At 39.8% G+C, this 123,704-nt stretch overlaps 4 protein-coding genes across 7 annotated transcripts; 3 read left to right on the top strand and 1 right to left on the bottom strand.

The window, feature by feature from the left end:
- The first annotated feature begins 7,912 nt into the window (after positions 1 to 7,912).
- EFCAB14 (EF-hand calcium binding domain 14) lies at positions 7,913 to 27,632 on the top strand. 4 transcript variants are annotated; one of them, XM_070745841.1, is made up of 11 exons: positions 7,913 to 8,456; positions 11,458 to 11,606; positions 13,915 to 14,060; positions 15,047 to 15,145; positions 16,827 to 16,937; positions 17,579 to 17,614; positions 19,915 to 20,106; positions 20,211 to 20,291; positions 20,732 to 20,837; positions 22,334 to 22,462; positions 23,650 to 27,632. In XM_070745841.1, the coding sequence occupies exons 1-11, from the start codon at positions 8,221 to 8,223 to the stop codon at positions 23,823 to 23,825; spliced, it is 1,461 nt and encodes a 486-aa protein (XP_070601942.1). In that variant the 5' UTR covers positions 7,913 to 8,220; the 3' UTR covers positions 23,826 to 27,632. The 4 variants fall into 4 exon arrangements, with proteins under 4 accessions (XP_070601942.1, XP_070601940.1, XP_070601941.1 ...); XM_070745839.1 differs by having other exon boundaries at positions 17,513 to 17,614; XM_070745840.1 differs by having other exon boundaries at positions 7,942 to 8,456; positions 22,331 to 22,462.
- Positions 27,633 to 27,901: 269 nt separating this feature from the next.
- On the bottom strand, positions 27,902 to 31,424 carry TEX38 (testis expressed 38). Its single transcript, XM_070745837.1, has 2 exons — positions 31,328 to 31,424; positions 27,902 to 28,441 (listed from the first exon to the last, which is right to left on the bottom strand). The coding sequence occupies exons 1-2, from the start codon at positions 31,344 to 31,346 to the stop codon at positions 27,945 to 27,947; spliced, it is 516 nt and encodes a 171-aa protein (XP_070601938.1). The 5' UTR covers positions 31,347 to 31,424; the 3' UTR covers positions 27,902 to 27,944.
- A 2,368-nt stretch (positions 31,425 to 33,792) lies between these two features.
- Positions 33,793 to 45,183, top strand: ATPAF1 (ATP synthase mitochondrial F1 complex assembly factor 1). The gene is made up of 9 exons (XM_070745836.1): positions 33,793 to 34,123; positions 35,524 to 35,632; positions 36,505 to 36,549; positions 37,746 to 37,808; positions 38,311 to 38,361; positions 38,623 to 38,670; positions 39,733 to 39,828; positions 40,892 to 40,999; positions 43,776 to 45,183. Exons 1-9 carry the CDS (start codon positions 33,903 to 33,905, stop codon positions 43,974 to 43,976), a joined length of 942 nt encoding a protein of 313 aa, XP_070601937.1. The 5' UTR covers positions 33,793 to 33,902; the 3' UTR covers positions 43,977 to 45,183.
- A 14,747-nt stretch (positions 45,184 to 59,930) lies between these two features.
- Positions 59,931 to 110,112, top strand: MOB3C (MOB kinase activator 3C). The gene is made up of 4 exons (XM_070748950.1): positions 59,931 to 60,297; positions 81,488 to 82,213; positions 94,602 to 94,804; positions 109,589 to 110,112. Exons 2-4 carry the CDS (start codon positions 81,796 to 81,798, stop codon positions 109,616 to 109,618), a joined length of 651 nt encoding a protein of 216 aa, XP_070605051.1. The 5' UTR covers positions 59,931 to 60,297; positions 81,488 to 81,795; the 3' UTR covers positions 109,619 to 110,112.
- Positions 110,113 to 123,704: the final 13,592 nt, after the last annotated feature.

Genomic DNA, 123,704 nt, shown 5'->3' with positions numbered 1-123,704 from the left:
ATTCCAAGTCATTTAATTCTTCAAGTCTCAGCATAATAAATTTTCCAAATACACCCAAACCGATGTCATATATTAAATAGTAAACAATCAAATATATCTTTTTTATTTGATCTATTTCCACTCTCTCTCATTTTTAGGTGTCCACCTTTAAAACTGGTAATTAATTGTATTAAATAAAAAAATAACTTAGCACCATTATCAATTCATCCATCTAATATGTAATATCAACATGTATAAACAGAACAGAAAACTCTTCACTCTTAGTAAAATAATTAAATTTATATACATATATCAAATTCTGAACAGTTAACATTCTTATCACAATTAATTCTAGGATAGTGATTATAATAACAGGAAGAACAAAAAGAAGAAAGAAAACCTTCCAACACCTCTCACCAATTTCGTTTTAATTCCTCAACCACTTCCTTTATATATCCTGCTCAAAAAAATAAAGGGAACACTCCAAGAACATATCCTATTTCTGAATGAATGAAATATTCTCACTGAACACTTTGTTCTGTACAAAGTTGAATGTGCTGAAAACAGCATGTGACAAGCATGTGAAAACACAATCAGTGTTGCTTCCTAAGTGGACAGTCTGATTTCACAGACGTTTTGTTTACTTGGAGTTATATTCTGTTGTTTAAGTGTTCCCTTTATTTTTTTGAGTGGTGTATATAGTCTCCATCCCCATTTCCATAGCTTCTTCTCATTCTTTCTTTTACTTTTATACCAAAAACTTCTTTCTCCAACCTCTTTTTCTCCTTCTTAAGTCTGTTGTCTATATATATCTAATTTTTTCCATAACTTTTGTAACCTTATACATCTCAAAATCATCATCATCAATGTGGACATGATCATTTTAGTATCAAGAGGGCATAGGTTACCTGTTCTTTGGGAGGTTATTTCTAATATGTCTGCTAAGGTTAGAAGATGAAGATATATTTTATTGTATCTAATAATCAAAATAAGTACTGTATGATTATTTTTTTTACACCAAATAAAATGGCAAAAATAAAGAATGTGTGCTATAGACTCAATTTCCTCAAAAAGTTATAGACGTGAATGATATATCTAAGTCTGCCATTTAATTTCTCTTCCAAAACTCTGGCTATTGTAAATGCACATGTACAGTATTGGACATAGGGGTTCTCCAGGTAGTGACAGTCATAAAGATTTAAGATTATGGTTATGGACACACAAGTAAAGCCTTGTTCTCATTGGATGTGCCTCATCACATACTTAAAAAGGGGCAAGGTTTCAAGTATATAGTTTTGTTCACTGTCTCAACATGTTTTTACATTCCCCCCATTCTGCTGGATGGTGAACATACTTAAAGCAAAGGCTTTTTAAAAAATATGACTAGGGCTAGGATTAGGATTTATTGTATTTCTGAAAGAGTTTCCTCCTAGCCAATCAGGAACTGATGCTGCAGGGAAAATCTGCAGAATGCTAAATATGAGTATATTTCATATACTGTATTCATTAGGAAATAAATTTATTTTACAAAATTAAAAAAAAACTTAACGACTTTCAAAATATTTTTAAGCAGTGCTGGATATGGCTCTTTAATGAAGCCAAGCTTTTTTCTGGTCTTAATAACAACATAACCACATGCTTCTTAGCAACAAGGTAAAACAATTTGCCAGTCTGTTCTTGGATGGTTTTTCAAGTTTTTTGTCTAACCTGAATAGAAAAACAAGGCAAGCTGTTCCTCTGGTTAATTGTCCTCACTGTTAGGAAGTTTCTCCTTAGTTCTAGGTTGCTTCACTTTTGATTAGTTTCCAAATATTGTTTCTTGTCTCTGGTGCTTTGTAGGATAATTTCCTTATAGTCTCCTGTTTACTAATTCAGTTGTAGATTTTTGAGATTAATCATAGAAGCCACAGCTTTAAGGCAATACACATTTTTCAGATACAAAACCTCATCTAATAAGCTTAAGGGGCATGCATAAGCGAGCCACTGTTTGTTTGTTTGTTTGTTTGTTTGTTTGTTTATCACAACATGTAGAAGATAATAGGTCCCTGTCTTACTGTCCTATGGTCCAAATTTACCTGTACCTACTTTGCTTTTGTTTAGAAAATTCTTTATTGGCCAAGTGTGATTGGACACAGAAGGAATTTGTCCTTAGTGCATATGGTCTCAGTATACATTATTATTTATTAGATTTGTATGCCGCCCCTCTCCGGAGACTGGGAGCATACATAAAAGAAAAGATACATTTGTCAAGAATCATGAGGTACAATACTTGAATGTTGTAGTGAAGGTCAAATGTGAGGTCAGATAAGCAATCAGGAAACAATCAATATTAATAAAAATCTTAAGGATACAAGTAACAAATTATAGTCATAAATGGGAGAAGATGGGTGATAGGAATGATGAGAAAAAAACAGTAGTAATAGTAATGCAGCTTTAGTTAATAGTTTTACAGTGGTGAGGGAATTATTTGTTTAGCAGAGTGATGGTGTTCGGGGAAAAAACCTGTTCTTGTGTCTAGTTGTCTTGGTGTGCGGTGCTCAGTCTAGAGCATCATTTTGGGGGTAGGAGTTGAAACAGTTTATGTCTAGGATGCGAGAAGTCAGTAAATATTTTCACGACCCTCTTTTTGACTTGTGCAATATACAGGTCCTCAATAGAAGGCAGATTGGCATACCAATACCTGCTATGTTTTATTTATTTATTTTGTCAAGTACATATTGGTAGTATACAAAGATATAACAATGTTTATATAGATCAGCGGCCCCCAAACTACGGCCCGCGGGCCGGATGCGGCCCGCTGAGGCTATTTACCCGGCCCGCAGCAGCGTACAAGATTTTACCATATATAATATACTAAGTTCCCGAATCTCCCCTCCACTCTGCTGCTGAGCGTCTGGCGGCGGCAAGGAAGAGGAAAGCCAGGGGGCGGGGAGGAAAGCACCCTATGGCAGAGCAGCAACAGTTCCTCTGAGAAAGAAATTAGCCAATTGCTTTCCTCCCCGCCCCCTGGCTTTCCGCCTCCTCCTCCTCCAGACGCTCAGCTGCAGACCGTCTTTGTCCCTCCAGTGCCGCTTTTTTGCTTTTTTTTTTTTTTGTTTGCACCGGTGAGGTTTGCGCGCGTTTGGGCACTTTTGGTGTTGGGGGGGGGGGGGTCTGCCGCGAAGAGGGAGAGAGAGAGAGAGAAAGAGGGAGACATAGAAAGGGAGTGAGAGAGAGGGAAATAAAGCAAGAAAGAGAGGGAGAGAGAGAACGGGAGAGTGCTGCTTTTTTGCTTCTTTGCTGCCCCGCAGGGAGCCTGGAAGCCCTGCAAGAGCGTCTGGAGGGGGCAGTAAACAAACCATCAGGACCCCCGTGCACTAAATTGTTAACGACCACAATGTCCCGGCCAGGCGACGGGGAGGCCCTCCCGATGCTTGCCCGCCGCCCAGGCCCCGCGCTTGGAGCCGGGGGCGACGGGCCTAGCCTCAGCTTACTTGGCCCCAGCACAGCCGAAGCGCAGGGCGGAGTAGGCGGCGGCGGCTGCTTCAGGCCCGCCCCCGAGCTGAGCTTCCTTTGGCTTCCTTCGGGCAAAGCTGCAAAGTTCACCTGCCGCCTCGAAGGAAGCCAAAGGAAGCTCAGCTCAACGAGGACCGGCTCTTGGTCCCTTGAAGCTGCCACCACCACCGCCGCCCACTGCGGAGATCCCTTCGCCCGAACGGAGGCGGCGGCGGGTTCAAGGGACCAAGAGCCAGTCCTTTTCGGAGCTGCGTTGCTTGAGGAGATCCCTTCGCCCGGAAGCTGAGGCTGCAACAATTCAGCGCCGAGAAAGACCGGCTCTTGGTCCTTTGAGCCCGCCGCCTCCGTTCGGGCGAAGGGATCTCCGCAGTGGGCGGCGGCGGCGGTGGCAGCTTCAAGGGACCAACAGCCGGTCCTCGTTGAGCTGAGCTTCTTTTGGCTTCCTTCGAGGCGGCAGGTGAACTTTGCAGCTTTTGCCTCGAAGGAAGCCAAAGGAAGCTCAGCTCGGGGACGGGCCTGAAGCAGCCGTCGCCACCTACTCCGCCCCGCGCTTCGGCCGCACCGGGAGCTCTGGTGGGCGCGGGGCAGCAGGGCAAGCCACGAAGGTGGCGCAGTGTGGGTCAAGCGGGAGGGCACAGCAGTAGTCGTAAGGCGGCGGTGGGGCGGTTGGCTGCAAGGCACTGGCGACGGCGGCTTGATGTGTTGCAGGACGCCGTACATTGCTGGCGCTGCGCTGGGCATGGGGCTGGCACCTCCGTCCTGGACCAGCCAGCGGGCCAGTGCCAGCCCCGTGCCCATGCCCAGCGCAGCGCCAGCAATGTACTACGACCCGACGTCGGTGCCACCGTCTTGGGAGCTTCTGCTTGCAGCCGACTGCCCCGCGGCGTGTTGCAGGGCAGAAAAAAAAAAGAAGAGAGGAAGGAAGAGAGAAGAAAAGGAGAGATAGAGAGAGAAAGAAAGCAAGAGAGAGAGGGAGAGAAAACAAGTGAGGGGGAGGGAATGTGAGAGAGAAAAAGAGAAAAATGAGAAAATGATGGAGGGAAAGAACGAGGGAGAGGGAAACAAAACAAATGAGAAAGAAGGAAAAAAAGGCAGAGGGAAGAGAGAAGTGGGAAGGAGGGAGGGAGGGAAAGAAGGAGAAATGGCAGGAAAAGGAAGGAAGGAAAGGAGGAAGGAAGGAAGAAGAAATGGAGGGAACAAGGAAGGAAGGAAGAATGAAATGAATGGAAGGGCGGAGGAAGGAAAGACTTTTGGGGGGGGGGGGTGTACATTTTAAAAAAAATTTCTCTCAACATACATTCAAACAATATAATGTACCATCTAATTTTCCCTGAATAAAATGCGGTATTTTGTCAGTAACTAATATCAATCATCAAAAAAGTTGCAAAAGTTTTTTTTTCTAATGTTGTCATCCAGGTACATACTTTTCTTTTAATTAAATTCCCTCCTTAATGTTCCTTCAAAAAGTTCAACACCAATTATATTTCTAACTTATTAATCATTATGCCAAAGTGCTTCCTTCTTTATATATTTTTCTATAAATATTTTTATACATTTTTCTATAAACCAATAAAACCTTGTATAGCCAATCAGATGTTAACAAAAGAAAATTAAAAACAAAACATAAACATGTATGAATTTCAGACTTCTTCCCTCCCTCTAAATAGTACATTCCCATTTTTTTAATGTTAAAATAAGGTATGTGCAGTGTGCAGAGGGATTTGTTCATAGTTTTTTTTTATAGTCCAGCCCTCCAACAGTCTGAGGGACAGTGAACTGGCCCCCTGTGTAAAAAGTTTGGGGACCCCTGATATAGATGATACAAATAGGAGAGAAACATTAGGACAGGGGATGGTAGGCACACTAGTGCACTTATGCACACCCCTTACTGACCTCTTAGAAATCGGATGAGGTCAACACTCAGAGGTCTAAACTTATTGTACAAACAAACAAATTGAAGTTCAACACAAAAAAGTAGGATCCTACACCTAGGTAAGAAAAAACCGAAACACACATACAAACTGGGTGAAAACATGCTCAACAGCAGTGAATGTGAGAGAGATCTTGGAGTCTTAGTAGACAACAAACTAAACATGAGCCAACAATATGCAGTAGCAGCTAAAAAAGCCAACACAATCTTGAGCTGCATAAATAGAGGAATGCACTCCAAGACAAGGGAGGTGCTAATATCACTCTACAATACCCTAGTTAGACCACATCTAGAGTACTGCATTCAGTTTTGGTCACCACACTACAAAAGAGACATTGATAGTAAAAAGTGCAGAAGAGTGATAATAATAAGTGATACTAAAAAGTGTACCAGAATGATAAAGGAACTAGAAACTAAAACATACGAGGAAAGGTTGCAGGAATTGGGCATGGATAGTCTAGCAAAGAGGAGGTCCATGGGGGACATGATAGCAGTCTTCAAATGCTTGAGGGGCTGCCCCAGGGAGGAGGGGATCACATTATTTTCCAAAGCACCAGAGAGCCAGAAAAGGAGCAATGGTTGGAAGCTGTCCAAGGAGAGATTCAACCTGGAAATAAGGAGGAACTTTCTGATGGTAAGAGCGATCAACCAGTGGAACGGCTTGCCCGCAGAGGTGGTGAACGCTCCAACACTAATGACTTTCAAGAAAAGACTGGACTGCTATTGGACTAGTGCAGGGGTAAGCAAAAATGGCTCTTCTATGACTTATGGACTTCAACTCCCAGAATTTTTGAGCCAATCATGCTAGCTCAGGAATTCTGGGAGTTTGAAGTCCATGTCATAGAAGAGCCAACTTTGCCTACCCCTGGACTAGTGTGATGTAGGGTCTCGTGCACCAGCAGAGGGTTGGACTAGGTAACCTGCAAGATCCCTTCCAACTCTAATAATAAAATAAAAAATAAAATAAAAAAATTAGAGCAATTAGGTCTCAGGCCCCTGGCCAACGAAATGAGATACTGTATATGGATTATATAGATTGAACTGGTATGATTATTTTGTATTGGATTTTTTAGACTGTAATTTTAAATTTAATTAGATTTTCCTTTGTATTGTATTGCCATATTATATGCTGTGAATGGCCCGGAGTCCTCGGAGGAGGGCGGCATACAAATCTAATTAATAAAATAAATAAATAGGAAGCTCCATATCCACACCCGTCCCTGTTAAAAGCGGTGTCCCCCAAGGTAGCGTACTGGGACCTACACTCTTGATTCTCTACATTAACGACCTTTGCAATCTCATCACAAGCAACTGTGTTCTTTTTGCAGACGATGTAAAACTCTTCAACATCACTTATAACACAACTACTCTACAAAAAGCCATAGACTAGGTTTCTGACTGGTCCAACACATGGCAACTCCAAATCTCAACCAGCAAGTGCTCTGTCCTACACATTGGCAAAAAGAATCAGAACTTCAAATACAAACTTAATAAACAAATTATCACAGATAATCCCCACTCGGTCAAGGACCTCGGGATACTAATAATTAAAGATCTAAGTGCCAAAGCCCACTGCAACAACATCGCTAAGAAGGCCTCAAGAGTTGTTAATCTAATCCTACATAGCTTCTGCTCTGGCAATCTCACACTATTTACCAGAGCTTACAAAACTTTCGCCAGACCCATCCTCGAATACAGCTCATCTGTTTGGAACCCATATTGCATCTCAGACATTAACACCCTTGAAAATGTTCAAAGATACTTCACAAGAAGAGCCCTTCATTCCTCCACTCGAAACAGAATACCCTACGAAACTAGACTCACAATCCTGGGTCTTGAAAGCTTAGAACTACCATGCCTTAAACATGATCTAAGTATTGCCCACAAGATCATATGCTGCAATGTCCTGCCTGTCAAAGACTACTTCAGCTTCAACCACAACAACACTAGAGCACAGAACTGATTCAAGCTTAATATTAACCGCTCCAAACATGACTGTAAAAAATATGACTTTAGTAATCGGGTTGTCGAAGCGTGGAACTCCTTACTGGACTCTATAGTATCAACCCCTAACCCCCAACATTTTACCCTTCGATTATCCACGGCTGACCTCTCCAGATTCCTAAGAGGTCAGTAAGGGGCGTACATAAGCGCACTAGAGTGCCTTCCGTCCCCTGTCCTATAGTCTCTCCTATATCTCGTATTTCTTCTCTACTATATCCTCTATAACCTTCATTGTGTATTATTGTATATTGGACAAAATAAATAAATAAATAAAAATAAATAAAATATATAAATAAATCCTAACCCCTTTAATTGCTTAATTTATTTACAGTCCTCGCTGTGGACGGGCATGAACCGGTTCCCCGGATGTACATGTCACTAGCCAATTGAAAAAAAAAAAAAGCCTAACAGCCCTATAGGGAAGAAGGCAGAGCTAAGAAAAACAATCCTTTCATCCAATAGGAGGAGGGGATACTGGCCTACGAGCAAAACCCTCCAATCGGTGCCTCCGGTGCTGGCGACTAATGGCTCCCACTCTCGGGTCGGCGAGGAGCAGGAGGAAACGATGTTCTTCCCACGGCCATGGCCGGGGATCCTGCGGCGGCAGCTGAAGCCGGTGGGAGGAAGATTCTTCGGCCACGACGACATCGCCGAAGCCTAAGAGACCCGGCCCGGCCTTCTTGAGACGCCCGTCTGGTGAGCGGTGAACGTCGGAAACGCTGAAGCTGGCAAGCCGGGGCCCCGAGTTAGGAGCCTCTCCTGCGCTGCGGAGCTCGGCTCCCCCGAGCCTCGCCCCGGCTCAGCAGAAGAGGATGAAAAAACGCAAGGAGCTCAACGCGCTCATAGGCCTCGGCGGGGGGAACGGCGACCGGGGAAGCGGCAGCGGCGGCGGCAGCGGCCGGCTCAAAAAGAAGCACCCCCGGAAAGGCTCCGCCTCGGGTCACCGGCTGCTCCGCACCGAGTCCGCCGAGAGCTTCACCAGCAGCTCCTCAGATCCGGATTACGGCGACAGATTCGGACTGCAGGTCTCCCGCGCCCGCTTTTCTAAGTGAGATCCAGGGAGAAGGGGAGGGAGGTGGCTGGGGAAGCCGGGATGGATAGGCAGGGGACGGGAACCGAGGCTGGTCTGGGACTGGGAGTGAGGAGGGGAGGTTGGGGGTCAAGATGTTTAAGAATGGAAAAGGATGGGGCGCTTTATGGAGGGGGAAGAGACAGACACTGAACGGTTGCAACTTATACAGGTAGTCCTCGACTTACAACAGTCCATTTATTATTATTTTATTAATTGGATTTCTATGTTGCCCCTCTCCAAGGACTCGGGGTGGCTCACAACATATAATAAACAATATACAATATCTAGGATCCAATTAATTAATTAAAAATACAAAAACCCCAAAAGCAAAAAAACCCAATCCTTCCATTCACTTAACATTCTCAACACATTCATTGGTCAGGGGGCAAGAATCTAATGGCTCCAAGCATGGTGGCATAAATGAGTCTTCAGACTCTTACAGAAGGTGAGGAGAGTGGTGGCAGTATGAATCTCTGGGGGGAGCTGATACCCCCACAGAGAAGGCTCTCCCTTAGGTCCCGCCAAGCGACATTTTCTAGTTGATGGAATCTGGAGAAGGCTGACTGTGGGATCTGACGGGTCGCTGGGATTCATACAGCAGAAGGTGGTCTCGGAGGTGACTTAGTGACCGAAGTTTATTTATTTATTTATTTCTCCGTGGACTTGAGGTGGCTCACAACATTTCAATAATTAAATAGTGTACAATAATACAATTGGATCCAATTAATACAGATAGTTGATCTAAAACATTATAAAAAGCTAAACATCAACAATCATTCATTCAAGTACAAACCATGCATACTAGACATTCAGTGGCCAGAGGCTGGGATCTAATGACCCCAAGCCTAACGGCATAAATAAGTTTTCAAATTCTTATGAAAGGAAATTCTTATTTACTGGTCGTACTTATATGCTGTCCAACTCCCAATGGACTCTGGGTGGCTTCCAACAAGTAAAACCATGTTTAAAAGCAGCATAAAAACATTAATTGAAAACCCCACTAAAACATACATACTCTCATTGTCACTTTTAGCTGGATCCTAGGTGGTATCTCATTTGATCAATGGCCTGCCGGAAGAGCCAGGTCTTTACAGCTTTGTGGAAGGCTGTCAAGGTGAGGAGGATATGAATCTCTGGAGGCAGTTGGTTCCATAGAGCGGGAGACGCCATAGAGAAGGCCCTTCCCCATGTACCTGCCAGCCGACATTGTTTGGCTGACAGGACCCAGAGAAGGCCGACTCTGTGGGCTCTTATTGGTCACTGGGAGGTATGCGGCAGAAGGCAGTCCCAAAGATACCTTACAACAGCACTGAAAAATGTGACTGATGGCCCCTTTTCACCCTTACGATCTTTGCAGCATCCCAATAACGATCGCTGACTCACATTTATGATGGTTGCAGTGTCCTGGTATCAAAAGTGATCAACTTTTGCAACCTCCTGAGAAGCAAAGTCGTTGGGAGGAAAAGCCAGATTCACTTAACAACCGGGTTACTAATTTTAACCACGGCAGCGATTCAACCAAACCAATGTGGCAAGAGAAGTCGTAAATTGAGGCAAAACCCACATAACAAAATTCTCACTTAACGACATAGATTTGGGGCTCAGTTGTTTGTGGTTGTAGGTTGAGGACTACCTAATCGACTCAGAATTTTGTAGAAGCTGAGGTAACAGGTATTGAGAAATACGGTTGGGTTTGGAATGAATAAAAATCAGAAAATAGCAATTGGAATAACAATATAATTAGCGTGGCCTTCAATCTGTTGCTCTCAATATGTGTTGGATTGTAATTCCATCACTTCAGCTGTTGGCTGCTTATGATTGATGGTAGTTGTAATCATAATTCATTTGGAGAACATCAAATTGCCTGAGCACAACTGGAACTGAAAATGATTGCTCCTGGGGTATTACTACAGTGACAACAACACAGTGTGGAGGATTAGTCTTCCCTGGTTTAAGTACCTTGGGTGTGTTACTTGTACACAACTTGTCCTGGTGTTGTTTTTGTGCTCTGCTTAATGGTGTAGGTATGGGAAAGAATGATGTTGTCATTCTTTCTACTTGAGTATTGTCAATTTGCAGAAATTACACTGTTAATTTGATTCCATAATATAATTTTGGTTGGAGTAGTACATAAACATATATCAAAGCATAATATGGTTTTATTGGCATTTGTTGTACATTTGTTTTCCTTTCTAATGTTTCTATATATACTGCTCAAAAAAATAAAGGGAACACTCAAATAACACAGCCTACATCTGAATGAATGAAACATTCTCATTGAATACTTTGTTCTGTACAAAGTTGAATGTGCACAACAGCATGTGAAATTGATTATCGATCAGTGTTGCTTTCTGAGTGGACAGTTTGATTTCACAGAAGTTTGATTTACTTGGAATTATATTGTGTTGTTTAAGTGTTCCCTTTATTTTTTTTTTTGAGCAGTGTATATTCCTGTGAGATAAGGTACTTTTTTCTTGGACTTTGGTTTAACATGTTCAACTTCGCATTTCAATCTCAGGCTTGATCTACAATATCACTATTTATTCTTCTGACTTCTATGCATAATTTTATATGCTTCAGTCATATCACCATTTTAAAGCTATCCTAAATATTGTAGCCTTTTCTTTTATAGATGTTACATATGCTTGATCATTTTGGTTGCATCATCATCATCATCATTATTATTATTATTATTATTATTATTATTATTTGCTGTGTTATATTTTTCAAGTACTGTTACCAGAACTAAACTTACTATTTCAGATGTAGAAATGCCATATATTTAAGGACAATACAATATTGGCAGTTCTGTTTTTATTCCTAATTTTTCATAGTAGAATTTCATATTTGGTATAGTACAAATATACAGAGTTTAAAAAACACAATTGCTTCCTACATTGAATTTATTAAGGTATAGGTTTAATGTAATATTTAGCTCTGTTACTCTAAATGCTAATTTAAAATGTTTTTAATGTAGGGGTGACTACCTGCGATGCTGCAAACTCTGCTGCCCGTTATGTACTTTTGTCATCCTGGCTGCTTGTGTGGTGGCCTGTGTTGGATTGGTATGGATGCAAGTTGCTCTCAAAGAAGATCTGGATGGATTAAAGGAAAGATTTAGAACCAGTAAGTTCAAATCTCAAATATTTGCCATCTCTATGGAGAAAGATGTTTACGGGGAAGAAATTAGTATGTAGTTTTCCTTTAGCTAGCATGCACTATGGGGCAAAAATCACATGTTCCCATTTTCTTAAGAATATTTTACCAAAATCAAAAATAAATATCCTCAGTTTTGTTTTAAATTGATAGGTGGTATGTTTAGGCAAACTTTCTTTTTTATAGAACATAGTGCTGTATAAAGCAAGTAAAGAATGAATGGATGTTCATTTCAGAGAGCAGGAATATTTTATAGTTTCAAAATTCGAAACAACTACTTCAGAAATAGCTGCATCTGCCTCAGTTATAATAGATAACCTCTGCACCAGGGAGACCCTAAATGCTGTCCTATCTTACATTCTGCAGATTTTATATTTCAGTTCAGGTAGTTATCGACATACAACCACAATTGAGGCCAATGTTTTTGCTTTTAACTGAGAAATTTTTAAAGTTCATTTAACCCTTTTTAATCACCTTTCTTGCCTCCATTATTAAGTGAATCACTGCAGTTGATGTCAGTCACCTGGTTGTTAAATAAATCTGGCTTCTCCATTGACTTTGCTTGTCGGTTGCAAAAGGAGATGACATGACCTTTTCTTGGGACACAGCAATAGTCATAAATAGGAATCAGTTGCCAAGCATCTGAATTTTGATGACACGATGATAGGATTGCAATAAAGGTCTTAGAGTCCATTGGAGTTGGACGGCACATAAATCTTGCTATATATAAATCTTCCTTGCTTAACTGTGATAAATGATCACAAGTCACTTTTTCAGTGCTGTTGTAACTTTGGACAGTCACTAAATGAATATAAGTCAAGGATTATCTGTATTGTCAGTTTTTTCTTGTTCTTCTCCCTCCACTTTTGTGTGTTAAAATATTTCCTGATGAAAATATTGAAAGCTTCTGCTTTTTTTTTTGACCTTTGGGTTGATGTAATTAACATCTTTTATGATTAGATTTTGAAATTAAGAAGCAAAGAATGTAAAGGACCTTGGAGTAGTCCACCTTCCTGCCCAGTAAAGGAATGTATTATTACAGCATCTGTGATTGATGGCCATCTCTTCTCTGTTTAAGTAATTCCAGCCAATGAGAATCACCTAAAGCAGTTTATTCAGTTGTTGAACTGCTATTGGAATCTTAGTAATGTCATTCATACTTACGAAAACAATGTTCTCCTTCTGTAGAGAGTTGGTGGTCATATCATACTTAATCACAAGAACTCAATAGCATAATAATTGTTTTTATTTGCTAATGCTAGTATTTGTGATTAATGGGATGATTAACAGACCTTCCATTTGTGGGTTCGTTTATTATTAATACGTCTAAACAATGGTGGCTTTTTTTTTTTTTTGCAAAACTGCAGAAAATAGAGTCTTAAACATACAGAAAAACAGCACATGCTTACTCAATGTAATCAAATATTTTGGGATCAATTTTAAGGCATATTTATGACAATTAGATTGCAATCTGTAATAATGAAAGTTAAAAAGTTTTAAGCCTAAAAGCTTATTGATTTGCTAGTTTACAACAGCTTGCTTCTATTATCGGTGTACAAGATTTAAAACTCATTCTTACTAGCAAAGAAAGAGAAAAACTTTCTTCTGGCTTCCCTGCTAACCTCTTCCTGCAAGTTTCCCACAAGCAAAATAAATGGAGAAGCCGGTAGGAAGGGAGGAAGGAAAGAAGGTTATCTGATGCTACATACCAACTTCCCACATGGAAACTCGATGAGTTGCTCCCACTCCACAATTGTTTTGCCCATCTATGGTCTTTGTTGCTTTCTTTAAATAAGGAAATATCTTTGAAAGGATGACCCAATAGATCACAGTGTCTTGTGTTGTACTGTTTTTTTTAAAAAATGAGTACAATAAATGCACTGGGAAATGTACTTGAGACCTGGAAGAAAAGGTTTGTTGTTTATTTGAATTATACTCTGTTTTTCAACTTTGGCAAGTTTCTAAGACAAAGCAGAATCTCTCCAGAATCTAAAGAATTTTAAGTATCAAATTAATATAATAATAAACTAGAGATGCTTCTAAATACAAGACAATGGAGAACAAATGCAATTCCCATAATTTGGGAACAGTGCAGGAGAACAGGTTCTTCGGCATATAATGATAATGATAATGGGCCTCTAGGAACTGGAATATCTCCAAAAGAATTTATGCATATTCATAATGAGAGTCATAGTCTCTTAGATATTCAGGATTAGAACTTGAAAGAAATTATGTTCATGTTTTCAGATTCATTGAAGTGTTTAATGTTCTATTTTAGTGGAATCTAATCATAAAAACTCATTTCAAGAAATTCCCAGAATGACTGAAGACCTCCTTAACAAAGAAAAAGAATTGGAAAAAATTAAGAATGGAGATTTGGGGATAAACAAAATATGGATAAACATCACTGAAATAAACAGACAGGTAAAGTGAAGAAGCATTTGTTCAAGTAAAGTTGTATCAAAAATAGTGTTCAATAGCACTTTTAATCACTCAATTTAATCAGTTCATATTTACATTCTACTGAACATTTTTTAGAATTCTTTATTGGCCAAGTGTGATTAGACACAAGGAATTTGTCCCTGGTGCTTAAGCTCTCAGTGTACATACAACAATAATGATAGATCATTATCATAGTCATTGTAAAAATACATTAGTCATAAAACATTAGCTACAACACTTAGTGATAGTCATAGATACTAAATAAGCAATCAACATAAATCATTCTAAAATACTGAGTAAACAATATTAAATCTTAAGATACAAGCAACAAAGTTATAGTCATAAGATAAGGCAAATGGAAAGATGAGAATAATGATGGTACTACTGCCTTTCTAGATAATTTGACAGAGTGGGAATTTGTTGTTTAGCAGAGGGATGGCATGGGTGGAAAACTCCTTATGACTACCATAGTTGTTCTGATGTGCAGTGCTCTATAGCGTCATTTTGAGGGTAGAAGTTGAAACAGTTTATGTCCAGGATGTGGGCCACTGTGTGACACAGAATGCTGGACTCGATGGGCTTTGGCCTGATTCAGCATTTCTCTTATGTTCCCTATGTGAGGGGTCTATAGATATTTTCACAACCGTCTTTCTGGCCCATTCAATATGCCTCAAAGGAAAGCAGATTGGTAGCAATGTTTTTTTTTGCAGTTCTAATTATCAGTTGAAGTCTATGTCTTGATTGGTTGCAGTACCCAACCAGACAGTTACAGAGGTGCAGATGACAATATAATTCCTCTGTAGAACTGTATCAGTTAGCATCTGTAATTCAGGTTTGTTCCTTTGAGTCGATCTTAAGTCCTGGTAATTCAACAGTAACACATTCATAACATGGTCTTAGGGTGAACCTTTACAAGAGAAAAGATAAAAAGCTGTCCCGTAAAGTCATTCTTTCATTTGTGATTACAGGTATCTTCATTGATGACGACAATAAATCATCTCAAAACAAATATTAAATCTGCTTCTGATTTAATTAATCTTCCTGTTACAGTGGAAGAGCTTCAGAAAGTATGTATTATATTTAATACTAATCTATCTTTAGAATTTTTTGTGCTATAGATATGTTGACAAGTACAGAGCTTTTCATTGTGACCTTCCTTCCTAATAGGAACTATATTTTATTGCTTTCTTAATCCCTCTTTATTTGAAAATGTATGAAGAAACATAAAAACATATTTGTAAAACTATTCCAGTTCATGTGACCAGGCCAGTGCTTCTCAATTATTTTCTGTTACGTTCCGCCACCCCAGGAAGAAGTAAACAATCCGCACCCTCCCCCCAACTCTCCGATCTGAGCCCAATGGAATTTTAATGTTAATATTTATTATTTTACATATTATAAACTGCAAGCAAACTATTGGCTGGGGAAGGCTGCTCTACCCAATTACATGGGATTAAATCAAACTGAACTCAATAGAGCCTGTTTTCGGTTAGGCAAGCATTGACTACTGTGGTTAGGGCTCTCTTTTGACACGAGGCCTGGGCAGCTTAAGTTCATGGCTACCGCAGCACCCACCAAAAACAACAAGAACCGATGCAGCTGCCCTGCCCAACCTGGCCACTTTCTCTTCCGAGCTCGGAGCAGCATGCAACTGGGAAAACACTCCTCATCTGGGGGAATCAATCGAGCGGGACCATGCATGTTCCCTGGGGTCACACAACCACCACCCCCCCCGGGAGGGCATGCCCCATTTTTTGAGAAGGACTGGACTAGACCATGAAAATGATATATTTCACCAATGATACAAATCATATGTAAGAAGAATATAGGTGACAATTAGTAATGGTGATTTCAGTGTCTTTTCTGTGCCTTTATTGAGGCCCACTTGTAAAATTTGGCATAATAAGTACCGTATTCAGAATTGTTGTCCTTATATGCTTACAGCCAATATTATGTTGTCTTACCTGGAAGTAAGTTTCTTTTTCTATATGTAAGCTAAGTGCAATACTATTTCCAGCACATTTTTTATTTTTCCTATGATCCAGAAAGTAGCTTTCATCATACTTTGTGATCAGATATTAGAACTGATAATACTAGACGTTTGTGGTTTTTAAACACTTTTACAAATATCTGTTTGCATGTTTTCCTCCAAATATGAAAACAGTTTATCGTAGGATATATTTTTTCTTGAATATACAAGCACGTAGAATGCTAATGCAGGTGAAACCTTCATGTGTATATGACAATTGATTGATTGATTGATTGATTGATTGCATTTATATGCTGCTCACTCAAAACGGATTCTGAGTGGCTAATAACAAGTATAAATACAATATAAGTAAAAACCCAATTTTAAAAAATCACTAAAATCACATGTATTATAAAACCATAGTTGCAACAATCAGTCTTAATTAATATAAATGATGATGTCTGGTTGTGTAGTATACACTATAACATATACTTTAGCTTTGATATGTAAATGGTTTCAATGGAGCAATACAAAGTGACTTATTTTATCCACAATCTGATTTCATGTTCTTCAAATGTGATCTGAGTTCCCAGTTAAATATATCCAGGAAAATAAAATTGTTATTTATACTGCAATAAATGAGATTTGTTAATGTATATTCTTTGTGTTTAATTTAACCAATTAAAATAATTTCTCTTTGGAGTAAACACATTTGAATTTCAATTAGTTGAGCAATGAATGTCTGATGCTAAATGATTTGCTGTTGGTTTTTTTCCTAGAGTGTCGCCACTATAGGTAGCACAGTAACTAGTGTTCATCATGATGTTGAGGCCATGCAAGCAGCAATTGAAGAACAAAAGAAGACTCTAGAAACTCTCCAAAAAGAAATAGTAAGGATATATAGAAATTTTACAAGAATACATTCTGTAGCACATCTGATAAGAATTTCAGATTTGGTATGCAATTTAAAAATATAAGTGGCTGAAGCTTTTCTCCCATCCCCCCTATTTTCTTATTTAAAATCCCCTATGGACTTATTAAGAGAAAACAATGTTTATAGTTTACCATTTTAAGTGGAATATATTTTATGTTCTTATAAGTTTGTTAAACCTTTATTAGGACTTAGAACCAATTTAAATTGGTAAAGTTTATATTAACCAGATTTGCAGATATTGATTCTTTATGCAAATGGAAACATTTTAATGTTAACATCACATTTTAGGCAGTTAATTATTCAGACACTTCACTTTTCTAGCTATAACTCTGCTTCATATTCTTCCTACATAGAAACCTTACATTCAAATTTAATGTCAATATTTTATGGCTGCTCTAAAAAGGTTTACTTAGTCTTCTTTTTGCTTTCTTTTCCTTCAGTTATTTGTGGAATGTAAGTAAGTGTTATGATTTATGGGTTATGCATATTCAAATAATAATTGGTTTGAACACATATCTTAATATATTTCAGATTGAACACACAGAAGATATTAGACAAAAGCATTTACCTTCCTTTTCCTCCTCTTCTGTCCCCCAGATAAATGAAAAGAATATGACGAACATTTGTAAACAGGTGCTGCTTTTTTTTGCTTTTAAAAGCTTTGAAAATCACGGTTTCAAAACATGTTATGTAAAAATAAAGCCAGGGTAACTTTGCATTGTTACATTCCTTAGTATTATTTTGGAGCACAAATGTTGATATTTATAGTGCCTCTGTTGCTGTTGTTTCAAATGCATCTATCATATAATCGTTGAGAGTAGTTGCAATATGATAATGACTTAGGCTTTGCTTCCACAATAGAAAAAAGATGCAGTTCCTATAAAAGCAATTATTCAATGTTTAAACACTTCCCAGTACAGTATATGATAGTTACTTAATTGGTTCCCCTATCTTCCTGTTAGCCCCCTGACATAGAGTGGGTAGTTTAGAATTCTTTTTTGGCCAAGTGTGATTAAAAACACAATGAATTTGTCCCCATTGCATAAGCTCTCAGTGTACAACAATAGAGATACTGTAGATCATTACCATAGTCATTGTAATAATATCTTCGGAGAGGAGCGGCATAGAAATCTAATAAATAATAATAATAATAATAATAATAATAATAATAATAATATATTCATAATAGAATATTAGATACAACACTTAGTGATAGTCATGAATATTAAATAAGCAATAAACATAAATCATACTAGGATACTAAGTAAACAATATAAATTGTAAGATACACAACAAAGTTATAGTCATAAGGAGATAGGTAATAGGGAAGATGAGAATAATGATGGTAATATGACCTTTCTAGCTAGTTTGACAGTGTTGTGGGAGTTAGTTGTTTAGCAGAGGGATGGCTGGGTTGGGGAGGGACTGTCCTTGTGTCTAGTTGTTAGGATGTGCAATGCCCTATAGCGTCATTTTGAGGGTAGAAGTTAAAATTGTTTATTGCAAGCATGTGTTGGGGGTCTGTAGATATGCTCACAGCCCTTTTTCTGGTTTGTGCAGTATACAGGTCCCCAATGCAAGGCAGATTGGTAGCAATGTTTTTTTTTCTGCAGTTCTAATTTAAGTTTAATAATTTAAATACCAAGAAAAAAATTGTTCATAAAACCTCAATGACATTCTAATACTTGTCATTGAACACATTTCCATTGCTAAGCATGAGTTAAATGAGTTTTGTCCCATTTTACGACTTTCTTGCCAAGTTAATCACTATAGTTGTTAAATTAGTAAGATGGTTGTTAGGTGAATCTGGCTTCCCCATTGACTTTGCTTCTCAGAAGATTGCAAAAGGCACTGCAACCATCATAAATATACATTGGTACCTCTCTCTCTCTCTCTCTCCCCTCTCTCTCTCTCTCTCTCTCTCTCCCTCTCTCTCTCTCTATATATATATATATCTATCATCTATCCACCTATTGCCGCCCCGAGTATTCGGAGAGGGGCGGCATACAAATCTAATAAATTATTATTATTATTATTATTATTATCATCATCATCATCATCATATTATCATCTATTATAATCTATCATTTATTTCTGTCTGTCTGTCTCTACCTACGCCTCTACCTACGAACTTTTCTACATAAGAATCAAGTGTTCAAGATTTTTTTGCCTCTTCTGAAGAACCATTTTCCACTTACAAACCCGAGCTTCCGAAACTGTACCCAGCTAAGGGAGGGAGAAGCCTCCATGGGGCCTATCTAGGAATCTCCTGGGAGGAAACGGGGCCAGAAAAGGTGGGGATAAGCCTCCATGGGGCATCTCTAGGAATCTTCTGGGAGGAAACAGCGGGAAAAGGCAGGGAGAAGCCTCCTTGGGGCCTCTAGGAATCTCCTGGGAGGAAACAGAGCCGGAAAAGGTGGGGAGAAGCCTCCATGGGGCCTCTCTAGGAATCTCCTGGGAGAAAACAGGGCCTCCACCCTCCCTGTGGTTTCCCCAATCACACGCATTATTTGCTTTTACATTGATTCCTATGGGAAAAATTGCTTGTTCTTACAAAGTTTTCTACTTAAGAACCTGGTCACGGAACAAATTCATTTTGTAAGTAGAGGTATTACTATATGCCAGTTGCCAAGGGTCTGGATTTTGATCATGTGACCATGGGGATGCCACAAGGTCATAAGTGTGAAGGACAGTCATCAATCATTTTTCCTCTGGTACCATTATAACTTTGAACAGTCACTAAATGGTTATAGTAACTCGAGGGCTAATTGCATATTCCTTCTGTACCCAGTTTGTTCTGTTGAAACTTGAGAAGGCTACAGAGAATAGTTCACAGTGTACTAGATTCATTAAGATTATATTCTACTTATTTTCAACAATTTTGTTGCACTGCTTTTATATTCAAGTAATCAAATTGTTTTTCTGTTAAACAGGACAACCAATATCTACATATCTCTCTAGAAGAAATGAACTCTACCCTAATGCTACATCAGAAATTAAATGATTTAAAATTTTTCAATCTGGATTCCACAGTCACCAATCTAAGCTGGAAAATTACTTCCTTAGAAAATCATATGTTCGTTGTGAATAAACCAGAAAACAGAAATAACCTTACCTTTACTATGGTAAGCGTCTAACAATTTTGGGAATTTAACACTTGCAATATGTTACCATGTTATCAGGCTAGTAAGCCACAAGCAAAGCACATGCATTATATTGTCTCTTGCAGGTGAGTAACCTAACTACCTCGCTAAATATGGAAAATGAATCAAGAAATGAAACTACTGCTGAAAAAGTAGAAAATATGAAGGTATGTTTTGGGGAACCATAGTGAAGATTTTTTTTTTTTTAGAGCCCCTTAAATTGTCTTCTTGACTTTGAGGGTAACAAGGGCAAGGTAACCAACTCAAGCAAAATGACAGAACAATTGAGGTTCATAGCCAAAATACATACTATTAGTTTATTCAGCTTATAGGTAGAACAATTACTTGGTATGACAATACCTGAAATTAATTATTCTTCATAAGAATTAAGATAAAATTCCTGCTGGGTTTTGACTTTGCCAATTCCCTTTTCAACTTAGATAGTTCTGAAACCATCAAAATTAAGAGTATTTGCAGTTGCTATATTCTCATAGGAAAAATATACTTGCTGGAAACATATACTACATAATATACTTTGTATTACATGCAATCAAAGTAGAACAAACAGGGCTTCATTAAAGTTTTTTTTTAAATTGGTAATCTACAGAAAATAGAAAATGGAGAATCTCAGGTATCCAAACTAAGAGAAAAGCTGCAGTTGATGAATGCTCTGTCAAGCAAATCAGATAGTGAACGATCTGAAGCACTTAAAGGTAAACATCTCATGTCATTTTGCATATTGTATTAGAATATCAAGCTAAATTCATTTTATCATGCTTTAATTACTAACTTACTTTAATTGTTATCTGTTTCCCAATGCATATTGGAAAGCATGGAGGTCTATTTACTGATTTCAAGCTTCTAAACTAAATCTTTTAGTGAGCATCTTTTATAGAATTGAGCATCATTTTCAGCAGTTATATGTTTATCAGTTTCCACTTGGGGCCACCCTTGAAGAACCTAGTGGTAGTAGAATGCAACTGACTGGTGCTGCTAGTATAAATCACATTACCCATTTCCGCATGATCTGTACTGATTATTATCACCTTTAACATCCTTCCTATATATGGTTTGGAGTATCTATCCCAGATGGAGTCTAAGTCACCTAAGGTAGACCTACTGAGAGTTCCCATTTATCATGAGCTACAGCAGGATGGAAATTACAATGGATATAGAAAGTTTACACACTCCTGTTAAAATTCCAGGGTTTTGAGATGTAAAAAAAATCAGATCAAGATGAATCACTTCAGGTTTTTTTCCAACTTTAACATATAGTTCGATTACTGCAACGCTCTCTACATGGGCTGCCTTTGAAAAGTGTTCGGAGACTTCAGATCGTGCAGAATGCGGCCACGAGAGCCATCGTGGGGCTTCCTAGATTCGCCCATGTTTCTACAACTCTCTGTGGCCTGCACTGGTTGCCGATCAGTTTCCGATCACAATCCGAAGTGTTGGTTATGATCTTTAAAGCCCTACATGGCATTGGACCAGAATACCTCTGGAACTGCCTACTACCGCACGAATCCCAGCGACCGATAAGGTCCCACAGAGTTGGCCTTCTCCGGGTCCTGTCGACTAAACAATGTTGTTTGGTGGGTCCCAGGGGAAGAGCCTTCTCTGTGGCAGTCACGGCCCTCTGGCATCAACTCCCCCCCCCCTGGAGATCAGAACTGCCCCCACCCTCCTTGTCTTTCACAAATTTCTCAAGATCCACCTATATCGCCAGGCATGGGGGAACTGAGACACCCAGGCCTTTTATATTTTATGTTTGGTATGTATGTGCTATTTGGTTTTAAATGATAGGATTTTATATGTCTTTTTCTCTTTTAATATTAGATTTGTTCCACTGTAACATTGTTTTTATTATTGTTGTGAGCCGCCCCGAATCTTTGGAGAGGGGTGGCATACAAATCTAATAAATTATTATTATTATTATTAACTGTACAATTCAATTGAAAAAGAAACTGAAATTTATGATCTGATTAAAAAAATACATAATAGATCTGGCCTTTAAATCTCCAGAAGGCAGTCACTCTACATGTTTATTATTTACTGTAGTATGAGTGAAAGTAGAATTTTTTTTAAATCTGCTAAGACTGCTTGTGTTTATACCATCTAAACAAAATACCCCTCCCCTATCTTGATGCATAATATTTGCTATTATCAAATAAGGAAAAGAAATGACTGCTTTAAAATTATTTGACAGTAGAAAATTCACAGAGCTTCACATCAGAGCCTACAAAACTTCCAAGAATTTCTTCAAGATCACTTGGCAATAATGTTGAGAGAAGTCGACACCCAAGAAGCTTATCCTTACCTGGAATATCCAACATAGAAGGTAAAGTTGATGTTTTTAGACATGGAAACAGAACCCATGTTTTGTGTGCAAAGGATTCTGCAAATTAATAAATTTGGATCTATAGATGTCATAGAGTTGTCTTTACAAATTTAAGTTGGGAATCCACATTTAGAAATGGCAAAATAAATGAATATATATGTGTTTATTTATGATGGTAAATATTTGATTGTATATATCTTTTTGAGATGAGATAAATAGCTGCTAGTTTCAGTGGGATGAGCAGGGTTGAGATTACAGAGAAATACTTAATCCTATCATCAGATCGTGCAGAATGCGGCCACGAGAGCCATCGTGGGGCTTCCTAGATTCGCCCACGTTTCTACAACTCTCTGTGGCCTGCACTGGTTGCCGATCAGTTTCCGATCACAATCCGAAGTGCTGTATTGTTAGTCACAATAGCTTCAAAAATGTCTGTTTAGATCATGTTAACAAAAAGGGTGAGTCCAATCTTTTGCAGTATCCCCATTTCCTAATTATCCCTTGATTTTCTTAAATATCTTGTATTGGGTTCTTACCATAGGTTATCCAATTAAAAATATTAAAGTAATGACAGAAATATTCTGAACGTGGCTAAAATGTACAAAAATAATATAAAATGGGTTCTTATACTACAGTCCACTCTGAATATTTGAAGCAGATAATCAATTATATTGAGACAGTTAACATATACTGTATTAATAGTTAGCCATTATCTCTTTCCAAATGCTTAGTGTTGCTTTTGCTAGTTTAATGCATACATGTGGCATATCATTATTGATTTGGAGTCGACTCGGACATAATGATTTTCCATAATTTAATAAACGAAAATGAGGTTGCTTTCTGATTTCATACCATTTCTTTTTCCATTATAAAGCAATGCTGACTTTTTTTGTGATTTTAATCAACCACGATAGTTTTATATCTCCTAGACATAATGAAAGTAGTGTTTGTCTAGTAAGTGTATATTTAACTACATTTTCTGAATTGCAGATGAATGAACAACCCTAATTAAATAAGCCATGGTAGAAATATCAGCGCAAGAAAGTAACAAAACTGAGTTTGAGGGACATGCCACTATTATTGGCACAATAGTTATTTCTTAAGCACAGTTGCAGATCACAGAATGTTTGGGGTGACTGAATTCTGAAAAGATCTTGAACATTTTTAATATTTTTTTTCCCTTGCAGAGCTTCAAAATTTATTCAGGACTTCTAGCCAAGGCACTCATGGCACGTTATCATATGAGGACCTGGAAAACCTGGTTGGATCCACAATGGATGATCCACTGAGTTTTCAGGAATTTGATGAAAATGGAGATGGAAGATATTCTATATCAGAACTGAAAGTAGCATTGGGTCTATAGTATCTTTGCTTATAAACACAGTATTGAAGGACTAGAGTAGCTATTATTATTATTATTATTTTTAAACCAACTGAATAAGTAAAAGCTACTTATAGCACTTTCCCCAGTGATCTACTAGTCTTTGAAGTTAATTTAGTATATCAATTGACACCTTTTAAATTTTCTGTTCTTTGGAAAATAGTGAAAAAGCTTTTATATTTTTATCTGTTGTAACATAAGATATGTTAATCCCCTGAAAGTTTTTCCAACTTTTGAGGCCCTGAACCAGGGGTAAATAGCCATGCCTAAGTCTGTTTATGCAAACAGGGCCTGTTAATAGCAAATACGTTATTGCATTGGTTTGGATTCCCGCACAACTAGGGACATTTTATTTGTCCTGGATCACAGTCCCAGGATTGCATTGCATTGAATTGAATAGTTGTAATGAAAATGATAATTGCACCTTATGAAGAATTTTATCTCAGAGTTCTTATTTCCCTTATGAGGGAAGCTCATCTTCAAGTTAAAGTGTGTGTATATATTGACAAACTTGATTTTATATTTCAAATTTGCCTTAAATTAGCTGCACTTTAGAATAAAATATAAAAATCTGATTTGCAGGATGGGATTCTTCCATTTGTAAATATTTAAACTAAAATAACTTATACATATTTGGGTCTACTTTTCATCAAAAGTAATCAATGTTCCAGTTTGTATTAAGTAAAATGCGACAATAGAAAACATTTCTTCTTTCTAGGAATTACTGACACTCCTTTCCTATATTTGTTTGTAAATCACTGGAAAGTTTTGTGCTCTTCAAGAACTAACTTTTATGCCACACCCTAAAGGATACTTCAGTTCTTGAAATTAAGATAAAAAGCATTCTGAGAAACAGATTGTAACAATAATTTCTTCTGATTTTAAACAGATCACAGATTCATTGTTATTTTCAGTTATAATAATTTTATGAAAAAGGATACCTGCTGGAAACACTGCAATATTTATTTCAGTTTTTCTCATTGTATTGATGATACTTTATTCAATTAATTTTCCCCAATTTAACACAAGATTAAAAGGTTAGCATAAAAAAGTTTTAATGGTTGTTAGCATAGTTAATATTATCAGTAATTAGAATGAGGTGATAAAGGACCAAATTTATATTTTGTACTAACTACATCTTTGCGTTTTTGCTCCAGTTGTCTGATTTAACATTAATTCCAATGTGAGATTCAACTGGATTGTGGCATGGATGTGCGATTTTTTTCCACATTATAATTACATCATCTGCTTCTTAAATTGCAGTTTGAGAAAGATTTCCACTAGGAGTACAGAATCTTCCAATGTACTATGGCCTATCAAGATTAGTAAGCTTTTGCCTTATTAAAAAACAACAACATATGTGTTTGTGAATGTGAAGTCACTTTTGATGATGTGGCATGAGCTATAAACTTTGAAATTCAAAGCATTTTAAGCTGCTGTAATTTTTGTTGTTATTGAAAACATCAGGTGTTATCAGGCAAACAAATGGTAGGATTTCATTTAGTAAGTAACCTCGGATAAATATTATTCTCTGTATAAACCAAACACAGGAAGATTTTCTAATGTGCCACTATTACTGTAAAGCTATTTTAAAAGGATATGTTTAGAATGCTGTCATAGTTGGCTTTTTTTAGAGCTTTTAGTTTAGCAAATTTTAAGTTCTCAGGAATTTTCATTGCCCATCACAAAATCCAGGCTTCTTGGGAGAATAATGGCAGTGGTTTCTATCAAAGTACGGTACTGAGCACTGGTGTACTGGAATATGATGTAAACAGATGCCTTCCAAAAAAATTAATGAACAGTTTTTTGAAAACCAGATTTCCTTATCTAGATAATTATCCAGAATGCAAATTGTTTCCTTAAGTTTATATGTTAGCTATACCCATTAAAACTCAAAATTCATATTGCAAAGTAACTGAACACCAGTATTCTTTCGGATAAAATTAGTTTTATATGCTTTGTGTATAAAACCTATTGACCAAATAAAGCAATAACAATTAAATATAGCAGTATTTGTATGTGTGTATGTCATACGATTGTATAGCAAAATATTGAAGGTATTTTTTAAAGGTGACTTGTTATGATCCGTATGAAAAAATGACTTTTAATCTCAGTATTATCATGAGCACTTTTAGGGATTGTTTTCAGATTCATTTTTTGTTGTAAGAGAAATCTCAGTCCAAAATTTCCGATCCAATTTAGAAGCTGCAGTCATAATCTTCATTAACTCAATACTGGGCCGTAAGAGAAATATGTATTTGAAATCTATCCTACATTAAAGGAATGCTTTGATTAGAAAAATATTATTTAAGGTTAATTCATACTTTATGTTACAGAGCAGGAAAGAAGGTATATGTTATCACTTGAATGACTGCTGAGGATCCTTAGCATACCAGCATTTTCTCATTCCTCATGTGTGTATGTCACCACTAAGAAAAAAAGCATTCATATTAGGCAAATTTAGGGACATGAAGTGATGAAATGTCTAAACTCTGAAGTGCAAAAGCTTGCAAATTTTCCTTTCGTAAGCCTTTTAGAAAGCTAACTCTTCAAATTCGCAATATTTGTGCATTTAGAAGTAAATTTATGCATATTATCAGGAAAGCAAAATAAATACACTGTATGGCAATCCAAGTACTATAAATTGGTTTAAATAGCACATTCTTTGAAATTATTTCAGGTTAATTTAACAATGTGCACAATAGCTGTACATCAGAATTGATTTGAAATGGAATATGCAGCATTCTTCCCATAGCTGAGCCTGCTTTTTAGGGAAGGTTATGTAAGATAGAGTAATGGGAATTAGCTAAACCACTGGTCAGAATCCTAGCATTTTCCCCATTTTAGCTTCATCATCCTCAAGGCATAATATCTTCTGAACTAATGCCACAAGTCATATGTCTATCCATCAGCCATGCTGAGTAGGACAGCTTGTGTTAGAAAAACACAAGTTGGAAATGTTCGTGTGGATATTAATCTACAGGTTTTTTTCAGTGTTCATCTTCATAGATGCCCATGAAATCAACTCATCTCTTTAGATTGGTAATAACAGGCAGCTTCAAATGACTGTTGTACATTGAAATGCTTCCAGTGAACATATTATTTTAAAAATTAGGTTATTCAGGTATTTCACAAATTAGGGACATTCAGAATAGAAAGAACAGGGACAGGGTAACGTAACAGTGGAATGTATTGTATCTTTTGTGATTGCACAAAAAATTCTAGTGCCACTTACAAAGTTAAAATTACTTGATTGCAGATTGTTTTTTTGTTCAGATAATCATATGAAAAGAATTAGTAAAATTAAGAAAAGGATAGTTTATTTGTATGGACAACCATAACATTGTAAAGAAAAAAATTCTTAAGGGTTTTGAAAGATCAAAATCTGTTCCCCTTGTACAGGAAGGTTAGCTCTACAAAACTGCTTTTTATGCTATTAAAAATAAGTCTTGAATTTATATCTCCAGAGTGAAAATTATGTCCTTTTGAATATGAATAACTAATCTGATCTTTAAAACAATTTTCTTATGAATCATAATGTTCGTCTATGGAATTTGTTCTTTAGGATTTGTATTGGAATCCACTGCACTGAAAGTACACTGGTTTTACATTGTATGAAAGTAATTGATTTGCATTGTCCTACTTAAACTAATTGAATTGGTTTATAAAATTGGGCCTCACAAATGTGCAAAAGCTGTAATGGAGTGGATGAAAGCTGGAATTAGCTGTTGCATTTTGCACCTATTATGCATTGTGAATGTCAAATCTAAATAAAATAGTTTGTTTTGAGTCTGACAGTTATTTTATTTCATCTTGAAAAATATGCCATTTAATATTGAGCTCTTTGGGCAATTGGGATGAAATACAGATTCGGAAATCTTGGAAGAAGCAGATACTTCAGTTTCATGATATATGAAAGGACTCTGAACAAAATTTAATTTTCAAGGAAATTAATTTCTTTCTACATTAGCTGTTGAAGGCAAATTGTCTTCCTGGTATAAAAACAGTGCTTGAATGAAAACAGAAATAGTTTGAAACTGATCTTTAATTGAGTTGTAACTGAGACCACATAAGTATATTCCCCATTTGTGACATTGACTGCTAAGCAGAAATCCTGCTACCGATACTGTATGGATCAGTTTTGAAGATGGCTGGGTTTAGAGGTGAGCTGAATGGTGAACTTTCTGTTGGAATGGCAGAGCAAGGGTAAGAAGCTGAATGCGCAAGCAGTGGTGGCAAGTGAGAGAGCGCACAAACACACACAACCTCTTGAAATACCGGTTTGTATGGAGCTGAATCTGGAAGTGGAGAGGTAGAATTGTCATTGATCTCCACCATATTCTCACTGGGCAAGTGCATGCTTTGTGGCTCTGGGATGTCATCAGGATTGCAGATGGCTGCATTTGTTCTAGGCTGGGCTTCCTTATCAGCTCTGTGAGCCAGTGCATGTTGAAAATAAGACTCTGCTTTCAGCTGTTTCATCCAGACTTTTGCACGACGTTTTTGAAGGATTTGTTTTCGCCACTGAAGGAGCAGCATGCATGTGAACACCAAGATGTAGCAGAAAGCTAAGCTTCCAAAATACACTGGCAGCAAACCTGTAGATAGATCATAAAGTAAAATTCAGAAGAGAATTTGGTTACATATGTAATCTGAGTGTTACTATTCTTGCAGGAAGTTGTGAAACCATTTCAAACTGTCAAAAAAACAGAAAACCCAACACCATCCCCAAAACATCAATAGAATACTGTTTTCGTTATTTTCATGAAGGGAAGAATTTGATAGAGAGGAATTAATAAAATTATTGCTTGGAATTAAGGGATTCAAGCTGTGATTTAAAAGAATAGTTTAAAATGGTCTTGTATAGATATTTTTCAGATATTTTTTTTTAGCATATAGCTCTATATCCCAAATCTAGTTCAGATAGAATGGTAATGTTATATTTAATTTTTAAAAAGTTGTCTTCTAATCTAAATAATTTAAAAACTATAATTCATTATTTTAAAATTAAATTATTTTAAAAATAAATATTCTAACAATTTGAGAACTGAAGATTTAAAATAGCAGAATTCTATAGAAGTCTATAGCCAGCAAAGGTTTAATACCCTAATTCTGTGATGGCGAACCTATGGCACAGGTGGCACAGCTAATGTATTGGAGGGCATGCGAGATTTTGCCATGTTTCAACTCCACATGCGTGTGCTGGCCAGCTGATTTTTGGCCTTGGGAAAGGCCATTTTGTCCTCCGCTTCAGGGAAGCTTCCCTGAAGGCTGCAGGCAAAAAAAAATCCCCCAACAGACAAACCAGATGTTCGGGAAAAAACACTTCCAATTTGCCATTGTGCTGGGTTTTTTTGCACTTTGGAGGGTTCAGAGAAAGTTCCTAAAGCCCCAGAGTGTAAAAAACAACACAATAGGCAAACTGAAAATGCGTTTTCCGAACTCCCGGTTTGCCCGTTGTGCTGTTTTATGCACTCCGGAGCTTCAGGAAGCTTCTCTCAACCTTCCAGATCGCAAAAAATAGCACACTGGAAAACTGGAAGTATGTTTTCCTGAATGTCCAGTTTGCCTGTTTGGGCATTTTTTTTTCACCTACCAGGCTTCAGAAAGGCCTGTGCGCATACGCAGGGGGTAGCATGCAGTGTTGTGCGCATGTATGTGGCGGGAGGGAAGGCGTGTGGGGCATGCAGACATGCTAGCGCACCCACCCACCCCCTTTTTTTGGCCCACAAACCAAAAAAGGTTCACCATCACTGCTCTAAGCATAAAAGAAAAAGAAACTAAAAAGGGATATTTGGAGCTAGATTATTGCCATGGAAAAGGTCTTGTCCTGCATTTCCTTTTCAAACTATCAGCAAGGCTATCTGTAAAGATACTTGTATAGATACACCCTATACATTAAGTGCTGAAGGTTTTCAGGTAAAAATTGCTTGAATGTCCCAGAAATAAACCAACGTTAGAGGAATTATACAAGTGAGTGCTCACGGTACACCCTTGGAAACAATCTGGTTGCCCTATTTTATATTAATTACCGGTATATCCAAACATAGATCAAGGCAGCTTTATGTGATGTGCATTGCCGTTATCTGAACAAAAGGTAACCATGGTGTTCTGTCGGGCTCTCTGATAGGAGCCTCCCGAAAATTCAAGGATACAAATTTCAGACACACACACACACGTTTGAAAATTCAACACAATGTTCTTTATCACAAAAGTCAAAATAAACTAAGCACTCTTTTTGTATTGCAAAGAGCACTCTTCCCAAAACAACCAGGTAGTCTGTACAATTTCCCTTAAGCAGTCATTAAGTACCTAGCCTGCAGCTGGGGAGAAACTTCACACCCCTTCTTCTTCCAACGAAGGGAGACACACACACACACTGCTCTGCTTTGGTTTCAAAGGCGTGAAAAAGCAACAAAGTCCAGCACACAAGATTCCTGACGAAACTGTAACAAATATTCTTCCACAATGGCCAAACCCACATGCTGCTATTTATAGCAGCAACCCTAATTACTGGACTCCCACCCAAACACAGGTGGCCTCCCGTATTTCCTGTAATATGTTCTTACTTGGTCTCTTCTACACATAATTCTGCACTTGCATGGATCCAAAATGTCATCATCCGAAGCTATAGAAGATAAGGAAGATTGACTGCCTTGGCTGTGTGCCAAGCCCTCCTCTGCCGAGTCACTCCCACCTTCTTCTTCATCCGAGGAAACTAAACTCTGATCTGATTCTGTCGGCAATAACACAGGCCTGTGACATGTTGAATTTCCCCCTGCATCCACCTCCCCATTCCCTGGGGCAGGAGCTGGGCCAGAGCCAACCACAACACATGGATTATTGGCTGAGCTGCCTTTATATCAAAAAGTGATATGTTCTTACTACAGCAGAATCAGATCTAGGTCAAAACAGCCAACTCCAAAGGGAGCAGCTCCCCAGTCATATAAAGAAAAATGTCCTTTCCCAACAGCCAGTCCAAAATCAACTAATTAGTCAATTAATCGTTAGTCATTTTGACTAATGACTCTGCATTCATGTATTTTAGGTTTTTTTTTAAATATGCTATATGTGCAGGGGTAGGCTGCTGCCCAGACTGGGGGTGGGGGAATGCAGTGGGGTAGCGAAAATGGAGCTCCACCCCAGATCACCCAATTTACACTGAAATATATTGAAAGAAAATGCAGGGCGTCCTGCATAAGCCACGCCCACAGTGTGGCGGTAAAAATTTTGGTAGCCCTTCACTGTACATGTGGTTTATTTGATTTTGTTCTGCAGACACAATCGACATAATTATAGTTGTAGTTTGTAAATTGTGTTTTAATCTGAGCGTTAGTTAAAAGACCATAATTAAAAGAGATCAGGCACGGCACTGTATGTACACTGTGTCAATTGCTTGCAGCTGGGTCATTCACCTAGCTTTCCAGTAATAAAAAAATAAACCTGCAAATGTTTAGTTCAGAGAAAGACACTGGGCTACTTACCACTAGGGATAATCATCATTTACTGTAAGTTTGGATTTAATCATGCCTTTATGCGAAGACAATGAAGCCGCTCTCTTTTCAGGAGGGAGAAAACCAAAGTAGTTGAATCTAATTCTAATGGAAAGGAACAGAAGAGAACATCGCATTCCAAAGCTTATGGTGAGACAATGGTCACCTGGAGACCATATTGAGGGCCCAAGAATGTACATTCTACTGTCACACCCAGTTGAAATCTCTACTTTCCTGGAACGTAGGTGAAAGGGCTTTTAAGTCAACAAAGCAATACTATATAGGAATGGAGAGACTTTCTAGAAACCTTTGCCTTCTTTTTCAAGATAAGGAAATGCTTGATAGCCCATACTTCTCTTATGCAATCCAACAAGCTACAGGCTGACTTTTCTCTGTGTTTTATTTTTTCTTTCTTTCAAAAAGTGTTGTTTGTGGTGCCTTTCTCCACATTGTTCTGTAGGAATATTAACCCCTTTAACTGGAAATTCTGGTAGGTGACTATAAGACATCCCAAACAGGCCAGTTGGTTATTTTACGCCAGGGATCCATAACCCTTAGGTGCTAAGGACATATCTGGAATTTAGAGAACAGGTTTGAGGGCACATCTGGAATTTAGAGAACCTCTGCACACACGAAAACTGCTGGGGAGATTTATCATTCAGGAACAGCTAACTATCAGGACATAAATGTCTATGGAGATTGTCAGTCACCCAGGTCATAGTTAGACTAGATGACCTGCAAGGTCTTCCCACCCAATTCTGTTAATCTGTTGAATCTCAACTATGCTTTCCTCTCCTCCCCCCCCCCCCAAAACCAACAGGACTGTTTTTTGAGGAGGAAGATGAAGATATTTGCTTTTCATCCAAGAATTTCATCAGTTGTGACTGGATGATGGGGGTGACACATATATCTATCCTATCCCCCTCACCAGCCAGTGAAACGTCTTCCTCAAAACCCCCCCAATCCCATTGCCTTTTGTGGGCGGGTATGTTTTTCCTATCGCAGTAAATGAGGTTGAATGTGTATAATTTTAGAAGAGCTGAGCATGCATGTGCGTACATACACTTTATATAGTAGATAACATATATTTTTGTGTTCCTGTGTATATGTATGTACACATATGGCATATATATTTTGGATGTTCAGTACAGTGTTCCCTCGATTTTCGCAGGTTCAAATTTCACGAAAAGTCTATACCACGGTTTTTCAAAAATATTAATTAAAAAATACTTCGCAGGTTTTTTCCCTATACCACGGTTTTTCTCGACCAATGACGTCATACGTCATCGCCAAACTTTCATCTGCCTTTAATAAATATTTTTTAAAATAAACTTTAATAAATAAACATGGTAAGTAATAATCTAAATGGTTGCTAAGGGAATGGGAAATTGCAATTCAGGAGTTTAAAGTGCTAAGGGAAGGCTTGGGATACTGTTCATAGCCAAAAATAGTGTATTTAGTTCCGCATCTCTACTTCGCGGAAATTCAACTTTTGCGGGCGATCTCGGAACGCATCCCCTGCAAAAATCGAGGGAATACTGTAATAGTAAAGGATATTGTATCTCTTTGAAGTGAGGAGAGGCCAGGCATCCTAACCCTAACCCAAACCCTTGACGTGAGTGACGTCAAGTTGTCCACCTTTAAGCCAGTCACATGACCTTTAAGCCACCCCAGCACATGATCAAGCCAATCCCCCTTGATCACATGGCCAGCAAACCACACCCACGAAATAAGTTGTGTCCACAGTGTGGTAGTAAAATTTTTTTGCAGCCCTTCACTGGGTATAATGGTTAAGAGATACAGGCTAGAAACCGAGAGACCATGAGTTTTAATCCTGTCTTTTTAAGATACAAAGCCATCTGGGTGACCTTGGTCAGCCAATTCTCTCTCAGTCCTAAGAAGGAAGCAATAGCAAACAACTTGCAAAAAAACCTTTCCAAGTAGAGAAACAGGCATGAATCAAAAAGTGACTTGAAGGCATAATAAATTTAACAAAGATCAACCAAACCTATTGCTTGTACCCTTATGAATTATATTAATATTGTTTCCTGATTGCTTATTTGACCCCATGACAATCATTAAGTGTTGCATCTCATGATTCTTCACAAATATATATTTTCTTTTATGTACAGAGAGCATATGATAGGCACCAAAGACAAATTCCTTTGGGTCCAATTACACTTGGCCAATAAAGAATTCTATTCTATTCTGATTTCCCCCCCTGCTTGGAGTGCTTATGGGATATGGTCAAAAAAGCCAATACAATGGTAATGACAGTGCCTGTATTTTTTTAACGTGTTACAAGCTTCAGTTGCACTGCCATGGCCGCCATCTTGACCTTTTGACCAAAATTTGCAAACACCTCTGTTTCTATGTTTCTTTTATAGTCCTAAGTCACACATACCGCCTGAGCGAGACGATATAGACCTAGCGTAACGTCCATTGCTCTGCCCCTCCCCCTTTCTTTGCCTGGGCGGAACCTTCGCGTTGAGTGACGTAACCGGGCGGAGGGCGTTCCGCGTTGCTCGCGGCCACGGCAGAAGGGGGGCGGGGTCAGAGGGGCGGCATGGCGGCGGGGCATCTGCAGCAATTCTGGGGGGCGGCGGGGCTCAGCCTCTCCCGCGGAGTGCTGATGAGTCGCTTCGCCGCTCTTCGGCCCCTTGGCCTTTTGGTCCCCGCGCGGCCTAGGCCGCTAATGATGGGGACCCGCGGGCTGGCAGACCAGACGGGTCTGGAGGAGAACACTTTCTTCGAGAAATACCGAACTAAGATCCAAGAGCTTCGCAGGTATACGGCAGCGCCGAGGAGCCGGGCGCCTTCCCTTTACGCGTAGTCCTGTTTGGGGGGGTTGAGAAGAAGTGGGGGACCTGCGAGTAACCTTGAAAGTGGAAGCCCTTAGAAACGTCCTTAGCTGGGCTTACTTTCCCTGCACGCCTCCCAAAGGCTTCCGAGGCATTTGCACGCATTTCAGTAAACAAGTCCAAGCTATAGATCCCCCGCACTCGGGTTTACAGTAAGGGTGACATTCTTACTGGTGTGCATGCAAGCTCCATTGGTTTGAGTGCTGCTATAAATACACGGTAGATTTGCTTTCCACAAGTCGTCTCCTGTTGAAGCTGGTCGCCTCAGAAGATTTAGAAATAGAAATTGAAACAGAAGAGAGCTGGAAGGGACCTTGGACTCGGAGGTCGTCTAGTCCAGCCCCCTGCTCAATAGAATAGAATAGAATTCTTGATTAGCCAAGTGTGATTGGACACAAGGAATTTGTCTTGGTGCCTATGCTCTCAATATACAAAAAAGAAAAGATACATTGGTCAAGAATCATGTGGTACAACACTTAATGATTGTCATAGGGGTCAAATAAGCAATGAAGAAACAATATTAATAAAAATCTTAGGATACAAGCAACAGGTTACAGTCATACAGTCCTACGTGGGAAGAAATGGGTGATAGGAATGATGAGAAAAAACTAGTAGAAATGGAAGTGCAGACTCAGTAAAAAGTTTGACAGTGTTGAGGGAATTATTTGTTTAGTAGAATGATGGCGTTCGGGGAAAAAACTGTTCTTGTGTCTTGTTGTCTTGGTGTGCAGTGCTCTGTAGCGACATTTTGAGGGTTGAAACAGTTTATGTTCAGGATGCGAGGGGTCAGCCCTCTTTTTGACTCGTGAAGTATACAGGTCCTCAATGGAAGGAAGATTGGGGGCAATTGTTTGGCAGCAAGAGAACCCGTACTATTTTAAATAAGTGATTATCTACTCTTATTTATACTGCTAAATTCTATTGAATGTATATTTTCTTTTTTGTACACTGAGAGCATATGCACCAAAGGCAAATTCCTTGTGCGTCCAATCACACTTGGCCAATAAAGAATTCTATTCTATTCCATTCCATCCCATCCCTACAACCTTAATAAAAACATTTGCTTAATTTTGACTGTGGGCAATAATCTCCGCCCGATAACCAGCGGGAGGAAATATCTTCAGACTTTGTGCAAAAACCACTGATTATTTAGAGTAAATATACCCAGTTTGCTGTCATCCTGCCATTCAATTTTAATAAGTTAACCAAGACCATATGATAAGGAGATCACACACTATTTGGAATATGAGGAGAAGGTCATGCACTTTTTGGGGCTAAAGTATGAATTGTGTGTAGTAGTTGTAAACTGTTCTAACTTTGATTCAGATCCAATCCAGATCTTTTTGAATCTCGCATGAAGGAAAAGAGTGATTTGAAAAAGCAGCCAGTGGGATTCTCAAAACAGGCAGAGTTTGTCAGATGCATGGAGGAACAGGCAAGGCTGATACCAAATATTTCATGTTTAGTGTCTAATCCAATAAATATTTTATTAACTATAGAATTCAGGATTGGAAAACATTTTTTGCTATATGGAAAAAAAATCCTGACTGTTGTTTCCACTTATATGTGCCTGCGTATTTATGGTTATACAGTATATGTATTTCAACTTTACAGAGATAAATCAAACTTTTCCTGTTTGTACTAAATATTCCTTTATATTGAATAGAGGCTTTTATAGCCATAGCTGAATCCTTTATCCTTCCTCCACTTTTTTTTTCTTAAAATGAGGCTTCAAAAAGGAGGCCTTCTTTTGCAAAGAGAACCTGAAATTTGTTTGGACATTTAAAAAATAACAAATATATTAAGATCTATCTTCGTTAACTTTTTGGATGCACATTTGATATGTGCAAATAAACGTAGCTACATACACACAACTTTTAAGTTTTCAGATTTACTGCAGTATATACAGGAAGGATGCATTGAGTTTAATCTCAGCAGTATAACCTCTCTCTCATGCTTTCTGATTGAATGAAATACAGGTTATTTCAAGATTTGGAACAGCCTCATATTAAAGTGTAAAAGTATCTTCCAGAAATAACTATGTCAACCAATAGGCTTAATCTCAAAATTAACTCATGTCTTCTACTGATACAAAACTAACATATTTATGTATCTACTGATACAAAACTAACTAATTTAAAAACAATTGCATTTTATCCAGTCCTTTGGATTTACATTTCAATCAGTTAGGTGTTATATGTGCCTCCTTGAACTGTTCTGAGGTCTAAGACAATTTACTTAACACTAGGAAGATTATAACAACTTTCATGGTGCTGATTCTAAATTAGTCTTAATATTTAATTTTAGAATGCAAAAGCAGGACGAACAACAGCAGGATTCACAAAAAACAAGGTAAAATTATATTTTCATTAAATCTGTTTTCTACTCTTATTAACAGTACCTATTTTGCTAATGGTGTATTGCAGTGTTTCCCAACCTTGGCAACTTGAAGATATCTGGACTTCAACTCCCAGAATTCCCCAGCCAGCATTTGGCCAGTGAGGACTCATCCTGCATTCGCTGGCTGGGGAATTCTGGGAGTTGAAGTCCAAATACCTTCAAGTTGCCAAGGTTGGGAAACACTGGTGTATTGGATGAGGGAGCTACATCTATCTGAGGGATTTTTCATAATGTGTTATAGAAAATTCTTTCATTGGCAACTGGCAGTTAGAACAGTTATTTTCAACTGGGGAGGGTGAGTAGAATGTTTAAATTCCCAGCCCTCATGCAGGATGAGTCCTCACTGGCCAAGCCCACACCCGGTTTTGCGAAGGGGTAGCATCAGAGCGTGTTAATATAAGTCAACTGGCAGTTGGAACAAAGTTCGTTTCAGGTGGGGAGGGAAAGTAGAACGTCTAACTCCTTAGCATTGGAGCGTGTTAATATAATGCCGTATAAGAAATACTAATGATCTGATGATCATTTCGAAAAATCCTTTCATAGCGAGCACCTAGAAGCCAAGGAGAACATACATGCCAAGTTTCAAGTTTGTAGGCTTTACAGTTCTGGAGATTTCATGATGAGTGAGTGGTATTTAGCTTTTATATATATAGAAGATATTTATTAGTAACCACAGAGCCTTTGGTAACTATAAAATATAGAGTTTTTTCCCTCTTCTTAAAGTATTTTGGAGCTGTCTTATTTCTATTTTTTCTTTTTCTTTGTTTTTCAATTTATTTTTAAAGTTAAATATAAAGATTGTTTTACTAATTATTTATAAGAATGTAAAATATTTTTTTACAAATAAGTTGGCTATGGCCTAATGTTAGATTCCATCCCATTCATCGATTCAGTGGTTGATTTTGAGCTAGATGTTTTCTTTCAACTTGCCTTGTTGCTGTGGAATAAATTTATGAGGCACCCAAATTCATACCACACTGAAATAACAGATGAAAAGTAGGATATAAATCCTATAAATTAGATAACCAGCACTAGAAATAGACAAACCTCTTCCCAATTACATTGTACGCCTACAAGGAGTCATTGTTTTATTTCTTCTTACATTGATGACTTAGTGTGCAAACTTTATGGTTTATAATTTGTTTCAGACACTTGATTCCATACTTAATGTTGAGATGATGAAACAGAAGAAGCCTGAAGAAATAAAGCAGGTGACAAAATTGGGAATCCTTAAAAGTACATTTTGTGAAACACTTAACATTTTAAAGTTAATAGATATGACCAGCAAGAGACAATTCCTTAGATAATCTGGTGCTAAGCTATGAAGGGCTTTAAAGATGACAATTAGCACATTGAATTCCTGAATAGAGAACAATTTAACAATACCATAATTGTCTTGTGTGTAAATTGTCCTTTTATATTAAAAGTCCATAGATTAGTCTTATCTAATTGTAAAGACAGAGAGAGTGAGAGTGAGTGAGAGTCTGTCTTACATGACATAGTGAAGTCCTTTGGTTGTGGCAGAATAAAAACATGAATGAATTAAGTTTTGCTGTTAGACTGGAAACAGCACCACTAGAAAACCAGCACCAAAAATTTCAATTGAGTGATCATTTTAGTAATATTCTGTGGCTTCAGTTATTGCACTGTATTGAGATTATTTGATTTTCATTCACTGTCTTTGAAATAATTGGCACAATCTCTTTTACCCAGATATGGAAGCAATACTTTTCTGGAGAAGACACAGTTTATGCTGTTATTCCTGTAAGTACAACAGTAATTTTTCTCACCCCAACATCTCTCCTATTTAACTTAGTGGAGCCTTCAGAAGTTAAATTAAACATTTATTGCTGAATGTGGCGAAACAGTTTGTAGTTAATATTCAGGAGTTTGATCACTTGCTATTATTAGAAACCACTTCAAGTGGTGGGATGATGGGATGTAAGAAAATAAATCATGTTCTTTGTTGTTTCTTTTTCAATGAAGGGAACTATCTAAACATGTTTTTCCATTTTTTTTCCAAAGGGAAAAACTTTTGATGCCATGTGGAAACGAATTCAAAATTGTCCATCTGTAAGTATAATGTGTGAGTTTGGAAAGGTTCATTGTAGCCAGAGTCTATTCTTTCACTATTCTCAATATAAAAGTTTGTTACTGACACTTTGATGTCCCAGTTGTGATGGAATTTAGATAATGTGCTCTTAATAGATTATAGCCTTGATATTATTATTATTATTATTATTATTATTATTATTATTATTATTATTATTATTATTATGACTTGTATGCCGCCCTTCTCCGAAGACTCTACAGCTGCTATATTCTTATCATTGTTAGAAATTTCTAAGGAGAAATTTCATGATAGTGAGAACAATCAGTAGAATGGCTTGCCTCCAGAAGCTGTGGGTGCTCCATTACTGTTAGTTTTTAAGAAGAGATTGGAGACCCATTTGTCTGGAATAGTATAGGGCAGTAATGGCAAACCTATGGCATGCATGCCATGGATGGCACACAGAACAATATTTGGGGGAATGTGAGGCGTTGTCCTATGTCAGCTCCAGCATGCATCTGTCCACTGGTTTGTTGATCTTCAGCCTTTTCGGCCACTTTCGCACTCCCCAGGCTTCAGTAAAGTTTGTTTCCGAACTTCTGGTTGCCCCATTAGGCTGCTTTTTTGCCGTCCCCAGGCTTCAGGAAGTATTAATGAACTCTGGGGAGAGCAAAAAATAGTTTAACGGGCCTACCAGAAGTTTGGAGGCTTCAGTGAGATCTGCGGGGTAGTATGGGGCGGTTGTGCGAGCCAAAAAAAGATTCGCCATCACTGGTGCTTGAGGAGTGGACTGGACTAGAAGCCCTCCATTGTTCCTTCCAACTCTATTCTGTTTATAAAAGTACTTTAGTCCAAAAAGTGTGCAACATACTAAATTGTTACAGAGTACATTCTGCGAGAACATCAGAGGCAGATAAAAAGTTTCCGAGACTCAGCAGGGAATGAGGAAATGAACATTTAAGAAGCGTCACTTTCCAGAATTAGTCTAAAAGGAATGCTCATTTGTCTTCCTGGGTGTTGTGTTTTACTCAATTTGACTTGGATTTCAATAGACTAATTTTAATTCTCATCCATCTTCAATCCAGTTTCTTTATGCACTGCCAAGGAAGGAAGGGTATGAATTTTTTGTTGGACATTGGTCAGGAACAGAACTTCACTTCACTTCTCTGATAAACATTCAGGTAGGTGGAAGGTGTTTTTTCTATAGTTATTTCCAGGGGCAATCTGGGGAATTCAGAAAGGAGGAAAAATCCCCCACCCTCCAAAGTGGTTTAAAACTACTCCTTAAAGCAAGCATTATTTCATGTGGGCACTGAGAGATGTGTGGATTTTTAAGGGAAATTGAGTTGTTCAATTCTCTGCTGCATATCTCTTGTGCAGGATTATTAAATTGCAGAAGATGAATTTTATTCAAGACTTGGGTCTTTATTTGGCCTTACTGTGAGATCCATAAAACAGACAATTCTCCAGTGCTTGATTTAAAAAGGCATGGCGCTCCCAATCAATTAAGCCTTGACAGTTCTTTTTATAGTAAAATCATTTAGTGGAAGCTGATGTGTTAATCACCCAGACATTGAACCTTTGCAAATCACAGTTGGCAGATTAGGTGGTGACTATGTCTGGACAATTAATAATTTGGGATACAAGCAGACTTTTTAGAGGACACATCATATAGTAGTAGCAAATAAATGCAATCTTCACTTTACTATAGTACTTGGAATTTATGATTTCAGGATACTATACTATGGTTTGAAGCTGGTTAATAATTTTTGCTTATTTGGAGAGGTAACTATAGAAACTACATTGCCTAGAAACCTGATTGCTCTTGCTTCAAATCAAATTCAAAAATTGAATTATCAGCAGTTCCTTCATAACTCAGCTTGTTAAGGGAAGTAAGAGAGTTGTAATTGAACGTTGTGCTTGGAATGACATCTTAATCTAGCCAGAATTCAAAATGTAGATAGTTTTCCTGGAAACATTTCTCTTTTCTGGTGACTTCCTGGTATTAAGTGTACTGGAGGTTTTTAGACACATGTACTTATATAAACATTTCTCTGCATATACTGTACACGAAAAATCAAAGAAGAGAAAGATTCTGAACATAAAGTGCTCAACGTGCAATATTTTCTTCTTACATCTTGTAGATGCCTGTGAATCTCTTTCCTGATTGATGCTTTTAAATATTTGGTAATTAAAGTGCTTGTGCCTATCTTTATATAATAGTGAACATTGTGTTTGTTGCAGACTCAAGGGGATGCTATTCTCGGGCAGTTGATTTTGTATCATTATCCTGAGCTTGAGAAGGAAAAAGGAATTGTACTGATGACTGCAGAAATGGATTCTAAATTCTTGGTAAGCAAAATTTAGCAATGATCAGGTTTTCGTGACAGTTTATTAAAACAAGTAGCACCACCACAAATAGCATAAAAGTGGAATTCTTGTGTCATTTTGCCAGTCTTGCTTACTAAAAGCATAGAATGGATGAGCATCTCTATGTATGCTAGGCAAATATTTTAATACTTATTCCACGCTTCTATTGTTGATACCATACTAATACTGTAGTTTACAAAACAAATATGTAAACTTGCGAATGTTTAGTAATAGCTTGCCCACTTTAGTAATGTGGACTACAATAGGACTGGCTCTTCTTCTTCTTCTTCTTCTTCTTCTTCTTCTTCTTCTTCTTCTTCTTCTTCTTCTTCTTCTTCTCCTCCTCCTCCTCCTCCTCCTCCTTCTCCTCCTCCTCCTCCTCCTCCTCTCCTCCTCTTCTTCATCTCCTCCTCCTCTTCTTCTTCTTCTCTTCTTCTTCCTCTTCTTCTTCTACTTCTTCTTCTTCTTCTTCTCATTATTATTATTATTATTATTATTATTATTATTATTATTATTATTATTTTGCATTCTAGTTGTTTGTCTCTTCCCCCCTCCCCCCAATAAATTTTATTTGTTTTTGGTCTTTCCATATCTTATGTCATGAGCATTTGCCTTCTGAGTTTTATACAGCCATACAATATTCTTAACAGTATTTGTTTTAAAATAATTACCCTCCATTATCATTTCATTTTCAATACATCTCTCAAATTACTTTTCTTCTTAATTGTTAATAATTCAAACTCTCAATGTAAAAGTTAAAAAAGGAAGTTTTTAATTAAGAGCAAATCCACAAAATACACGTTACCTTTCTGGTTCTACACCAAAGTAACTATGCAAAGAAAAGGGTTCCTTTCCTAGCAATAAAAACATTCTGAACAAATGGGCACACAATACACCATCATATGTGTGCCCTAAGAAAGAAAAGAGAGGGGAAAAACAACAAAGTGAAGACAGCAAACTGAACTTAAATATAGTAATCACAGGTGAGAGGGATTTTAGCTGGGACAAAAGGGGAACAAAAAAAGATAACCATTTAAACAAACCGAACACCTTTTCCTTTTCCCTCGGTATTTCAGTCATCCCTTGGTTGCATTTTCTTTCTTTTTGCTTCTTTCTTGGTTCCTCTATTTCTTTCACTCTTCAAAAGTCCTCTGTCTTTTCCTCGTTTGTCTGAACTGCATTTGTTATTTTTTGCATTATATTTTCCAGTTTCAATTCTATACGATCCATAACTTGAAATACTTCTTTCGTTCCCACACACTACTTGTTTACAATAGTCTTAGTATCCTGGGGTATGCTTTCCACATCTTTATTTGCACCTGGTATAATTTTTGCAGCAAAGTTTAATCCATGTTATTTGTCCAACAAAAAGAAAAGTTCCAAGAGTTAGTCTCTCTCTTTTGTTCTCAAAATGGCACTCCTGCTTCAAATTAGAAGTTCCTCTTCATTATTCTGTGCTCTCAGTCCATTATTTTATAGCTTATAAATCCAGTTTATATAATAGTCAGTTTATATTAAGTCAAAGACAGCTTCCAGGTCAAGTATCAGTGTCCTGGCATTATAGCACAATAATAAAATAAAATTAAAATTTTGGTACAACGTTTAAGGCTTAATGCTCTTTGTTTTTGTTTTTTTAAATTATTATTATTATTATTATTATTATTATTATTATTATTATTATTATTATTATTATTTGGATTTGTATGCCGCCCCTCTCCGCAGCTAACAACAATGATAAAAACAACAACATGTAACAATCCAATTTAATAAAACAACTAAAAACCCTTATTATAAAAAACCAAACATACACACAAGCATACCATACATAACTTGTAATGGCCTAGGGGAAGGAATATCCTAACTGCCCCATGCCTAGCGACAAAGATGGGTCTTGAGTAATTTGCGAAAGACAAGGAGGGTGGGGGCCGTTGTAATCTCTGGGGGGAGTTGATTCCAGAGGGTTGGGGCCGCCACAGAGAAGGCTCTTCCCCTGGGGGCCACCAAACGACATTGTTTGGTCGATGGGACCCGGAAAAGGCCAACTCTGTGGGACCTTATCGGCCGCTGGGATTCGTGCGGTAGAAGGCCGGTGGGATTTGTGCGGTAGAAGGTGGTTCTGGATGTATTCTGGCCCAATGCCATGTAGGGCTTTAAAGGTCATTACCAACACTTTGAATTGTGACCGGAAAACGATCGGCAGCCAGTGCAGGCCGCGGAGTGTTGCAGAAACGTGGGCGAATTTAGGAAGCCCCACGATGGCTCTCGTGGCCGCATTCTGCACGATCTGAAGTTTCCGAACACTTTTCAAAGGTAGCCCCATGTAGAGAGCGTTGCAGTAATCGAACCTCCAGGTGATGAGGGCATGAGTGACTGTCAGCAATGACTCCCTGTCCAAATAGGGCCGCAACTGGTGCACCAGGCGAACCTGGGAAAACGCCCTCCTTGCCACAGCCGAAAGATGATGTTCTAATGTCAGCTATGGATTGAGGAGGACGCCCAAGTTGCGGACCCTCTCTGAGGGGGTCAATAGTTCTCCCCCCAGGGCAATGGACGGACAGATGGAATTGTCCTTCTTGGGAGGCAAGGCCCACAGCCACTCCATCTTGTCTGGGTTGAGTTTGTTGACACCCATCCAGGCCCCAACAGCCTCCAGGCACCAGCACATCACTTCCACTGCTTCGTTGACTGGACATGGGGTGGAGATGTATTGATAAAGCCCCATAATCCTTCTAACAGCATACATTGTTTATTTTCACAGAATGTACAGGAAGCCCAGTGCCTAGCCAGCCAGGTTCAACTTTTCTATGCCACAGACCGTCAAGAGACCTATTCATTGGTGGAAACATTCAACCATCGGCCAAATGAATTTAATTATATGTCTGTAATAAGTGAGCTTGAACAGAACCGGATTGGGCAAGAACTGAGGCCTCAGGAAGATGAGCCCTCACCAATGGCTTGAGAGGTATAGCGGCTTTAACCAAAGACCACCGGCGTGGCAAGACATACCACTATGGGACAGAATTGCTGTTTTCCCCCCCAGAAAGTGTCATTAAAAATGATGCTGTTGGGACTCAGTTGAGAAAAGAATCAGTTATAAAGGGGACAACTCAATACAGTGCCAACGTAGAGGCCCTTGTCCATTTTATATCTGAATGCTAGAAGAATGGATAAGGATTTATGATCACTGTATGAACTATTTGAAACTCCCTCTTCCCAGTTGCACATGGTTGTTGGGTTTTAGCATTTTTGGAGTTTCCATATGTTTCTCTGTTCAGCCCAAAAATGAAACTGAAAAAAATAAAAGAAAAACCGAGAGGAGCTTTTCTCAGTGGGTATGAAAATTTCCTGGACCCAGTTAAAAAAGTATTTTACTGTGAGTGACATGCTATCATTTTTAGCTTGAATGAGAACAATTGAAGCAGAAATTCAAAACAAGATTAAAGCCCAAGCATGTCCAAAAATATATCAATTAAAAATTTGGTAAGAGTATTTTTTTTAAAAATAATGGAGTTAAGATCCATTTGAAATGAAAGACTTGAGTATTTACAGAAATGTTAATCTCTGTAATTCTAAGCAGTTGGATAATATTGGGATAATGAAGTTCTGGGATAAAAAAAATATTGAGACCTTTAATTGCAAAAATGGGAACTCTCCACTTTTTTTTCATCTTAGAAATAACCCAGCATATGCCTAAACTGGGTCTAATGTCACCTTTGCTCTTCATACATGAAAATAGAGTATACATTCTATTGCCTTACTTTCTCTGACTTTTCCTGCTTTTATAATGAATCACTTCACTGATAATAAGAAAAATAAGAGCCAGATGGACTCCTTTTCTTGGTGTTGCTTCAAAAAAAATATCAGTAAAGGAACACTGCCAAATATTTTAGTTAAATAAGATAAGGAAAAGCATTGAGAATATTTCCTAAAGATTTCCCTCTGTCTTTTAATCATGCACCCCAGCTTATGTTCGCTTGTTGAACAGAACATGCTGTCAAGAAAAATCACAAATTAATTTCTCTGGCAAATTGTTCAGAACATATGTGATTCTCATTCTCTGTGAACCAAAGCATTATAAAGACATAAATGAAAATTAATATGTGTACTGATTAATTTATGAAATCTATATTTCTGCTTTGGAATTAAAACAGTATTCTGGAGAAAAATGATACTGTTTTTTTCCCTTTGTGTTCAGTTGATGAACCTTCATGTCACAACAGGCACAATGTAGAGACATCTAAGTGGTGGTGAGAAAATGCTTTTTCTCAATGGCAGATCAAAACAAATATTTAGGTATTACCTATTAATTTAAACTGGGGAACCTTTCATACATTGAAAAAAAAATTAAACTAAATGATACAGTTCTAGGGGCAAGTGTTTGATTCAGAAAGGTCTTAGATTTAATGCTTGAATACATGGTACTTCATTTTATTGTGCCTGCTGTGGAACAGAAATATAATTTTTTCCTCTTATGCAGCCTCATGGACTAACCCACATCCATGCTCGATTCCAGAGAGAATACTTGGATTTGGGAGCGCCAGAAGTGTCATGGAAAAGGGGAATTAACAAAAATATCCCTGTTCTTCAATAGAAACCTTACAGTAGGAAGAATGTTTTGTCCTAAGGGAAGGTCCTAAGGCAGGGGTCCCCAATCTTTTGGACCTCAGGGACCACTAACTTCATAATTTTAAATACTGCGGACAACTAATATGATCTTCCTAATTACTGGCTTGGTGGGTGTGACTGGGTGGACGTGACCAACTTGATGTCACTCACCTCGAGGGGTGCCTCGCCGGCTTCTTGCCCCCCCCCCCAGCCACTCCTTACCTGCCCGCCTGGACTCCTTAGGGCCCCAATAGGAAGCCATTGTTGAACCTAGGCAACCACAAGTGTGCAAAATGAGTGGCTCAGTTCAAATTGGATCTGACAGAGAAGGAGGCTCAGCAGAAGCACCTCACTGAGGACTATAAGCATTGGCATTCCAAGCAGAGGGAAGACCTGCAGGAGGGCAAGGCCAGGTACCAGCTCCTGGAGGCTCAGTGGGCTGAGAGAGCCAGTTCCAGGCCATGATGCAGTCCCACTGGAATGAGGCCCTCTGTCTCCTCACCACCAGCAGCAGTTCCCTCCAGCCTGTGCCCAAAGCTCGCCAGGAGGCTGAAGAAAACCCCAAGTCAGAATTTCTGTCCCCTTCCGACCCACACAAAAAGACCCAAAGGAGGACACTGCAGCAACATAAACATTCATGGCACGTATCTGCCCCAGGGCCTGCAGTCTGAGTTTATATTGCACTTAATCAGGGGTTTCTATCCTCTGATTCAGTGCAATATAAAAAAATGCAAATAATTTTTCTGCGAACTGCCACAATTTTTTCATGGACCACCAGTGGTCTATGGAGCACCAGGCGTTTACAGTGGGGGTGTCCCTCTGACCTTCCTGCCAATCAGCTTAAAGCTCTGTTGGGAGAATTGGTGCTACACTTATGGTTGGGGGCCACCACAACATGAGGAACTGTATTAAGGTCCCCGGCATTAGAAAGGTTGAGAGCCACTAAAGCAGTGATGTTGAACCTATGCTAGCACGCAAGCCGTTATCCTAAGTCATCTCCAATGTCCTTGCCGGCCAGCTGATTTTCAGCTCACCCGGAGGCTCTGGGAGGGCATTTTTGGCTTCCGGAGAGTCTTCGGGGGGATGGTGGAAGGCATTTTTGCCTCTGGAACCTGAGGAGGGCAAAAATGGGACTACCAGGCCCACCAGAGTTTTAAGCCCCCAGAGGGCCTCCGGGGGAGGGAGGGAGGCCATTTTCACCATCCCCAGGCGTTGAATTATGGGTGTGGGTGTGCACAATAGCACATGCACACGTGCTTTCGGTACCTGAGGAAAAAAAGGTTTGCCATCACTGCACTAAGGCATCTTGTTTTTAAATCTCCCATCAGTACAGTATGCACTTTCAGTATTTAGATTACAAGACTTGAAATATCTTATATGCAGACAGTCAAATCTCATGGTCCTATGGATTTTGTATAATGTTCACATAAGACAACTGGTGTTTCTCATTTAGAATTCTAGATCCAAGAAGGTTTCAAGAGTTGTAAACCCAATCCTACATAGCTTCTGCTCTGGCAATCTCTCATTACTCACCAGAGCTTACAAAACTTTCGCCAGACCCATCCTCGAATACAGCTCATCTGTTTGGAACCCATATCGCATCTCAGATATTAACACCCTTGAAAATGTTCAAAAATACTTCACAAGAAGAGCCCTTCACTCCTCCACTCGAAACAGAATACTCTACGAGACTAGACTTTCAACCCTGGGTCTAGAAAGCTTAGAACTAAGACGCCTTAAACATGATCTAAGTATTGCCCACAAAATTATATGCTGCAACGTCCTGCCTGTCGCCGACTACTTCAGTTTCAACCACAACAACACAAGAGCCCACAACGGATTTAAACTAAATATTAACTGCTCCAAACTTGACTGTAAAAAATACAACTTCAGTAACCGAGTTATCGAAGCGTGGAACTCATTGCCGGACTCTGTAGTGTCATCCCCAAAGCCCCAACACTTTACCCTTAGATATCCACGGTTGACCTCTCCAGATTCCTAAGAGGTCAGTAAGGGGTGAATGCCTTCCATCCCCTGTCCTATTACTCTCCTATATCTCATATACCATTCTTCTTTCCTATATTTATTCTATTCTTTCACTGATATATTTTATTCCTATTTCTTCTATTCTTTTTTAGATATATTTTACTATGAGTATATCCTCTATAACCTTCATTATATATTTACTATATGTATACCCAATATAACTCTCATTGTGCAATGGACAAAATCAATCAATAAATAAATATATGGAACAGAATGTGTTTCCATTTCTTTTGTTGTTTTAATTTTATAGAAGGAAAGAGCAGATGAGGGACTTGCGAGTACTGTAAAGGCATATCATAGAAACAGCCACTAGAGGACAGTCTTGCCCATATCTCATATTTTATTCTATTGTTGCTTTTACTCTGAAAATGTACTAGTGACAACATTGTGATGAAGAGACAGATGCAATGAAAGATGCAGCATGTAGAGTTTTCCCCCACGGCCCCACCACTAGAACCTCAAAAGATAGAACCACAATAAACACTTTGGAGAAGTTAATGCTTTCTTCAACGTGATATTTTTGCTACTTTCAGAGTTGTGCTTATTTTATTTTATTTATTTGTCAAACAAGTATAGAATTATAGTAGAAAGTAGTGATAGAAAGGATAAAAAGACAGTAGGACAGGGATGGTAGACACAATGGTGCGCTTATGCATGCCTCTTAGAAAAGGAGAGAGGTCAACTTTAGACAATCTAAGATTGAAGATTTTGGGGTTGGGGGAAGAAACGTTGGTATTACTCTCATGTAGCGAGAAGCCAGTGGAAGAAAATGAGCAGTGGGTGTCCAGGATTTGTGCATGATGGGTGTCCCATTATTTTTCTTGGTGATTACTGACTTTTGAACTTTTTGGGTGAAGGGCATGGCATCACTGCATTGATTGATATTTGCTTTCTGGAGTACGGTGATAAGCCCTGGTTTCATCTTCTGTCACTAAAACAGTTGAGAAAAGCCTCACCTTCAATCTCAAAATCTCTCTCTCTCTCTCTCTCTCTCTCTCTCTCTCTCTCTCGGGATGACACTATGGAGTACGGTAATGAGTTCCACGCTTCGACAACTCGGTTACTGAAGTCATATTTTTACAGTCAAGTTTGGAGCGGTTAATATTAAGTTTCAATCTGTTGTGTGCTCTTGTGTTGTTGTGGTTGAAACTGAAGTAGTCGCCGACAGGCAGGACGTTGCAGCATATCATCAGTTAGTGTATTACAGCACGCACTTTGCACTGGGGGGAGGGGAAACAGAATGAGGATGCTCATCTCCAACCTTCATCGCAATGTCAGTTGATGATCTACTGACCACTGGCCCTGCTTGTTCTCTTCCGCTGGCTTCCTGCTACACGATAGTAATACCAACTTCCCTGGCGAACATGCCCCATGAGAGCTACGTGCCTTGTAGCCTTACTTTCCGGATAACCAGTGATGGGCTCCTACGGGGGTACGGTCAGGTACGCAGTACCCGTAGCAAAAATTTGGAGCTCCACCCAACAGCACCCAATTTACACTGAAAGATGTTGAAACAAAATGCATAAGCCATGCCCACAGTGTGGTAGTAAAAATTTTGATAGCCCATCACTGCGGATAACCCTCGTATTTTATTTATTTGTTGTGGAGCTATTCCAGGCAGCCTACAATAGTTAAAAAGGAAGAAAAAAACGAAAGTTGTGTAAATGGAACAGAAGTGAAGTAATAAAACAATAAACAATGACATAAGAATTTGTCATTGCTTTAGCCTATTTTAGCCCTTGAAAAGCTGAACTACTTTTCTTAATTTTTGCCACTTCTCTATGCCCTGTTGATTGTATTCATGTTGCTACCTGCTCAAATGTTACATTTTGGGGTGCAGACATAAGGATCTATAGTAATTAGTAGAGTTTATAATAATTAGTTAATTAACTAATTAATAATAATTTCTAAGGATACTGTTCAACAATGATTGAACTCACAGTCTCCCAGGTTCTAGCCCGATGTCTTTAGCTCTATACCAAATGGGCTCTTAATGTTTTTTAAGGTGATGCAAAACTGCTTTGATTCACTAGTTCGTTCATTCATTCATTTCCTCCCCCCACTTTGCTGTGACCAAATGCAACGTGCTGCTTCAAACTTACAATCTTATTATTTTGTTTAATAGTAAAGTTTGTTACGGAAGCAGCAGATCTATTCTACAGCACTATTGAAAGATTTTATTGTCATCCGTATATAATAATTTATAATGCCTAAAAGTGACTTACAAGCTTCAGGTTACTTGGAATATTGTCGTTTTGAAAGGTAAATAAAAAGAGCTGGGATAGAGATGAGCTAATTGCCTTGCTCAGGTTTCTAAAGCTTTTAACAAATATTGAGAGAGGTTAGGGGTGACATACTTACCCCATCCTTGGAACACTTACCCCAGCCTTCGTTGTAACACATGGTTGAAAACACTTTCAATTGCTTGATTTTATAAGAATTGCATCAGGATTAAAAAAGAGAGAGGATGCCAATTATGCAATGACCCCAAAATAATAGCTAGAGAGAAGTTTATAATTTTGTGGTTTTGAGGAGGGAGAAGAAGAGGAAAAGCTGTCTTCTAAACTTGATATTTCAAGGAAATCATCCAAACAGTGCCTTTGGTCCTCTTATTGATGTGGTGAAGTCTGAGGTCCCAGGCCTCTTGTGGCCATAGTTTTTGTAAATTGACAAGGAAATCTCTGGTTATTCTTTATAGTGCAAGTCTTGCATCTCTAGCGTCTGCTTAAAATTGGATTTTTTGAAGAAAAAATTGTGTCTTATTTTCTGCCTTTTGTTTAGATCAGAAGTTTTCAAAATTGGCAACTTTAAAACTTGTGGACTTTCAACTCCCAGAATTCTCTAGCCACCTATGCTAAAGTCCCAGAAGTCTTAAAGTTGCCAAATTTGGGGACCTCTCGACTTTAGATGATGGTCGTTTTCAAATTCCAAGCCCAAGCAGGCAGTAGAGATTCAATAAATAATCACTTCAATGTACCGGAGGGCAATTCGCAAACAAAGCCAATGCCTTTCACAACAGGATGCGGCTACCGTGTTTCCCCGAAAATAAGAAACTGTCTTATATTAATTTTTGCTCCAAAAGTTGTGCTATGTCTTATTTTCGGGGGGTTCCTTATATTTCTCAAATAAGACAAATTCACAGGCAGAAAAGCTGACACCCCCAAAGAAAGTGTACCGTACGGTACACTGATTACGGTACGGTACCTGTCAGTATGGCACCCACACACACAAACGACGGCACTTATATGGTACAACAGTATACTCCCGCTATTGCAGCTTCCGTTCACCAGAGGAACTACAGTCTACGCACTGTAGTGGAGACTGTAATGGCGGTGAGACAGCAGCAGACTGTGTCTGCTGTACTGGACGGTACAAAGCGATGGAAGGGGCCAGCAGGGGACGCCACATTATTACGGTACCCGCTATGAACAGCTTTGAATGGTACCGTATGTTTTTCCACCGTACCGTATGTAAACTTGACTACGCCTTATTTTCAGGGGGTGCCTTATATTAGCAAATTCTGCAAAACCTCTGACATGCCTTACTTTCAGGGTACGTCTTATTTTCGGGGAAATGGGGTATCTCCATATTCAGTAGCTACTGCAAGCTGACTGCCCTGACCTCTTACCTTGCTCACACCTTGATTTTTGCAAAGTTGCACTGTCTCTTGGCACCGTGCAAAATTGAGTAGACAAGTTGTATTATCTCTAAGAGAACCTTTTTGTTCCCAGATAAATCACATTCTTTAGGTAGATGGAACATTCAATACAGTCTTGGCACATTTTAGAGCACTGGAGTAGCACAGTGGTTTTATAACTCCCATTTCTTTTTTCTAAGCATCTGTAGGAAGAAATAACTAGTAGTGTTGAAGTGGCCAGGGAAAGGAACGTGTAATTCTTAATTCAAGTGCTATTTTTCATTAAAAAGCTTTTCATTGGCTATGTTCACTTAACAGGCCCAGGATCGATTTAACTGGTTTCACAAGACATGGTGAACTTTAAACTAGGCCCCTGGAATAAACTGGGGTTAGTTACTTTGCTACTCTCTTGTAAAATTCCACAGTGGTGTGTAAGGTGCACTTGAGTCTAGAGCAGTGTTTCCCAACCTTGGCAACTTGAAGATGTCTGGACTTCAACTCCCAGAATTCCCTAGCCAGCGAATGCTGGCTGGGGAATTCTGGGAGTTGAAGTCCAGACATCTTCAAGTTGCCAAGGTTGGGAATCACTGCTCTAGAGGCTTCAAAAGTATAGAGATGCCTGTGGAAGAATTATTTTAAAGGACTCTTTTAGAAGCTTGGAGGCCTAATGGATAATGAACATGTGGCAGGGAAACAGCTGTTGTAATGACATTATGTATAAACTGTATTGGAGTACAGTAACACCAAATAATGGAATCTATTAAAAGAGATTTTGCCAAAGCTGCTCTTTCAAAAGGCAACTGGACTTTCTTTGTTTTTCCCTTGAAGATGTTTCGCTTTTCACCTAAGAAGCTTCTTCAGTTCTGACTAAAGGGCTTAAGAGGAATTTGTCCCCCCCCCCCCTACCGGCCCATATTAAACAATTACTTCTATCTCATTGTTTTTCCCTTCTTACTTTTTATGTTCATGCTTCCAAAAAAGAGACTCCTAATCAAGAGATTCTTCAGACAAACCAACCAACCAACCAACCAACCAACCAACCAACCAACCAACCCACCCACCCACCCACCCACCCACCAACCAACCCACCCACCCACCCACCCCACCCACCCACCCACCCACCCACCCACCAACCAACCAACCAACCCACCCACCCACCCACCCACCAATCAATAAAGAATTCTATTCTATTCTATTTCTATTCATAATTAAAAAGAAACTGCATAATGTATTTCATGTAGTTTGTATGATAATGTATTGTACAATTTCTTTTCAATTGTGGTATCCATAACTTTGTAATTTTATGCCTGGGTGTCCTAAAGAATAGAAACTACTAAACTAGGGCTGCTTTACAGTCAAGTATTAAATCTAGATAAACATGGACTTTGCTGAATAGCTTGTTTGCATTTTGTCAATTCCCCTTGTGCTATGGGTCTACAATTGCTATCTTGTTAGCAGACTTGTTTTATCCTTGTTAAATATGGGATTAAAATAAGTAACTAGTTTCAGTGAGTCCCTAATCTTGGTCCTTGAAACTGGCATAATAAAACGCTGTATGCAGAAATCTTATTGGTAAAGTTAAGACACAGTTCTGTTTCACTGACCTTCTACCTCTGTCCAAGTTGAAGTTATAAGTCTTGTAGTGCAAATGAACTCTAATAGGACTCAAAATAAAGACAGTATTTGATAATTAAAAATGTAAGTATTCTTTATGAACTGCACTAATATAAATCAGTAAAGGATATCTCGCTCAAAAAGAGACCTTTTGGATTGAAGGAGCAAGTCACCGGAGAAACACTAGAAAAGCAAGAAGCCTGTCATTATCTAAAGTCCCTATAAAGAGATTTTAGTTTTCCTTTCTCTTAAATTGTTTGGCCTGCAGATCAGCAGTTGGAGGACTTCAGTCTTTACCTCTTGCAACACAAGGGGAATTTTATCTCTGGATTATTTTCTGCTTTGGTTGTTTTGCTTTTAATGGTGTGCTTGGTTTTCTTTTTAATCTTGTTTTGCGGTTGTGTAGATAAGATAAATTTGCAGTTGGTGAGTTGCCTTCTTTTTCAAAAAGGGGAAGGGGCCCTTTTTCAGTCCAGTGCAGTTTTGTTATTTACAAGGAGGGGGAAAGGATCACATTTTCTCTTTTAGGTTGCCTCTGGGATCCCTTGGCCAAAATCAATGTGCTTTTATGACTAATGATGAAGTAAAGTCCCCTTTCCAGTTGCCCCAATGTTTATTTTCCTGCAGAAAAGGCACGGCTTCATCCTCAGGTTGTTTTCTTATTTCTGTTTCCTGGCAAAGGGGGATTTTTGACTGGGTTTTTGAGAGAGTCTAGATGCTGTTTTTCTGCCTATTCAATTTTTCTCCATCATTCTGCTCCCTCCTTTGTCATCCTCCTTCCTGAGCTGATTTCCCTTGAAATTTATTTGAAACAGAGGAAACCTGTGCTACAACTCACTGAAGAAACTTTTTTATAATGAGGGACTACACTGTTACTTCCTTCAACTTTAAAACTCAGGAAAGTACAGTGGTACCTCATCTTACGAACGCCTCTTCTAACAAACTTTTCAAGATACGAACCCGGTGTTTTAAGATTTTTTTGCCTCTTCTTCCGAACTATTTTCACCTTGCGAACCCAAGCCGCTGCTGCTGGGATGAAGGGGTTTCTTTTCCCCCCCTTTTTTGAAGAAAGAAAAGGGAGGGGCAGCTTGGAGGAGTAAAGATTTTGCATGCTTGCAAAGGCACTGAAACGGTGTCTTTTGAAGAAAGAAAAGGGAGGGGCACCCCCCTTGCCTTTCTTCCTTGCCACTCACCCTTTAGCCTAGCCTTGCTTCTTCCACCCACCCCCTTTAGCTGCTCCTCCCTGCCTCTGTTCGCCTCCCTTCTAAAGTTTGGGATTTTCCTGAAGGATTTGCACGCATTATTTGCTTTTACATTGATTCCTATGGGAAACATTGTTTCATCTTACGAACTTTTCACCTTATGAACCTCCTCCTGAAACCAATTAAGTTCGTATGATGAGGTACGACTGTAATATCAGGTAATATCAGACTCAGGAATGTAGAATCACGTAATATCAGACTACACTGTTATTTCCTTCAACTTTAAAACCGAAGAAAGTAATATCGGGATGGGGGGGAAATTAATCTCTATCTTTCTTTCTCCCTCCCTGTCTGTCTCCCCTCCTTAAACATATCAGAATGCCAAGTCCAGAATTCAGATAGAACAGAATAGCAATAGTATTTAGACTTATATACCGCTTCATAGTGCTTTTACAGCCCTTTCTAAGTGATCTACAGCAGTGTTTTTCAACCAGTGTGCCGCGAGACATGGTCAGGTGTGCCGCGAAGCTCAGAGAGAAAGAAAGCAAGAGAGAGAGAAAGAAAGCAAGAGAGAGAGAAAGAAAGAGAGAGAAAGAACGAGAGAAAGAGAGAGAAAGAGAACAAGAGAGAGAAAAAGAAAGCAAGAGAGAGAAAACAAGAGAAAGAAAGAAAGCAAGAGAGAGATAGAAAGAGGGAGGGAAGGAGAGAGAGAGAAAGACATAGAGGGAGGTAGGGAGGGAGAGAGAAAAAGAGCAAAAAAGAGAGGAAGGAAGGAAGAGAAAGAAAGAGGGATGGAGAGAGAGAGAAAGAAAGAGGAAGGAAGGGAGAGAAAGAGGGAGGGAGAAAGAAATAGAGTGAAGGGGAGGAAGAGAGAGAGAGAGATAATTTTTTTGTCCAAATTTTTTTAGCCCCCCCCCCCCCCCCTCGATGTGCCCCAGGGTTTCGTAAATGTAAAAAAATGTGTCGCGGCTCAAAAAAGGTTGAAAATCACTGGTCTACAGAATCAGCATATTTCCCCCAACAATCAGGGCCCTCATTTTTTCCCACCTTGGAAGGATGGAAGGCTGAGTAAACCTTGAGCCGGTGGTGAGATCTGAACTGCTAAACTAGAGTTAGCAGTTAGTTGAAGTAGCCTGCAGTGCTGCACTCTAAGCACTGCACCATCCCAGCTCTAGAATAGAGTAGAATAGAATAGAATAGAATAGAGTTCTTTATTGGCCAAGGGTGATTGGACACGCAAGGAATTTGCCATTGGTCCATATGCGCTCAGTGTACATAAAAGAAAAGATACATTTGTCAAGAATCATGAGGAACAACACTTAATGATTGCCATTATCATTATCAGATGCAGATTTTTTCAAAAAATGCAATAGTGAAGATCCCTAAATAATAAATATTTTGCCTGCTTACACTTGGAATGAGATTGCATTATTGGGGTTATCGATGGGCAAGAAATAAATATACAATTTCCTTTTCATACTTGAAGTTTAAGCTCTGTGCTACAGAGATTGTGATACTGGAACTTCCCATTGCGCCTTGCACACATTAAGTGAAGGATGGGAACTCAACCCTGCCCCATGACAGCACATGGGTCTTGAACGTGGCTTTCTGTCTTACCCGGCATCCTAACCAACCTGTTGCATTACATTAAACAACTGCTCTCAAACTATAGGTTAAGATCATAGGGTCAATAAGGGTCCCTTTTTTTTGGAAAACCTTGAGGACCTTGCACAGGGAGAGTGGGAGCACTATCAACTATTGTTCTGGACTTGCTCCTCACATAAAAGGAGTCCCCAACTGGGCGATCCCCAGGCAACAATTATGTCACCGGATAATCCTTTCAACACAGAAGCACCTTGGTGCTTCTGACACGAGTGTTATGCTATGTAGCGGTAGCAATTGCATTTAAATTTATATATTGAGCCGGGGTGGCGCAGCAGGTAGAGTGCTGTACTGCAGGCCACTGAAGCTGACTGTAGATCTGAAGGTCAGTGGTTCAGATCTCATCACCGGCTCAAGGTTGACTCAGCCTTCCATCCTTCCGAGGTGGGTAAAATGAGGACCTGGATTGTGGGGGCAATAGCCTAACTCTGTTAAAAAAGTGCTATTGCTAACATGTTGTAAGCCATCCTGAGTCTAAGGAGAAGGGCGGCATAAAAATCGAATAGATAGATAGATAGATAGATAGATAGATAGATAGATAGATAGATAGATAGATAGATAGATAAATAAATATTGCTTCAGTGCTTTACAGCACACTCTAAGAAATACCATATTACCACCGCCCAACAATCTGGGTCCTCATTTTACGACCTTGGAAGGAGGGAAGGCTGAGTGAATATTGAGTCAGCCAGGATTGAAGGAATTGAACTCTTGGCAATGTGAGCAGAGTTAGCCTGCAATACTGCATTCTAACCACTGCACCACCATGGCTCTTGTACCAAGTAGTTCTTTCCCTTGGTGGTGATGTTTTTTTTAAAAAAAGTTTTTCTAATCTGTGTGATTCGATCTTGTGAACCACTTGCATCATCTTGAAATATTTTTTAATGTACACTGCTCCAAAAAATAAAGGGAACACTTAAACAACACAATATAACTCCGAGTAAATTAAACTTCTGTGAAATCAAACTGTCCACTTAGGAAGCAACACTGATTGACAATCAATTTCATATGCTGTTGTGCACATTCAACTTTGTACAGAAAAAAGTATTCAATGAGAATATTTCATTCATTCAGATCTAGAATGTGTTCTTCGAGTGTTCCCTTTATTTTTTTAAGCAGTATTTATTGGTAGATTTATGGGGAATTTCCTAACATGATAAAGATGCTGAATTATAGCCCAAGCTCTAAAATCTGAAGGTCTTTGAGGAACTATAGTTTTACTAGGAATAGTAAAAGGCAGTGGATATCTGCTAAATGTGCCTCAAGTGTATTGATGTCTTGATGTCCCTTATGTCTCTGATGACTGACAAAGACGGGGTGTCGCGCTGGAGATTGCCAGCCTCCAAAGACATTGAGAAACATCCAGTAGTTAGATAGTTATCTCTGTCTAGTAATGTAGCTCCTCCTTTGTGATGTAACCTGTTTGCTCACATCCCCTCTTCTTGATGAAGAAGGCGGTCTCTAACCTTAGAGATCTCCATTACGGTTCATCTTCTCTGGCTATAAGATGTGCCATCTTGTGTCTCTTTAGACATTTCTTATTTTTATACTTTTCTAATAAAAAGTAATTTGTTCATTCGAACATGCTCTGTCTGTACTTCAATAACCATCACCTCCGGAAGGTCCTGGTTCACTCCTCCCGGGCTGAGCGCCTTGGTAAGGTAAAGGTTCTTCTAATCCCGAGAAAAGTATAAAAACAAGAAATGTCTAAAGAGACACAAGATGGCACATCTTATAGCTAGAGAAGATGAACCGCAATGGAGATCTCTAAGGTTAGAGACCGCCTTCTTCATCAAGAAGAGGGGATGTGAGCAAACAGGTTACATCACAAAGGAGGAGCTACATTACTAGACAGAGTTAACTATCTAACTACCGGATGGTTCTCAATGTCTTTGGAGGCTGGCAATCTCCAGCGCGACACCCCTTCTTTGTCAGTCATCAGAGACATAAGGGACATCAAGACATCAATTCACTTGAGGCACAAAGAAGGAACTGTAAAAGTGACATTATTCCAGATATTAAATATAGGTTTTCAAAAATATGTAACTTTTCTGTTTTGCAACAAGCATATTTTCCATTAATCAGAAGATGAAGCAATATGCTTTCCTTTGGTAAATATTTCATGGTATAGGTGAAAGGAGAGAAGATAAAAGCCCTATGGCCCTAAGGAAAATATTAGTATTAAATAAACTCCCTCTTTTTATATTTTAGAAAAAAATATGATGCCATTTATTCTATTGGTGTTCTCCTTCCAGCATTTTGGTGGGCGAAGGATGAAAAATTCATTGCATCTAATGTCTTAGACTTCATGATGTTCACCTGATATCATGAAACAGATATTATAAGAAGATATAAAGTATGATAGACAAGGGCCAATATCATATTTCTTTACACATGCAAATTTATATATAACATTGTAGTAATCATGTTAAACCTTTTTGAACCAGGATATGATTTTTAGAGTATTCTTTTTTGTTTCCCACACTGGGAAGGCTGAAACTTAGTGACAGAACAGGTTTTACATGAATATTCACCATACAGTATTTCCTGGTCACTATTCTGTCTTAAGATCTGGATAAATGGCTACCAAATTATTTAGATTCTACACCCATCCTAGTATCCTTCAGATTTAGTAGGGAACATTTGTCTATATATAGGGTTTCCTGCCTAATCAGGGGATTGGACTAGAAGACCTCCAAGATCCCTTCCAACTCTGTTATTCTATTCTGTTCTGCTCTGCTCTGCTCTATTCTATTCTATTCTATTCTATTCTACTCTACTCTATGAAGATGTTGGGTTGGGTAACCCTGACTTACATAACATTGACACATACCCCAAATCTGACTTCTCTTTGGGATCATTTCTGTTGTTTCTTAGTAGCAACATATGTATGTATCTAGAACCAGAAAAAAACATTAAGATAATTTTAGGAAGCAGACTTAACAGCGAGTCTTCAGAAAGGGGTGGCATACAAATCTAATTAATAATAATAATAATAATAATAATAATAATAATAATAATAATAAAAAAACAACAACTCTGGCAACGACTCTGGTATAAGTCAGTGAAAGTGGTCCCAGTGGTACTTCGCACACTGGGTGCAGTACCAAAGGATCTCAGCGGACATTTGAAAACCATCGGAATTGACAAAATCTCCATCTGTCAATTGCAAAAGGCCGCTATACTGGGATAGGCAAACATAATTTGCCGCTACATCACGCAGTCCTAGGTGCTTGGGAAGCGCCCGACTGGTGATGAAATACAAAATCCAGCATAGTGATCTCATTTGCTGTGTTGTACTGATAATAATAATAAATAATTCCCACTGGACCCATATTTAACCCCTTGATACTTTATTTTTTAGAAGATAGCTCTATAACTGCCGAGTCTTTGGAGAGGGGCGGCATACAAATCCAATAAATAAATAAATAATAAATAAATAAATAAATAAATCTAATAATAATAATAATAATAATAATAATAATAATTATTATTATTATTATTATTATTATTATTAAAATAACTTAAATTCACCCAGAACTTCCTGTTTTTAAAATTTCTCAGGAATGGTGTCAACGTTGACATCCCTGGATATTTTCCAAAGCCATCACTCCAGCAAGGTGGGGGGGGGGGACCTCCATTTAACAAACTATGATCCACTAATGTCTTTGTCAGCTGATCTGCCCTGCTCCGTATGTACTGTATGTAGTCTATGTGTTTGAGATCAGCCAAGTGAGCAGGGAGCACGCAAAGATAAGTTAGCCCTCAAAATAAAGACTTGGAAATTATTGTTATTTTATGTGTCTTCTCTTACATGCATTTTCTACCTGTTCTTGCGCTCTTTAGCCAAATCTGTTCTCTCCCAACATTGTAAAGAAAAGCAAAGATGGAAGCAATGAGCTCTATTACTATCCAGTTTTTTTGTTTGCTAAGTAGAGAAAACTTTTCCCTGGCTCTTTGCAGCCGAAAAGCTTCTCTCTTTATCTAGGAGTTATGAAGAGTGGGGAAGTGCAGCAGAACTTCAGTTTCCTTACTGATCTTCATAATAATGTGGCCTTAAACTTCCTTTTAATCTGGAGCCAAGAAAAACGAAACAAAACAAAAGCTGAGTGTTTGGGTGTTGAGAATGGTATGGGGGTGTATGTGTGTGTAAGAGGAAGGGGAGGAGGGGAAGAGCACTTTCCAAGGATCTTTCTCGTATTGGGGATTTCTGCACAAGAGTGCAAGAGGCGTCGCTGGGGGAGGGTGAAAGAACTGATGTGTGTTGCCGCAAGGACAGCTGAAGTCCTCTAGACACAATCAGGATATGACATCACCCAAGGGGGGGAGGCAAAAAAGAAAGCAGAGTGTATTTAATGAAAAGCCCAACAAGGATTTCGTAAATGAAAATACTCAATGTCTGAGCTCTGAATACCCCAGTAATTTTACAAGGATTTCAGGAATCTCTTTTTGGATACTTCTGGAATAACGCACAGGAGGAGAAAATTTTCTTTGGATCATCTCTAGAGTCGTGGGTGAGTGTTTTCTGTAAACAGTTGGTTTTGCAAAGAACTTTGATCAAAGCACGACAAGCCAACTCCCTACAGTGGCTCTCTCTCTTGAATTGATGTAGTTTTATAGCTTAGCCCTGGCACATTTGCAGCCAACTTAAAATACACACCAGGGTAGATTTCTTAGCTTTACAACTGTTAGTACTGTGTAAGCTAACTGCTATGAATCTGGACAAGTTCTGCCTTGGGTTAGAGGAAGACTATAGAAAAGTGACTGGATTATTCTAAAGTCTTTTCTAATCTTTACAGTGCCCAGGTTCCAATGATCTCTTATGGCGAGGTTAGCAATTTTGAGTGGAGCTGTTCTGGAGCACAAAATAATGACTGTTTTTCATATCCTTTAAGTGCCCCTTGGCAAAAAAGGCAAAAGAGCTAAAAGTACCATATCTAACAAACTTTCTAATTAGACTGAACTATTACACAACTGAGCAAACTGAAAATGAGCATCTGCATATTTAATAGAGAGAATAGTTTTAACTAGAATAATGCTATGTGTGTTTCTGGGTGTGTTTAGAGAACATGCCGTGTACAATTCCCTGGGGAGAAATTTGGGTAAACCTTTCAATTTGCTGATATTGGTATAGAATCTGTCAGCCTAAAGATTTAGAGTGTTTCAAGTCAGGCTTTTATTGTGCAATTATCCTTGGTCCCAGGCAGTCAGTACATTCTTTCGTTTTGATCATCTCATCTTTCTCTTTCCTTTCCCTTTGACTGCTAGTATTAAAAACTAGTGGTATCAATACCACTACATTCAAATTCTGATTATTTGGGAATAAAAGTCTATTGTTACAAGGGGATTTTCTTCTTGAACAAGTATGCAAAGATTATATTGCCAAAGAATTTATATTTTCTACACTTTACCCTTAGATTATCCACGGTTGACCTATCCAGATTCCTAAGAGGTCAGTAAGGGGCGAGTACAAGTGCACTAGAGTGCCTTCCGTCCCCTGTCCTATTGCTCTTCTATATCTCCTACACCTTTCTTCTATTCCTATATCTCTTCTATTCTTTAATTGATATGTTCTATTACTATATCTTCTTTTCTATTATCTCTTAAATATATTTTACCATGAGTATATCCTCTATAACCTTCATCAAGTATTTTACTATGTGTATATAGATATATACCCACTAAAACCCTCATTATGTATTGGGCAAAAATAACTAAATAACTAAATAACTAAATAACTAAATAACTAAATAACTAAATAACTAAATAACTAAATAACTAAATAACTAAATAACTAAATAACTAAATAACTAAATAACTAAATAACTAACTAAATAAACAAACAAACAAACAAATAAGGGAGGGCATTCTATGCCTCTGCTCTCTCCACATTTTCCACCAAAACTGGGTAATTGTTGCAGGTAGAAAAATCGGTCCAACTTATATTCATGCTATTAGTTGTTATATGGATGCTTCTGGAGAAGCCACCATTCCTCTCATTCCAAAGCTCACCCATTTCCAAAGACGTACAACAGACAATATAATTCACAAATATGCCAGTCATCACTGGCAGAATGAGATACACAATGTCCATGGTAGCTCAACCACAATTACATACATACATACATACATACATACATACATACATACATACATACATAGACAATTAAGGGAGAAAAGTCATTAATAGTAACAACATTCATGTTTTATGGAACAAAGTCAGTGATGGGCTCCCAAAACTTTTACCACCGCACTGTGGCCGTGGCTTATGCATTTTGTTTCAACATCTTTCCGTGCAAATTGGGTGCTCTGGGATGGAGCTCCAAATTTTGCTACTGGAACTGCGTTCCTGACTGTTCTTGTAGGAGCTCATCACTGAACAAAGTGATACAAAACTTTGACACAGGTTTTGAGTGAATCCAATAGCACAAATATATTCCCAATATACAAATTTTGGGCTAAGCAGTGTTATGCTAAGTGTAGAAAACTTGTAAGAAATAGCAAGTCAATGATTATTAAAGTCATGAAATAATAAGATAAAGAAATACCTTATTTCTAGTTTATATCAAGATTAGTCCTTATGCTATTCCACAGTTTTTTCCTCTTTGACAGCAAAAAGATGGGGTGGCTCAGTGGTTAGAATGCAGCATTGCAGACTGCCGTTGCTCACTTCCAGCAGTTCAACCCTGACTGGCTCAAGATTGAATCAGCCTTTCACCCTCCCAAGGTCGGTAAAATGAAGAGCCAGATTGTTGGAGGCAATGTGCTGAGTCTATTAACCACTTAGTGAGGGCTGTGAAGCACTATAAAATGGTATAGAAGTCTAAGTGATATTGCTACTGCTAATAATCCTGGCTTCCAAATGTCTATATAGTACTCTATAAACTGCCTTTTGATCTTTAAATGTATCTGTCCTTTTAAAGAACCTCATTAGCTCCATCCAGCTACAACTTTTTGGTATTGTACTTTAGGCTCAGCTAAAACTGAAACATCAGCTAGGATGTAAAATAATAATATCCATAATAATATAAAACTTTGGCACATGATTTTGAATGGAACTCAGGATTACTGAGTTCCTCTATTGAGAAAATGATTAGAATTAAGACTGAGTATATTTAAGAAGACAGTGATTTCATGTGATAATTTTCTAAAGGGCAGACTCTTTAATATGTAATAATGGAGATGCTTAGCTCAAGAAGAATGATTGAGAAAATTATATTAGGTATAAAATTCCAATCAGTTCCAAATCAGTGTACACTTGATTATGTTTAACCTAACTGTTCATGTTCGTAAAACTGACTGTATAATCTGACTTTCTGAAACAACTTGCTTTATAATTTTAAGTTTAAAATTTTAAGCGAAGATTTTAAGTTTAAAATAGTTTAAAATTTTAAGTGAAGATTGAACTGCCACTTGACTGGTGTACTATAGGGTTCCTGCTTGGTCCCTTTCAACTCTAACAATAAATAAATGAATGAATGAATGAATGAATGAATGAATGAATGAATGAATGAATGAATAAATAAATAAATAAATAAATAAATAATTATATATTATATTATGAATGATGGATTAATAGACATTGCACACAAATATGGAATCTTTTTCTCCTAGAGATCAATTTATCCCCTCTATGTCTGCTTTTCTGCTACCTTGTTTAAAATTAACCCCTACCCAAAGCCCTTTAAAATGAATATTGAACCCCAGCTTTTGACAAATACATTTGTGCTACAGAATCATGGGGCTATAATTATGGGTAGGAACAGTGTTTCCAAAGAACTATTTCTTCAGAGTCATTTCATAGTAACATCTATGAAACATCACATGATGAACCTATTAGATATTGTTAGTCATTTCTACAGTATTTGCTCAGCACAGAAAGTTTGTTACTACTCAAGTCCTCCTCTGCAATTATTATTTTGAAGTATACAGTATGTCAGACTGTACATTTTTTATTATCTATTATAGGTGTCCACCAGCTTGTTACTATGAAAGTTATAATAATTTATTAGAGTTGTATGTCGCCCCTCTCCAAAGACTTGGGGTGGCTATGAAATACACTATTTATGCTAGGAAATACGTAGCACAATCTTCTGCATGCCTTTTGTATATTTAATCATAAATTATATTAAATATACTTTAATATATAAATTTTTACTCCTAATAAGAATTTGGTTTAAAACTTTCTTCTCCCGATGCATCTTCATGATAACTTTTCTGGAGAATGATCAGTTCATATCTAGCGCCTTCATACATTTTTCACATGAAAAAAGTCTCCTGGATAGAAGCAGTAGGACTATGCAAGACTCCGTACTCAACTGAAAGATCAGAGACTTCTAAACAGATATATTCACGCTGAGTGTGAGGATCTTAAGGGACAGGGCTAACAGCAATAGTATTGCCAATAGCGGACTTGTATTCCGCTTTACATTACAGCCCTCTGAGTCATAATATTGATCCCAACAATGTAGGTCCCTCTTTTACTGACATTGGGAGGGTGAAAGGCTGAGTCAACTTGAGCATGTGAGAATCGAACTGTCAAACTGCAGGCAATCAGCAGAATTAGCCTGCAATACTGCATTCTAACCACCGTACTACCATCGCTCTAATGCCACAATCCACCTTTTTTCCCCCCACCTGCAGAAAGCATAAGAGATTCACACTGTCTTTTGTCACATTTACAAGCAGTCTGTTCAGTCTGCTAGGGTCACAAATGTTTGGGCCAGATATTACAAGTGGAACATATGCACAACACTCTGTGGCCTGCACTGGCTGCCGATCAGTTTCCGGTCACAATTCAAAGTGTTGGTTATGACCTTTAAAGCCCTACATGGCATTGGACCAGAGTACCTCCGGAACCGCCTGCTACCGCACGAATCCCAGTGACTGATAAGGTCCCACAGAGTTGGCCTTCTCCGGGTCCCGTCGACTAAACAATGTCGTTTGGCGGGCCCCAGGGGAAGAGCCTTCTCTGTGGCAGCCCCGGTCCTCTGGAATCAATTTCCCCTGGAGATTAGAACTACCCCCACCCTCCTTGTCTTTCGTAAATTACTCAAGACCCACCTATATCGCTAGGCATGGAGGAACTGAGACACCTTCCCCAGGCTTTTATATTTTATGTTTGGTATGTATGTGTTGTTTGGTTTTAAATGATAGGGTTTTATATATCTTTTTCTCTTTTAATATTAGATTTGTTCCACTGTAACATTGTTTTTATTATTGTTGTGAGCCGCCCTGAGTCTTTGGAGAGGGGCGGCATACAAATCTAATAAATAATAATAATAATAATAATAATAATTATTATTATTATTATTATTATAGTGCTATAGTCTTTAGCACTTATCAGCTGGTCTTATTGTGCAATGTCGATAGGCTAACTGAACTAGCCCTCATTGATTGCTTATGCGAACCTAACTACCAATAGTGCCTCAACATGATGGAAATTCAAGACCAGCCATAATTCCTTCACCACCAGACATATTCAGGGAGATATTACTGCACACCAACTTTAATGATTGGTATGATATGCTAAGATATGATATGATTATAACTTGTATAATAACCATATGATAATGGTATCATATAACTTGTCTCCACTCAATATTTATTTTATTTGGTAGCCAGTGCAGCACATGGAACATTGGTGCTATATGGGTGTACCTAGGTACACCCATGACAGCTCACACAGATGCATTCTGGACTATCTGCAGTCTCTGAACACTCTTCAACGGTAGCCCCATGTAGAGCGCATTGCAATAATCAAGATGGGAGGTGATTAGGGCCTGATTGACTGTGTACAAAGCCTCCTCGTCCAAATAGGGCTGCAATTGGTATACCAGGCGAACCTGGGTGAAGGTCCCCCTGGCCACAGACGAGAGATGGTAATCAAGGCTCAGCTGTGGATCCAGGAGGATGCCCAAGTTGAGGACCTTGTTTGAGGGGGTCAGAGTCTCCCCCCTGGACAATGGATGGACAGATGGAGTGGTCCTTCGGAGGAAATGCCCAGAGCCACTTGGTTTTGTCTGGGTTGAGCTTGAGCCTGTTGGCTCCCATCCAGACCCTTACTCGACTACTGTAATGCTCTCCACATGGGGCTACCTTTGAAGAATGTTCAGAAAATTCAGATCGTGCAGAATGCAGCTGCGAGAACAATCATGGGCTTTCCCAAATATGCCCATGTTACTCCAACACTCTGCAGTCTGCATTGGTTGCCGATCAGTTTCCGGTCACAATTCAAACTTATGACCTATAAAGCCCTTCATGGCATCGGGCCAGAATATCTCCGAGACCGCCTTCTGCCGCACGAATCCCAGCGACTGATTAGGTCCCACAGAGTTGGCCTTCTCCGGGTTCCGTCAACTAAACAATGTCGTCTGGCGGGACCCAGGGGAAGAGCCTTCTCTGTGGTGGCTCCGACCCTCTGGAACCAGCTCCCCCCAGAGATTAGGATTGCCCCCACCCTCCTTGCCTTTCAGAAACTCCTTAAAACCCACCTCTGCCGTCAGGCATGGGGGAATTGAAACATCTCCCCCTTGCCCATGTAGCTTTTGTGTATGATTTGATTGTGTGCTTGTTTTTTATATATTGGGGTTCTTTTGGATTTTTTAACTTAAAACTGTAATTCAGATTGCTAAGTATTAGATTTGTTACTATGTATTGTGTACCACTGTTATGAGCTGCCCCGAGTCTACGGAGAGGGGCGGCATATAAATCCAATAAATCTAATCTAATCTAATCTAATCTAATCTTACAGTTTCCAGGCACCGGCACATCACATCAACCACTTCACTGAATTGGCATGGGGTGGAGATGTATAACTGGGTATCATCAACATACTGATGATACCTCACCTGCTGTTGGATGATCTCACCCAGTGACTTCATGCAAATGTTAAATAGTAGTGGGGAGAGGACAGATTCCTGCAGCACCCACAAAGTAGGGGCTGAGGGGTAGACTGAAAGCTGTAATTCAGTGATTTCAAGATTACTGGATTAGGTACTTTCAATATTCTGTACAAAGCATTTCAACAATGTATAAGCATAGAATGCAATGTACTGCTGAAAAAATAAAGGGAACACTCAAATAACACATCCCAGATCTGAATGAATGAAATATTCTCATTGAATATTTCATTTGCACAACTATTCCATTTGCACTGCAACATGTGAAATTGATTGTTAATCAGGGTTGCTTCCTAAGTGGACAGTTTGATTTCACAGAAGTTTCATTTACTTGAAGTTATATTCTGTTTTTTAATTTTATTTGAGCAGTATAGTTACGGAGAGGGGCGACATGCATATCAAATCAAATCAAATCAAATCAAATCAAATCAAATCAAATCAAATCAAATAATCAAATAAAATAAAATAATCAAATCAAATCAAAGTAAGATTTTTTAAAAAAAATACCTAGAGCTATTAATTCAGTTTAAAACTGTCAAACTTCTTAATAGGGTAGAGATTCTATTCCATCAATAGCAATGCATTTATTCCAGTGATGCTCCAGTGAGAGAAGCTAAGAAAAACCTTCCAAAAAATGTAGATTTAGATGCCAGATGTATTTAAAACTAATCTATTGAAATCACGAGTTCTTCTCCAAGTATGACTAAGCTTGGAGAGTCAGACAGTACAGAATTAACCTTGCATTTCAATATTGCTTTAGGCTTGTATTGGCTGGTGTAATACTCCTGGGTTCAGGACTGGCTAGACTTTCAAAATAGTTTGTATTAGCAAAAATAACTTTCTGGATTTCTTTTTTCTTTTGCCTTCAGTGCTTCATTCTCTCTTGGCTTTTATTTATTAGAATTCATTTCCTGCTAGGCAAATATAATTGGTTTTCTTTCTTCTCCAATTTTTCTCCCTCTTTCTCTTTCACTCTCTCCTTTTCTCCTACACACAGAGAAGCCAATGACCTCTTCTCTACAGCCATTTTCTTAGAACAAGCTGTGGAATTTTCCACTGTATTCAGAGCTGAATAAGGGATCTCTGGAAAGCAAATGCACCTAAGCAAATTCTGCATTCAAATTGCAGCATGGTCAAAAGGGTAGCAGCTTAGCCAGCACTTTCAGGAAAACAAAACTGTAAATGGATACAATCAACAGACAAAATATTTGTTTCAGCATTATGATACATTTCCAGGTGTAGGCTGCACAATTCCTGATAGCAACTAGTTTTAGAGCAAAAAGGTAGAGGTCAACAGGATTTTTATAGCGCATATCTCTTAAATCTATGCTTTTGTGTTTTGAGCCTTTGAGTCAGTATTGATTCATGGTGACTGTCTAGACTAGTCCCCATAGTTTTCTTGGCAAGGTATTTTTGGAAGTGGTTTGCCATTGCCTGTTCCTTAGGGCTGAGAAACATTGACTGGCCCAAAGCCATTTAACTTCATGCTTGTTGTGATTCCGTCTGAGGCCCCTCAGGGAACGGCTGACCCTCTGCCGGCTCTCTGCTCAGAGGGGGAGGATGAGGAACAGGGAACGGCTGACCCTCTGCCGGCTCTCTGCTCAGGGGGGGAGGATGAGGAACAGGAGGGAGACGAGGAGGAGGAATCTCAGCCCAAGGGGGAGCTCTCCCCAGCAAGCAGCCTGGATTCTTTAGATGACCAGGCACAAGGAATAATAGATTTCCGGCAGAGAAGGGCAACCCAACGAAGGGGACAATTAGCCAGGTACTTCAAGCACTGAATGGGCAACAGCTGGGTTTGGGTGTGGTGCTCTCCGGAAAGGCTAAAAAGGCAGACCCACCCTTCCTGGTTTGTGGAGAATTATCTTTGGGAGTCGTGAGACCTGGCTGTGATCTTTGGCGTCTTGGAATTCTGGCTTGTGACTTTGAATACTGAAACCTTGAGGGGAAAAGGTGGGTGTGCCAGCAAGAGGTCTGCTGTGAAGGCTCATAGCCTGCCTGTGGGGAAGAACAGGTTTTCCTCTGTGTTTATTTTCAAATTATAAAGTGCTTTTGTTTCTACCAGCGTGTCTGGCTGTTTTTTCCAGTTGGTGCTGAAGTCTGGGGGCACCCAGACAGAACAATGCTTAAGGCAGTATCCTGGCCTCAAACTAGCATGATGCTTTGACCACTGCTTGAAATTGGCTCTATGGCAGTGATGGCAAACTTATAGCACATGTGCCGGAAGTGGCACCCAGAGCCATTTCTCCGGGCATGCCAGCCATTGGTCATTGCTCTTCCTGATTCTGGCACACACATGTACAATGGCCAGATGGTCTTTGTGCGTGCATGCATGCCAGAAACCAGAAGACCAGTTTCCTGTCATGCGCATGCGCACTGGGGAACTGCTCTTCCAGTTTCTAGTGCTTCCCTGTGTTTGTGTGCGCTCCTGTTTTGGCACTCAGTGCTGAAAAGGATCACCTATTCTATTCTATTCTATCCTATCCTATTCTACTATTCTGTTCTGTTCTGTTCTATTCTATTCAAAAGCTGGGGTGTTTTACAGCATCAGCTTCTGAACTTTGGAAGTAGATTTGTGTTCATGAAGCTTGATGGTCTTTGGGAACAGTAATCATGAAACTCCACACCAGAACTCTAGAGGTGGTGAATATATGCCTTGTTCCTCACTAGAGTCTATTTTTTTCAGTATAGATGTGGCAATGAATTCTATATTCAGCAAGGCGGATTAGTGGCAACTGAGCTCTGATCCCTTGGTGATCAGAGCGAAATAAAGCGAAATATATATTTGTAGAACTCCCCCCAAACTTTTAAAAAGAAAGACATGAACATAAGCGAAATTTCTCCCACCCATTTGTTTGAATCTTTTTGCCTGGGTTGGTCACTCTAATTTAGGGGGCTGTCAAACTCGATTTCAACGAGAGGCACAATAGGGTTGTGTTTGACCTTTGGGAGCGGGCAGGGGGCGTGGCCTGCTCAATGTCACTCGTGTCAGGGGCACCTGTGGCAGCCCAAGGGCTCTGACAGTGAAAATGGGCTCTTGAGCTTCTATTTCAGCTGCAACAGCTTCCTGTAACCCTCTGCCAGTGAAAATGAAGCTCAGGGGGCTGCATGCAGGATAGCACACTGGCAGGGGCACTGCAGGCTGGTCCTTCACTGTTTTGAGGGTGGCCCCACGGACCAGATCTAATTACCCTGTGGTCCATATCCAGCATCCGGCCCTTGAGATTGATATTACTGCTCTAATTTGTAACAAATTTGGGGTTTGGCAAATTCTATAAATTTATAGAGATGCATAACAATATCCTCTACATCCTGCCTTGGTCCATGGATGTCCATAGCTTTTGAACATTTATGGTATTAGATAGGTTCAGAACAAGAGCACAGGTGGAGCTGAAACAATCTGAATAAATGAAATATCTATTAATACATTAGATCTACTGTATTATTAGTTAATAATTAATATTAATGTATTAATAAATTAAATATGAATAAATAATAAATATTAATGATCTTCCACATTCAAATTACATTTTGATGGCAAATTCTGAATGATGTCTGAAGGCGTGAGTGACCCTGGGGAGAGATTTGGTGTGAGTGGATGGGAGGAGGCTCCTGGGGGAGATTTGGTGGGAGAGAATGAGATTCATTTGTTTAATTTTTATAACTAAGGCCATGTAGGCTTCAGGGCAGCTTTGGTATCTCCTAAACTGGGACTGCAACAGGAAGGGTCATTCATATTGCACAGCAAAAGAACACAATTAAACTAGACAAAAGTCCAGCTGCTACTTCCTGCCTTACAACTATTGCCATCAGGCTGTTACCAGGTTGGCCTTCATGTCCGGAGGATAGAAAGGCTCAGTGAAACCAGAAAGAAGATTTGTGGAACTGGCAGCCTTCATTTTCCTCAAAGATTTCATTCCACACTATACAAACTTTTGCTTAACATACATTTTGTGCCTATGTTAGGGAGGCTAATTGACAGACTACTAACACATATTCATAAGCCTTCTGTGTTTGCCTAGTAATTCTACACACAGTTGTAAAACGTTGCTAGAAAAAGAGGTCAGCTATAAGATTTTTTTTTACTAGTAATGCTAGAAGCTTTCTCTCTCCAGCAGACCCCCAAAAGTGACTTTCTCATGGCCTTTGGAAGGCAGGGACATTTTCCAGCCAAAAAGCAGCTAATATGTCTCTGTAGGCTTTCAAATACGGTTGGCTCCTGATCAACATACCAACTCAATCAAGGAAAACAGTCTGAATTTGGACCTAGATTGTTGTGGTTGTGTGTCTCTAAAGTAATGTCAGATTTGGTGTAAATGCAGTATACAGTAATACCTCTACCTAAGAAGGCCTTTACTTACAAACCTTTCTAGATAAGAACTGGGTGTTTAAGTTCTTTTTGCCTCTTCTCAAGAACCATTTTATTATTATTATTATTATTATTATTATTATTATTATTATTATTATTATTATTATTAATTAGATTTGTATGCCACCCCTCTCCAAGGACTCGGAGCGGCTCACAGCAACAATAGATACAATAAAATACAAATCCAATATAAACTATATTAAAAACCCATTATTATAAAAAACTAACAACTCTAAAACAATCATTCCAATCTCATACATTGAGTCAGGAAAGGTAAGGGGAGAAATCAATCCCCCCATGCTTGGCAGCATAGATGGGTCTTCAACATCTTATGGAAGGCAAGGAGGGTGGGGGCAATTCGAATCTCAGGGGGGAGTTGATTCCAGAGGGCTGGGGCCGCCACAGAAAAGGCTCTTCCCCTAGATCCTGCCAGACGATGTTGTTTAGTCGACGGGACCCGGAGAAGGCCGACTCTGTTGGATCTAATCGGCCACTGGGATTCATGCGGCAGAAGGCGGTCTCGAAGGTATTTTCCAATTACAAACCCGAGCCTCCAAAACTGTAACCGGAAAAGGCAGGGAGAAGCCTCCATGGAGCCTCTCTAGGAATCTCGTGGGAGGAAACGGCCTCAATCCTCATTGTGGTTCCCCAATCGCACACATTATTTGCTTTTACATTGATTTCTATGGGAAAAATTGCTTCTTCTTACAAACTTTTCTACTTAAGAACCTGGTCACGGAATGAATTAAGTTCCTAAGTAGAGGGGCCACTGTATATTGGTTAGTGCAAAACTAGCCAGAGGAAGGAGGAAAGCAGGCGGATTCCAGAGACTGTCTCTTCTATCTTTTTTGTTCTAGGAAGCCAATTATCTACACGGGGTCTGTTAGAAGAGGAAAAGTGTTATTGCCATTGTACATATGGACATTTGCCAATTTCTGAGTTGAGCTTTTTTTTTTTACCCATCTGGGACTGAGACTAGCAGCACAATGGCATGAAATTTATCACCCATCCCAGGCCTGCTCTTTTGTTTGTTTTTAAGCCACCCGACTTCCTTCCAAGAAATAAATGAGAAAGCCTAACAAATTTTACAGACTTTGAAGCTACAGAGGGTAAGGGACAGAATAAAATACTACTAATTTCCTTACTGGCAGCGTCCAGCATTGCCTAGAGTCATCCAAACATGTTGTAATGCCAAAATAACATGGATGAGGAGGTGATTTCTATTTCTATTACTTCAGTGAAGGATGGCGGGACTGTGAACATCTGTAAATCAATAGCAAATACAGTAAATGGTCTAGCACAGGGGTAGGCAAAGTTGGCTCTTCTATGACATGTGGACTTCAACTCCCAGAATTCCTGAGCCAATCATGCTAGCTCAGGAATTCTGGGAGTTGCAGTCCACATGTCATGGAAGAGCCAACTTTGCCTATCCCTGGTCTAGCATATTTATGCTTATTATAGCTGAGGCAACAGATTAAGCCAGGAGTCTTCAACTTCGGCAACTTTAAGACGTGTGGACTTCAAGTCCCAGAATTCCTCAGCTAGCTGACCGAGAACTCTGGGAATTGAATTACACATGTCTTAAAGTTACCAAGATAACTTAAGTAGCTTAAGCTACTGATTTAAGCCTCTATTACTCTTAGGATGGCAATGAAATGAAGGGAATATAATTGGAACATAGCCAAAAAAATATTGTCAAAGCACATTTACATATAGGTTAGGTGCGAAAACAAGGAAAGAACCTATAGTTGTAACTGTACTTATGAACGTAATCTTGAAAATCATCAGTATTTTTTTTAGCAATTACTCACAGGATTATGCTTCATCCCAAATTACTACATTTGGGGAGTTTTGGGTCACTCAGAATCAGCCATGTAAATCAAATAAAATATAAGAAACGGCACACTTTTTTACTTATTATAAATTCTGGAATTGAATTTATGTAATCAACTGAAAATATGAATTAATAGCACAGCCAAGGAAGCAGATATTTGTCATATCAAGAAACTACCGTAGGGATAAATATTATGCAAAGGAAATGAATCAGAGCCTTTGTGTTCTCAATCTATTGTGCAGACGGGGAGATGGCTCTCATTTTAGCTAGGGAGCTTGAGCGCAGACAACCTCTAGGTCAGGGGTCTCTAACCTTGGCAACTTTAAGACTTGCGGACTTCAACTCCCAGAATTCCTCAGCCAGCTTTGCTCTAGCTCAGGGGTAGGCAAAGTTGGCTCTTCTATGACTTGTGGACTTCAGCTCCCAGAATTCCTCAGCCAATCATGCTAGCTCAGGAATTCTGGGAGTTGAAGTCCATATGTCATAGAAGAGCCAACTTTGCCTACCACTGCTCTAGGTCATTGCCACACCACAACCCTGGGCAGTGCAATCCCATGCTGATCCCACGTACATTTGCACATTCCAGGGGGCAATGGGTTTCACTTACCTTTGCTACTGGTTTGGAAACAGGAACACGCATGTGTGCATTTTATTTATTTATTTTATTTATTAGATTTGTATGCCGCCCCTCTCTGCAAACTCGGGGCGGCTCACAACAATAATAATAACAATATGCAATGTAACAAATCTAATATTAAAAGAAAGAATCTAAAAACCCCATCATTTAAAAAAGCATACAACACAAGCATACCATACATAAACTCTGTAAGCCTGGGGGAGGTGTCTCAATTCCCCCATGCCTGGCGATATATGTGGGTCTTAGGCAATTTACGAAAGGCAAGGAGGATGGGGGTAGTTCTGATCTCTGGGGGCAATTGATTCCAGAGGACCGGGGCCACCACAGAGAAGGCTCTTCCCCTGGGGCCCACCAGACAACATTATTTAGTTGACAGGACCCGGAGAAGGCCAACTCTGTGGGACCTTATCGGCCACTGGGATTCGTGCTTTGCATGTGCCTGCTTTGCCTGCACGCAACGCTTCTGCGCATATGCACAGTGTTTTTGATGATGTCTGGGCAGGTGGGCGGAGCATCCAACTGCTGCTGGTACCGGTTTGCCCAACCCAACCAGTAGCAAACCAATCCCTGCTCCAGGGAAGGAATAGGCTTCTTCATTGTTCTCACAGCTTTGAGGAATTTTGAATTTTTTCAAGTGTGTTACTTGCAACTGTTCTGTGGTCCTTTAAAAAAACTCACCTTTGCTCAAATCAAAATGCAATTGGGGAGCAACGTTTGGAGGGCTACAGAGTTTTTTTTTTAAAGGACAAAATTAAAAGCAATTAAAATAATATTATGAACTGCAATCTCAGTACACACTAATCCAGACTAACCCCCCTCCCCTTCTAGAATTTTCACAATTATATAAATGTGTACAGGTTGTCCTTGACCTACAACCATTCATTTAACAACCACAGAAAGTTACAACGGGACTGGAAAAAAGTGACTTATAGCCAGTCCTTACACTTGTCATAGTATCCACACTTGTCACACAATCAGAATTTGGGCACTTGGCAATCAATATATATTTAGGATGGTAAATGGGATGTTGGTTGGTCTACTTGTTTGTGAATAGTTTATTTTTAAAATATACAAACTGCTGACACCATTGAAGAAAGTGGAGTAGACCTCAGGTTGAGCTGTAGCTTTGCCACCTACCCTCTCCCTCCCTGTTCTGTTGTAGTTCAAATTTAGCTTTCCGTACTGACTTGCACAATTGGTGTGTGTGTGTGTATTGTCTTGAATTTGCTCCATGCCTCATGGAGTTCTCATGAACTCAGCCATTGAGTTCACTCACTGGCTGTCACGGATAAGCAACTTGCCACCAAATAGAATTGTCAATGGTGATGTTTCCAGGGACACCATGGACTGTGCCCACGATTTGATATCATTCTGATAATTTCTGCAAGCAGGTGTTTTCCTCTTTTATCTTTGATTCCTTTTAATTACTTTAATACAGGGTTTTCATTTAAATGCTGATTTAATGGGTGTTTATAAAACTCCCTTTATTTGCATCTGTGTTGAAGATCCTTTCAGAGACTGATCATTGGGATATTCTAAAAATTAGTTGCCAGATACAGTCCTAACCACAGTGGAAGTGTTTCCTACTCTCGACTGCCGGAAATACGACTTTAGTAACCGAGTAGTTGATGCATGGAACTCAGTACCAGATTCTGTAGTATCATCACCCAACCCCCAAAACTTTACCCTTAGACTATCCACTGTTGACCACTCCCGATTCCTAAGAGATCAGTAAGGGGGGTGCATAAGTGCACCAGCGTGCCTTCCGTCCCCTGTCCTAATGTTTCTTTATATATTTTTTTTACCAGTATCATGTATATGGAGGTTTTTTCTTGTTTTTCTTTTTATTAGTGTCATGTATATAAATATTATTATATCTTTACATACCTCCAACATGTATTTGACAAAACAAACAAACAAGCACTTGGGGAAAAGGAATCCTCAATCTGAGTACTGTATTGCATTGGCAGTTCTCTGTTAGCAAAAACTTCAGAAGAGAAGGATTTAGGGGTAATGATTTCTGACAGTCTCAAAATGGGTGAGCAGTGTTGTCGGGCAGTAGGAAAAGCAAGTAGGATGCTTGGCTGCATAGCTAGAGGTGTAACAAGCAGGAAGACGGAGATTGTGATCCCCTTATATAGAGCGCTGGTGAGACCACATTTGGAATACTGTGTTCATTTCTGGAGACTTCACCTACAAAAAGATATTGACAAAATTGAACGGGTCCAAAGACGGGCTACAAGAATGGTGGAAGGTCTTAAGCATAAAACCTATCAGGAAAGACTTAATGAACTCAATCTGTATAGTCTGGAGGACAGAAGGAAAAGGGGGGACATGATTGAAACATTTTAATATGTTAAAGGATTAAATAAGGTTCAGGAGGGAAGTGTTTTTAATAGGAAAGTGAACACAAGAACAAGGGGACACAATCTGAAGTTAGTTGGGGGAAAGATCAAAAGCAACGTGAGAAAATATTATTTCACTGAAAGAGTAGTAGATCCTTGGAACAAACTTCCAGCAGATGTGATTGGTAAATCCACAGTAACTGAATTTAAACATGCCTGGGATAAACATATATCCATCCTAAGATAAAATACAGGAAATAGTATAAGGGCAGACTAGATGGACCATGAGGTCTTTTTCTGCCATCAGTCTTCTATGTTTCTATGTTTCTAAGCAAAAATAAATAAATAGTTTTATGCAAAAATAAATAAATAGTTTTATGCAATAAATAATTTTTAGTCTAAATGTTCAGAAACAATCCCCCCCCACCCGGGAAATCTATTTAAATAAAGGATATAATAATGGCACAACCTCTCTAACAGGAAATAACCAAATAATAAAACTTTGCCCTAACATGCAGAATTGTCAGATTCAGCAGAAAAGTACCACTTCCTTGTGAGGCCCCTTGCTTCCTCTTGTTGATAGAGAGAAGCTGCAATGCAATGCAATGTAATTGCTGTAGGATGTGAGAAACTGAACTGCAATATTGAGGCAGGAGTTGGCTAATTTCTTTGTGTTTGTCTGTTTGCTTAATCAGCCAATTCCCGAAACTATACACATAGTCCTCAATTTATGACTATTTGTCTTGTGACCCAGCATCACTAAAAAAGACCTTCTCCACTTACAATTGTTGCACCTTCTCCATGGTATTCCATGATCAAAATTCAGGCACTTAGCGACTGACTCATATTTATGAAAGTTGCAGAGTCCCGAGATCATGTGACCACTTTTGATCACATGAACCCATGAGAAGCAAAATCAATGAGAAAACCAAATTCAATTCATAACAGGTTTACTAACTTAAGAACTGCAGGGATTTGATTAACAAGGGTGGCAAGAAAGGTTGTGAAGCAGGGCAAAACTCACCAATTGTCTTGCTTAATAGCAGAAAGGTTGGTCTCAGTTGTGGTCATAGGTTGAGTTCTACCTGTATTGGAACTCAGTTTAATAAAATTAATAACTTATTAAAGTTGTATGCCCTCCAATTCTCAATGATTTAGAACAATCAAAGAAATTAAGATGACATTAAGAAAACCACTTGTTAGATAATATGTTCTGCCGGGCTCTCTGATAGGAGCCTCCTGAAAATTCAAGGGTACAAATTTCAGACACACACATGTTTGAAAATTCAAAACAATGTTCTTTATCACAAAAGTCAAAATAAACGAAGCACTCCTTTTGTATTGCAAAGAGCACTCTTCCCAAAAGAACCGGGTAGTACAATTTCCCTTAAGCAGTCATTAAGTACTTAGCTAGCAGCTGTGAAGAAACTTCACACCCCTTCTTCTTCCAATGAAGTGAGACACACACACACATGTTGCTATGCTTTGGTTTCAAAGGCGTGAAAAAACAACAAAGTCCAGCACACAAGATTCCTGACGAACTGCCAAACCCACATGCTGCTATTTATAGCAGCAGCCCTAATTACTGGAGCCCCATCCAAACACAGGTGGCCTCCCTTATTTCCTGTAATATGTTCTTACTTGGTCTCTTCTACGCATAATTCTGCGCTTGAGTGGGTCCAAAATGTCATCATCTGAAGCAATAGAAGATAAGGAAGATTGACTGCCTTGGCTGTGTGCCAAGTCTTCCTCTGCCGAGTCACTCCCACCTTCTTCTTCGTCCAAGGAAACTAAACTCTGAACTGATTCTGTCGGCAATAACACAGGCCTGTGACATGTTGAAGTTTTCCCTGCATCCACCTCCCCATTCCCTGGGGCAGGAGCTGGGCCTGAGCCAACCACAACATAATATATAAAAATAAAACATGTATCAAAGTTTTAATTTTAGTATGATAAAATGGTATAATGACCACATTGTTCCAAGCAGGAGTGGGTTCCTCTTACTTTCACCACCGGTTTACAGCGTGATGTTTCGCGTGTCCCCTTGCACAATTTCACTTCTACACATGCTCAGAAGGTGGATTCATCCCGAAACACAGCTGAGGGGCTGATCAGCTGTGCTTCGGGCAAAGAAATATCGGTCAGTATTAACAGGGGGTGGGTGAGAGGGCTTTTCTCAAAGCACAGAATAAGGAGGAGCCATCCAAACACTGTAAAAGCAGCTGAAAATTCAGAAAAAAAGATGGCGGTGAGCACGGAGCAGCACAGACAGAACCGGATCCAAAATTATGTCACCTGTCAGCTCCAGTAAGCCTGCTTGAGCTGTCATTTGTGCTGGGCGAGAGACCGGTTATCCAACTGTAACCCAATATGTGCTTCTTGTTGTGCTTGGCTATCATCGTGGCTGCATACCAATGACGTCAGACAGCACTGTATCTAGCTGGAATAACATCTGCTTCTACTTACGAGCCTGCCTGCTGATTACAAGTCTGCTTGCAAGATTGGATGACAATTAACCACTGGGGTGTGGCATGCATATGATAAAAGGTGGTGGGGAGTACACAATGTTTAGCTCTGACAAAGTTTATACTTTACCATTGAGTGTGTGTATCAGTTCATGCCGGAGAAGAACTAAAAAACCTCTTGCAAACCAAGATTGCTTGAGTGCTTTATTTCTCTACCGGAACCTGATATCATCAGCAGGTTGCTAACGGTTTGAGTGATCTGGTCCAAACTGGGAGGAACCCACCCCTGCCTGTATTGGAACTCGGTTTAATAACTTATTAAAGTTCTATGCCCTCTGAATCTCAATGACTCTGGGCAACTTACAACAATCAGAAATTAAAATAACATTAATAAAACCACTCGCAAGATAATACTATATAAAAAATTATTTATTTAATTTATTTAATTGGATTTGTATGCCGCCCCTCTCCGAGGACTCGGGGCGGCTCACAGCATATATAAAAACAGAACAATAATGTAAATCCAATTAATACTACAATTTAAAAACAATTAAAATAAAAACTTATCAACCAAACATTCAGCAATCATGCTTAAGGCATTCAGTGGTCAGGGGGAAGATCTAAAAGTCCCAAGCCTGGTGGCAAAGATGAGTTTTTAAGCTCTTTCGGAAAGCAAGGTGGGTGGGGGCAGTGCGAATCTCTGGGGGGAGTTGATTCCAGAGGGCCAGGGCTCCCACAGAGAAGGCTCTTCCCCTAGGTCCTGCCAGCCGATATTTTTTGGTTGACGGGACCCTAAGGAGGCTAACTCTGTGGAACGTCACCGGTCGCTGGGATTCATGCGGCAGAAGGCGGTCTCGGAGATAATCTGGTCCTGTGCCATGTAGGGCTTTATAGGTCATAACCAACACTTTGAATTGTGACCGGAACTGATCGGCAACCAATGCAGACTGTGGAGTGTTGGTGTAACATGGGCATATTTAGGGAAGCCCATGATTGCTCTCACAGCTGCATTCTGCACGATCTGAAGTTTCAGAACACTTTTCAAAGGTAGCCCCGTGTAGAGAGCGTTACAGTAGTCAAGCACATCCCTTTTGGCATGTGAACCAAAAAAGGTTCACCATCACTGGCATAGGATGTAGATGTCCAACACATCCTGGACACAAATTGTTTCAACTCCCACCTTCAAAACGTCGCTACAGAGCACTGCACACTAAGACAAGGAGACACAAGAACAGTTTTTTCCTGAAAGCCATCACTCTATTAAAGAAATAATTCCCTCAACACTCTCAACTTTTTACTAAGTCTGCACTTCTATTTCTACTAGTTTTTTCTCATCAATCCTATCATCCTTTTCCTCCCACTTAGGACTGTATGACTGTAACTTGTATACTGCTTGTATCCTAAGATTTTTATTAATATTGATTGTTTCTTCATTGCTTATTTGACCCCTATGAAAATCATTAAGTGCTGTACCACATGATTAATGACAAATGTATCTTTTTCTTTTATGTACACTGAGAGAATATGCACCAAGACAAATTCCTTGTGTGTCCAATCACACTTGGCCAATAAAGAATTCTATTCTATTCTGTTTTTAAAATGCATCACATCTTCCTCTTTCAAGTCCCTGTTCATTTAAAAAAATGGCATCTGAGCAAGAGCAGGGCTTGGCACTTCTGCCTTAAGACTGATAGTTAAATATGTACTGCTTTTCTCCATAGGGACATTGCTGAATTACAGCTGGAAGCCCAAGAGGCTTGTAAATGTGATTCGAGTCACAAAAGTATGTGAACTGCCAAACATCTGCATTCCCAGGAGATGTCCGGGGAATGGCCAAACCAGTGACAAAGCAACAAAAATGTTTTCTTCTTGGGTTAAAGGCACTACAGCTGTTGAGGAAACCTCTCCGCTTCCCACCAGAAATGTAGACTTATTTTTAGAAATGCCTTGAGTTCTACTTTGATCTGACCTTCTGTTTTAAAACAGCTTCTGGGTAATGCTGAACTAGATACAAGAGTTTTCTGTTTTCATTTTGCCCTCATCTTTAGAGTAATGATGAAATGCAAAGAACAAATTGTTTTGCTATTGGGAGTGGGAAGGCGGGAGAGGGCTCTGGTTTCCATGAGCAATTCTGGAGACTGTGGAAGATAAAAGGAGCAGGAGAAGTGTTTTAAATTGGGGCTTCATCAAAGTGCTTCTTGGTGCCATACCTGCACTGAGCTCACGTTTCCACTGAAATAAAGCAATGGGAGTCAGCCAAATGTCCCATTGGAGCACTTTGCTCTCTATCTTCATCAACTTCAGCCTACCGTATCAGAAGTGGTTTTATGGAGATGTTTTTTAAAAAGTGGGAGAAATGGTTCAGATGGTTACCTAACTTTAAAGACAATAAAACAAAAACTAATTAAAATCTCTTAATATAAATCAAAATAAAGACATACACAATAGAAATTCGGACCAAAATCAATACAGTCCCTGTCTGAGTTCAATCCACTTGATAATTATTAGGAACTTACTAATATCACAACCTACAACTACTTCTCACTAACAAAAATAACAAACATAATCAAACTAAGCCGTCACAATCCAAATGCCTGCTAGTTTGCAGGTACCACCCCTCTCTTTTCTTTTTTCTTCTCTCTTTCTTCTTCTTTTCTTTCCTTCCTCTTTCCTTTTCTATCCCACCTCCAATTACCTTTTCTCCCCACGTTATTCTTGGACTATTAAATACTACAGCTATAAGATTATCCAAATAAGAATATTGAATACAAAATATTTACATATAGACAAATATTTAGAATGTATATACAATATATATAAGCCGCTGTATAAAAATACTGTTTACCCCAACCCCCTTCCACTTCTCTTTTTTGTATTCCCATCCCCCTTTTCCCTGTTTTCTTTTTTTTAATAATCTAATAAAGTATATTTTTAAAAAAGAAAGAAAAAAAAGTAGGTTTCACTGAAACAAACGTAAGCCTTTATATTCTTCACACAACACATTTTATCTATGAAGTTCCAGTAACAGAAGCTTGTAGGCTTAGTTTTCTGTGGTCTTTTTAAAAACCTTCTTAGGTACATGTCCATTGCTTTTCACAAGTTATCTTACTGAATCCTTCTTTCTTAGTTATGTTCTTTTGGCTTTCATTTCAGGTTAGACCACTACCGCCTACTATTTCCTCCACATTGATGAAAACCAGGAAAGACGTAAGGAAAAAAGTCCAGATCCCTGTTAAATATATGCATGGATACTACATTTGATTTTAAATGTTGCTGATGATTTCCCCCCCCCTCTGCTGGACAGTCAAGTTAATAAAGAAGAACTCTTTAAAAGATCAAAGAAGAATTGCCTGTTAAAACTCTATAGATTTATTTTTCAAAAAGTTACTTCTTCTTTTTTCTACTTGAAAGTTTTTCCCTTTGAAAAATATAATTGCCACCCTGGCTAATCCTAAACCAGAATGGCTCTATGCCTTAAGCAAGTTTTTAACAAAGACAAAACATTTCGCCCTCGTAAGAAATTTGAGCCTGGCACACAGCGGTTTGAGCTGTACAAGAAAGCTCAGGCTTCCCTCAAATCAGGGCTAGACTTAAAGACAGTGGTCCAGTTGCCCCCAGGGGAGAACATCAATGACTGGATTGCAGTGCACCTGGTGGACTTCTTCAACAGGATAAACCTCATTTATGGAACCATTTCTGAGTTTTGCACTGAGAAGAGCTGCCCCATTATGTCTGGGGGGCTGAAGTATGAATACCGATGGCAGGATGATTATCGATTCAAGAAACCTACCAAGCTTTCAGCCCCTCATTACATGTGCATGCTGATGGACTGGATTGAGACACTAATTAATAATGAAAACATCTTTCCTACTAGAATGGGTAAGTAAACTTTGATTGCACCCTGGAAAGTTGATTCTTCTAGATCCGTGATGGCGAATCTATGGCACAGGTGCCACACGGAGGCATGCATGTGTGTGCCGACCAGCTGATTTTTGGCACAACCAGAGGCTCTGGGAGGGCATTTTTGGCTTCCAGATAGTCCCCCGGGGGATGGGGGGAGGACATTTTTGTGTATCCTTGTGAGCTGCCCTGAAATTATCCTTGTGAGCTGCCTTGACTCTGCGAGGAGAAGGATGGCCTATAAGTAAGTAAGTAAGTAAGTAAGTAAGTAAGTAAGTAAGTAAGTAAGTATGTATGTATGAATGAATGAATGAATGAATGAATGAATGAATGAATGAATAAATAAATAAATAAATAAATGGGTCCAAAGACGGGCTACAAGAATGGTGGGAGGTCTTAAGCATAAAACGTATCAGGAAAGACTTAATGAATTCAATCTGTATAGTCTGGAGGACAGAAGGGAAAGGGGGGACATGATCGAAACATTTAAATATGTCAAAGGGTTAAAAAAAGGTCCAGGAGGGAAGTGTTTTTAATAGGAAAGTGAACACAAGAACAAGGGGACACAATCTGACGTTAGTTGGGGGAAAGATCAAAAGCAACATGAGAAAATATTATTTTACTGAAAAGTAGTAGATGCTTGGAACAAACTTCCAGCAGACGTGGTTGGTAAATCCACAGTAACTGAATTTAAACATGCCTGGGATAAACATATATCCATCCTAAGATAAAAATACAGGAAATAGTATAAGGGCAGACTAGATCAGCGTTTCCCAACCGGTGTGCCGCGGCCACAGCCCGGTGTGCCGCGAAGCTCCTAGGGAAGCTCCAGCTGGGCGGGGCGCTGCCAGTGCTGGGGCGGGCTTTCCTGAAACGGATGGAGAATGCCCTCTCTCGCAGCCCCCTGGCTGGGAGCACTTTCGCTGCGAGAGAGGGCTTTCTCCGTCCGTTTGGGGAATGCCCGCCCCGTCCCTCTCTCGCGCGCGCCACTCCCCTTTTCTCTCAGCCCTCCCTGGCTTCGCTTCTCAATCCCTCCCTCCTTCTGTCTTTCCTTCCCCTCAGCCGTTCTGTCTGGGGGTCTCCCGCTCTTCCCTTCCCCGCCTCCCAGGCTTTGCCTTCACCACCCCACCCCTTTTTTGGTTGGCAAAGAGTCCTTTGCTGCATCCCGCAGTTTGCACTCGGCTCGAGGCCGCTTTCCCTGGCTGGGCTCTTTTTCTCTCTCTCTCTCCCGTGAGGCGGGGGAAGGGGAAAAAAACAAACAAAAACTTCTTGCAGAAGGCCCGCGCGCACGCTCGTGCCCGCGCTCGTCCCTTCAGCAGCGAGGGAGGGAAGTCAGAGGGTGAGGGAGCGAGCAAGCGCTCTTGTCCTCAGTGCCCTCTGCAGCCTGCCTTCCTTCTTCTTTGCCGCTGCTTAGGGACGGAGAGAAGGATAGAAAGGAAAGAGGGAGGGAGAGATAGAAAGGAAAGAGGGAGGGAGAAAAGAGGGAGAGATAGAAAGAAAATAGATAGAAAGGGAAGAGGGAGGGAGGAAAGAGGGAGGGAGAGATAGAAAAGAAAGAGGGAGGGAGAGATAGAAAGGAAAGAGGGAGGGAGGAAAGAGGGAGGGAGAGATAGAAAGGAAAGAGGGAGGGAGAGATAGAAAGGAAAGAGGGAGGGAGGAAAGAGGGAGGGAGAGATAGAAAGGAAAGAGGGAGGGAGGGAGAGATAGAAAGAAAAGAAATAGAAAGGAAAGAGGGAGGGAGGGAGGAAAGAGGGAGGGAGAGATAGAAAGGAAAGAGGGAGGGAGGAAAGAGGGAGGGAGAAATAGAGTGAAATGGAGGAAGAGATTTTTTTTTGTCCAAACTTTTCTTTAGGCCCCCCGCGCCCCCCTCCCCCCGTTCAGTGTTCCCCAGGATTTTGAAAATATGAATAATGTGCCGCGGCTCAAAAAAGGTTGGGAAACACTGGACTAGATGGACCATGAGGTCTTTTTCTGCTGTCAGTCTTCTATGTTTCTATAAACAAACAAATAAAATAAATGCAGCAGCTCTCTGCTGATTATTAAAGCAGCTGCATCTTTTTTAAATAGGCCTTCAGACAATGACCCTCTTTTAATGAGTTGAATCATTGCAGCAGTGTCCCTCTCATATTACTCTTAATACAGTAGCGGCTTTTCTCATGTTGGCATTAAAACTGCAGCCAGCCAGTTCTGCTTTTTTTTTTAAAAAAAAAAATGCAAACAACACTTTCACAAATCCAAAAGGAGGGAGTGAGGAATAAGTATTGAATTTTTCTTCTATTGTGAAGGAGTACCATTTTGACACAGCATGTTCCTTCTTGTTTTCACAGCTGGTCAGCTTCATAAATGCTTACTTGTGTCATTTCTATCTTTTCCCTTCCCATCTCTTTTCAAAATTAATACTGCGTAAAACTTTGCAGCTGTTTTTGTGCCTTTCTCACCATACGTTGGTTTAAGGGCCCAGATTGAGGCTCATTTATGGGAAGAGGCAAATAAGACTTTATGTCTAGTGGGATTTTAAAATCCATGACGAAATACTATTGTTCTGAACAAATCATTCTTCCCAGGCTTAACAATGTAATAGATGAAATTTAAAAAAACTCCAACTGACAGGTTTCTCATGACAGCATCAGAGAAATGTTATCTTGGAGAGACAAAGCACTTAAAATTCTTTTATGTAATACACCTGTGCTTATTATTTCTCATGTATAATGCATTAATATAATATCAATCAATGCCATATTGGAATAAACAGCACTTTGAACTTATCCACTCTTTACCATGATAACATCAAACTGACAAAATATGCATTGTGATTCCTAATGCAAGCGTTCCCCTTTTCTTACTTGTGACACACAGTGTTGCATATAAATGTGTAAGGGGCAGAGTTTGCACTATGATTTCATAATGGGAATTTAGTTCCTTCCCCCATTCCTCCATCAATGTTCTTGGATACTGGGCAAGGTGGTGATGAGAATTAGAAATTTTACAAGATTCTGCCATATATACTAATAGGATTGTAGTCAGACAACAGTTTTTCTTCGATGATGATAAAATTGAGTCCCATTTATATGTCTACTCATCCAATTATAATATTTGTTCACAGATATTCTTTGCAGATACTGTATTTCTAACCTTAAAAAACAAAAATCATTTGTAAATGATTCTGCCGCATGAATCCCAGCGACTGGTGAGGTCCCACAGAGTTGGTCTCCTTAGGGTCCCGTCGACCAAACAATGTCGGCTGGCGGGACCTAGGGGAAGAGCCTTCTCTGTGGGGGCCCCGGCCCTCTGGAATCAGCTCCCCCCAGAGATTTGTACTGCCCCCACCCTCCTTGCCTTCAGAAAAAGTTTAAAAACTCATCTTTGCCGCCAGGCCTGGGGTTCCTTAGACCTTCCTCCCTGACTGATGAATGCTTAGTTTGACTGTTGAATGAATGATATTGATAGTTCTTAATTAGAATTTTAAGATAGTTTTTTTTAAAGGTATAATTGGATTGTTATTATTGTTTCCTGTTTTTTCTGTACATGCTATGAGCTGCCCCGAGTCCTCGGAGAGGAACGGCATATAAATCAAATCAAATTAATTAATTAATTGAATGAATGAATGAATGAATGAGACAAAAAATGTCATATGACATCCAATTCACTTCAAAATCATGGATCCTGGTTCCAGATTGCAAGAATTGAACGTTGATGCACTTGAGCTTCTTGGTCATAAAACTAGACTCAAAAATTACCTTTTTTTAGTATTGTTTCAGATAGCGCTTAATACAATAATGCAGCATGACTTTCTTTGACATGTATTATTCTCTGTGAATATTCTGCCACTTAGTGAAACTGGAGAGAGATTGTGGCAATCCATTTTCACAGTCCAAAAATTGTAAAGAGCTTAAAAGCTTATGACTCTTACTGAAGAACAAAACAAAGCAAAATCTCAATTTAAAATATCCTGCTTGTAGTCTCGGAGGTCAAGAATACTGTATGTGAACTGGAATTCACTTTTAATATTGCAAGTAAAATTAGCTGTGGGAAAAGAACTTCAGGAGAAAATTGTGAGTGATAAACCCGAGGAGGATTTGGCAGACTTCTGGTCATTATGCTTTTGTTCTTCAGATCAAACTGCTTCTCTTGGTTTTTAAAGATGACTGGGGAAGAAACACATTTTTTAAAAGCACCAGGAGAGAATTGCCATTATTAGGCTTAATTTGTCATTCAAGAACTTTCAGAAACCGGGAAATAATGACCATTTTTTCCATCAATGACAAAAGTATCTTCATAATATCAGCCAGACATTATTGAAGTAATATAATGGCACTCCTCATTATTGTTATTTTGAAACAACAATGGTGGGGTGACTCTGAAAGTCACTAGTAGGGAAATTAGTAATGACAGTGACATGGTATTGAGTTTCTGTAAAACTTTATTTGGATGCCAGTGAATATACTGTATACTGCTCAAAAAAATGAAGGGAACATTCAAATAATACATCCTAGATCTGAATGAATGAAATACAGTATTTTCATTGAATACTTTGTTCTGTACAAAGTTGAATGTGCACAACAGCATGTAAAATTGATTGTCAATCAGTGTTGCTTCCTAAGAGGACAATTTGATTTCACAGACGTTTGATTTACTTGGAGTTATATTGTGTTGTTTAAGTGTTCCCTTTACTTTTTTGAGCAGTGTGTAATGCAATTTCCTAGGATCTCAAAATAATACCACCATCAATTATGTTTTGTTTGTCACTGCCTTCTCAGCAGGGTGTTATTAAATTGCTACACACTTGAGCAACTGCTGGCTAGTTATCTAGAAACACTTCTGTTTAGACTGCATTGCAATGGGGCTACCTTTAAAGAATGTTCGGAGGCTTCAATTAGTCCAGAATGCAGCCACGTGAGCTGTTATGGGTTTACATCCATATATACTGGTACCTCTATCTAAGAACGCCTCTACTTACAAACCTTTCTAGATAAGAATCAGGTGCTCAAGATTTTTTGCCTCTTCTCAAGAACCATTTTCCACTTACAAACCAGAGCCTCCCAAACTATAACTGGAAAAGGCAGGGAGAAGCCTCCGTGGGGCCTCTCTAGGAATCTCCTGGGAGGAAACAGGGACAGAAAAGGCAGGGAGAAGCCTCCGAGGGGCCTCTCTAGGAATCTCCTGGGAGGAAACAGGGCCAGAAAAGGCAGGGAGAAGCCTCCGAGGGGCCTCTCTAGGAATCTCCTGGGAGGAAACAGGGCCAGAAAAGGCAGGGAGAAGCCTCCAAGGGGCCTCTCTAGGAATCTCCTGGGAGGAAACAGGGCCAGAAAAGGCAGGGAGAAGCCTCCAAGGGGCCTCTCTAGGAATCTCCTGGGAGGAAACAGGGCCAGAAAAGGCAGGGAGAAGCCTCCAAGGGGCCTCCCTAGGAATCTCCTGGGAGGAAATAGGGCCTCCACCCTCCCTGTGCTTTCCCCAGTCACACGCATTATTTACTTTTACATTGATTCCTTTGGGAAAAAGTGCTTCTTCTTACAAACTTTTCTATTTAAGAACCTAGTCATGGAATGAATTAAGTTCATAAGTAGAGGTACCACTGTATCTCCATCACTCTGCGAGCTTCACTGGCTACCAATCTAAAGTGTTGGTTATTACCTATAAAACCCTACATGGCTTAGGACCAGGTTATTTACCAGACCATCTTCTGCCTCACATGTCCCAGAGACAGACTAGATCCCACAGAGTTGGCCCTCTCCAGGTCCTGTCAGCCAAGCAGTGCTGGCTGGTGAGACCATAGGGGAGGGACTTCTCTGTGGCAGCTCCGGTCCTCTGGAATCTATTCCCCCCAGAGATTCACACTGCCTCACCCTCCTGGCCTTTCAAAAAACTTTAAAAACATGGCTTTGCCAGCAGGCCTGGGGCCATTGAGTGATAATACTCTGCTCTGGCCAGTAGTATGCTAGTAGTAATGGATGAGCGATAGATGGATGCTTTTTAATATTTAGGGTTTTATATTTTAAATCTTTGTTTTATTCTGTATGCTGCCCTGAGTCTATTATTTATTATTATTTATTCGACCTCTATGTTGCCCAATCCCAAAGGACTCAGGGCAGCTTACAACAATATAAAAGATACAAATACAATAAAAGGAAGTCAAATATAAATACCTAAAACTATAAACCCCAGTTAAAACCCCAAAACTCAAACAATCCAATCAACGCACATGCATACCATTGGGTACAATTTGGCCATAAAATATGTACAATTCGTGGCCCCCAGGCCTGCCAGCAAAGCCAGGTCTTCGTAGCCTTTTAGGAGCCCAGTAGGGTGGGAGCAGTAAGGACATCGGGGGGGGGGGGAGTTTGTTCCATAGTGTCGGGGCAGTCACAGAGAAGGCCATCCCCTGTGGCCCCACCAACCTGCATTGCTTAGTGACTGGATCTGGAGGAGTGTGATCTTCTTTGGAGAAGGGCAGTCTATGAATGAATGAATGAAGGAATGAAGGAATGAAGGAATGAATGAATGAATGCATTGTGACATTGGAGAAATATTGGACTTGGTTAAAACATTTCAAATTTTTCAGTCATCATGGTACCATACAAACTTAGAGGAAAATTTAATGAGATGAGTAGAATAACATTTTCCTTTATATTTTTTCCCAGTGAAAGCATCTTATCAAACACAGGGGAAGCTCATGAAAATAGGTAGATGGTATCCAAATTGAGTCTGGAGCTACTATGTAACATTTTTTAATAGCTTTTCCTGGGCAACTAGCCTGAAACAGTTCAAAAGTTTAATGTGCTTTTCCTAGTTTCAATTGCAATACAGTATATTAGAAGTTTCGTGTTTGTCTAAGCTGACCTTAGATATTGTAGTGTTAGATGAAGCAAACATTATCTTATCAGATTTCTACCATGCTTCCTGATTGGGAGAAGGTTGTGATCTCCCTTCGGGCAATCAGAGAATGCTATTCTTGTTTGTGAATGTCCTAATGAAAGCTTAGTTTATTGCTTTTACCATATACAGCAAAATTACTTTTCAGATTTCCATGTATGATTATTTTTCCAGTAGGAAAAATAATAGCTAAAAATAATTTTTCTTTGAAGAAACTTGAGTAACCATCCATGGTTATTTGGGGGGAAATTCAGAACTTGGTGGGATATTAATTTAATATTTTTAGCTTACGAAGTATTGCTGCATGCTTTTTTAGTATTTTAATTTTAATAAATTATATAAAGGAGCTCAGAACTCTACCTATCCATAAGGATAACTTACCAAAAATTCAATTGAATTGGGTGATTTTATTTGGGCAATGTGATTGTATAATTAGACACAGCAGGAATTTGCCTTTGGTGCAGAAGTTCTCAGTGTATATGCAAAGCAACAGAATAATGATAATCATTATTATTACAGTAATACCAATAGGAGGGGCAAGTAAAGAAGAAGGAGAAATAATACTAAAGCCATAATGCATGGATAAATACACATAGACATTAGACCAGTGGTTCTCAACCTTTCTAATGCTGCGACCCCTTAATACAGTTCCTTGTGTTGTGGTGACCCCCAACCATAAGTCGAGCACCAATTCTCCCAACAGAGCATTAAGCTGATTGGCAGGAAGGTCAGATGATGATGGTGATGGTGGTGATGGTGATGATGATGATGATGATGATGATGATAATAATAATAATAATAATAATAACAATAATTTATTTATAATGCCCTTTTAACTAAGGGCATAACAGCAAGCAATATACAACTACCAAAGACAGATATTAGGCAGTACACACAGTTACTAAAACACAATTAATAAAACTACAAAACTTGTTAAAAACTTTCCCAACATTCCCAGATGAATTTTATAACTAATGCTAGTAAACAGTGGGAAAAATTTCAGAAACCGCACTAGTCTCCATGCTTCCCCTACAGAAAGCTGCGCTAGATGTATTTTTAATCATCACGTTAGGGCAGTGTTTCCCAACCTTGGCAATTTGAAGATATCTGGACTTCAACTCCCAGAATTCCCCAGCCAGCATTCACTGGCTGGGGAATTCTGGGAGTTGAAGTCCAAATAGCTTCAAGTTGCCAAGGTTGGGAAACACTGCGTTAGGGTTTTAAAAAGAGGGGCAAATAGTTTTCATTAGAAGAGTAACATGTAAGAAACAATGATTTTCACTGATCTTTTTTTTTCCAGTTGCTTTGAGCTAAAAAAACCCAACCCTCATTTATGGTAGCTAAAAGGCAAGCTTATAACCATCTCATAACCATGCTTGTACTTCTTATATATCCACAATAATGTTTATACTTTGTATGTAATCATATACACCAGTAATGGTGAATATTTTTTTCCTCGGGTGCCAAAACAGTGTGCACAGGCACTATTGCACATGTGCGAGTGCCCACCCCCATAATTCAATGTCTTGGGAGGGCGAAAACAGCTCTCCCCACCCAAGGGCCCTCTCGAGGCTGGAAATGGCTTTTTCCCAACATCTGGTGGGCCCAGTAGGCTTGTGTTTTGCCCTTCCCAGGCTCCAAAGGCTTCCCTGGAGCCAGGGGAGGCTAAAAGTGCCCTGCCCCATCCCCTCGAAGACTCTCTGAAAGCCAAAAACGCCCTCCCAGGACCTCTGTGCGAGCCAACAATCAGCTGGCCGGCACACACATGCACATTGGAGCTGAAACAAGGCAATGGTTCGCATACCAGCAGATATGGCTCCATGTGCCACCTGTGGCACCCATGCCATAGGTTCGCCATCAATGATATACATGTTTGACAAAATTAAAAATATTTAAATAAATAAATAAATAAATAATGGGAGCTCCCCTTTTAGAGTTCCTGCAGCTGTTCAGACAGGGCAGAGGGGGGGAAATATTGTTTTTCTTCTATTGCTTAAATATGCCTAAATAATCCATCCCCATGCTTGCTTTTAATTAAAAACCTGAACATTCATGGTTGAATTACACTGCTAAAATCTTAAAACACAACATGTCAATTTTGATACTGCATATAGTTATCTTTTGAATTCCATGGTCTCTTTGTCTCTGCTTCGTTGGTTATTTTATTACAATATGACAATATATAAATCCAAGCAGCTACTATAAACTATAGTAAAGATAAAGTAGATATGGCAAAAGTTTGATACAACTTATAAGTATTGGTATATGGTATATGTAGCTGTCCTGCTTTTGTGTTTGAGAAAAGGATGTTTCTCAATTACAAACCCAGGAGTGGAGATACGATGAGATAAAGTCTTTAGAAAGCTGCACAAACCACAATTTTATAACCAAGACAGTGCAAAGCAATATATATACAGGCTTTTTATGTAAGCTAGAATTTGCTGGAAGGCTACATAGTTTTGGCTTTTCCCAAGATAATACGTGGCTGAGTTGTTTGTGTAAACAATGCTTCAAAACAAGTCACTTAACAACTCTCCTGTGCCATTTTAGCACTTCTAACTTTGTAGCTATGCTACATTTCATTTTTAGAAAGCAGCGTTTTAAAACTTGTTCTCTCAAGAGAAAAAATAACAACTATTCTTGGCATCATTCTCATAAACTAGAGAATGTAGAATTTGCTTTTCCAAGCTATTTGTAGTCTTAAAATCCTTCTTGGTTGGATTCGATGGACATCCTGAGTCCCAAATTAGCCAACATATTTGAACCTATGTTGCAGTGAAAACAACATTGGTTTATGGTTAACGTATGGTTGTATATCATGAAAACTAGAAAACTGGGCTAATTAGCATCATTTACTAGAAGCATGCAATATACCTGTATGTACAATAATTACAATAATTTTCATGTCTCCAAAATTAGACAGCAATTAAACTCCAAGTAACCTGGCAATAGCATTTGAGAATTTCTTGTAAGTTACACAACCGAGTCTCTTGGGTTGTATGATACAGCACTCTCTGCCAGCACAGCTGGCTGCCAGGAAGCAAGTTAGTGAGCCTTGAATCTGCCACAGGCCATAGATAAGGAAATTCAGTGTTTTACTGCAATTAGCTGGAATAAAACAGCTCTTGTAAAGTGTTTTTGCAGTACCTTTGGGGACAGACTGTACTTCTTGGTCAAACAGACATTGAAACCAGTAAGCTACCAATCAGATAACAAATCCACTGGAGAAGCAATAAATGAGGTCAAAATAAATCAAAAGATCAAAAGCACAGCAATGCAGGATATTCCACAGGGAAGAGCTGGATTTCTGATAAGTTGTTCTCAACACTAAAACTCCTCTACCCCCAATCAAATAGTAGCTTCAGAGTCCTGTTCTTCTGTTAGCACTCAGCTGGTTAGCTTCCCAGATCTGCAAAGTTGAGCCTTTGAGCCAGCGGTGGATTGCTACCGGTATGGTACCGGTATTAACCTGTATGGTACGGTTCTACGAACTGGTAGCAGCGGCAGTGGGATATCACTTTCAGAAGCTAGCCAGCCCAAGCAGCAAACCAGCCCACCAGCTAACCGATCCAACCAGCCAGCCACCAGACCAATAGATATGGAATTGAAGTCTTCAATAAAACACAGCTGCAGTAGGAAATCTTGGAAAAATATATTTACTTCTTATTTGCACTACTAACTGTATTCTACTTTACTATATACATACAGTGATGGGCTCCTACGGGTACGGTCAGGAACGCAGTACCAGTAGCAAAATTTGGAGCTCTACCCCAGAGCACCCAATTTGCACTGAAAGATGTTGAAACAAAATGCATAACCCACACTCACAGTGTGGTAGTAGCCCGTCACTGTATACATACATCACACTAGTATCTCACTACAACTATCTCAGTTACAATAACTCACAGGAACCAACAGATCAATACAGCAACTTCCCAGCACACTTCACACAGAGTGGGATCAGATCAGAGAGAGCGAACCAACAGCGAGCAACCAGCAGGGAGCTCTTGCATATTTAAATACTTTTCACTTGATGACGTTGCTGCAGGCTTAATTGCCTCAGAATGACTCAGCATTCTCTACGTAGGCCTTCCTACTGCATTGAGGTATTACCTCAGGATATGCTTAATCCTGACATGGGCGACTCCACCCACCCAGGATACTTCACATGTGCAGAAGACATCACTGCTTTGAACCAAAAATTGAGCCCTTGATCATTATTAAATGCCTCTGCCCAGGACTAAGTGACTGGGCTTTTGAATCTAAGAGATTGTCAGTGATATGGGTGAGAGGTCCTGTGGACTTTCTGGATCTGTTAAAGTCAGAGTGAGATCATAGGTTCTGTATGGCTGGAATCTCCAGCGATAGGATTGCTACCACTTAAAGCTTCTGATACCACTTTCTTTGTAAGTTGGGTATATCTTTATAATGCAGGAATGGAGGACTAGAACTCATGGTCTCCCGATGAGACCTCGGAGAGGGGTGGAATATAAATCCAATAAACAAGCAAACAAACAAACAAATAAATAAATAAATTTCTAGCCCAATGCCTTCACTACTACACCAGACCCCCCCCCCTCACCTGTGTGTATAGTCTTCATTTAAGAGAACATCACTGAGATCTCCAGGAAACACTAAGTCTAAGTGGGCAAAATCTTTCTGAATGACACCATTACCACTATTGATCATCGTGGGTCTAAATGGGCAAAAGTTTGGATTACATAAAAGGATGGATAAATTTATTCATGAAGTATTGGGAGGCTGACGTAACAACTAAAATATCTATACAAAAAGGCACAAAACAAGGATGTCCACTTTCTCCCTTACTTTTTATTCTGACACTAGAAGTTTTAGCTAGAATTATTAGGAAAAACGATGAGATAAGAGGACTAAAATGTAAAAATGAGACATACAAACTTCAAGCTTTTGCGGATGACCTCGTATTTATTTTAGAGGATCCATTAGATTCGGGCCCAAAATTGCTTGCCACTTTAGAGAACTACGGTATAGTGGCAGGACTAAAAATTAATGAACTAAAAACCCAAATTTTAACTAAAAATTTGAAAGAAAGTATTGGGAGGCAACACACACTAAATTGTGTTCAACACTTTGGAAACCCATGGGCCATCAACAAACCAGGCCCCCCTGTCCTCCACTGTCTCGTGGAGTTTGCACGAAAGTCCACTGCACACTCGCCTACATATCAACTTCATTTTCTTACACAGCTGCAGTATGACAGTGGTAAGGTTTATGATGTCAAGATGCAGGTGGGTCAGATTTATGCTGGTAAGTCAAACAATTGCTACAATGGAAGCAGACCTTTCTCAAAAGCATCCATTGTGTCACTGGTGTCACTGAAATTTTAGCACTTTGGTTGTGAAGGAGGTGCAGACAGAATGCCACAACTAGTAGTCACCAAAGCTTTTACTTTCCCACATTTGTTTGATTTCAAGATGCCGAGAGACTCTTCCCTTCCTTTTTTTCTTATGTTTTGCAGGTGTACCTTTCCCCAAGAACTTCCAGCAGGTCTGCACAAAGATCCTTACACGCCTCTTCAGGGTTTTCGTTCATGTTTATATCCACCACTTTGACAGCATCATCGGTATTGGTGCTGAAGCTCACGTCAACACTTGCTACAAACACTTTTACTACTTCATCAATGAATTCAGTTTGGTTGATCAAAGGGAATTAGAACCACTGGTAAGAAACAATCATACTTCTTGCTTCTAAACCAGGGGCGTCAAACTCGCGTTGTCATCACGTGACGTATTGTGACTTTTCCCGTCTTTGCTAAACTGTGTTCTGCCAGCGTGTCCCAACCGCCTGTAATTACAGGGTAATTAGTCCAAACAGACACACACCACATGATAGAAGGAAAACAAAAGGTCTTTATCAACAGAAAAGCAGAAAAAAACTCCCTTTTTAAATGTCAAAGGGATTTTCTGGTACACACAAGGCACAAGTTAAATGCAATCCAATTTCTCACCCAGTAACTGGGAAATTGAGTCCAATTCCAAAGTCCAGAAATTCCACACACAGTCTTGAACAGGGAAACAGCAAAACCACGATCTTGACAAAACTATGAATCAGATAAACTTCCACGAGGCTAAACCAGCACACTGCTCTTTTTATCTGTAGCACTAATTACAGCAGCCCCACCCAACCACAGGTGGCCTCACTTATCTCCTGTAATAATCCTTCAGTAGTTCTCTCCTATGCATCACTCTATGCATGCGTGGGTCCGTCATAAGTTCTTGTTCAGAATCCAGGGATGATAAGGATGATTGATCTCCTCCTGGGCTGTCTGCCAAACTCCCCTCTTCCCTGTCACTCACACTTCCTTCATCAGAGGAGACTTCATCGGCAGATTCTATCTGGAACAAAACAGGCCTGTGGCATGTGGATGTTTTCCCCACATCCACCTCCACATTCCATGGGGCAGGAGCTGGGCCAGAGCTAACCACAACAAACCGGGTGTGGGCATGGACAGTGCATGATACATCCTCCCAACGGCCCGCGAGTTTGACAGCCCTGTTCTAAACAGTAAAGGTTTTCTTTGGGTGAAAGAATGCTGGAGGGAGCAGTCATGCAGAAATAACACAGGGATCCTTTAGCTTATTGCTTTTCATGTTCCTAGATTTTAAGTCATGCACAAATAATCTGCATAGACACATAGTTTTTATGTCGCACTGACAGGGAAATAAATCAGGGAGACATTTGGGATGGTGGTGGATAAACATATACTTTTGGAACAAGACAAACTGATCCAGAATGGAACAAAGAGACCCCAAAAGCAGAAATTTCATCTACACAACAACAACCGACAACTCTAATTGAGTATCACCAAAGCATCTGTATTCCCATATATTTTTTAGAGAACAGGGATTTAATACATTTATTTTTGCTTTAGAATTACATATAGATAATTCAAGAGCTGCACTAAAACTTCCCAGTTGTGTACTTCTTAGGTGCCTGAAGACTGAAGAAGCATGTGTGATAAGTCACAGGAGTAAAAAAATTATTCCCATCAAGGTTCAAGAGCAGTACAGCTTCACTTTTTATTTGTTAATTATTATATTAATATGGTGTTTTTCATCCAAAAGCTCAACACAGCTTCCAAAGGAACCACTTTAATTTTATCTCCACAATAACAACTTCATATAATAGATTTAAAGGGAATGACATCCCTCTATTTAGAGGTAACCCAGCAACTTGTCACGCTTATGCTTAACCATGCATTTCAAAACATCATTTGTTGACTAAACCAAATTTGGTTAACCTCACCCAGTGCAGAAGCCCAAAACTGTATCTTATTAACTTATGAACTATTGGGTTCATTTATTGCACTAAGTTGTAATATGATTTTTTTTTTTTAGATTTTTCAATTTAGCAAGATGTGTGAGCCTGCCTGTATCAGAATGGATCACTCCAGCTGAAATGTATTTTTTTCTGATGAGGCATTTGCTGTTTGGGAGCAATTTTGTAGACGAGGCTATATATGTAGCGTTTCCCCTACATCATTCCCCTTAAAAGGCAATTAAAACCCAGGAAGTCAATGAAGGTGGAAAGAAAGAAAGAAAAAACCTGTAATAACTTCCGTCCTTCCTGCTGTTTCCCTTAAGGCATAATAAGAGGAAGCTTATCCAAAAATACTCCTGTAAAGTGGCAGTAACTTGTGCTAAGTATTGTTGGCTGGCCAAATAGGAATTGTTTTTTGTTCTTTGTATCATATTGTTCAAGCAATTGAACAATTTTAAACAATTCTTTAGACACATGAATTTGTCCTTTTGGTGCTAAGATACGCACAGCTGCATTGTGGGTTTTATCCCTCCTGCTTGTTCCCAGATTCAAAGCGAAATGTGATTAGCAACATATCCATTGGCATCCATTCCTAAGCCCAGGAATGCCGACATGATGAAATGTGTGTCGTGACACTACAGTACTGTGCAAACTCAGCCTTTTTTGTAGTCACGATGTCATCACACACAAGAATGCAAGGAACACAGTTTGCCTCACGACATTGTGATGCACATTGTATTACTCGTTTGTAGAGGAATGCTTAAATAACTTTGGAATAGCAAAGGTGAAATAAAAGATAACTCAGATCTGGGGAAGGGAAGGTGTGAGAAAGAAACTCAAAATAATCCTGCCTTGAATTTGATTGATTTTTAAGACTAGGCATAGAGAAAGTCTGGCAAGCTTTCAGTTAGTATAAAGATAAAAGTAAAGGTTTGCCCTGTTCAGTCATCTCTGACTCTAGAGGGCGATAGTCATCTCCATTTCTTAGCCAAGGGTACTGTTGTGGTTAGCTCCTGCCCCAAGGACTGTGGATGTGGGGGAGACATCCACATGCCGCAGGCCTGTTTTGCTCCCAGTGGAATCTGCTGATGAAGGCTCCTCTGACCAAGAAGACAGGAGTGACAGGGAGGAGGAGAGTGTGACAGACAGCTCAGAAGGAGATCAATTATCTAGCTCCTCCTTGGATTCGGAACAAGAGTTAATGATACAGCCACGCATGCGGAGAGCGATGCATAGGCAGCAACAACTGAGAGATTATTATCAAAGAAAATGAGGCCACCTGTGGTTGGGTGGGGCTGTGGTAATTAGTGAGGCTATTAGAGCAGCCTGTGGGTTTGGCCATTGTGGAGGTTTATCTGATCATTGTGTTTCGTGCCTGCCTTGCTGACTTCGACCTTTGCGGGCTGCGTTTTCCCCGCTTAGAAACTGAACCAGAGGCAAGTGTGTTTTCCTTTGTGCAAGAAGAAGGACTGTGAATTGCCTCACAGCTGCAAGCTAAGTATCTCAGAACTGATAAGGGACTTATACAAATTACCAGTTTGTTTGGAGACAAGTGCTCTTTGCTATACAAAAAGAGTGCTCTGTTTATTTGCATTTTCGGTATAAAGAGAGCTTGACATGTGGCCAAGGCATATGGAACACGGCAAGATTTTACTTCTGCGCATGTGCGGAAAGCAAAACCTCGTGAGAGGATGCGCATACACGTGGGATTTTGGCAAATTTTTGCTTCTGCGCATGCACGGAAGCAAAAAAATACCTGAAATCCCACATGCGCACACATCATCTTGCAAGATTTTGCTTTCTGTGCATGCACAGAAGCAAAATCTCGCTGGGGCATGCAGCTCTATTTTTGCTACCGGTACACAGTATGGCCTGTACTGGCTAGCAACCCAGTACTGTGTAACCTATTTATCTACTTCCATTTGTATGTTTCCAAAGTGTCAGGTGGGCAGGAACTGGGGGAAATAACAGGAGTTCATCCCATTGCAAGCCACTCAGGTCTTGAACTCAGGCTCTCAGCTCCAGCTGACAATCTCAGCATCTTTAACCACTGAACCACTGTGCCCCCTTCAGTTACTATACCCTACTTGAACCAGTAGTATTCATGTAATCTTTGAACTGTTTCTAGTCTCAGTGGGGGACATTTGCCTTCACCCTGAAGATCTTATGAGGATATCTTCTTATAACAATGATAACAATATCATATATTATAATATTATAACAATATTGCAGTTGCAAAGCTCATTCCTTCTCAAAGATTATGGGGTGCAAGGTTACTGAAATATCTACAGCTAACAACAGCTTAAATGCTTTGACAAGAATCCTCCTATGAAGATAAGCAACAACGAAAAAAGCAAATTCTGATATTACCATCAAATTAATTCTGTTTCTGACAAAAGTCTCTAATATTGGGAAGAATCTACAAGGGGTGGACAAAAAAATGGAAACACCTTGCAGCTCTTCCGTGGAATCCAGATTTGTGAAGCTCCCTTCGAACAGTTTTTGTGGAAACTGGGTTCTGTATGTGTCTACAGAGATTTGTGTATGTGTCTGCAGTGATTTTAGGAGCTGTGGTCTTGCGATCTGCTCTAACAATTCCCTTTAGAGTCCGACGGTCTCTCTCAGACAACTTCAACTTTCGACCAGTCCTTTGCTTGGCTGAGGACGTTTTCCCTTCTCTTTCAAAAGCAGTCATTACTTTTGAGACATTATCTCTTGAAACGCCAAACATTCGGGCACTTTCTGTTACACTAGCACCTGCCATTTGAGCACCAACAATTTGGCCTCTTTGAAAGTCTGAGAGGTCTGCCATTTCTAGAAGTTTATAACCAATTTCCTTAAATTTCCGTAAAAAGAAAAGGTATCAAATAACAGAATTTTTTTTAAAAAACATTAAAATATGTCAAGTTTTGATTGATTTGAACATGTTCAAACAGTATGATGCCAAAAAGTCAAGCATCCTCGCGTGAAATCTCATGGGGAGGTGTGCGCACATGTTGGGTCACCGCACGGCCTCCGGAACCCATCAAAAAACGCTAATGAATTGCCGATCCCATCTTTACCAGGTGGGACCCATCACTGGAGTAGACCCTTCTTTTCTGATTATTTTACATAAAACTATATATGGAGTTTATGTAAAATAAAGAGCATCAATGGCTCTTTATTCTACATCATGGATGACAGAATCAACACACATTTATTCTGGGATATTATCAGTGGTCTTTCAGAGCAGGGATCTTCAACCTTGGCAACCTTAAGCCTGGAGGACTTCAATTCCCAAAATTCTGGGAGTTGAAGTCCACCAGGCTTAAAGTTGCCACACTTGTTCCAAAGAATTCTCAATTGAGAATTGAAACAGAGGTAAACAGTGCATGTGTAATATTTTTTAATTTCTTTAAAAGGGGGTTTTGATGCAAATTTTGCAGGTGTAAGGTGGGAATACTGGCTAACCAAATCAAAGCAACACATGTAGAAGTATGGCTGGGATTCTAGAGTAAATGTTTATAGGTTTTGAGCATTCTTTCCCAAAAGCCCTATTTGTCTATACATCCTGGACTCACCTCCTAGCCTGGTAGGTGATAAATTCTATTCTGTTCTGTTCTATACAGTAGAACCTCGACATACGAGCTGCTCTATATACGAGCATTTCGAGATGCGAGCTAGGAGGGGAGAGATATTTTGATTCTACTTACGAGCCCAAATTCGGGGTACGAGTGTTTCTTCCGCCGCCGCCAGGCTCCGCCCAGCTGTCATTTTGTAGAGAAGCAAGAAGCGGAGGAAGAGCTGGATGCTGGTGGCGGCGGAGGAAGGCAAATGTGGCTTGGAAGCTGGGAGGGGGGCGGAATATGGGAGGAGAGAGGCAGCCTCCAGGCTTTCCTTTCGGAGGAAGAGTTAAGTGGCCAAAGACGTTCCGCCCCCCTCCCAGCTTCCAAGCCGCATTCGCCTTCCTCCACCGCCACCAGCCGGAGCGAGCTGCTGGGCTGCGCGTAGCGGGAGAAGCCCAGAGAACGCCGGAGCGCTGGGCAGCACTACCGCCGCCGCTGCCGCGGGGAGAGGCGGGCATGTGGGCTGGCGGCATTGGGCTTGTGGAAAGTCCGGGGGCAGCTCCAGCGACTCCCCTCCCGTGGCTGCTGTTGAGGCGGCAGCGGCGTCCGCCTCTGGCGCGCGGCTCTCTCTCCATTCTTCTCTTTCCCCCTCTCGGGGTCCGAATGCGGCGGCGGGAAGAGGAAACGAGGCGCAAGGCAGAGCGTCTGCAGGAACGGGTGGTGGGGCGCCGTTGTTGTCCTCACGGCGCAAAGCCACACAGTCCTGGATCGCTTGCTTCCCCGGCCAGGAAGCCGGCTGCCTGGGAAAGCGTTTTTCAAATGCGCTGCTTTCCCAGGCAGCCGGCTTGCTGGCTGGGGAAGCAAGCAATCCGGGACTGTGTGGCTTTGCGCCGTGAGAACAACAACGGCGCCCCACCACCCGTTCCTGCAGACGCGCTGCCTTGCGCCTCGTTTCCTCTTCCCGCCGCCGCATTCGGAGCCCGAGAGGGGGAAAGAGAAGAATGGAGAGAGAGCCGCGCGCCGGAGGCGGACGCCGCTGCCGCCTCAACAGCAGCCACGGGAGGGGAGTCGCTGGAGCTGCCCCCGGACTTTCCACAAGCCCAATGCCGCCAGCTCACATGCCTGCCTCTCCCCGCGGCGGCGGCGGCGGCAGTAGTGCTGCCCAGCGCTCCGGCGTTGTCCGGGCTTCTCACTGCCGCCTCAACAGCAGCCATGGGAGGGGAGTCGCTGGAGCTGCCCCCGGACTTTCCACAAGCCCAATGCCGCCAGCTCACATGCCCGCCTCTCCCCGCGGTGGCGGCGGCGGTAGTGCTGCCCAGCGCTCCGGCGTTGTCCGGGCTTCTCACTGCCGCCTCAACAGCAGCCATGGGAAGGGAGTCGCTGGAGCTGCCCCCGGACTTTTCACCAAGCCAAATGCCGCCAGCCCACATGCCCGCCTCTCCCCGCGGCGGCAGCGGCGGTAGTGCTGCCCATTTTTTTGAGGGGAAAAGACGTTGGCTGAGGGGTGCCCGGTGCTTCCCGGCGAGGAGGAGGAGGAGCTGGGCTCCGGAGGGGTGCCCGGGGAAGGACTTGAGCCGCCGCCTTCTCCTTTCCTGCTGCTGTTGTTTCTTGCTGCAGCCTCGTGTGCTGCTTATCCCTCGCTGAGGTGAGAGAGCCGGGGGGGGCAAACAGCCGGCACCGGGCGCAGTCTTTTGCGAGGGAAGCCACCGACGCAGCAGGAAAGGAGAAGGTGGCGGCTCAAGCCCTTCCCCGTGCGCCCCTCCGGAGCCCAGCTCCTCCTCCTCCTCACCGGGAAGCACCGGGCACCCCTCAGCCGACGTCTTTTCCCCTCAAAAAAATGAGGCTTTCAGCCTTACGCCCTGCCTGATCCCACACTTTCCACCTGCAAAGATCAGCCTAGAGGCTTCGCCCTTCCCGCCCGCTCCCCCGGGAAAGAAAAAGCAGCCTGGCTCCCTTTTCCCTGGCCCTTACCTTCACAGCTCAGGCAGCGCTGGACTCCCCGCAGCCACAGCCGCCGCTACCGCCGCCTCAGCCCTCGGGCTTGCACGCATTAATCGCTTTTCCATTGTTTCCTATGGGAAACAATGTTTCCACATACGAGCTTTTCGACGTACGAGCCTCCTTCCGGAACCAATTAATCTCGTAAGTCGGGGTTCTACTGTACTATGATAGTCACCAACTATCTTCCACAGGGCACCTCAACTACTGTCCTTCATCTATACAATCTGTGAAAGAGAAGACTCCCACAATTTGTTTTGCCAAATAGAATAGAATCCTTTCTTGGCCAAGTGTAATTGGACACACAAGGAATTTGTGCATAAACTCTTAATGTACATACTATCAACAGAGTGATAAGTTTCAGATCATAAATCATAAAATACAATCATAAATCATAAGATACAATTAATAAATCATAATATACAATTAATAAATCATAATATACATATAAGAGTAGGTAGAACAAAAGATGAAAGATGACAAGGATAATAGATCTATAGCCTACTACAATGATGGTAAACCCATGGCACGGATGCCACAGGTGGCACGCAGAGCCATATCTGCTGGCACATGAGCCGTTGCCCTAGCTCAGCTCCAACATGCATGTATGTGCCGCCAAGATGGTTTTTGGCTCACATTGAGGCTCTGGGAGGCGTGTTTGGCTTCCAGAGAGCCTCTGGGGGGATGGGGGAGGGTGTTTTTACCCTCCCCTGGCTTTAGGGAAGCCTATGGAGCCTGGTGAGGGTGAAACATGAGTCTACTGGGACCACCAGAAATTGGGAGACAGGCCGTTTCTGGCCTCAAGAGAGCCTCCAGGGGGTTTGGGAAACTGTGTTCAGTTCTGGAGACCTCACCTACAAAAAGATATTGACAAAATTGAACGGGTCCAAAGACGAGCTACAAGAATGGTGGAAGGTCTTAAGCATAAAATGTATCAGGAAAGACTTAATGAACTCAATCTGTATAGTCTGGAGGACAGAAGGAAAAGGGGGGACATGATCGAAACATTTAAATATATTAAAGGGTTAAATAAGGTCCAGGAGGGAAGTGTTTTTAATAGGAAAGTGAACACAAGAACAAGGGGACACAATCTGAAGTTAGTTGGGGGAAAGATCAAAAGCAACATGAGAAAATATTATTTTACTGAAAGAGTAGTAGATCCTTGGAACAAACTTCCAGCAGACGTGGTAGATAAATCCACAGTAACTGAATTTAAACATGCCTGGGATAAACATATATCCATCCTAAGATAAAATACAGAAAATAGTATAAGGGCAGACTAGATGGACCATGAGGTCTTTTTCTGCCATCAGACTTCTATGTTTTTGTCCTCCCCAGGCATTGAATTATGAGTGTAGGCACTTGTGTGTGCGCGATAGCGCACGCCCACACTCTTTTGTCACCTGAGGAAAAAAAGGTTCGCCATAATTGGCCTACTACATGGTTAAAAATCCTTAGGCATAAGATAGTGCTGTGGGAATTACTGGTAGGTGTTTAGCAGAGTGATGACATTAGGGGAAGAAACTATCTTTGTGTCTAATTATTTTGGCGTGCAATGCCTGTAGCAGTGTCTCGAGGGGAGAAACTGAAACAGTTTCAGTCCAAAATGTGAAGGGTCTGAAGATACCTATTGGTTTATTTGTTTATTTACAGGTAAAACTGGAAAAAAACAAGGGGACATTGTAATACAACCTCCTGGTTTTGTAATACAGTGGTCCCTCGATCATCGCGAGGGTTTCGTTCCAGGACCCCTCGCGATGATCGATTTTTCACGAAGTAGCGGTGCGGAAGTAAAAACACCATCTGCGCATGCGCAGATGGTGTTTTTACTTCCACCGCCGCCCGCCCTTCGCCCGCCCACCCCCGTTGCTCGCGCCTGGGGTTTCCCCGCGCGCGTGCCGCCCGCCTGCCCACCCCGTTGCTGGGGCCGCTTCCCAGCTGGGAAGCGGAGCTGGGATGTCCCCAAGCGCGCGCGCGTTGCTGGGGCGGCTTCCCCGCTGGGAAGCGGAGCTGGGGTTTCCCCAAGCGCGCGCGCACCGCCCGCCCACGCCGTTGCTGGGGCCGCTTCCCAGCTGGGAAGCAGAGCTGGGGTGTCCCCGCGCGTGCCGCCTGCCCGCCCACGCCGTTGCTCGCGCCGCCGCTGGGGTCTTACCGGGGCAAGAGGGGGAAGACCCAGGGAAGCCGCCCAGCAGCTTATCTACCCGGCGGGAAACTCCACCATCTACGCATGCGTGGCCATAGAAAAAAAGGCACGCATGCGCAGATGGTGTTGTTTACTTCCGGGTTGAAAACTCGCGATATAGCGTTTCTCAATACTCGAGATCGCGAAACTCGAGGGATCACTGTATAAAGATGTGTAGTTAAAGATTTCAGTTCTTCTTCCCTTATCTGGAAGATAAATTCATTTCACATAGGAGATAAATAAAAACAAATGTTATTTTTTAAAAAGGCACTTAGACTATAGATCACAAAACAGTGATTGTCTGCTATAATTAAGGTTGTAAATTTTAAGCTCATAGAAAGAAGAGAAATCTTCGGAAAAACAGTCTTAAATTATATAGAATGGCCTACTTGCTCAGAAAAATAGGGCTAAGAGAAAAGGAAGCTTAAAACAAAGCCTCATTCAACATTTTTCTAAAGTTTTTACCTACTGGTGTTACTTAGAAACAACTTAATCGCAATGCAAAGTCTTATTTCTTTTTATTCTGGATCTCTTCTGATTTATTCGTGTAATGCCAGTTATTTATAAGAGATGCTGAGGGTATCAGGAACTTTATCCCCTGGAGACTTCCATCCACGGGTGGGCTACTGCCCGGATGGGGGGGAATGCAGTAGAGTAGTGAAAATGGAGCTCTACCCCAGAGCACCCAATTTGCACTGAAAGATGTTGAAATAAAATGGATAAGCGACACCCACAGTGTGGTAGTAAAAATTTTGGTAGCCCTTCACTGCTTCCATCTCTCTTTAAAAAATTGAAATCTAAAAATAGCACATAGGAATAGTTAAATGGAAATGAAGTCCAGTATTTAGACTGGCAGGGCCAGGATTATTACAGTATTGGGAATGCAGGATGGCTATTTGTAACAACATATATACCCTTCCTTCCTTCCTTCCTTCCTTCCCTTCCTTCCTTTCCTTCCTTCCTTTCCTTCCTTCCTTCCCTTCCTTCCCTTCCTTCCCTTCCTTCATTCCTTCCTTTCCTTCCCTTCCTTCCTTCCTGTTTTGCAAATCAAACAGATAGAATTCAGTAATGGAGCAGGCAACCACTCTATTTTATAAATGGGAAACGGGCTGAGACGCAGAAACCTCCTCAAACATCTACAGATGTGCTAAACATCGTTCTTCTATATCTGAGACAAGATATGGCACTTTTCCAAATATGCTTGCCAGCATTATGCAAAAGTTCATTTCTTTGCAGTAGTTTTTCTTTTTCCTTACTCTTTGCATGGGCAGTTTTGGAATAATTTACTGAATCCTTCCAGAAATTTCTCTCTTCATAGTATAAAATGAATCACTTAATTCTCTCCACTTAGGACGAATTTTGGAGAAGCATCTCCCAGGAAAGCAATAATTAATTTTACTGCTGCAAAACAGATTTTAGTTACAACAATAATGCCAACAAATACAGCAATCTTGGAAACACACAGGTTACTATGGAGATTGTTCCCTCCTATAATCAAAGTTGTCTGTCACAGAGATGTATCACTGTTTGTGTCAAGAAGAAACACTGAAGAAAATAAACCAGTGTGATATAAAAGGGACACGCAGAGGAAGGAGGGAGGGAATGAATGAGAAGAAAAAGAAAATGGTATTCTATTTGTGGCAATAAATATAATTTTTAACATGAGCATAATTTTTTTCTCGGAAGTACCTGAATTCCCAAGCTCATCTTTAATTAACATATATATCTACTCTTTTAATATGTGTATATGCATTTCTCTAATTTAGTTCAATTAATCAAACTGAAGTTTCAATTGCTTAGTTGGATCACTTTAGATTTATTAATAGGGATGAGTGCTGTACGTAGGTCTCTGCATTTTCTGACTACTGCGCATCAAAACAGTTCATTTTTAGATAATCCTCACTGGTAAGCTCCCCTTGCTGCTATTACGATATCGTACAATATAGGATAAAAGAATTCTGGGATGATCTTTATTTAGATAGATATAATTTATTTATTTTTTTATCTATTTATTTTGTCCAATACACAATGAGGGTTTTAGTGGGTATATATATATAAAATACATGATGAAGGTTATAGAGGAGATACTCATAGTAAAATATATCTAAGAAAGAATAGAAAAGAAGATATAGTAATAGAACATATCAATGAAAGAATAGAAGAAGAGATATAGGAATAGAAGAAAGGTATAGGAGATATAGGAGAGCAATAGGACAGGGGACGGAAGGCACTCTAGTGCACTTGTACTCGCCCCTTACTGACTTCTTAGGAATCTGGATAGGTCAACCATAGATAATCTAAGGGTAAATTGTTGGGGGTTTGGGGATGACACTATGGAGTCCAGTAATGAGTTCCACGCTTCGACAACTCGGTTACTGAAGTCATATTTTTTACAGTCAAGTTTGGAGCGGTTAATATTAAGTTTAAATCTGTTGTGTGCTCTTGTGTTGTTGTGGTTGAAGCTGAAGTAGTCACCGACAGGCAGGACATTGCAGCATATGATCTTGTTGGCATGTTTAAATGTATGCTATTATAATTTGCAATCATAATAGCAACACCAAAACCTTTTATTTATTTGAAATAATTTAATGAGACTGGTTTGCATGTCAGTTATTAGATCAGAGCAATCCAGCCTTGGCAACTCTAAGACTTGGGAACTTCATCTCCCAGAATTCTCCAGCCAGAAGTCGTAAAGTTGCCAAGATTGGATACCTCTGTATTAGATAATATAGTTCATTATATGAGCTTCCTTCTTCAAATTGTAAATTCTTTATGCTATTTGAATGTCATGGAAAGACTTCTGCCAACTTCATTCCCTGTGATGGAAACTTCTCTTGCTATTTCCCACAGCTATGTCCTTTCTTATTGTCACAGTGAAATTAGTTAGAATGTAGATTTTATCCTTTTTCCTTACGTATATTTTCCTCTTATATCTTGTTTGTTTGTGATAGCAAAAGAAAAATAGCTTAAAAAAGGTAGAAATTGAATTCTTAAGCACAACACAAGCTTTTATCAGCTTTTTGGTTATTACCACGACAACTCAAAGAATCATTGCCAATTTTTCCTCTTTTTGCAGCCCATGTCTCATTTCAGCATTTTAATTCTTTCATCTGAAAGGTTTTAGTTAAAGCTGGAATCAATCTAAAAATTAGTGATCAGGGGAATAATAATTGATTCAAATGATTTGCAAATGACAGCAATTTATCCACAAATCTATTTTTTTATAGTAACAATGCAGTTACCAAATAGTTTCAGATTTTTTAAAAATCAGATATGCACTGATATATTCAGCTGAATTTGGGTCAAGCTGATCTTAATTGGTAGAAATTATTTGTGAGCCAGATATTTTTGGCTTAAATCTCTTAACAGTGCTGGAATTGTTTGGATGACTGAAGGCAGCCTCCCACTATAATAAAAATATTTATTAATTTTATTTGTCAACAAGTGAAAGGAAACAGGGCTCATGAAAAAATGGCACAAATGAATAGATACAAAGAAGCAAAGCATAGCCATAAATACATAACATGAGTACATACTTTAGGAGAGGGACAGTAGGCATGCTGGTACCCTTATGCATGCCCCCTTAGGGACCTCTTAAAAAATATGTGAGGTCCACAGTAGACAGTTTAAGGTAAAAGGTATGGTCAGGTAAAAGTATTCCAGACATTTACTACTCTGTTGCAGAAGTTGTATTTTCTACAATCAAGATTAGAGCAGATTATATTTAGTTTGTATCTATTGAAAATGTTCAAAGATACTTCACCAGAAGAGCCCTTCACTCCTCCACTCGAAAAAGAATACCCTACGAAAGCAGACTATCAATCCTAGGTCTAGAAAGCTTAGAACTACGTCACCTAAAACACGATCTAAGTATTGCCCACAGGATCATATGCTGCAACGTTCTACCTGTCAATGACTACTTCAGCTTCAATCGCAACAACACAAGAGCACGCAAAAGATTCAAACTTAATATTAACTGCTCCAAACTTGACTGTAAAAAATATGACTTCAGCAACCGAATTGTCGAAGCGTGGAACTCTTTACCTGACTCAGTAGTGTCAACTCCTAACCCCCAACATTTTTCCCTTAGACTATCCACGATTGACCTCTCCAGGTTCCTTAGAGGTCAGTAAGGGGCGTGCATAAGTGCACCAGTGTGCCTTCCGTCCCCTGTCCAATTGTCTCTCTTTATCTCATTTATCTTTTCTTCCTTTCAAATATGTTCACCTATACTTTCATATCTTCTATTCTTTTCTTTATTTATATTACTACATATCTATTCTCTTCAATTTGTATTATGTATTGGACAAAATAAATAAATAAACTAAAATAAATAAAAAAATTGATAGCCCTAGTGTAATTGTGGTTGAAATTCTCTTCCCTGGAGCTGGCAAAAGGTAAAAACGCCCTCTTCCCATCCCCTCAGAGGCTGTCTGGAAGCCAAAAACAGACTCTCAGAGCCTCTGTGCCAACCCAAAATCAGCTGGCCGGCAAACATATGCATATTGGAGCTGAGTTAGGGCAACGGCTCGAGTGCCAGCAGATATGGCTCCGCATGCCCCCTGTGGCACCTGTGCCATAGGTTTGCCGTCACTGCACTAGAGTATCTCTTATTTGGTAAAAAGAAAAAATAAATCATAATATAAGTGAATATTGAAACAATTATAAATTTGTAGATGTTAATGACCTAACAGATGTTAAAATTTGGATGTACTTTGTTTAAGGAATGGCTGTGCAACTATTTTAACATAAGAAAAACTTCATCATACATAATTAACAACTGAAAGCTTGCATTAATGTTCCATTACTACTATTACTACTACTACTACTACTACTACTACTACTATTATTATTATTAATAATAATATTATTATTATTTAGATTTGTATGCCGTCCTTCTCCGAAAACTTGGGGCGGCTCACAGAATAAATATAGAAACAAAGCATACAAGACAAATCTAATACATTAAAAAAGTACAGCTATTTATTACCTAACTAACATGTATTATTTGTCTACACAAGGCTATTTTTTCTAAAAGTTGACTTAGGGTTTCTTTCAAATACAGTAATCTCTCACTACTTCGTGGTTCATCTTTTGCGGATTCGCTACTTCACGGGTTTTCAAACGGGACTTAAATCCATTAAATCCATTGGAAATTTTAAATCCATTAAAAATTCATAAAATTCTTCAACAGTACTACCGTACTCTATTAAAGAAACTGGTAGGATATCACATGTAGTTCCAGCTGAGAAACATTATAGAATCACTGTTTAATGCAAAGGGTGGGTTTTAAAAGTCCAAATATTGGTTAAATACATTAAAAAAATATCTTTCCTTTACTTCACGGAAATTCGTTTTTCACGGGTGGTCTTGGAACGCATCCCCCATGAAAAATGAGGATTTACTCTAATATGATGTATTAATTAATTAATTAATTCTTCACTCTTCATTTTTTTGCAGAAGGAAATGACAGAAAGGATTTGCCATTAAATATAAGTTAGAAAAGGTTGCAAGATTAACATTTATATGGACAAGGCGTTCTGATGATGCTATGGGGGACAACTCTACAAATCTGAGGAACTTTCAGTTTCAAGAGTAAGCTTCCAATACTATTTAAATTAATTTCTATGGACTTCAGTAATTTCATTTTCCTTTGACACCGTGGCCTTGTGATTCTTGCCTTCTATATTGTTCTATTTTGCATTCATCCTCCGAAAGCTGCAGATAACCCATCTACAATGGCTGGAAAACTAGGAGAATATTCCAAGTGGAAGAATGTCAGCGTGCTGCCTTTGTCAAAGAACAAATTTTTTTTCTATAATTCTATCTTGTACTTCAAGGAAGCATGGACGATCCTTCAAAAATGTGAATAAATCTTTCTAATAAATAACTAAAAATAGTTTTATTTTTTGCAGCCCAGCGGGATGCCATTTTAATCGATGGTAGAGAAATGTGATAAATAAATAACAAAATATTTTGAAAAATGTAGTACCACTGAGATTATTTGATTGGAAAACTATTTTTTTTCTGTAAAGCACAAATGAATAAGGAAATAGGAATATTTCTCAGAACATATATATATGTTAGGTGTCAATATATGCATATATTGACACCTGGTATATCCAGTGTTCCCTCGCTTTTCACGGGGGATGCGTTCCGAGACCGCCCACGAAAGTTGAATTTCCGCAAAGTAGAGATGCGGAAGTAAATACACTATCTTTGGCTTTGAACAGTATCACAAGCCTTCCCTTAACACTTTAAACCCCTAAATTGCAATTTTCCATTCCCTTAGCAACCATTCAGATTATTACTCACCATGTTTATTTATTAAAGTTTATTAAAAAAATATTTATTAAAGGCAGACAAAAATTTGGCGATGACATATGACGTCATCGGGTGGGAAAAACCGTGGTATAGGGAAAAAACCCGCAAAGTATTTTTTAATTAATATTTTTGAAAAACTGTGGTATAGACTTTCCGCGAAGTTTGAACCCACGAAAATCGAGGGAACACTGTATTGAAAAAAGCCTAGATGCCTTCACTAAAATAACCAGCCATTTGATTTTAGGTTACTCATAACAGCAAGTCAAACAACACTATGTGGGGAAATATGCCAGAAAACTATCACGTAATTTCTTAACAGAATATACAGTAGTTATGCGCCATGAAACACACGCCCTTTGCTTAACGAATTCTAGTGTATTTATTTTGTATAAGTCATTAAAATTCTATTAAAAATTGAGCTGGGGAGTGAGATTAATGGTCCATGTAGCTCAGTCCTCTCAATGCTGGCAAACTGCAGATTGTAAACCAAACAAGATTTCAAGTACGTATTTTTCAGTGTATAAGACCCACCTAGATTTTAGAGGAGAAAAACAAGGAAAAAGGTATTCTGAACCAAATGGTGCAGTATTATATTATTTAATAAAATACCAGTGGGGCAGAATATTTTTTACAACCGTGTATACTTTTTAAAACTATATACATTTTTTACAAACTTCAAACTTGACAGCTTCAAAACTTGTGGACTTCAACTCCCAGAATTCCTCTACCAGTCATGCTAGCTCAGAAATGGGAGTTGAAGTCCACAAGCCTTAAACCTGCCAGGTTTGAAGAGCCTTGCACTCCTAACCCCTAACTCAGGGGTCTTCAAACTTGACAGCCTTAAGACAAAGGAACGAGATCTCCACTCCAAAGGCCCAACATATCCTGCCTTCCACTGCACGGCGGTCGCCCTGAATTCCTGGCAGTCCTAGGTTGTGACTTCGCTAGGTCGTCATCGTCGTCTCTGCAGTGCTTGGATGGGAGAGAGCCGCAGGGTAGGCCCTTGCCTCAGCCGGTGAGAGGCGGCCACTCGCCAAGCCAGCTATCCAATAACATGATGCTGGTGCAGACGACTCTGCCCCTTCAGGGCCTGTTCGTCGACCTCCTCAGCCTCGCAATTTGGAGGGGGGGGGGGGGCTGGATCATGGACATGACATTCCTGGTGCTGCTGCTCCTCGAAGGGAAGCCGTCAAAGCCGCCTCAGCATTTGCTGCTGCCGCCGCTGCCAAGATCAGCTAACTCGGGCGGCGCGCTTGCCTTGCATTTTCAATGTGATTCCTCTGCCCGGCACCCTGCCCATCCCCGGGGCTGAGCTGCCGGCCTCCCACTGAGGGCTGCCGGGCAGCCTCGGCAACATTCGGTGTATAAGACGCATCCAATTTTTAAAGAACATTTTGGAGGTAAAAAGGTGTGTCTTATACACCAAAAAATACGGTAACTGAGACTGAATCTGAGCCAAGATCCTTCCATAGTTTTAAACTGGGTTATTTTGAGGCAGGGTGGTGGTTCTTTTTGGTTTCTATTCTCTTCTTTTACTTTTCGTCTACTTTCTTTCACTTTCTACATTAGTATTTATAATTTGCATTGCTTTCTCATTTTTTTCCTATGAAAGTTTAATTTAAAACTTCACGAGTTGAGGGCTAATCACACTGCCCTGTGGCATGAAAAACATACAGGTTCATATTGTCTTCAAGCAAAGAAGTTATCACAGAAAAAATAATTTCTACAAATAAATAAAATGCTGGTGGGTTTGTTATTTTCATTCCCTTTTTTGGTTTACATTTGTGCATAAATATACTCTACACTCTCTTAACCATTGCATCGTACTGGCTCTTTAATATGCTCTTTTACAGGAAGAAAAACTATATAATGTCTCGTTAGTAACCAGCATCAAAATATACTCTGAACCTAATGAAAATGGAAAGAATGGAGCTTTAATGTTGCCTACAGGTCTTATTTTAGAGCCGCTCTTTTTTTTTTTTTACTGTAAATGGATTTAGCAGCCCATTATTTCTCTTCCTGGTAGTTAGTGAGCTCGGTAAATATGTAGACAAAAGACTTCAGGGATATGAAGTCTAATTAGATGAGCATTTAGAAAGCACAGAAATCTTCCCATAATAACTAGAACACTGTATCATACCATGATGTACCTAAATTAGAGTTACTAGTCTCCCACACTGCGGCATAGTTCTTCCTCTAAAATTATTTTGTTTTCTATGCCAATTAGATTGTTTATTGCATTAAAGACTTTGGGCTTGGCTTAGATGATTTTTCTTTCCTAAGTGACCTGATGATTGTTCATATTTAGGTGGACTTGAAGAATTAAACATTAAGCAGGCTGAACTGCAAGAAATACTATGTCTAGTTCCTCATGCAAGATATTCCAAAACTTGGCAAAAGAAAACAAAAATAATAGCAATAGTAATAGGTTCCTTGGGTACAAACCCAAAACTTCTGGATAACCACTTGAACACCATCAGCACTGACAAAATGACCAATGACAAAGGGCAGTTTTGCTTGGAACAGCTTACCTCCTGTGATGATAAAACAATTGCTACCAACCTGCTTTCCATAAGTTGAGGACTATCTGCATTACAAATTATATGATTAGTAACATCTCATAGCTATTTGGAGTGACTATTTTCTCCCCATAAAGCTGGCAGAGTATTAAACCCAATGCAGGAAATTCTGCAGTTGTTAATTTTAATAGTATCTGCGGAAAAAACCAATTGCTGCCAACTTGCTTTCCATTGAGGACCTGTATACTGCACGAATCAAAAAGAGGTCTGTGAAAATATTTACAGACATCTCACATCCTGGACACAAACTGCTTCAAGTCCTACTCTCAAAACGACACTACAGAGCACTGCACACCAGAACAACTAGATACAAGAATACTTTTTCTCCGCACGTCATCACTCTGCTAAACAAGTAATTCCCTCAACACTGTCAAACTAATTCCTAGGTCTGCACTAGTATTAACCTTCTCATCATTCCCATCACTCATCTCCTCCCACTAAGGATTGTATGACTGTAACTTAGTTGCTTGTATCCTTACAATTTATATTGGTATCGTTTGTCCAATACACAAATACATAGGAAGAAAAATAGACATGTAGTAATATATATAAGGGTAAAAGTGAACTTAGAGGAGAGGATATATGAAAGAAAGAAAATATATATGATAAGTGAGAGAAAGGAAAGACAATTGGACAGGGGACAAAAGCCACACCAGTGCACTTATGTACGCCCCTTCGTGACAAACGTATCTTTTATTTTATGTACATTCAGAGCAGGTGCACCAGGACAAATTCCTTGTGTGTCCAAACACACTTGGCCAATAAAAATTCTATTTTATTCTATTCTAACACCATCAAATACCAATAACTTTCTAGCCAAAGTTCTTGGGAATGACTTGATAGGTGGATAAAAATGCCAAATCTGGTCTAAATGTTTGGCAGACAGTGCAACCAACATTAACAATAATCCTGCCCCTGGTTACCCCCTGTGATATTTCGATGAGATTGAGAGCTATGCTGACAGTGATATATTCTATCAGAAGGGTCACTCATATCAGACAAATCTCAGAAAAACTAGACGAAGCCTATCCATTAACCCATTTACTACACAATAGTGGGGAAACAGCAAAAGAATTTGGATCAGTCATCACCTGTCAACAAGGACTGCATCAGATATTAGATGCCCTCCTGGGCATCTAGGAAGTGGGCAGTGGGACTCAGAAGTTATGTCTTGGCAACTAAGGCTCAAGCCTGTGTGAATTGTTCAATGATCCATCCATTTTGGAGGTCTTTGGGGATATCTATGGTATTCTATGGAGTTTTCTCTATCACTAAAGTTCAAACATGAATGTGTTTAATTACTTGTTAAAGTTCCAAGTTTCACTTTCACAGAAAGCCAAAGGTAGAAATCATTGCCTATATGATTCTAATCCCAGCATCTGATTATCTTTTCAAAGGCCTTCAGAATTGTTCTACCATGTTCTGCCAATTCATTTACTGTTGACAGTTCATTCTAAAAGTTGGAAGCTATTCACCTTTTTGAATATTTAATCTTAGTCCCATTTTTCAACTGCATGTTTGATTTTGATTACTAGAATGACCAGTGAGCAAGACTACCTGTGTTTCAATAAAAAACAGCCTTTCAAATGAACTAGTAATTGCGGATATAGTTATAACAATCTAAGAAAATAGCAGTATTACAGAGTTCTCATGGTGAGCAAATTATATCAAAATATTAGCTTTTTAAACTTTGGGCGGTTACAGAAATTGAATTAAATCAATCCGTCAATGATATCTTCCTAATCGCCAATATATAGAATTATAAAACTGAAAGCAATCCATGTGTTTATTTCTGAGATTTCTTTTCATAATTTTAATTATAGAACTTCATTCAACCTGTAGTGTGCAATATGGAAGAGGCTTCTGCATGATCAATTTTCATGCCCTCTTGGGGATTTTCTGGCAGGCAACAATTGGAACACAGAACTTTTCTTCCATTTCAACAGTTTTCAAGCATCTCAGTGTGATTCAGAATTGATCTACAGAGATTGCACAAACTGCTTCAGAAAATATAAGAGTTATACACAGCTTCCTTTTTTCATTGATCTTGAGTCCAATGGTGCCTTTAACACATTTTATTTATTGTTTCCGTCATGTTTGGGATTTTGTCCTCAGATGGCACTCTAAAGGAAATTTCTTTCTGTTCTCTATTCTGGGTATTTTCAGCCCATTCAGGATCGTTCTGTTTTTGTTTCAAGGAATAACGGAATAACAGAGTAAAGGGTTCCTTGGAGGTCTTCTAGTCCAATTCCCTATTCAAGCAGGAGATTCTAGTCTATACCATTTGTTCTGCCAGTGTGTTTCAACCGCCCGTAATTACAGGGTAATTAGTCCCGGAAGACACACACCACACGATAAAAGGAAAACCCAAAAGTTTTTATAAACAGAAAAACAGAAACAGCTCCTTTTTTAAATGTCAAAGGGATTTTCTGGAACACACAAGGCACAGGTTAAATGCAATCCAATTGCTCACCCAATAAATGGGAAATTGAGTCCAATTCTAAAGTCCAGAGAGTCCCCACACAATCTTGAACAGCACAAAAACCACGATCTTGATGAAACAATGAATCAGATAAACTGCCATGAGGCTAAAACACCAAGCTGCACTTTTATCTGTAGCACTAATTACAGCAGCCCCACCCAACCACAGGTGGCCTCATTTTCTCTTGTAATAATCATTCAGTTTTTGTCTCCTATGCATCACTCTATGCATGCGTGAATGTGTCATTAATTCTTGTTCAAAATCCAGGGATGATAAGGATGATTGATCTCCTCCTGGGCTGTCTGCCAAACTCCCCTCTTCCCTGCCACTCATGCTTCCTTGGTCAGAGGAGGCTTCGTCGTCAGATTCCACTGGGAGCAAAACAGGCCTGCGGCATGTGGATGTTTCCCCCACATCCACCTGCACATTCCTTGGGGCAGGAGCTGGGCCAGAGCTAACCATAACACCATTCAGACAAATAGCTGTCCAATATTTTCTTTAAAGCATCCAATGATGGAGCATTCATAATGTCTGGAGGGGATGATTAATTGTTCTCACTGTTGTGAAATTTCTCCATAGTCCTAAATTGGATCGCTTCTTGATATGTTTCCATCTATTACTTCTTGTCCTGTCCTCAAGTACTTTGGAAAATAGGTTGACACCCCTCCCCCCCCACTTTCTTCTGTGTGATAACACCTCAAATATTGAAAACCCTTTATCATGTCACTCCAACTCTTTGTTAGACTAGATATATCCAGTTCCTGTAATCATTCATCATGTTTTAGCTTTCAGACCCCTAATATTCTGTGTTGTTTTTCTCTGCCACTCTTTCTAGAGTCTCAACATCTTTTTTTATATTGTGGTGACCAAAAATATTATTTCAAGTGTAGTGCTACCAGTGCAGTATAAAAGGGTACTAACACTTCCTGTGATCTTGATGGGCAGCCAAAATTGTTACTGCCACACTGTGGGTGTGGCTTATTTTGTGGGTGTGGCTTGATGGTCATGTGACTGGGTAGGAGTGGCTTGCCAGCCATGTGACCACGTGGGAGTAGCTTGAACGATCATGATCGTTCAAGTGAGCTGTTAAGTCCTCGACTTACAACCTCACCAATGTTGCTCTCTGGGGTGACAATTTGCTTCATGTTTCCCATGCTCTCCTTCCTGGGTCACCCCTTGCCTCAGGCTGGGTAGCTAGGCAAACGGGTGCCGATCAGCTGTTGAGGAAAGAGGGGGGAGGAAATGGGCCCCCTGAAACTCCTGCCGGTGCTGGTCTCCCTGCCGCTTTCCGAGGAGGAGGAGGATAGAAGGGGGTTGTTATTATTATTATTATTATTATTATTATTATTATTATTATTATTATTATTATTATTATTTATTAGATTTGCATGCCACCCCTCTCCGCAGACTCGGGGCGGCTCACAGCAATCATAGGAATATATAGTAACAAATCTAATATTAAAATCTAAAATAACAATTTTACATTAAAAAGCCTAAAAACCCCAGTATATAAAAAAACATACACACCAACATATCATACATAAAACTACATAGGCAAGGGGGAGATGTCTCAGTTCCTCCATGCCTGACGGTAGAGGTAGGTTTTAAGAAGTTTAAGAAAGGCAAGGAGGGTGGGGGCAGTCCTAATCTCTGGGGGGAAGCTGGTTCCAGAGGGTCGGGGCCGCCACAGAGAAGGCTCTTCCCCTGGGTCCCGCTAGCCAACACTGTTTAGTCGATAGGACCCGGAGAAGGCCAACTCTGTAGGACCTAACTGGCCGCTGGGATTCATGCGGCAGAAGGCGGTCTCGCAGATATCTTGGTCCGGTGCCATGAAGGTCAACTGGAGCTGGGCACACAGCTTCATTTCCGCCAGTGGAACTGTGTTCCACCCTGTCCTGCCTGCTGCCCACCCCTGTATACATACATACATATTCATTCTATATCTGAGGGTGGTAAAAAATGTTAGATAATACTTTAAAAAATCTTCTAACCCAGATTAGGCTACTAATAACAAAATCATTTTTGTTTTAGATTCATTGACATTAACTTTCGTGTCTTTTAATTAATCTTTGATTAATTCATGAAAATATGAAATGGCTTCAATGCAGGGGTGGATTCCCATCACTGCATGTGCAGCTTCAGTTCCCTTGTGTGTGCACGCATGCGTCACAGTATGTATGTATGTATGTATGTATGTATGTATGTATGTATGTATGTATTTATTTATTTATTTAATTTATTAGATTTGTATGCCGCCCCTCTCCAAAGACAACAATAAAGAAGACAATGTAAACAAATCTAATATTAAAAATAATCTAAAAAACCCCAATTTAAGAAACCAATCATACAAACAAGCATACCATGTATAAATTCTATAAGTCTAGGGGGAAGGGAAAAAATTTCAATTCCCCCATGCCTGACGACAGAGGTGGGTTTTAAGGAGCTTGCGAAAGGCAAGGAGGGTGGGGGCAACTCTGATATCTGGGGGGAGCTGGTTCCAAATGGTTGGGGCCGCCACAGAGAAGGCTCTTCTCCTGGGTCCCGCCAAAAGTATACTTTTGTTTCTGCACATGCGCAGGAAGCAAAATCTCACGAGAAGAGATTTCAATGTTTTTTTGCTTCCACGCATGTGCAAAAGCAAAAAACCCCACCAAAATCTCACACGCGTGTGCATCCCCTTGCAAGATTTTGCTTCTGCAAAGCAAAAATACGCTGGAATGAGCATGCGCACACACAAGGAAACTGGTTGTAAGAACTGGTAGTGCTGGCAGTGGTAAGCTCTGCCTACCCACCCAGAATGATTCTTCCCATGTGCAGAAGTTTCTGACCATGCGTAGAAGTGTTGTGTGAATCCACTACTGGGGAGGGAGGAGAGAGATGGTTTTGGCTCCACTCCCTCGGCCACTGCTCACCTCCAGGTCTGAGGTCCTGTTCCTAACAGATCTGTGGCCCGAAGGTTGGGACCCCTGCCCTAAAAGATGGTACCGTATTATGCCTTGCTCTTAGCATTTTCTAAATCAAGATGTCACACCCAGGATCGGAGGACCATTTTTTTCATGCTCATACCCCCAGTAATTCTCCCCCCACTAATTAGAGGAAAAAACTCCGACAAAATAATTTCACTATCTGTATGAAATAATTTCATCTCTGAACATAGGGAAGGAAGTACCAAATCAGTTTAGCTATTTCTACTTAGCTTCTTTTGTTCCAAATTTCAGTAATTGTAAAATTAGATATATACAAGAATGAGAAAAGCAGAAGGTTGTAGGATTTTGTTACAGATAGTGACATTTCCTGTTTTCCGTATTTGCAAAGAAGAAAAGCAACAGCTTTTACAGAGGTACATTGTTAGCCAGTCTATTACTGTGACACACCTTTAATATCTATGTTAGTTAAGACATAATTTTCAAAGTTGTTAATTTAATTTCAAAGTTGTTAATTTCAAAGTTGTTAAATAATATATTAGCAAAAACCGTGTAGAAAATTAGTTGTTTTATGACGTAAGTAGGTAATGCAGTGCTAGTGTACTGCAATTTTGAATAAGTTGCTCTTTTGCTAGAAAATGGGTATAATTATTTCCTAAAAGCAGTGTTCCCACTCTACAAATTAATGTGTGCTTTGGAGGAGAATAATGTGAAATAAAGTACAAAGAAGATTCTGGTTTTTTAGTTCTTTTTAGTAAAAAGAACTTGGCAATTATTTTTGTGAAAATGGTAGTAGGTTAGTCCCATCTACATTCTGAATGGCCGCTTATAGTACTGCCAGCACGGGAACATTTTGCTTCTCACCTCTCTTATCCACATGATTCCTCGACTTATGACATTGTGAAAAAATTTCATTGAAATATATGGGTTTTATATGCACAGTAGCAACTTTTGGAAACTCTTTAAACTAAATACAGTACAGTATGTCTTTCCTGCAGTCAAAAGTGTCTGCGGCACAGCCAAAAAGTTAGAGCGGTTGAGTTAATCTCAATACTGCATTCTAACCACTGGGGCACCATGGCTCTAATACAGCAGTTATCAATCAGTGGGTCGAATGACTTTTCACAGGGTTGCCTAACACCATCAGAAAACACACATTTCTGATGGTTTTAGGAACTGAGACACTGCTCCTCTATCCGTCTCCATCTTGCCATCTTGTTTTCGTTTTTTCCCTTTTTTTGCAATTTTTTTTAAAAAAATCAGCATTGCATAAGCACGCTTGCACAAAGCACATGAATGTTTACAAGGTACGACCGCACAGCCCAGGAGGAAGCGAACCAGCAGCAAGGTAAATTAGAACCCACCCGAGTTTCCTAATAATTTTATTATTTTATGGTTGGGGGTTACCACTACATGGGGAACTGTATTAAAGGGTCATGGAATTAGGAAGGTTGAGAACCACTGCAAACATTTATTTATTTATTTATTTATTTATTTATTTACTTACTTACTTACTTACTTACTTACTTACTTACTTACTTACTTACTTACTTACTTACTTAATTTAGTCCAATACACAATGAGGGTTTTAGTGGGTATATATCTATATACACATAGTAAAATAAATGATGAAGGTTATAGAGGAGATACTCATAGTAAAATATATCTAAGAAATAATAGAAAAGAAGATATAGTAATAGAACATATCAATGAAAGAATAGAAGAAGGGTATAGGAGATATAGGAGAGCAACAGGACAGGGGACGGAAGGCACTCTAGTGCACTTGTACTCGCCCCTTACTGACCTCTTAGGAATCTGGATAGGTCAACCATAGATAATCTAAGGGTAAAGTGTTGGGGGTTTGGGGATGACACTATGGAGTCCGGTAATGAGTTCCACGCTTCGACAACTCGGTTACTGAAGTCATATTTTTTACAGTCAAGTTTGGAGCGGTTAATATTAAGTTTAAATCTGTTGTATGCTCTTGTGTTGTTATGGTTGAAGCTGAAGTAGTTGCCGACAGGCAGGACGTTGCAGCATATGATCTTTGTGGGCAATACTTAGATCTTGTTTAAGGCATCTTAGTTCTAGGCTTTCTAGGCCTAGGATTGAAAGTCTAGTCTCGTAGGGTATTTTATTTCGAGTGGAGGAGTGAAGGGCTCTTCTGGTGAAGTATCTTTGGACATTTTCAAGGGTGTTAATGTCTGAGATGCGATATGGGTTCCAAACAGATGAGCTGTATTCGAGGATGGGTCTGGAGAGAGTTTTGTAAGCTCTGGTAAGTAGTGTGAGATTGCCAGAGCAGAAGCTACGTAGGATTAGGTTTACAACTCTTGAAGCCTTCTTGGCTATATTGTTGCAGTGGGCTTTGGCACTTAAATCTTTTGTTATTAGTATACCAAGGTCTTTAACCAAGTGGGGATTAACTGTGATGTATTCTGTTTCGAGTGGAGGAGTGAAGGGCTCTTCTGGTGAATATACGGTAGGTGATAATATATTAAATTAAGATAAAACCATAATAAAATAACCATAATGGTGGAGCCACAGAATTGCAACGGGATAGATATACTTCGACATCTAAGGATGCTAACTGCCTCTGGTGTGATTGTAGTGAGATCAGACCAGGTACTTTGAAATGTCCTGAGGAGACATTCTTGAACTATATTTATGTGAATCATGATTAATGTAAAAAGGAACAAAGGATTATGGATTATGTAGCTGGGACTGTCATGTTGCTATTTTTACCTGTCTCCTTGTGGACACCCCAGTCTGTGGTCTTTGCAGAAGGTACAAGGAACAGCTGTGAAAGCCTCAGACAAGATCAAGCTGCTATAAAACCAAGTTGCCCTTGAATCTCCTTTCTCCCTTGCAATCCAAAGCACAAACAGACCTACTGTTAATTTAGTAAAATAAGCCAAACTGCATTTTTCCTCTTGCAATTTCATAACAAAGGGAAAAGATTGTGTCCCACAGTGTTTGCACGGGGAAAAGGGAATGACATTGAAAGACTGGAGGAAGAGCGGCTGCTAAGATCAGATAAGTGGGGTTTGAGCCCAGGCCAAAGGAACCAATTTGAGTAAATGCTTCAGACAAGCTCTTTCTTAGTTCACAGGAATATTAAATGAGGAAAGGAGAAGCAAATTCAGACTCAAGCAAGATACTGTTCTCTTTCCCAATCTTACTTCCTTATCTTCAAAATATACGTAATATAATCGCAGCATCGCAAAAACACCGAAGTCCGGAGGTGGGATTTCAAGGACTTCCATGTTTTTTGTGAAGCTGCGATTTCACTGAGGTTCCCCTCACTGGGAAATCCCACTTCCGGACTTCCGTTGCCAGCTGAAGCGCCTGTTTTTGAGCTGCTGGGATTCCCCTGCTGGGATTTCCTTGCAGCATTGTGCTTCAGCTGGCAACGGAAGTCCGGAGGTGGGGTTTCCCATGGAGGGGAGCCTCATGGGAATCCCACCAGCGCATAAATGGGTGCTTCAGCTGGCAAAAGGGGTGAATTTTGGACTTGCATGCATTAGTCGCTTTTCCATTGATTCCTATGGGAAACATTGCTTCATCTTATGAACTTTTCTCCTTACAAACCTTGTCCTGGAACCAATTAAGTTCATAAGACAAGGTATCACTGTACTCCCATGGAACTTTTTTTATAATTATCGTATTTTTTGGAGTATAAGGCACACTAGAGTATAAAGTGTACCTCAGCAGAAGTAGCCTGCAGTACTGCATTCTAATCACCACGGCTCTTTTAATCTATCTGGCCACTGTACATATTTCATATGCTAAACCTTCTTCTTGTATTTTGCCTTTAATAAGTTTAATTTTAACTAATGACTTTTGGATATTTATCCATTTTAATATTTGTATCAGTTTATGTCTGTTTCATTTATAAACTTCTTTGACAATATTTGCTACTAAGATCATATATGCATTTCCATGTTAATATCATTTTAAGTTCTGACAGCCATCTTTTCTCTGAGTGTCTACTTAGTGTTCATCTTAACTCTAAATCTATCGCCTGCTTCTAGTCTCTTGATATTGACAACACCTCCTGGGAAACCCTGGCACAAGATCGACCAATATGGCACATGCTGATCCACCAAGACTCCCAGACATCGGAGGCCAGAAGAACATTCAGAGCAGAAGAGAAGCGAGCACCCTGCAATACCAGAGCTGCAAATGCTGTGACAATGGTGCCCACACACGTCTGGCCAACATGTGGCAGAGCATTTTGTGCCAGTATAGGCCTTACAAGCCACCTGTGGACACATTACGTATAGCCCACAACCCATTAAATGTCAAGGTCCTCTTCGAACATGATGGATGAACATCATCAAATCTATAGGGGTCAATCTGGATCTTAGATTGCTGAAGGTGCATGAGGATAGAAAAGGAAAAAATATCCCTTCAGTCAGGTTTCCATGAAACTTTCCTCCTTAGTTCATGAAACTAGACTGAAGGATATTTTTCTTTTTTGTATCTCATTGGCCACCAGCGATCTAAGATCCACAGACTGACCACTATAGAGTTAAGATCAACATCAAGTAGATACTTCCAGAGAAGAGTTACAGCCTCTTACAATAATAAATTTATCCAACTTTATTTATTTAGTCAAGCATGTATTAGATAAGATATAGGTATAAACATGGTTATTAATACATGAAATGGATACGAAAAAAGGGGACATTAGAACAGGGATAGTAGGCATGTTAGTGTGCTTATGCATGTCTGTTAAAAAGTTCAAACACTCCTAATTTACTCGGTACAATAAGTACAACTGATCGTTGTTGTCTACACAGCAGTGTTTCTCAATCTTGGCATCTTGAAAATGTATGGAATTCAATTCCCAGAATCCCCTATTCAGCATGGCTGGCTGGGAATTCTAGGAGTTGAACGTTCATGCATCTTCAGCTGTCAGAGTCGAAAAACACTGGTCTACATAACTACCGTATTTTTCTTATTATATAATGGTGGTCAGAAACAACACCGAGCTATCTACACTCCATGTAGATGGCTTCTTTTTAAGTTACAAGTTTCTTTAAACTCATCCTGTGGTTCCTCATTGCCTTTTTTGCTAGGGCTTAGAAAGTATGGGGGAAGGAGAAGGGAAGGGTAGTAGGAGGGGGAGGGAGAAGGAATAAGAAAGTAGGTAGTAGAGGCGGAATAGCTGACTGAGATAGAAGGAGGGGAGAGAAAAAAGTTGGATACAGATGGAATTTTATTTTTATTTTATTTTATTATTTTTATTTGTTTATTTTGTC

The sequence above is a fragment of the Erythrolamprus reginae genome, chromosome 3, assembly GCF_031021105.1.
Source record: "Erythrolamprus reginae isolate rEryReg1 chromosome 3, rEryReg1.hap1, whole genome shotgun sequence".
NCBI lineage: Eukaryota > Metazoa > Chordata > Lepidosauria > Squamata > Dipsadidae > Erythrolamprus > Erythrolamprus reginae.
Note: the sequence above shows the minus strand (reverse complement) of the source record. Positions and strands in the feature narration are given on the sequence as shown.

What these genes read in the sequence shown, in the direction of transcription:
- EFCAB14 (XM_070745838.1), top strand. Translation starts at nt 8,221, where the DNA reads ATGAAAAAACGCAAGGAGCTCAACGCGCTCATAGGCCTCGGCGGGGGG. An exon ending in AAACTCTCCAAAAAGAAATA is followed by an intron (nt 16,938 to 17,512) that starts GTAAGGATATAT and finishes AATATATTTCAG; the next exon opens with ATTGAACACACAGAAGATAT. An exon ending in AAAAAGTAGAAAATATGAAG is followed by an intron (nt 20,292 to 20,731) that starts GTATGTTTTGGG and finishes GGTAATCTACAG; the next exon opens with AAAATAGAAAATGGAGAATC.
- ATPAF1 (XM_070745836.1), top strand. Translation starts at nt 33,903, where the DNA reads ATGGCGGCGGGGCATCTGCAGCAATTCTGGGGGGCGGCGGGGCTCAGC. An exon ending in AAGATCCAAGAGCTTCGCAG is followed by an intron (nt 34,124 to 35,523) that starts GTATACGGCAGC and finishes ACTTTGATTCAG; the next exon opens with ATCCAATCCAGATCTTTTTG. An exon ending in CAGGATTCACAAAAAACAAG is followed by an intron (nt 36,550 to 37,745) that starts GTAAAATTATAT and finishes AATTTGTTTCAG; the next exon opens with ACACTTGATTCCATACTTAA.
- MOB3C (XM_070748950.1), top strand. Translation starts at nt 81,796, where the DNA reads ATGGCTCTATGCCTTAAGCAAGTTTTTAACAAAGACAAAACATTTCGC. An exon ending in CATCTTTCCTACTAGAATGG is followed by an intron (nt 82,214 to 94,601) that starts GTAAGTAAACTT and finishes TATGTTTTGCAG; the next exon opens with GTGTACCTTTCCCCAAGAAC. An exon ending in AAAGGGAATTAGAACCACTG is followed by an intron (nt 94,805 to 109,588) that starts GTAAGAAACAAT and finishes ATTTTTTTGCAG; the next exon opens with AAGGAAATGACAGAAAGGAT.